General features: G+C 37.4%; 5 protein-coding genes across 6 annotated transcripts; 4 read left to right on the top strand and 1 right to left on the bottom strand.

Annotated features, from left to right (window-relative positions):
• Positions 1-31,864: 31,864 nt before the first annotated feature.
• LOC145784094 (eukaryotic initiation factor 4A-III-like) lies at positions 31,865-44,151 on the top strand. The gene is made up of 11 exons (XM_082595846.1): positions 31,865-32,026; positions 37,958-38,030; positions 38,711-38,840; positions 40,193-40,325; positions 40,869-41,002; positions 41,470-41,558; positions 41,754-41,892; positions 42,170-42,285; positions 43,009-43,125; positions 43,644-43,762; positions 43,974-44,151. Exons 1-11 carry the CDS (start codon positions 31,900-31,902, stop codon positions 43,988-43,990), a joined length of 1,194 nt encoding a protein of 397 aa, XP_082451972.1. The 5' UTR covers positions 31,865-31,899; the 3' UTR covers positions 43,991-44,151.
• A 6,632-nt stretch (positions 44,152-50,783) lies between these two features.
• On the top strand, positions 50,784-67,294 carry LOC145783887 (5'-3' exoribonuclease 2-like). Of its 2 annotated transcripts, XM_082595643.1 has the most exons (22): positions 50,784-51,060; positions 51,827-51,954; positions 54,668-54,779; positions 55,342-55,403; positions 55,983-56,094; positions 56,649-56,738; positions 57,315-57,456; positions 57,722-57,936; positions 58,306-58,497; positions 59,017-59,154; positions 59,618-59,776; positions 60,293-60,373; positions 60,561-60,662; positions 61,462-61,537; positions 61,831-62,027; positions 62,155-62,311; positions 62,758-62,950; positions 63,673-63,798; positions 64,145-64,312; positions 65,086-65,150; positions 65,397-65,554; positions 66,982-67,294. In XM_082595643.1, the coding sequence occupies exons 1-22, from the start codon at positions 50,986-50,988 to the stop codon at positions 67,063-67,065; spliced, it is 2,832 nt and encodes a 943-aa protein (XP_082451769.1). In that variant the 5' UTR covers positions 50,784-50,985; the 3' UTR covers positions 67,066-67,294. The 2 variants fall into 2 exon arrangements, with proteins under 2 accessions (XP_082451769.1, XP_082451770.1); XM_082595644.1 differs by lacking the exons at positions 50,784-51,060; positions 51,827-51,954; positions 54,668-54,779; positions 55,342-55,403 and adding an exon at positions 55,443-55,461.
• Positions 67,295-76,265: 8,971 nt separating this feature from the next.
• LOC145784712 (baculoviral IAP repeat-containing protein 5-like) lies at positions 76,266-76,700 on the top strand. Its single transcript, XM_082596569.1, has one exon. It carries the CDS (start codon positions 76,266-76,268, stop codon positions 76,698-76,700), a length of 435 nt encoding a protein of 144 aa, XP_082452695.1.
• On the top strand, positions 76,701-96,205 carry LOC145784541 (tubulin epsilon and delta complex protein 1-like). The gene is made up of 8 exons (XM_082596383.1): positions 76,701-78,485; positions 83,106-83,206; positions 86,811-87,123; positions 90,335-90,445; positions 92,421-92,507; positions 93,380-93,565; positions 94,137-94,257; positions 94,650-96,205. Exons 1-8 carry the CDS (start codon positions 78,360-78,362, stop codon positions 94,829-94,831), a joined length of 1,227 nt encoding a protein of 408 aa, XP_082452509.1. The 5' UTR covers positions 76,701-78,359; the 3' UTR covers positions 94,832-96,205.
• Positions 96,206-130,984: 34,779 nt separating this feature from the next.
• LOC145784190 (uncharacterized) lies at positions 130,985-138,661 on the bottom strand. The gene is made up of 3 exons (XM_082595956.1): positions 137,962-138,661; positions 136,249-136,412; positions 130,985-133,208 (listed from the first exon to the last, which is right to left on the bottom strand). Exons 1-3 carry the CDS (start codon positions 138,550-138,552, stop codon positions 132,647-132,649), a joined length of 1,317 nt encoding a protein of 438 aa, XP_082452082.1. The 5' UTR covers positions 138,553-138,661; the 3' UTR covers positions 130,985-132,646.
• Positions 138,662-144,179: the final 5,518 nt, after the last annotated feature.

Raw genomic sequence — 144,179 nt, 5'->3', positions numbered from 1 at the left:
AATAGAAAATGTTACTTTCGATAGCAATTAATCAGTTTTAATCAGGTTCATAGATTACGTTCAATTACCATTGCTTGTAGGCTATTACAAGCCTAACTGCAAAACTTTTTTCCCACGAAGAATTCACCAAAGAATAGTGCGACATGGTTACTAAACGTTAGTATAAAATTGTATAAAAATACTCACAAGCGACACAAAAAGCAAGAGCAATCAAAAAAGCAACAACAATTTTTCTCTCCATTCGGAAAAATAAAATCACCTTCATCGCCAATTATATAGTTCGTTCAAAGTAGCCTGATGTAAAATGTGTCGTTTACCTTTTTATGAATAACAATAAGTGAATTGCCCCTTCAACCAGGCCTACATATCTTACATTTTATAAATGATACAAATTTCAAGAAAGCTACTGATTTAGCGACACTTACAAACAACACAAACAAGAGACAACAATAATTATATCTTAACTTAAGTGAGCTGGTATGCTTATCCTGGTTCAAGGCCTCTACTACTGTAGAATGAGAAACTGCCGGAATTAATATTCTAAAGAAGATTTTTTCTTATTCAAGAATGAAGTTTTCAGAACCCCCAAAACTTGGGTAAAGCAAATAGTAGCTATTGGTAGGCCAGATAGTGGAAAGCCACTAGATTAGTCAACTGTTGGTAACTTTTTCAATGTCTGCTAAACTTGATTTCAGTTGATATTGCAATCGTCATTCAAGTTAACCGAAACAAAGAAATATGTTTCATCTACACGAAAGGCTACCGAAATTATCTCAACGAACATACAAATTGACTGAAAATATCAAGCAAGATTGATAAACAAAAAAATCAATTTTGCTTGGGAATTATATATCACTTTGATATTTTAAACAACTTTACTCACTTTTAGACGAATCCCACTCAGTAGCCTATATCTTCTTACTCAGTTGATAGTTAAATACTTTTTACACTCGGCTTGCTTGGAAAATTAGAATAATTCAAACCATCATTTCGCATCGCATTTGCTCACAAGTTTCATGTTTTAAATTTATTCCTGGTGTAGATACGGCGTTCATAACAGATGTTAATTGTTTGAGCTAGATTCTAGAATTTAGATCTACATGTAAATTTTTAGGTTAGTAGCCTATTTGAAAGTTGTTTAACGTGTGAGCTCATGCATAACTATGCGTCATTTGTTGCCCTATATCATGTCAATTGCTAAATCACTTGCTGTTATTGCTCCATAAAGTGATGTTGGTTGGTTTTGAATCTTTATCCTCGGACTGGCAAAGCCATTGATAGGTTATTTCTGGTAGTTTCGCATACTTGTAGACTGTAGAGGCTTTGACGCAGGGCGGTTACCGAGATTGGCAAAGTGAAGTTTTCCGATTGTTGAAATGTTGTTGCCGGGGAATTATTCCATCCGTTAGATGCCGCTGAATGGAGAGCAGTTCTGAATACATTGCTAAAGCGCACACCCCGACAGTCAAACCAGCGCCGCGTGATCTTGAATCGAGCGCGTAACCACTGAGTTAACGGGGTGATGTGAAGTTGGGTATGAAAACAATTGTTTTGAAAGTCTACTTTTGGCGTTTCCGTAACGTGCAGCGTGACGCAAAAGAAGTTAAAGCAATGTTATACAATATACATGATAGCAACAATAAACTAATAACCACTGAAGCAGACTTGATTGTCGAAGTTAATATAAATGTTTATTGTTGTTTATGATAAGATCTATTTTCCTTTCACGTATTGTTACTGAACAAACTATACTATGACGATCTTGAGTCAAACTGAGGCAGTTGACGGAGTGGAGCCAACGTCTTTACAGTATGTCTTATTTTTCTCATCTGCAAAGCGACGAAGTAATTTACTCATTTTTTAAACTAAATATTTTCTATGCTAGGCCTATGCATAAAAACGACACAAAGACTTTTTCTAAGCTAAACAAAAATTGAGTCAATGCAATTTTAAGTTGCATTTTGAAAGCACGCATGGTTGATAAACTGTTGTTTAAATCTGAATAAAAAGTAATGAAGGTCATCCAGATCTCTCTGAGAAAGAGAACTTTTACATCTCAGAATAATCTCAGATACAGTACATTGTTACGCTTCTTGGGTCAGAGAGAACGAGTTTTCAACCCGGATGTGTTTAATGATTCAAGAGAATGTTACTGAAAAGAAAATATAGCCTGCATGAGCAATGTCTAAAACTTTATTTGAAAAAGCTGGTGAAGGTAAACTTGTATTTTGACACTTGGCAAGGAGTAGACGAGAGCACTATCGAGAATTTTTGTTGCAAAGGCATTGTACAATATCCTGCGTTGAAATATCTGATAATGAGGCTGTCTATTTCTGAACCAATGGTATATTTCATTGAAAAAAAGCAAAAGTTGACAATCAGTGGTACAAAATTCTGTAATTAGAACATGCTCTGATTGATTTTTAGGTCACAAACTTACATGTTTCACGTCACAAAAACAACTAACTAACTTGTCTGTAATACTTGTGCAGTAAGTCGGTTACAAATTGCAATTATGAAATTCGAGTATAAATACCAATGCAGATGTAAAACTTTATCCATTGTAGTTTTACATGCATTGCATTGAAGATACAAAGTCTGATTCTTTTTAATGTGAGTATAACTTTCAGAATAACTTAATTCTTTTGCTTTAAAATAGTAGCATACTTTAATCAGATTTTAATTACACTGATTTATTAGGGGAGTCAACTTGACTGCAATTTTTAAATTCGAAGGTAAAAAATAAATTTGCAAGCCGCTTTGCATCGCCTTATCACTCGGCTGCTTCTGTTTAAAACCTAGGTATAAGTTTTCATTTAAAAGAATAATTCTGGTGCTTTGTAGACTACCGTCAGATAAGTGCAGTAGCTTTGACAATGGGTCCCAGTCTTGCTCTTTGGTCTTGGAGTAAGATGATATTTAAGAACTCGGAGCGTTGAAAAAACACTTCGTTTTTTGCTGTAATATTTTTTGCATGTTTTTTTGTGTGAAAAACAGACTTCTTTGTCGATAATTTTACTCGCATTTTCTCCTTCTTGAAATAATGTGTAGCCTACTATATAAAGGGGTTTCTTGTCTTTTTGGGCATAGAGTCTCACTGGTGCCAGCCCCACATTGCCGTTTCAATGGTCCTGAATAAGATGACTATAGCCAAATAACTCTGAAGTTCTTAAGGTGTGATCTAGTTTAGGCTACCATTTACAAAACTACAAACATACTATGCTAATTTAGTATTCAATTTCAATTCAATTGATTTTTTCTTTGCTGGCGCGAACATGTAGGCCTAGTATGAGACAATCAGCTGTCACTACCAATTGTGCGTTCTGGTGTAGGTTCTACATGAATAAATGTACAGCTACCTGACAAAAACAATTTAGTCAAAATCGAGTTTCAAAGCAGAATAAAAAGTGAAGTACTCTTCTTTTTAGATTTCCACTAAGGAGCAAACGTTTGAAGATATTCTGCAATGAAGTTTTTGCATTTGTTGCTTCTGAAATGTTGCTTGAAAAATCTGTTTAGATTAATTTCTGATACACAACTCAATATCCAACAGATAAATATTTAACTGACGTGTTGAAAATACAAACAATTGTTCTACATTTCAGAATGAATACAACGATATCAGCTGTTTTCTTGGTTGTTCTTTCATTCTGCATCCTTGCCAATTGTTATACTTGTAAGTAATAATAATAATAATAATGTTATAGCTTGATTTATTGTTGCTCTACAACTGCTAAGGTATTCTAGCGACAAGGGCTCACGTTGAATTTGGTATCAGATATAGGATGTCACCACATTATTACCCGACTTATCCTCACTGCGTTATGCAAGACAGAATGCAATCGGTGTTGTTTTTTAAAGTCTTTGGTGTGTCCCGACCTGGAATCGATCTCACATCCACCAGCACTAGAGCCGAAGGTGAAATTCATCGGTCACTGAGCTGGTGATACGTGTAATGCTTAGGCTACTTTAAGTTTTACCACATTTGTTAGGTAGATAAATTATTCTTCAAAAGTATGTGATGAATATTGTACGCACGGCTCGATTGTCCTTTGCAAGATTGTGATTGTGTTACCGTTGTTTCAACTTTATTTTCAATGACGTAACGCGGACGGCAGGCGTTTGCACTCTGTAATCATCGCTTCTGCCTCATAACCATGATATATTGTGCAAAGAAAAGCGCGTCCCCTTGTGCTAGTCTCATTTTGTAATCGAGATGATGCCATGGTGGCTTTTCAACAGACGCGTAGAGTTTTTGTTTTTGATTATGTTACTGTACCAACAACTGAGGTCCTTAGCTGTCGGATAAAAATAAGTTTTTTTATCCCCTTTGCCCTTCTCATCTCAATTTCAATCGTCAACAAACAAAGAATTATAAAATATTTCCTAGGCTAGGCCTATGTTTGTTCGTCGAGCAAGCGAGGTAAGCATCGCGCCCTATACTCTTTACAATCAAATATTATTTAAGGTTGTGATAGAGAAGTCACTTCATTGTGCTACAGTAGTTTATTATTTGTCATTTGTTCCCTATGTCTATGAATCATTTGTAATCTCCTAAAGTAGTATTGGGCTTTTTGTGCATTTAAAAGGTGACCTGATATTAAGTAACTGAAAAGCACATTTATTTTCTGAACAATAAATCTGAGATGTGAGATAAACATAAGTAAGAAAATGCACATTACTTCAAAACGTCTTTTTAAAAACGAGCATATATTCTAACCGGTATTCTAAGTTCAATACATTATTGTGAAGTTTTTACTTTTCTTATGAAAAAACTTTTTTATATTTTTTAGATCACCTGAACTGGCAATGTACACGAAACAATTGCCCACCTGGGATGTACTGTTTCAGCAGACTGGGATCACGTGCTGTTGTATGCAGAAATAGCCCTCTGGGGTTGGGTTTATTATCACCAGGTTATTAATCAACTAAGTAGTCTATAAGCTAACATGCTCTCAGATTAAAGTTTTATATTAATCTGTAATTTAGAAAATAGCTTACTTCCTACTATACCTTTAAAAGTTACAATGGATTAAATATCTACAAAGCGCCGAATGTTCAATTATTTTAAACGAAGTCTTTGTTTTGTTGCATCGACAACAAGTTTTCTTGATGAGGAGCTAATGGTAGCATGAGTGCTTAGAAATTGTAAATGATATAACTGAAAGCTGTAGTTTTGTTTAGGTTTTCATATATATTTTGGCTTTAGGCTACTTGGACTATTATGTAAGTGAACAAGTGTTGCTGTCTAATTTACTGCAATGCCATTTATCTAATTATTAAAAGACCCACAGTTTTATCTTGCATTTTGCTACACATCAACCATTTTCTTCCGGTAGCTTCACAGAAATTTTCATCACTTTTGTTCACTTCGGTATAGGTAGACTTACCATAATTTCTTGGGCATAATCCGGGACAAACTCAAAACTATGAATGAAATAACTGGACGAAAGGCCGAAGGCCTGAGCTTGGCAAATTTTTATTCCATATTTATATTTATAAGCTTTAATATTGCATAATAAAGTATTCTACGTAGATTGAATAAAAAATTTTATTACTTTATTTAAAGGAAAATACATGTTAATTTAAGCAACACTAAGTCACAAATCAGACATTTATAAGAAAAAAAGAAAGAACAAACATTGAGAACAAAGAAATAACACTAACTCACAAATCAAACATTTATAGGGAGATGCATTCAGAAACCATTGGCTTCATCGTTTCATTGAAGTCAATAGAATAATGACGCAATAAACGTCACTCATTATTCCCTAACTAAAGGATTTCTCAAGCTATGCGTGATATTTTACTCAACCTAATAAGCTAAAAAAATTAAGATATTAAAATAAGCCTCGAGTTAAAGCAAAGTTTGGGACGAAATTATTTCATAATTTTGCATCAGGTTGGAGTTAATTTTGAAAATTTCACTAAAGTAAAATTCCGGGACAGTTTGCTAACCGGGACGGGACACCGGGACAGACGTTTAAACCGGGACTGTCCCGGCCAAACCGGGACGTATGGTAGGTCCAGGGCCGGATTTACCAGTAGGCAGTTGCCTAAGGCGGCAAATTATTGGGGGCGGCAAAATATACGAAAATATTACATTGATAATACTGTACGTGAATATAATAATTCACAACAGATATATAGCAATTAATAAATATGTTATCACATCACACACATTTATAAACAGTGCGGCAAGTCATGTATGGCAAGTCATCACCCCTAGAGTACTTCACGCTTGATTGGTTTTCAACACTATGTGCTGCTTAGCGCTTCTTTTAGTTATCTGTCTCGCTTAGTATGGAGGACTAGGCTTTGTCTGAGCAATTTTTATTAGTCTTTGTTCGGTTTGTTTCACTGTTAGTAAATTTAAAGTGCCCCTGACAGGTGGGATCCAAGTATAGTAACTTTTTAAAGCATTTCCTAGCGCAGAATTACACTTAGCGAACTTTTTAATCTTAACCTCGTAGCTCGACTGGTTAGGGCGTAATTTAATCAAACGACTGCTCCGCAGCGCCACCACAGGCGAAACTCTATTTCACTGCTCTGGGACGACTTTGGTGGTATTACGTCGTCCTAAGTGGACGTCGTTAGCGACGGATAAAACAAATGGTTTCTAGATGTAATTGGTGGATCACAGTTTGGTCGGAGTTGGTACAAGCGGTTGCTTTTTTCGAAGATTTATTGTTTTTTGCAGTTTAATAAAACTGTACTGGATACGTTCCTACAGAACCTAAAATATACTTTAAGTGAAAAATAAAGAAATCGTACGAATCATCATTCATATTTAATTCATCATGACTATTCAAAAATAAATAAAAGTTCTCTCTCTCTCTCATAATGTGCCTTCAGTTGGCCATTGAAATCCTGTGTAACGGCCATCTGGATCTGGAAAATTGTTTCGGATTCGCCAAACAATGCATGACGGCATCACAATCCGATTGTTGCTTCCGAGAGCATCACCTTGTAGTATGCACTCCAACACATACCTGTAGGCATTTTTACTTTAGTGGTATTAACAAAATCATCTTTAGTGAAGTGAACATATACGACTAGTTTTGTACGGCCCATCCCACTTTCGAACACTTGAAGAAAACTTTGATCATTTTTTTCTCAGTACCTTGTTTTGTGGGAAAGTGGGAAAAGAAAGTACACGGTCTTTGTCACTGACAATGTCACATAAACAGCAATTTGTAGGCATTGCCTCAACCATAAATCAAAGGTGCTGTTTGTGAAATACTGTTGTTACACTGCAAATGGCTATAGCCAGATTAAGACAAATAAAAAAGTATGAAAATTGTAGCCCTATGAAACTGCAATTTCAATTGAATTGAGATGCTGTTTGATAAAAGTAAACTCAACCTATTTCATCGAAACCTGATAGTAATAATAAGTTCACTTTTTCATTTGGTTATTCTTAATTTGCGCATGCTTTAGATCAGAGGTGACGAACCTGCGGCCCGCGGCCGCATGCGGCCCGTCAAAGAATTTTGTGCGGCCCGCAAAACAATTCGACAATCTCAAATGGTCATCTGTTTTCGGCAGCACGTACCTATGCGAACAGTTCTTTTCTAAATTGCACTTTACAAAAAGTCGTTACAGGTCGAGGCTGACAGATGAAAATCTTTGTATGCAGTTGAGTGTTGCCACATCGTCTGTTCGACCTAATATTGAACGCTTATTCAAGCAAAAAACTTTCCAAAAATCCCACTAAGCAAAAATGCAATGCTTCAATGTTATTTTTTAATATTTTTATGCTTCAATGCTGCATTAGATAGCTTAATTCAGCTGTAAATGATTTGCATGGGCTTTTGTTTGTTGTTTGAAAAAGAAATTTCATTCACTGATTTGTTGCTTCGGAGTATAATGGTAGAAACATTCAGTCAACTTGAGCAAAAAAGATAGAGCCAAAAAAAGAAGAAATCATACTCATATGCAGAGATGGGCAAGATCACCAGTATTGGTGATCTTGAAGATCAAGATCAAGATCACCAAGAATAGGTGATCTTGAAGATCAAGATCAAGATCACCAAACTAAGTGATCTTGAAGATCAAGATCAAGATCGTGATCTTGAAGATCAAGATCACTTTCAAGATCACTTTTTGTGTACTTGAAAAAAAATGAAGTTTTTGGTCAATGATGTTGCAAAAAATAGTTACTATACTGTATATAAGCAACCAGGGTAAAGGTATATAGTTGGTATTGCTAACTTTTACTTTTAACTACTCGAACGCTGGCCTAAGAATTGTAATGAGTTGGTGACTGTTGCTATTAGGCCTATCAATTGTTGACGTAGTTTGCGTAGAATCGCAACGTCACCCCAAGGCCGAGGTTATTTAGGCCGAGGTTATTTTTATTTTTAGGCCGAGGTTTATTTTAAGGCCGAGGTTATTTTTATTTATAATAAATAAATAATAATAAAGTTTAACTGCATCATTTTTTACCAAATTTTTGTCTGGTTTATGTTGGAGTTTTTATTCGTGTTACTAAGTTGTTTTAACTTTCACTGTGTTATGTCAATGTTTATTGCACCATTTACCCATCTGGCAACCTTAATACTGTTGTCTGCTATCAAAAAAGTTCCAGAGGTTTGCGGTCAAACAAACCGCTCCATACTCAGACCGTAAACAAGTCTTGGTCTGGTTGATTTGCTGCAATAAACCACTTTACATGACCAAAGTCGGCTAGAGTCCAGATTTTTTAACACCGCCATTCTACACTTTTGAAACAGCTAAAATTGGGTCAAAGAAAGCAAACATTTCTTTAAAATTCACACATGGAAATTGTGAACAAAGTTAAATCATTTTTTATTATACGTCAACATAAAGTACACGGAAGTTGACTTATTTACTATGACCAACACCGAAAACTTTTTCAATTTTGAAATGGCAACACTGACCAGATTAGATGGAGATTTTAAATCATCTTTTGTTCGACACATACCAGATTAGCAGTGGCTTAATGTTAGTAGTCGCCACTAACTACTTTGTACAGTACAAGTTTTAAAAAAATGCCTCTATCTAGGAAGTAAACTTTAATTTTAAAGTGATCTTGATCTTATTGTCCTTCAAGATCAAGATCACACAAAAAAAAGTGATCTTAGATCAAGATCAAGATCACCAAAAAAAAAGTGATCTTGAAGATCAAGGTCAAGATCACGATCTTGATCTTCAAGATCACTTGTGATCTTCAAGATCAAGATCACGCCCATCTCTGCTCATATGAAAGCAAACACTTCGAAAATTAAACTTGTCTTCATTATCAGTGCAAGTACTGTTGCTCTATCCTTTTTGCTCAAGTTGATTTTTTTTTTATTTTTTACTGTTGTATGTTTCGATTCTGCCTAAGACTTACGCAGAATCGAAACATACAGCAGTAAAAAATAAAAATAAGATAATTTCAACTGTGTGGGTTTTATTACTTTCATCTGCCGTTTGTTACTTTTCATGAATAATATCTTGAGTCGCTTCTAAAAGATTTCATAGTAGGTTACGATTAAAAAGTTGTGTGGCCCGATAACTCATGTGTAATTGACAAAGTGGCCCGCGACTGCCAAAAGGTTCGTCACCCCTGCTTTAGATCGACAGAGCCCCACACATTCACGTTTTGCAGTAGCCGTACCATACTTTACCAAGTCATCACAGAGAAAGAATGTATCCTTCCCGCTTACTGTGACGTCACAGCGGTGTTGCCGTTTTTATTTTCGCAATTGAATGAGTGCCAGATTTGCCGATGTCAACAAAAGTTTGCAAGCGTGTAACTTAGTAGCCTGTTGATATTTTTTACGATTTGCTGGTCAGAAAAGTTTGTTAGTGTCATCTTTTTGGTATCTTAGGTAAATTTAGCGAATTTATTTTCCTGTCAGAGGCACTTTAAAGGAGCCTAGAAAAACTGTGTTTAGTCAATGTTAGGTTGATGGAAAAGTTGCAGGCTATTTTGTGTAGCCTACTTGCCTTGATACTTGAAGCATGTAGGCTAAACAATTAGCCAAAAAGTAAGACTAGTTTACGAAAGAACTTTAGTTTCATGAAGTTTTATGAAAATGGAGGCATTGAGGACAAACGAGAACAAGTGTCTGTGTTGTATCGAAAAATCGAAAATCAACATCGAAAATTTTTTTGGGGGGGCGGCACTTTTCTCATCTGCCTAGAGCAGCACTTAGGCTAAATCCGGCCCTGGGTAGGTCTACATAGGTCCGTAAATAAACCATATAGGTCACCGTGAAATGGCCTTAGGTTGCAGTAAACATGACAATACATTACAAGATTCCCTGTTAGCTCAGTGGTCAGTGCTCGACTCTGGTTCGGTTTTTGCTGTGCGCGCTTGAGCATTTGAGCAACGCATTTCAGGACTGCTCTTCATTCAGCGGCACCCAGGGATAAAATAATTTATAGACAACTATGTAAACTTCACTCAGCCAGTCTCCGTGACCGACCCTGCGTCATTGATTCAAAGCTTCTACAAGTACGCGAAACTATCAAGAAGCTTTCAAAGGCTTTGTCAGTCTGAGAATAAAGTTTTAAAGTCAAACTAAGTTGTAGCCTTCTGGCAAGCCATTGGCATTAATAGCCTATCGCAGAGACAGTTTGTTTTAGTGCACATTTTCACATAAACCCGTCATAATCTGCGTACTATCACATGTTAATACCTTTGTTACTCATTAATTAATTATTCATTGCTTAGTTTCAAATAGTGTCAAAGCCAAGGCAAGTGCAGTCTGTTTAAGATAATTGACAAATAATAACAAGCGCCACCAAATGTAGTCTACAGGAAAAACACTTCGTTCAACGCATAAGGCGAAACGTCTGTCAAAACTTTCTACCAAGGCAAACTCAGGGTCAGATTAGACTTTCCAAATCAAAAACTTGTGCTGGTTAAGTAGTTATTTGTTTTTATTTAATACCATACAAGTTATGCATGCAGGCTAGCTATCCTTTCAAGCTGTAACCCTGACTTTTTTTCAACACAGGCCACTACCCAACTTAGCAACCTTCAAATCCATGCCAATATAAAAAACTTCAACAACAATCAAGTCATGCAGTCTGCCATCGTATTGTAAATCAATACTATTTTCATGGCATTAACCATTTAGCATGATGGTAATTGACCAAGCTTATCACGTATTTTACAAAGTACTGTAGTGTTCATAATTATACCAAAGACAGGCAAGACACAACAATAACACAGGGTTGAGCATTACAACAGCAGTATATTACATATTTACAAATAGTTCAACATTCAAACGTTTTCGGCTTAACTTAAGCCCTCATCAGGAATCTGCAAATATTTATAAACTACAATAAATTTCACTTCTTGACAGTAACTACCGTAGCTAACTAACTAAACAACTAACTAAAAGCATCGAGAAACACGCAACGATTAAAAGCAATGGAGTGGAAAACATACAGACAGACGAAAAATTACATTAAGAAAAGGCAACTGCATGACTAAGTTACAAATGAATTTGCACCACGGGGTACGTGATACAACTAATAAATATTGAGGAGAATGGAGGCGCCACCGGCAAATAATTGTTTGTTTAAATTTGGGTTGTAGCGTTTGATTAACAGCGCTTCCTGAATTTTTGTGTCAAATTGGGATTTGCCTTTGCGTAAAATTTTAAATGAGTCAGCAGAGAATTTTTGATCTGTGCAAAAAAACACAAAAATTTTAGCATTGGAATGACAGAGGATATTGCCACTTTCACTTATTCAGCTTAACTGAAATATTACTCTAGTAAAGCGATTGTTGTGTGTTTTACGGAATACTATCGATGGGGCATAGATTTTATTGTGTAGCCAGCCATTCTAATATGTAATAATTATTGCATGTACTGAAACTAAAACAACGTGCAAAACAACTAATAGCCTGTCGGTGTTGCTGCGATTTGTTGGGAAAATGTTGTTCTACCTCCTTCACCTGACACTACAATCTAATTCAAGGGTCTCAAACACGTGGGGGGCGGACCGCATGCAGCCCACGAGGACTTTTGGTGCGGCCCGCGATGCATTTTTAAACTTTGAAATTGTTAACAGTTAAAGCAGGATATATTTTTTCTATGGATTTAGAAAAATAAATAAATATCAGATTTCGTCTTCGCCGGATTCTGTTCGTGGCCGATAATACTGGTTTTAACGTCCATTAAGGCAATATGTTGTAGGTGATTGATGTCGATGGAGAACGTGACTTTACATATCTATATGTGGTAAATGGCTGTAAACAGACGGGGGAAAAAGTCGTATGGTATGATCAACCAAGGACGTGGTTAGTTTAAACACGAAAAGCAGGTCAGGGCAAACAGTTATGTGTAGGTAGGATAGATTATGCATTTCCTTCAAACACAAAATCCATAGAAATCACATTCATCACAGCTCATGACACAAGAGTTTGAATGAAAATAGCATTAGGGTACGGTACGCAAATGCATTGCGGCAGTCCACAACTTAACATACATATAATACTACTAAACTGCGCAAAGAAATCCATCACCATACGTAACCAGGGCCAGTGAGAGGACTGTTTGTGCACGGTAGGTTACCAATCTGAGGCTCACGCCTGCCAAAGAAACAATGTTGAACAAAAGAGTAGTAGGCTACATAGGAAACTTTTAACAAAATTTTAGTTCCAATGCTTCCTAAAAAAATTTCAAGACATTAAAATGTATCCGAGCAGGGGTTCAAAAGCAGCCCCTAGCCTAGACACCTCTATCAGCGTTATTTCTCACGACATTGATCAAAAGCGAATTTAGAGAGCATTTGCAACGTTTGTCAATCGCATGACATTGTTTCCTAACTAGAGCATCACATAAACGTAGATTTGCGCCTGATAACTGTCTTCTGGAACTATCGAATCTCGACAAATTGGGAAGAATTGTTTACGAAATGTCAGTGACATGTGTAGACTAATCGCTTTAAAGTAGTATGGCCAAAAGAAAACAATCGTTCTAAGTAGTGTTGGGCGATATTGAAAAAAGCAAAACGATACGATATTTGAAAAAATACTCGATATTTCGATACTTTTCGATATTTTTGTACTAATTAAGAAAAGAGTTTCTCAGTCTTCGAAATTAGTGTCGGCAATTGCCGAGGTGATTGCCGACGCAGATGCATGAATGGCGCATTAGCGTTGGCAATAAAAATGCCGAGGCCACAAGAGCGCTTGTAAGGTTAGGGTTAGATATTCCTCCCAGTCGTTATGCCACAGCCATAGGTTTGCTCCTTAGTCAACAACCTGATGGAGCTCTGCGAAAGAGGCGTGTGGATGGGTATCAAAGCACAAAAGCGGGAAAACGTGGACGCTTCATTGCGAACGGCAAAGACAGTGTAGATTTACAGCCAAGCGATGAGCCTCTTGATGTGTCCGATTCCAGTGATGACACGACAATCTCATCCTCCGATACAGCATCTGATGATTCCGATTCTGACATCTAGTTCTTCATCAAGCAGATATACTATAACCAGCCGGAAAAATTAAATCGATTTGTGCTGACTCGAACGTTGAATCAACCCAAAATTAACTTACTTTTCCTCCGCGTGAGTTATTCAACGTGAATTACCGTAACAGCGTGCGTATCGCGTTGCTCGCTTTATCGCTACTTTTGGTATTATTACATCACAACAAATCAAACAGTGCGGTCGTGATGACTACTCTAGCATATTTTTCGCTCCTCGTTTTCCATGTTTGGTACAATTTTTTTCGTTATAAACGTTCACAGCAATTGCCGAGGCAATTTCAACTTTTGCCGTTTGGCTTTAGCAACGTTTTTGTAGGGGTTTGCAGTTATGAGTTATCGAACGATATTGAAATAAATATCGATATTGAAAAGATATCGTATCGAAAATTCGATATATCGCCCAACACTAGTTCTAAGTTATTTGGAGCATACAACACGAACAAATAAATCACAGTTTGGCTATCATTTATAGAAGGGAAAACAAGTAAAAAATAAACAAAGGCAAACTGAAAACAATTTAGAGATGAATTGTCACAAAGTGGACAAAATTAAATTACTTAAATTAGTGCAGTGAGGAGTCAAGACCTTGAATAATGCGCATTAGTCCATTTAGTTTCCAACTCTCTCAAGAGAAAGACACATGAGGATGAGATGATTTATTGAGCAATATTTTCTACACATTTTACTTAACCGCCAAATTGAATTTCGTTTTTTTTTGGCCTAAGGCCACGCAGCTTTGTGGCAGACGGAAGAGAAACAATGAACTAATACAGCTGTTTTTAGTTGAAAAAAACATTATAGGCTTACCAAGAAGTATAAGATATCATTTAGACAACAAAGGTTTTGCCATTAGTGCGTCGTCTTCATTTTCGGTTTCAGCTTTTAAACGATTTAAGTTTGGTTTTGCAACAGTTGAAAGAACAATTGCAACAAAGATCAGTGCAGCTTGATAAATAAAAACACCACCGACGTTTGCTAACAAAAACATTAAACGCGCCATTTCTGCCATAACAATAACAAATATTTCTATGAACACAAGTGCCCAAGCAATAACAAACATCGGATTACGCGGAAAAGTGTGCTGCATTATTGCATCAAACGATGGGATAGTTGCTATTCTTGTTGAAAACCCGTAAAACGCAATAGAGCTACAGATACCAACCAAGTTTCCATAATGACAGCACAATGCCAGGCTAACAACCGAAGTGAATATCAAAATGCATCCAATTACAGATTGCATCCGATACTTTTTAAACCGGTCCAGAATTTTACCTGAAACAAAACTTCCAAAAAATGCCCCTACAGAATATAGCGGCATGACGTAACTGCCGATGACGTCAGGTTTCTCATTTACATTGAGTAGTGGTTGTATCGTTCGAATCATTTGCTGAATGAGCAAATCTTCTATAAGAAATGCTTTTTGTACAATTGCAAAAACGATTAGAATTGCAATTAGTTTCCAATCGACAAATAAAGTTTTAGTTTCCCTTAGAAACATTTTCAAAGTAATGTTTTGAGACATAGATTTTGCAGCTTGTTGGCGTTTTGCCGCTTCTGCTATTGATGGTGGGTGTTTGGGATATGCCGGCAAGAAAAGGCAAATTAGTATAAATATGAAAAAAGATATAGATGCTGGCAACAGAAAGATACCAACAAAAATTGATTTATCTTTTGCAAACCATAAACTGTCAGTTTGACTTTCCAATAAACTTTTGGAAATATTTGCATCATTTGAAGTTGCGTTTATGAGGGTGCAGTTGTTGTGGCCCAAATTTGTTTCGAATGTCGGTGGATTTATCAACACATTAGGAGGAATAGCATAGGCCAGAATGTTTCCAACAGAAATAGCAGTAAACATAGAAGCAGTCGCAATACCAATCTGAGACTCTGGAAACCAGAGGGCAGTAAACATTGAGGGAAAGTAATACACTGTGATCATTCCTAACCCACCCATGAACCCACCAACCACACTGAGTGGAAAAATCACAAAGCAAAAGCTCAGCAAATAGCACACGTAGTTGATTAATGACGTACTAATGCAGAAAATCACTATTTTTTTGAAGTTGAGTGTCTTTTTCAGTACAAACCAAGCAAAAAACGGAGAAGTTACATTTCCACCAACAAAATTAATTAGTGTTATCCAATCTGCTTGCGCGTATGATATTTTGTAATATTCGACAACAATGTTGCTCACGAGCCCAAAAAACATCAAAGTAGAAACTCGCAAAGCTTGAAATATTGCAAGCCCTATCAGCAATATCCATCTTTTCTTGTATAGCTTGATCACTTCATTTCCACTATCTTCCGTTTCAATTCCGTTTTTTTCTAGATTCTTTGTCATTATTTTCTTTGTCTTTGGCATAGCCTACTAACTGCTAAATAGGAGTTTCAATCTGAAAAAATATAACAAAACTCAAATATATCAATAAAAATCAAGCTCGGTTTGCTAAGCACGCAGGCTACTGTAGTCTACGACAACAAATTCTAATTTAAAATATTTTTGAACCATTTTATAGGCTACACGTGATACCAGTAGCCTAAGCCTACGCTCTGGAAATTGTCTGGACCAGGGACTTCCAATGTAAGGCACTAAAAATTATCACATTCCTGGCTGGTGAATGAAGTTTTCTAGCCTTGAGACATATGCCTAATAAACAGTACAGTAATAACATGAAAAATTGAAATGCATTTCGATTGCATTCAAATGCTCTCAATGCATTTCTATAGTCTAGTCTAGTAAATTGCCATTGTAAATTACCAATAAGTTAAAAGCACTTTTTAGACCAATTTTACAAAAAGAAATAGGCTACAAAAGAAATGTTTAAATAGAAAATAGAAAAGACCTATCCCTAGTCTAAGCTCTTTGCAAGGGTTTGCCGATTGGTCTGCGAAAGTTTTTATGGATAGCTGGACTAAGCTATAGCCTAAACAAATTTGTACGAAATTAGTGTAGGCCTACGCCGGTCGCAGACTTGCTGGCATCGAAACACTAGTTGAGGGTAGAACTGTTATGCCAGCTCCAAATATAGCCAATTTTTAATCTAGTAGGGCGCTGTTTTTCTGATTAGAATTTCTTGTTTGAAACAGCTGCTGTTTGTGAGTTCCATATCTATAATGACATAGGCCTACTGTTCTAGATGTGTTTATGTTTACAAATGTTTGTGTTGTACAAAAAGAGATGCGTGTCGCAGTAGGCCAGTGGTTTTTAAACTTTATGAACCACGCCACATGAAAGAACTTCAGTGTTTACCACAGCACATTGACTTACTCCGTCAATTTTTTTCAAAACCTTGTTTTTTACTAGCCTAACTTGTTTATCGAAATTGCTATATTGAATAAACTATTCATACAGGGTCGACGCAGTGGCGTAGGAGCATATGCTGCCGCCCCTGGCTTTCGTTGAAAATGCTGCCCTAAGTCGACTGCAGCAAATTTTGAAATAGTTTCAAGTTCAAGCAATCTTTTCAATAAAAATAATTACAAATAATGTGCCTCGTCTCAGAAGTTCTATATTGCTTGAGAAAGAAGCCTCACTGTCTCAGCGTTAAGGCCAAAAATAAAAAACAAAAAATGGACAATAAATGTATTAGGCAAATAAAAGATCAATAGCCGCCTCAAAATCAGCGATAATATCTTCAAAATCAAGTTTTTGAACGTACAGTCTCTTTCTATAGAAAGAATCGATAGAGCTGATAGCCGATCATCATTCAAGGTAGAACGTAAATACCACTTTATCATTTTGAGCTTTGAGAAACTCCTCTCACAGCTCGCAATTGAAACACCAATGGTAAGATAAAGTTTCAGACACAAGCATAAATATGGTGTCGAATCAAGTAGGTGTGATTTAGCTAACCACTGTAAAACATCAAACGCTGTTGCATTACGATCAAACGTGGTTTCACTGCTTCGCACCAGCTTCTTAAATCTGTCAATTTCCACAGCTAACTCCAAAAAGTCCACCTCGTTGTCATTTTTTTTTTAAATGCGTTGGTGAATTCATTGTGACTTTCGCTTTGCAGCAGCGCGTGAGGATTCAAAAATCAGTGCTGTATGCCGGTAAACCTAGTTTCAGCTTCAAGTTTAAATTTGTCCAAAGCTTGAAACATGCATCGTCTTACTTCTCCAACAACACTAAGACCAGCATCTTCTGCGTGTTCGCCAGGCATTCTCTTTTTTTTACGAACTCTCCGATCTTCAACTGCAATCTCTAGCTCTGTGCATTTTTTGATCTCTGCGTCCACAGAACCTTTAACCAGATTATCTCGTTCTCCACTAAAAAGTTGACAAACGCTTTCATCTTGTTAGAGCATTCTAGAATACTATGAGCGTCATCTCGTGTATTAAGCTTTTCGTTTGGATTACATAGTTCCTCTAGACTCTAGAGCAGTGGTTCTCAACGGGGGCGGTACCGCCCCTTGGGGGGCGTTTTGATTGTGCAGGGGGCGGTATGCTTACCTCGGCTTAAGGGGGGCGTTTTGATTATTAGGGGCATTCTGGTTTAACCCATCTACTGCCCAGCGTAACGATTTCGTCAAAGAGCCCGTATCTTCGAGGTAGCATTTCCTACCTCATACCTTGGTGGAAAAAGGGATTCAGCTGTGTTGTTCTGCTACATACCAAACAGCGAAACCCACTTGACATATCCATAAGAGGTGATCTTCGAATGTTTATCACTGACTTTACACCAGATGTGAAGAAACTGGCACTTTCTCACCAAGCCCAAGATTCACACTGACTACCAGTAGGCCTATAGGCTACTGTTTTTATGCTCGCAAATATATAGGCTACAGTATTTGCTTTTCATCAAATATAGTTACTAGTCTCTAAAATCCTTAGCCTACAGCCTGTTTCACCCTAAAAGGAAGATCATCAAAAGGTCCTTATTCTAATAGAAATAAAATTCTATTTGAATAAGGACCTACTGATGATCTCCTTTTAGTGTAAAACAGGCTGTAAGGGTTTTAGAGACTGGTAACTAACCTATATTTGATGTAATTCACTCTGCTTGGCTTTTTGCTTGGCATTGAGCACTTTTTGTAGTAGGCTATTAATAGTATTTATTGTTTTATATTCTCTTTTCGTAATTAATTACTTGTATATAATATATATCTATCAATCAAATCAATCAATATATCAATCAATCAATATTTGCGTTCAACTTCGACACCGTTCCATTTTAAATAAGCCATGACACCACTCGGGTGTGGCAGACTCGATGACCAGTTCGGTCCTTCTGTCACTCCCATCGTCATCAGCAAACAACCTAGCTCACATTGTAATCTTGTATTGTTTTGTTTTTTCGCATGTGCTGATGATGCAAAATAAAAGAACTTCTTCTCTCTCTTCTCTGTTGGGAGGCGGTAAAATTTTGCCAGTTCATGAAGGGGGCGTTGGGCCAAAAAAGGTTGAGAAACACTGCTCTAGAGTCTAGTAGAGCATCCATAATCTCATCAAAACATGCGTGAAGGGCCTTTACAGCAGCGTGATGTGCGCTCCATCGCGTATTTTGTTTGTTTGTTTATCTTTATCCTGCATTGCGGGAAAGCAGACTTGAGCGCTATGCATCGGTGTACGCCTTCCGACATACACCTGACCCACGCTGCAGCCGACGGCAATGTCTGTTTTCCGGTTGTCTACTTTACTTATGACTTAAATTTGGTACTACCCATTACTCGAAATCGATCACTAGGTAGAGGCAATTATCGTTAAGTTTCTTGCCCAGAGAAACAACAGTAAGTGCGAGTGGCTGGAGTCGAACATGCAGGCTCTCGACTGCGAGCCAAACGCGCTAACCACTCGGCCACTAACCACTCAATCACTCGCTTCAGCGCGATTGGCGCATGCTTTAGAAGGACATCCCATCTATGAGTATAGAGGCAGCAAAAAAAACATACAATCTTTCTAAAACAGCGAAAAATCTGTCGCTTAATTGCGACGATCCGACGGCATGAACACCTGCAAGATTCAGTGCGTGATTTCCACACGGTAGGCCTACGAATAGTGCTTTTAGATTTATGTTTTTGATTTTTTAATGAACTCCAGTATGAATTCCCGACATAGTTGGTCACAGCGGTAAACCATAATCTCTTCGTGGGAAAATTGTAACATAAAGTTCCCGGATCCGTTTGTCTGCATGTAGTGACCGAAAAGAAACACTCCTTGAAACGTCTATTCTTTAAGTGTATTCCTGTAAAATTAGCCCGCGGCTATCAAAATCGAGATGCAACGCCTTGCACCTCTAAAAACTGTCACTACGATACAGATTACTTGGATAAAAGACGGAGAATTTGTCCCGCTAGCAAGCACCAAATAAACCAGTTAAATGTGCGACCGACTTCCAACAAACAACAAACAACAAGTGAAGGATGAATTTAAAAAAGTCGGACTGAAGGAGGAAGATGCAAGGGACAGGGTGAAATGGAGAGAAGGGATTAGAACAATTGCTGCGCGGAAACAATCGGCCACCCCCACTAGTGGGGAACAAACCGACGATGGATTATGATGATGATGATGATGATGATGAACTTCGAGAATGAATCAGAAAAATTTGTGATAACTCAAAGGCACGCCAGCAGCTAGCGCGACGCAACATTTCATGTTTAAACAGGTTTCAACTGAAACAGGTTTAAACAGGTTTGACACAGTCTTACGAACGATGGTGCAATTTTGGCACATGTTTTAGGAATTTCCATGACGTAATATTCAGTAGACTTGAACGGTTTTTATATGACGTTTGATTAGGTGAACAATTGTCTGGAACATAGCGGCCCCTAGTTATGACAGTCTGACATGGCATAACTAAAAAAGAATTGACGATAATTGTGAGCCAATGAATAAAAACACATGATACACAAATTGTTTGAATCACTCACGTTTAAGTTAATACGCAAATACAAAGGGCATGCAAAGAATGAACAGCAATAAGAATAAACACGACGATACATGAAATTGGTACCATAGGTAGTAGGTACACGCAAAAAATGACGCTATATACAATGGTTGCGATAATAACCGACTGTTCTGGGCTCAGACAAGTGTCGGCCACCGCAGACAAAACCAGGCTCAAACCCTAACACTTAGGTGTTCTTTACGGGGGCGAGGCACGAAATATCCCTCAACACATAGTCTACTTTCACTTTCCCCGTACTCTCATCATAGTTGCAGACGGCAACTTTAGCTCTACGAACCACAGGCTTCCCTTTCCTAATTTGTGAAACTACCTCATGCACCCTCCCAAGTTGATACTTCCCACGTTTACCAATGTCCTGGAGAGAACCTACCACTACAAGTTGACCAGGCTCCAAATTCTCGGCCATTTTTAGCCATTTTTTCCGGCCCTGAAGACCTGGCAAGTAAAAATCGATCCATTTACTCCAAAACTGATGAGAAAGTGACAAATTGAACCGATAATCTCTTCTTAATTGGTCACGATCATGTGGTTGCCCAACAGCACAGTATGGGTCTAAGTATGGGGTCAAAAGTGAGGCAGGGGTGATGACAGTAAAATCCCTAGGGTCGTCACTCAAAGGTACCAAAGGGCGTTCGTTCACGATCCGAACGGCACTACTGGTGTACGTAAGCAGTTCAATAAAACTGGGCTTACGTATTGAAGAGTCCAAAATGTGAAAAAATGCAATTTTAAATTGTTTAACCATTGCCTCCCAGGCGCCACCTTGCGCCGGAGCATACGGAGGTATAAATTCCCAGTTTATCTCTCTCTGTCTCAGGGCGTTGTGAAATTCAGCTGATCCTATCAACTCGGGTAACTTCTTAGATGCTGCCTGAAAGGTACTTCCATTGTCGGAATAGATAGCATTAACCTGCCCACGTAAATCTGTAAACCTTGTAAAGGCAAGTAAAAAATCACTCAGCGACAATGACGTAACCAGCTCAACATGAATAGCGCGAGATGCCATACATGTGAACAAGAGTCCCCAAGCTTTTTTGTGACTTCTACCTTCAACAAAAGTTAAAAGTCCAAGATAGTCTAAGCCGCAATCAAAAAAGGGTTTCCTATGCGCAGTTGTGCGAGACAAAGGTAAATCAGACATGAGCTGCCTTATAGGTCGAGCTTTCTCAATCGCGCATACACCACAGTCATTAAGATACCTCTTCACGGAGGCATTACCATTAGCGATCCAAAACTTCTGTCGCGTAGACAACAAAGTGTGCTGTACTCCACAGTGCGCATTTCCATTATGATGCGACAGTACAACAAGCCTTGTGAAGGGGTGCTTCGAAGGCAAAACAATCGGATGCTTTGCTTCAAGAGAGATCTCGGGAGAATTACTTAAGCGCTCTTCAATGCGGATTACACCAGCGTCATCTACACAAGGTCTGTACTTTTTAAGTGAACGTAATTCTTTCAAGCGTTCCTTCTCACGTTGCGAAGCGCCAACACTACCTCGCTTTATCACTTCCTCAAGGGTATCCGGCGATCGTTTGGTCATTAAATGTACCACATCGCCATACACGCTCTTCTGAACAAACTTCACAGCCAACTCTGAAGCACTGTTAAGATAAGATGCATCCAGTTTTGGCTTCACAAAGCTACGCTTTCTCGTTTTACAGCACAAAAATTCAACAAAAGCAACCAAATAAGCGATTCTCTTTTTCATAACATACAAAGAAGGTGCGGCCTCGATCAATCTGTGAAGACCACCCTGTCCAACGTCAAGCGACTCCTCTTCGTCACGAAGATATAGGCTATGGACAGGTACTGGAGTGGCATTTTCTACAGATGGAATTTCCTCACACTGGTAGAGAAGACTAGAACCATTTAACCACAACTCTCGAAATTCTTTCTTTGTAATAAGATTTGGCCTTGTGCCAACATCAGCTGGGTTCATATCGGTAGGGCAAAAACGCCAATCCTGGGCTCCAGACAACAATAAAATATGCTCAACTCGACGCGTCATAAACTTATTCAAACGTAAATCAGGGTTTTTAACCCACTGCAACACAGTACGAGAATCACACCAAAAATACTTAAGGCAGTCGAGCATCTTCAATGCCTCGTAGGCCTGCTTCACGAGTCTTGCTGTATTCAAAGCGGCAACAAGCTCTTTCCTAGCTATCGGCCAAGAAAAGTGATTTTTTACAACAATGGTAGATTTACCCAAAACGAAAGACACACTCGGAACTCCGTTAACCAGTCTACGTAAGTAAACAACAGAAGAGAAAGCTTGATTCGAAGCATCACTAAACCCATGCAATTGATATGAAACAATATCATCCGGACTGCACACACCAGAGTTTGCAAAATACCATCTCGGTAACGAAAAATCCTTAAGCAGGTCCAAAGAGCGAAGCCACGACTCCCACTCTTTAACAAAGCTATCAGGGACCTCGGTATCCCAATCAAACTTGTCTATCGCCAATTGCTGAAGTATAAGGCGTGCTTTTAGAAAAAATGGCGCTCCAAAGCCTAGCGGATCAAAATTTTGTCCAAGCTGACTGAGCATACTTCGGCGCGTGTGTTTAGCTAAGGGCTTTAAGGAACTTGCGATACGCATCTCGTCAGACTCGGTTTGCCACACACAATCCAATGTCTTCGCTGATGGCAAAGTCATATTTGCAGTTTGAAAGTCAATGTCACGAATCAAAGGTGAAAGCATCTCATTATCCAAATTTGACAAGACAATCATAGCCTCCTTGTTAGCACTCCACTTACCAAGTTTAAACCCACGGCTATCAAACAAAGCAATTGATTCATGAGTGATTTGCTGAGCTTCCTCTAAGCTATCAGCCGAAAATATAAAATCATCCATGTACATATTAGTTGCAATATTGCAGAGAGTCAATTCACCAGCATTGCTGGGATTCTGCTCGATCATTTTCTTTATAGCCAAGCAAGCGATATACGGGCTACTCTTTATTCCCCAAGGGTGTACACAAAAACGAAATGGTACCATCCTACCATTTTCAAGGTCATCATCTTCAAACCACAATATACGAAACAAATCCCTTTGCGACTCAGGTAACTTTATTTGAAAGAAGCATTTAGTCACATCAGCCATGAGACCAAATCTACCAAGCCGAAATCTAGCCAAGACATCTACCAGAGGGTTTAACAAGTCAGGACCCGAAAACATTACATCATTAACACAAGTTCCTCGAAATTCAGACTTGCCATCGTAAACAATGCGCTTTTTTAATTGTGACGTAACAAAGTATGGTAAATACCATTCAAATCCCTTGACATTTCCTGCTTCACCAGTACGCTCAATATAGCCATTTGATTTAAGATCTTTCATGGTGTCAGTAAGGAAATCACGAAGTTCAGGTTGTTTTAAAGCCTTCTTCTTTAAAGCAGCAACTCTATCTGACGCCAACACAAAATTGTTAGGTAGATCAATATCTTCCTTCAACGGAACAGGTATCTCAAATCGACCATCTTTCAACTCAATATTCGGTTCAACAAGTTCTCTAGCCAACTTATCATTGCGAGACAACTCACAGGTTTCATTTTGCAACGTCAAATCCTGAATGACTTTATTCAGGTCTGCTATTTCCATATCACGAGACTCAATTTTACGCTGAAAGCCAGAGATGACATCCGACTCTGAAGACGTCTGCACTCTGCACACTTTAGCAACGCTTTCATCTAAGGGTGACTTACCACCACAAGCCAACCAACCGAGAGGAGTGAGCAAAGCATGTGGTTCACTACGATTTTCACCAACACGCTCTTTTTTTGCACACATCAAATAAGCGTTGTCGTTGCCAATCAGTACAGTACTACAATCATTCAAATGAAACATATTCACGTCATGAAAATGACGGAAACCATTTAAATCTTGTTTATGCGGTAAAGTTTTAACATCGTCAGCCCAAGCTGGGTTAACCACCGAAGTTATATCACAAAACAGTTCATCTGTCTCTAACGACTGGATGTTGAGTTTGACAAGGTCAGCACAAGTAGGTTTCTGACCAGCCAGGGTATCCATTTTAAACGACGCTTTATCGTACGGTTTAAGATCAAGTTCACACACCAAATCACTCGAAACAAACGTCAACTGCGAACCAGGATCATGCTGACAATCAGAGATGGGCAAGATCACCAGTATTGGTGATCTTGAAGATCAAGATCAAGATCACTAAGAATAGGTGATCTTGAAGATCAAGATCAAGATCACCAAACTATGTGATCTTGAAGATCAAGATCAAGATCGTGATCTTGAAGATCAAGATCACTTTCAAGATCACTTTTTGTGTACTTGAAAAAAAATGAAGTTTTTGATCAATGATGTTGCAAAAAATAATTACTATAAGCAACCTGGGTAAAGGTATATAGTTGGTATTGCTAACTTTTACTTTTAACTACTCGATCACTGGCCTAAGAATTGTAATAAGTTAGTGACTGTTGCTATTAGGCCTATCAATTGCTGACGTAGGTTGCGTAGAACTGCAACGTCACACTCAAGACCGAGGTTAAATATACAGTAGTAGGCTACTGAAAAAGTCGCAAGATTTGCAATTAGTTTTATATTTTATATTTATAATAAATAAATAAAAATAAATTTTGAACTGCATCATTTTTTACCAAATTTTTGTCTGGTTCATGTGGGAGTTTTTATTCGTGTTACTAAGTAGTTTTAACTTTCACTGTATTATGTCAATGTTTATTGCACCATTTACCCATCTGGCAAACTTGATAGGCTACTGTTGTCTGCTATCAAAAAAGTTCAGAGGTTTGCCGTCAGACAAACCGCTCCATACTCAGACCGTAAACAAGTCTTGGTCTGGTTGATTTGCTGCAATAAACCACTTTACATGATCAAAGTCGGCTAGAGTCCAGATTTTTTAGCACCGCCATTCTAGACTTTTGAAACATCTAAAATTGAGTCAAAGAAAGCAAACATTTCTTTAAAATTCACACATGGAAATTGTGAACAAAGTTAAATCAATTTTTTATTATACGTCAACCGACGTCAACATACAGTAAAGTACACGGAAGTTGACCAACACAGAAAACTTTTTCAATTTTGAACTGGCAACACTGACCAGACTAGATGGCGACTTTAAATCGTCTTTTGTTGGACACATATCATATTAACAGTGGCTTAATATTAGTAGTTGCCACTAATTACTTTGTACAGTACGAGTTCTAAAAAAATGCCTCTATCTAGGAAGTAAACTTAAATTTTAAAGTGATCTTGATCTTATTGTTCTTCAAGATCAAGATCACACAAAAAAAAGTGATCTTAGATCAAGATCAAGATCACCAAAAAAAAAGTGATCTTGAAGATCAAGATCACGATCTTGATCTTCAAGATCACTTGTGATCTTCAAGATCAAGATCACGCCCATCTCTGCTGACAATACACCAACTTCGATTTGCCAGTCATTGGATTCAAAACACGAGCAGCAGTAACGCGGTTAAAAGCTGCTTTAACATTTCCAATCTTAACATTACGCACAGGAACTCTGGCACGAGCATCATCTTTCCCAACCGAATCCAGAGAATCACGTGACGTCACATAAAAATCATGCAGAAGAAAATAGTGTTTCCTATTGTTGTTAGGCCCACACTTACGACAGTTATTTGCATGAACGCAATCCCTAACCATATGCTGGCGCAAACAATTCAAGCATTTCCCAGCTTTTACAATGACATCTCTCCGATCTTTAGGTGTCAAGCGCAAAAATTCTTTACAATTAGACAAAAAATGATATTCAACTTGACCACGTGACGAACAACAAATGCATGCCGGTAGGTTTTTACGTCTGGCTTCACCACCGCGCGGTGCGCCAACAACAGTCGAGTACTGCGAACTCCCTGACATCACATCATCATGGGGTTTTACGGACGTCTGCCTAACCGGACATGAAGGCAATTTCCCTTTGCCAAACTTTTTAAATTGCTGCGACTCACCAGAATCGCCCATTAGCATAATGCTAAAATCAATCGACTTACGCGTTTCCTCCCGTACTACAAATTCAAACAAACTCTGAAAGGTAGGCTCATCAGTGCCACCATACTGATCACCTAAAAAGTCAAGATAACGCTGCTTAGCGTCAAACGGGAGTCGCTTAGCCAAATCCAAAACAAAACGTCCTTCTAATTTATCACGCTGACCATAAGCTTTCGCGTAAAGCAAACACTGCGACAATTCATCTTTAAACTCTTTCAAATCACTGGAAGAGATAGAAGTCAATTTGCTACCATAGCGATACTTTCTAATTTCTGGTTCTGCAAAAAGACCTCCACGAACCCCAAAACGCTGGGTCAAGCGAGCTAACGACATTTCTATCCTGTCTTCCTCTGACAAGCCAGGGGTGTCAGAAACCAAATTAGCAATCGTTTGCGCAGCTGTTCTAACACAAGCTGCTTGTAACAAAGTCAAACAAGTCCCCTTAAAGGGCGAAGCTGCCATTAAGGCCGTAACACGATTTTTAAAGAAGATAAATGGCATATTATTACCATCGTAACCAATCAAGGCCGCCTTATCGAAAAACGTCCTACTATTTTGGTATTCAAAAAAGCAATCCTGCTGTTGAGAACTCGATTTAGCGGGAGAAGACAAGCTATATCCCTTAAGGGGCTGAGTGGGCTCAGTCACGTGCACAGCCCGATCACGATCCTCACACACGTTAAAATCAGGAGACGCGATACGCCTCTCACAACCACCCAAATTACGTGTAGCCTAGCTAGGCGATCAAAACCTAGCGGCGCAGAAAACTGTGAAGGGGGCAAAGCGTTACTGCTAATGGCGGCCCCGTGACCTGTACGCTCTGGGGGAGGAGTTCGGTTGTAATTCGCAGACCTTGGCTCTACAGCATTCGAAAGACCCTTAGCCGCGGCCCCGAGACCTCCTGAAACAGCTGGAAAACGTGTGGATTGCCCTGGTCCACTCACAGGTTGAACGGGCGTTTGGAAAAGGTTATGTAAATTAAACTGCAATTGATGTTCATTTCTGGAATGCCTAGAAGAGCCCTTCTTAGAGCTACGCCGAGAGCCCACCTCTGATCGATATTCAGCTAAAACTACCTCTTTACGTTGTTCAGCCCTCAACTGAGCGTCTTTGAGTGCGAACTCAGCAGCTCTCGCGCCTGCCTCAGCTGCTCTCGCTTCGGCCTCAGCTCGAATGGCCTCAGCTCTCGCGGCAGCCTCAGCAGCTCTCGCGGCGGCCTCAGCAGCTCTCGCTTTGGCCTCAGCTTGTATCTGGAGCTCTTCTCGTCTTAGCTGTAGGTTAATTTGTGCCACTATCCGAGACGAAGTCCTAGACATCCTAGTGCTTACATTTGAGGCGCTATCCTCAGGATGTATGTCAGCATCCAACATATCTGAGAACTCACTTTCTTTTTGTTCAAAGTTATTTTTTAACGAGTTAAATTCGGGATCTACCCTATCACGAAGTTCTGCCAAGATTGCAGAGTTAAAGATTTTAGTCAAATGAGCATGGAAATGCCGTAATTCCTCTTCTAAAGTAGATAACTTAGATCTAAAAATTAACAGTTCCTGCTTATCACTCAAAGAACCTAGGGCTACAGAAAGTTTCCCAATTTGAGTCAAAATATCCCGTCTAAGATGCCGGGCCTCTCGAACTGACTTAGCCTCATCGTTACTGGGTCCCTCCCCAGAATGGCCTGCCCGACCGCAAAGAACATCATCAGGCTTAAACTCAGTCGAGTCTACGGCGGTCGAGTCCCTGTCGCCACCGAGTGTAGACATATTAAATGTTGGGGCTAAATTTAACAATTAAAAAAATTAAATTACACAAACACACAAAATTATTAGGCTACAGTAGTTATAAAAAACTTAACTGCAAAGACCGAAAAAATACAAAAAAGAATTTAAATGCACGATACCGTAGCTGTACGGGTATGAAGTCCTAAAGTCCACAAAACTTGCTTAGATTCTTCCACTTGAATCTACAAGCACAGATGGATTGTCTTTTAATCTTCTTTCTTGCCAAGGAATGTCAAAGTTATTTTTCTTCTGTACCAAACTGAGAAGAAATGTCTTTACTTTTCTTTGCTTCTGTAAGAGTGTAGACTACCGACCAACAAATCTTCTTTTATTATTTCTTGTACTTCTAAGTAGTTCTTCTGCACTAGCTGACAACAAACACGTCGTTTATTTTTATGCCTTCAAGTGCTTCTTGGCCTACCAGCTAACAAAAATCTTCTTTTATTTTTTTTTATGCTTCTAGTGCTTCTTGGCCTACCAGCTAACAAAAACTCGTCTTTTATTTTTTATGGTCACAGCGGTAAACCATAATCTCTTCGTGGGAAAATTGTAACATAAAGTTCCCGGATCCGTTTGTCTGCATGTAGTGACCGAAAAGAAACACTCCTTGAAACGTCTATTCTTTAAGTGTATTCCTGTAAAATTAGCCCGCGGCTATCGAAATCGAGATGCAACGCCTTGCACCTCTAAAAACTGTCACTACGATACAGATTACTTGGATAAAAGACGGAGAATTTGTCCCGCTAGCAAGCACCAAATAAACCAGTTAAATGTGCGACCGACTTCCAACAAACAACTTCGAGAATGAATCAGAAAAATTTGTGATAACTCAAAGGCACGCCAGCAGCTAGCGCGACGCAACATTTCATGTTTAAACAGGTTTCAACTGAAACAGGTTTAAACAAGTTTGACACAGTCTTACGAACGATGGTGCAATTTTGGCACATGTTTTAGGAATTTCCATGACGTAATATTCAGTAGACTTGAACGATTTTTATATGACGTTTGATTAGGTGAACAATTGTCTGGAACAATAGTAGATGCGTCGTTGTCGTAGATGCGTATGCGTAGATGCTAATAGTAGATGCCTATGACGTAATAAATGTTACTAAGAATTGAACAACAGTCGGAGTACAAGCTACAGCTATCCATAACATCACGCAAGAAGCAACTCGAGCTTTTTCCCAGCCAGCAAGCCTATATGGGCCCCACATGGGGCCCCATATGGGCTGATGTACGGGCCCCATGTGAGATGCCCATATGGGGCCCATACACATTGTGTCCGCGGGCATCACATTGCCCCCATATAGGCTGCCCATATTCATTTATGGGTTGCTCACACTCAACCCACAAATCTAATATGGGCTACCCATATGTAATCCATAAATCTAATACAGGCTGCCCATATGTATATCAGGTATATAATTGCAGACAGATGCCAAAGTGCCAAACTGCAAGCAGTGAACTTTGCGCAATGCATAGCAAGGTGCCCCCAGTAAAGTGCTCAATCGGCGTAAGCCAAGAGCGTCAACTGCAGACAGTGCACATGATAATGAACTGTTTTATTTTGATCAACAACGCACGAGTAGGTATATAACTCCATGTGACATTTTCCTATTTGTGGTACGTAAGCACAAAAAATAGTACTACTGCTAACCTTGCCAAAGTGCTCCAACTGCAAGCAGTGAGCTTTGCGCAATGCATAGCAAGGTGCCTCCGGTAATTTTGCTTGTTCAATTTCATTTTGTGTTTGTTTAAAAGATCAACAAAAGTCGTTTGAGGCAACTAAAAAATCTCAAAGTCTAGACAAATGCTGATCGAGGTGTATATCATTTTAGTATGGGTTGCCCACAAACCTTTGAATCACTGTGTGGGTAGCCCATGGTCTGCCCATAAAAAATGTGGGCAGCCCATGGTCTGCCCATAAAAAATGTGGGCAGCCCATGGCCTGCCCATGAAAAATGTGGGTAGCCCATGATCTGCCTATAAAAATGTGGGCTGCCCATGTTCTGCCTATAAAAAATGTGGGCAGCCCATGGTCTGCCCATAAACAAAGTGGGCAGCCCATGGTCTGCCCATAAACAAAGTGGGAAGCCCAGCAATATTTCATGCTTAGCCCATGATCAATAATTTTATGTGGCTAAATTTCTTAAAATGCATTTATATGATCACGCATTTGAAGATTGGAAGTTTTATATTCCACCTTGTCATTTAGCAACACATTCTGCAAGAAAGCCCATATTGGGCGCATATGGCAAAAACAAAAAAAAACACATAAAACCCACATGCCCACAAGCCCATTAAAATAGTATATGGGGCCCATATGGGCTTGCTGGCTGGGTTAGCTGTTGTTCTATCCTTAAATTTTTTAAGGTGTGCTAGCTGTCTCTTTGTAAATCATTTTCTTGTTTTACTTTTTATCTGTTTTTGCATTACTTCATTTCTGGTCTGTGTGCACTGTGCAGCCTCATTTTTCCGCCCCCTTGCAGCCTGCCGCCCTTGGCGCAGAGCCAGAACCGCCAGGTGGCTGCTACGCCACTGGGTCGACGCAAAGCTATTTTGCACGCTAAACAAGGTTCAATTTCTGCGCCCATTATCTCAATATTATACTGAAGTGAGCAATATGAATTCTTTCGGTTTCTGTAACTCAAACTGTTGTTGATCAAATTGCCTGTAGTAGTGTAGCCTACAGCAGTAGGCCGTTGGGCGTTGGGGCATACCTAATTCTAAGGCACAGTGATAACCATTTAAAGTTTTGGTAGAGAGTTTGTATTTTGAACCATAAACAAACAAAACAAACTAACCTTAGCGGGTTTAACATACCGAAATGTATTACACACAAAACAAAATATACACACAAAACAAAATATGTAGGCCTACACCAACACTACACTTTTGCATCTTAGCTACTTTTAATCACAACTTAGGTCACATAAAGTGTAGATAAAAGAAGCAGTATCACGAAAATATGTGAAAAGTGAATCTATGTTTTATTATGACCCTGCTTGAAACAAATTACAAAAAGCAAGCTTAAAATTAAGAACATAGTAAGATACTGCACTCAGCAAGAGCTTTCATTTGAGTCATTACTCCACTTTTTGCTAGTGTGCTTTTCAAGATATAAGTTTACGCGCCGCTTGCCGCATAAACTTTCAAGAAATTAAACTTTCGTAAACGTAAACTTTCAACTTTTCAAGAAAATCATTTATAAACTTCAAATTTAAATTGGAAATACAGATCAGTTTTTTTTCCTTCGGAAACCCTAAGCTGGAAAGCTATGCAAATGGCTTGCAGCTTGACACTGTGGACTGTGGAGAACTGGAGATATCGTACATTTATCATTGAATAGAAGGCAATAATTTGGTATTCTGGTTAGTGGTTAACGTCGAACTATAACGTTGTATTTTATGTAGCCTATTGTAAAAGCACTTTGAGACTTAAGTGACCCTAAGTTAATTCAATTTGATGTCTCAAAGTGTATATTGTGTCGAAACCAGACCAATCAGATTTTTAATATTTTGATATGAAGCTAGGCCACAGCATCAAGGGTATTAGTATTATACTTAGATTGCTCTATCAAAAAATTGCTACCACAGAGATACAATATTGTAAATTATTAAGATAGTTTATCATGAGCTCAAGCTGGTGTGTGTGTATTTTTATTACTGTCAGCTAACTGGAATTTTCTATTCAATTGTGTACAATTTAAGTATTTATCTTTAAAAGCTCATAAGACACATATTTATCATGTCTGAAAGAAATGAAAATGATTTATCTAAGGTAACTTTTGAAACAAGTGAAGGGGTAGATGTCATCCCAACATTTGACTCAATGGGATTAAGAGAAGATTTACTGCGTGGAATATATGCATACGGTACGGTAACATTGTTGGCAGTGATATTTTATGTTAAACTAGATATGTATCAAATTGCCAAAACTTTATGTTTTTTTTGAAATTGAGGTAACAGAAAAATAGAATTTATGTCTCTCAAAGAATAGCAATATTCTGTGTCATCATGTCTATTGTTCAATCACTATAGGCTAGTTGATTCAAGTCTGTAATAGCGTATTTGCCACCATCGGCATAAATGTGTCTATTTAACAAATTTGTAAATATTTTGCAATTTAAAATAATTTGACGAATAAAAGTTTAACAGTTTATTTATCAATAATGTTATCACAATTTGTGTAAGTTTTTTCTTTTTACGCTAAATATGTGACTTGTGTTTTGGTTTTCAATTTATGTTTTCAGAAAAACTCTGTTTTTAATAAAAAAGAAAAAAATGGTATCCTGGCTTTCAAGCAGCATAAAAGTAAATATGTCAGCGAGATGTGCTTTTATCAGGTTTTTTATGTTGTTGCTGTCATCGTATTATTTGTTTTATTAGGCAAATCATGCAGAAATATTCTGCCAGAATGACAGTGAAATTAAAACAGCAATCGCAAAATGTGCTATTGTAATTTCAATACAAATAACAATACCACCAAATTACTACACACTTAAAAGTATGAGAATATCTTTTTTAATGAAAACACGATTTTCAGAGGTCCTCGAAAAATGCAGTGGCTATTCTTACCATATATTGTAAAATGTAAATATAGGCTAGGCTCAGAGGCTATATGCACCTATTCACTCGTATATTTTTTCTTGCCTTTTCTATTTACAAGAAAAGCTGCGTTTACAACATTTAAACATGACAGCTTTTAGCGTGAATGTCCCTGGCTTGTAACGACTGCAACTGCATCGGTCTCAGATTCCAAAGACCGTCAGTTTGACACTACCCGGGAGCGTTCTTTTTTTTAACTTCATCGATGATAGTGCTTTTTTGCTGCTTCCAGCTGTAAATAGTCAAGCTTAGTTGTTAGAATTTTTTTACTTTTGTTGGAGTTGGAGAATTTCTCTTGATAATTTTTTTAATTCATCAAACGGTATTGATTGATTGAATTTTTATCCTCGGCCTGGGAAAGCTGCTTGCAGAGCTTAATCCTGGCAGTTTCACATACTTGTAGAGGTTTGAATCACTGACGCAGGCCAAGTCACCGAGATTGACAGAGTGAAGTTTTCGATTGTTGAAGTCTTGTTGTCAGGGAATTATTCCATTCATTAGATGCCGGTGAATGGAGAGCAGTCCTTAATGTGTGTTACTCAAGCGCACAGCACACCCCAAGAGTCGAACCAGCGTCGATTGATCTTGAAGCTTCTTCGTTTACGAAGTCACGCACTAACCAAATGAGCTATCGGGGTGGGTTGATTACGTTTGCCGAATGAACTTGCATGCTGGTTTTTTTTTATCGGTCATTGACCGATTTTTTAGCAAAATGTCAGAAAAAATTATAGTCAATTCTGTCAAAATGTCCAAAATAATATATAGTAAATTGACTATATATGACCAAAAATGACCGAAATAAATAAAGTTGACTGAATGTTTTCAAGTCATTTCGGACGAATGACCAAAACGTCTTGAGCAAAAAAAAACCCCAGCTTGCACGTGATCTTTACTGCACAGTGCACAACTGTTTGTCCCAATGTCCCAGGTCACTGAGTTAAATGCTGAAGTCGCTGGCAATGCTGAAGTCGCTGGTCAGAGTTAAATTTTGTTAAAAATTAATCATTGAATTGTTATTAGTCACCACAAATCCTTTTGGACAAATAGAAGAATCCCAACTCTTTCCAAGAAAATTGAAAAAAAATTGTGGAAACTTCCATCAGCGGCTTAGGTGCTACTCTATTTTTTTATCTCAATTTTTTAGAAAAACGTTTGGTACATGCAGTGTTCTTGGCACAAATTAGTTTGCACCCCTTGAGTGCAATGTCAACATAGGTTCAAATGTCGCCTGTTTGGTCACTCTAACATGTTGTATTGCACATTTGTCGTATGCTTCTAGGGCCGAGGGTCTATCCTTTTACCACCACTGATTTACGATATTCCCGGACTTGAGTAGAAGACTACTAGAGAGGGGTCTGCTACTATTCGGTGAGTCCAATTCGGTGAGAGCCTTTTCGGTGAGAGCCTTTTCGGTGAGAGCCTTTTTCGGTGAGAGCCCTATTCGGTGATTTTGTAGAAATTTTTTTGAAAATTATCGAGTACCGTAGCCTAATTATCATTGCCGCTTTTACATCGTTTTAACGTCGCTAAACGCAGGGTTCCCACGCAGTCGGGAAAGTAGGGAAAAAGTAGGGAATTTGAAAACCCGTTTTCCAGACCGGGAAAAGGTCGGGAATTTTGTGAAACCTCACTCGTGGTATTGAAAAAGTATGGAAAACATTGATGACTAAATTGTAGATAAAAAATCCGATGTAACGGTATCGATGATATCAGCCATTGTTTGAGTATCGGTCTCGGAAAAATTTGGCCGATTCTAAACATGTAAAAAAGGCGTTTGCTGCGGATTTTCTACAGAAGCAAAAATATAGATTTTTTGAAGTAGTAACTAACGTCACATTGATGTAGAAAAATAACAACCTGTTAAATTTTTGATATCTCACACTCCCATGACTTCTTGCGCGCGTATTTTGGCATTGGTTGCTTGCAGTGATTCTTTCACTCAACCAAAACGTTTTGTTTCAGCAGTTTTGCGTTGTTCGATAATTCTTAAGTTGTAAAGGAGACTCAATTTCTCCATTATTTATCATTTGTGTTTCTTTTTTACTCTCAGCAGAGTATAAAACTTTTAAAAGTTTTTCATCCATACGACATCATGAATGAAATACCGTATCTCAAATCGGCGTAATGACGTGACATCATCTAAACATTTTATCGAATAAGGAATTAACAAATTCGATCATCACAAGTGGTTTGGTTGTGGTAAACAAATACATTTTGACTTTGAAGTTCAGTGAAACAAAATATCCATTAATCGATATGTAATATAATATGTAGCCGAATTTCATATCAAGAATAAGTCCATATTTTTTCAGGTTTATGTAAGCTCCAGAGATCAGTAGGCACAACAAGACCTTTTACTGATTGGTTCAGTGAGGATTCGTGGTCCCGTTGCTCTCATTTTTAGTGAATAGACTCGTTTTCAATTCATTCTTATAAGACATTACGTAATGAAAAAATATGTGATAAGGTTGGAAGTCGTTATGTCATGTATTTTCAATACAAATTGAAGTTTAAAATTTATTCTTTTGTTCATAGTCGTAGTCCTCCTTCAAAGCGGTATTACAAAGAGCAAATTTCGATAAGGGGGGCATATTAAGCATAAGTCGACATGACTTAGGTTTACATCAGCTTCGGAGATCAGTAAAATATAAGGTTGTCATCTTAGGTGCAACAAGACCATTGATTGATTGGTTTAGTGAGGATTCGTAGTCCCATTGCTTTCATTTTGAGTGATCATACTGATTTTCAATTTATTCCTACAAGACATTACGTAATGAAAAAATATATGATAACTAAGGATGGAAGACATTACTATACGTCATGTCTTTTCAATTCAAAATGAGGTTTAAAAGTTATTCTTTTGTTCATACTCGTAATCCTTCTTCAAGTTCAAAGCGGTAGTACAAAGAACAACGTTGTGGCACATTGCAGCTTTTCAATGAAGTTCGGAAACTGTTTTTTTTTTCTTGTTTATCTGCGCTTTAAATACCTGTCATTCTCCGTTGTTCATGCACTAAGCAGTTTAGGTGAACTGTGGTTAGCCTACTTGCAACAGGAGTTATACTGTACAGACAGTGGCGTAGCGTAACCATGGCGTGACTTCTTTAATTGTGGGGCACTCCAGAAGCAGAAATATTGAACTTGACATGAAAATTTAGCCTCAGGCGATGTTTGTTCTGTAGCCTACATTCAAAATGTTACTTGTTACCGTATATACTCGAGTGTAGTTCGAGATTTTCGCAAGTGGTTTTCACCTCAAAAAGCCAGGTTCGAGTTATACACGGGACAAGCTGTTTCCAGCTCGGCAGCCTTCAAAATTAACGCAATTTTGCTGCGGCAAAATTATTGCCGACCTAGATTACTGAGTGTGAAACAGCGTCGGCTGAAGTAAAAGTTTTAAATACGTTTATTTGCCGTGATTTTCTTGTCAATTCTAAACTTTATACACTTGTTGAGCAATACGCAAAGTTCATGAAACAAAAGAGCTCATTTAAGCAATCGATATTTTTTATTTTTGCGTATATAACCGTTCTTATTACGTAACATTCCATGATCGTTGAAGTCGATTAGCGGCCGCATAAAACAATAATGTCAGGTTGGCTAGGACTAGGTGATAATAGCGGTAAGAGACATCGTTAATGCGGCAATGTCTGCGACCAAGACCACAATACATCAGTCCTCAATCACGGTGGCCTTTCATTACTAAAACCTACTATTATGACACAACAACAAAGACAATATCATTCATAAATCTTTTGTACTGTACAATGTCTTTGTGATTCAGTGTTCAGAATCACAAAGATAGTGTTCAGTGTTCTTTTCACTTACTTCATTTTGTCAGTAGTGTGATTTTTAATTGTTTTGGTTTGGCTTATGGCAGGTTGCCATGTCCGATAGAATGAAGCTTTGAATTGCAATTTTAGTATAAATGTGACAGTTTATCCAAACTGATTTCAGTTCGGGTCTTTTGAAAAAAAAGAGTTAATTTCTTCAAACAGGAATCTTCTACTGTACATTATTATTATTTTTCATACTGATTCGAATGTAATAGAGTCCGGATATACATTTTTAAACCTGTGCATGATCGTGTTTGGAAATAATACAGCACAGAAATTTTCATTGATTAAGCACTGTTAAGTGTTAATGCGCAATTTAGATCAAAATCAGGTTGGAAATTTTTTTAATTTAGTATGGAAAAAGTAGGGAATTTTTAGAATTTAGTATTGAAAAAGTAGGGAATTTGTTTATAAAAAATGTGTGGGAACCCTGTAAACGTTGAAATAAGACGTTAACCCCTAACCATAACTCCTAACTTCAACCCTCAAACCCCAAAACCCCTAAACCCTTAACTCCTAACCCCTAACCCTATAACGGCAATGATAATTAGGCTACGGTACCCAATAATTAAAAAAAAATGACCGAATAGGGCTCTCACCGAAAAAGGCTCTCACCGAATAGGGAACTCCCAGAATCGGACTCACCGAAACGGGCCATTCCGACTAGAGAGCAGCCGGTTTTTGGTTTCATCATCCAAGAAATGCAGACTTTCCACTTTGTTTGGTCACTGAGTTCCACAAGCCAACGTTCCTCCACATGCGTTGGTATTTAAAACTTTTTTTCTCCACTTGCATTCATTTCATATGTGAAGAATTTTTCTCTTCACTTACATTTGTAATCTTGTTTTACAAACAAGCCAAAGTTTAACTTCCTTGGCCATGATGGTTGACTGAACCTCCTGGAACATCGTGAGATTAAATAGTCAAAGTCCTACAAAACAATGACAGGCTTCCTAATTTTACTACTGTTGATCTTAGTGCCACAGTGCTCATTGCCACAACTTCAACATTACCTGCAAAATGCACATTACATCCACCACTGGATTGTCCCCATCCTTTTCATGTCACCTTCCCATCATAACATGAAGATATGTTCTGTCACTTGCTTCATAAGCAAGACACCTAAAGTATTCACATCATGCTTTATGCTTCTCCAAAGGACATATGCACTATGCAGTGCAAACACCCATTTTATTATCCTCTATGTGTGTAACCTGTAAAGCTGACAAGCAACTATTATTTGTGCACTAGTTAAATTACCATGCTCTGTGTGGGGAACAAGTTAGATTTCTTTGTCTTGCCAAATATATTTTGACGATTGCACCAATATATATTGGATAAGAAACAGTAAATATTTTGCAGGCTTCGAAAAGCCATCTGCGATACAACAGAGAGCTATCAAGCAGATAATGAAAGGAAAAGATGTCATTGCTCAGTGAGTACAAACAATGTTTTCATGTTGGCAATTTTGCATTCAAAAGTTTACATGTTATACAAGGAAGATGGAGATCTACTTAATGTAGTAGTCAAGTGTCATCGCCCAAGCTATGTACTTTGCACTACGTTTGTCGTATGCTTATGTTTATAGTCTTCTGTATGTGTGTATTGTTTTTTCCATGTAACTCCATATGGATGTGTAATGTGCATATCTGAGCAAAATAAATAATAAGATGCTGAATATTTTATTCAAAAAGTCTGATTGCAAATCCATTGCAAACGCATAAAGTTCAATTCCATTGAATAGGCTACTGGCTTAAAGTTGTTGCTCAATCACTGGCTTGCATTTGACTCACTGACTCCAACAGTCCAACACCATTCGTTATAGCACATTACTAGAGAACTGTTCAGAAAGCTAGTGCGAACCGCTACTACCACAGCAAACTCGCAGCATCAGGCTAAAACAGGTCGCTTGTAATCTTGTGTCTACAATCTACATTTGTAAAGTTAACAATGATCATGCTGCTAAAAGCGAAACTCAATCAATTACATAACTTGTATTTGTCTCGAATTTTTCTATTGTAGTCCGAATTAGGGTGGCACTGTGCAATGTGCATTCCTTGAACTGGATGAAGTGAGTGGGTCATTTTTTTCCCAGAGTCACTCATATCATTGCAGGGCACAATCTGGCACAGGCAAGACAGCCACATTCTCCATTGCAAGCCTGCAGATGATTGACACACAACTTCGAGACACTCAGGCTTTGGTTCTCTCACCAACACGTGAGCTGGCGGTTCAAATCCAAAAGGTTTGTTTGCTTTTAACGTTTCAATCTCCTTTGGCTGTTGTCGTGCCATTTATTGTCGCAATGCAAGCATCGTGTCAAGGGTAACATAATAGACCGATCCATCGCCTAGCAATGCTCAGCCAATCAGAGCGAAGGAGAGCAAGCTATCTTTGATAGCCCACTATCTAGCATTGCTTTTATGCAGTTTCCGTCACATTTATGCTGTGATTTTTTAGAAGTAGAATTTTCTTCTGCGGTACTTGCAGGTTTGACAGCAAATACCTGTTTGAGATGTCTTAAAAAACTTAAAATCGCAAACTTGCTGCAAATAGTGCTTTCTAAGACACAGTTTAACTGGGTTGTTAGAGCAATCCATGCAGTGTTATCAATGCATTGAATAGTTGATCATATTTTTATAGAAGAAGTTATATAGCCTGGATGGTGTGCTGTGCTGCAACTGCTACGTTGTTTGTTTGATTTGTTACAATTCACTGGAGTAAAAAGTTAATCTATAGGCCGAAGTTAATCTATAGGCCAAAATGCCACAAGTGCCAATGGGTTTCATTTAAAAGATTCGGCCTATAGATTAACTTTTTACTCCAGTGAATTGTAACAAATCAAACAAACAACGTAGCAGTTGCAACACAGCACACCATCCAGGCTATATAACTTCTTCTATAAAAATATGATCAACTATTCAATGCATTGATAACACTGCATGGATTGCTCTAACAACCCAGTTAAACTGTGTCTTAGAAAGCACTATTTGCAGCAAGTTTGCGATTTTAAGTTTTTTAAGACATCTCAAACAGGTATTTGCTGTCAAACCTGCAAGTACCGCAGAAGAAAATTCTACTTCTAAAAAATCACAGCATAAATGTGACGAAAACTGCATAAAAGCAATGCTAGATAGTGGGCTATCAAAGATAGCTTGCTCTCCTTCGCTCTGATTGGCTGAGCGTTGCTAGGCGATGGATCGGTCTATACAAGCAAAATGTCGACAACACAAACATACTTGGATATTTTTCACAAAGCAATTTGTACAGTTTATCATTTGGAGAAATAATTTCTCGGACACAAATTTTTGTTTTTTGTACAACAGACAACGCGGTTGATCACTTTGACTTGACATGTACTGTGGTCCATGTTTTGCTGTGCTGCTTTTTGGCAAAGTGTGAACTGAAATATTAAAATAGTAAAATATTTTGGTTTCCGTGTGAACAAAAGGTGCAACACAACCTCTTATTACCCATACAGCAAAACTCGTCTTCAGACGTTGAATCGATATATAATAGAAGGGTTTTGCTGTCTGGGTAGGCAGTAGGCACCTTCCACTGCTGTGTCCACTATTGCATTCACTACTTTTGTTCCAGGTTATACTGGCACTTGGGGACTACATGTCTGTGCAGTGCCACGCATGCATCGGTGGGACCAACATAGGAGAGGACATCAGGAAGCTTGATTATGGCCAACACATCGTATCCGGGACCCCTGGCAGGGTGTTTGGTGAGTTGCCCTCAAGACATGACCGAGTGGTGAGAACGTCTGCATGGCATTCGAAAGGGCGTCGGTTTGTTGCCGTCCCATGGTATGTGGCTGTATATCAGCAAGACATTTAATGGCATGCCCACATGATTGGGAGCAGCTGACTCGATGACTACATATTCTTTCGCTGTTTCCTGTTATCGGTTGTGTTTCATTGTAATCACAATATACGGTATGTTGTTGTAATTGGAGCAAAAAAAAAAGAATGGTTATTATTTCATAATAACGGCCAGAAGACCTTTAGGCGAATGCATCTTGACAAGTTTCCAGTTTTCCGAAGGGAAGTTTCACCAACTATTTGCTTTTTCCTTTCCAAACCTCCTTTGCATTGCAAGTGACGCCCACACAATGGAAGTTATATTAAAGTATTTGATATGATACAGTACTTTATTTCCAAAGATCAAATACAGCATTTGCAAATAAATTGCTTGGCACAGCAAACAGGGCCAAAATGATATGATACAAACCATATACAAACACATTTAAGTATGCCATCGCTTCCAGATATGATCCGTCGTCGCAACCTCAGGACCCGATCCATTAAGATGTTGATCCTGGATGAGTCGGATGAAATGCTCAACAAGGGATTCAAGGAACAGATTTACGACGTTTACAGATACCTCCCTCCCGCCATCCAGGTACGATTAAGTTTGCTGTAATAAGGAATGATATTGCTGAGGCAAGATTGTCGCTGTAATTCTGATGAATACCTGGCTTTGTTGATCGAAGAAGTGACAAAATCAAGCGACAATGATTGAACTATTGTCTTGTGCAGTTGAACAGTGTACCTCAAGAACAACTGTATATCCGGTGGCACTGGTCAGGAGTACTGTAACTGCAATAATCGTTTTAAGGATCACCAAGAGTAAGACACTGCCAGAACTACACCAGACAACAAATCAGTATTTCTTTACATTGATTTAACGTCTGTATTGAAGTAGAGTAGAGGCTTTCTCGAAATAATTCCTCCATCAATGATTTAAATTTATGTTCACCTTACAAGCTTTCTATATTGCAGCAGCCAGTAGCACAAGGCACCTAAAGTCAAGCTTAGCAACCTCCATACAACCTTAGCTTATGATTTCTTTTGTTTATCTTCCACTAGGTGGTGTTGCTGAGCGCTACACTTCCTCACGAGATCCTGGAAATGACGAACAAGTTCATGACTGACCCCATGCGGATCCTGGTCAAGCGGTAAGTGGGGCAAGTGTTGCCTGCCACGTGACAACGATGGCAGGTGATGGCTACAAATAGTCTTCATGTTACAGTATTTGACAATTTTCATTAAAACTTTGTGTAATGTCGAAATTTGGCTATTTTTGTGCAAAATGTTTGTGAGTTTGTTTACAAATGATAAATTTCCATTGAATTCATGGTTTCTTTCCCCAGTGATGAACTGACGCTTGAGGGCATCAAACAGTTCTTTGTGGCAATTGAAAAGGAGGAATGGAAGTTCGACACACTATGTGATCTCTATGACACCCTCACCATCACTCAAGCGGTCATATTTTGCAACACCAAGAGAAAGGTGGGTTGCCGTCTCATTATGTTTCTGTCTCTGCTGCTGTCTCATTATGTTTAACATCTAAAATTCTAAATATATTTTACTTTCCGGTGACCACCAAGACCAGGTGTCTGTGACAACCCAGACAGCAAAATCCGTCATTTTTACATTGATTTACCGTCTGCAAACGTTGAATGAATGTAAAAATGACGGATTTTGCTGTCTGGGAGACACTTAATGACTTGCCTAAAGGTGACACGAAGATTGGTCCTCCAAATAAATTTCTTCCATGTCGTTACAGGTGGATTGGCTCACAGAGAAGATGAGGGAAGCGAACTTCACAGTTTCCTCCATGCACGGAGATATGCCTCAGAAGGAAAGATCAGAGATCATGAAGGAGTTCCGATCAGGAGCCAGGTGGGACTTGATATGATAATAATTGATCAAAAGAGTGGTTTTACTGCCTTCTCAATTTCTAACTCAATCACAGGAAACAAACCTGGATAGAATAAAAAGTTACATTGATCAAACTTGAATGTAACTTTATTCTATCCCGGTTTGTTTGCCGTGGTTTGGTTAGAAATTGAGAATGCAGTAAAACCACTCTTCGAAGTCATTGACTATCTTCTTAACTATCGTGTTAATAAATTAAAGTATCGAACCCTTTCAATTGTTGGGCGGACGTCCTTGTTACTTGACCATTCTGCCTCTCTAGACTGGCTTGTTGGTGAAGTTAGAAGGAAAAGCAGTGATGTCCATGCCATTTCATGTTGTCGGTTGTAATATGTCATAGGTTAACAACCTATGTCATAGGGCCTATGACATAGTCACGTTGTCATCAACGGTATCGAACCCAGGTAGATAGTGACTCACAGTTGGCCGTGACCGGTCGCCATACAACCCCAGGACCCACCTCATTGCATATAGAATTCAATTATTTCAAGAGATGTGTAAATTTTGTTTCGCATTGGTAGGAATTAAAAATATTGTGCGAACTAGATTGGATTGGATTGCAAGTTGAGTGGCAAGCTAATGCGCTCGGAGTCAGATTATTTCGTTGCAATATAAGACGGCCGACTTAGTTGTATGCTCATACTACCATCTAATCCCTTCCGTCATCTCCCATTTTATGTTTGTTAGCCGAGTGCTCATCTCAACGGATGTGTGGGCGCGTGGGTTGGACGTTCCTCAGGTATCCCTCATCATCAATTACGATCTTCCAAACAACAGAGAGTTGTACATCCATAGAATCGGCAGGTGAGAACTGGCATCTTTCTAGGGGACATTTGCAGAGGGGGTTAATTGCCAGGATCTGTTACAGTTGGAGATTCGATATTTTTCTTTGAAGCAAACAATTTTTTGGATAGTTTTGGTCGCAGTGACCTCAGTTTAAGAAGAACTTAAACAACACACCAAGAAATTTTATGTTAGTGTTAACGTTGTGTATTCTTTCATGATCAGCGTAGCCTAACTTATCGCGGACACCCTTATTTTTTAAACTGTTTGCTTTTGTCGCACCATGCAATCGATCAATGCGTGATTTCCTGCAGTTTTCCTCATGTTTAACCCTTTTCTGTCTAAACTTATTTGTGACTTGATTGGTTTCTAAACTCAATTCAACAAATGCGCCCGACTAGGATCTCCATCAGCGGTTATGGAATGGTGGCCTCATTAACACTGATGCTTGTTTCGATGAACGTTTCGTGCGTCTCAATTGCGCGCATCCTCATTTTAGTCTCCTTGTTGTTTTCTGCTAATCATGACCCCTTTTGTAGATCCGGTCGGTACGGACGGAAGGGTGTTGCCATCAATTTCGTTAAGAACGACGACATCAGGATATTGCGCGACATCGAGCAATATTACTCGACACAGATCGATGAGATGCCGATGAATGGTGAGTAGCCGCGGTAAACCTCCAGCAAGTCGTGCAGTATGGTAGATTGTGTATGATGGTATAGCGGCTATCTCATTTAGCTATTGGCCAAGTCAGTTATTCTACCCTGTGCTCAAGTGCAACAACCACTTGGTTGTGACGCGCCATGATGTGTTTGTTCAAGTTTCATGCTTTCGAACAGGGTTGCCAGTGAATTGTTTTGTATTTGCAGTTGCTGAATTGATCTGAAGCGGAACTTGACGAAACGAACATTTTGTACACACCGATGCATGCCGATGTCGAAGACACTGCATGATTCAGCAATTAGGGGAGTGAAACCCTGCCGAGCCAGATATTTTGAATGCAACCAAACAATTGTGAAATGTCATTCAACATGTAATAAAATGTCGTTAAAACGTTTGTTTTTATTTTTTGGTGGGGAGCGATTGCGGACTGGGATTGGGACTCTCCTGAATATGTCTGGTTACGTGCCTGGAATGATAGATAAACGGAATGATAAACTCTAACGCCAAAACCCTCGCTGGGCCACTGCTCCCATCCCAGTTGTCATATTCTGTCTGCTCGCTGGTGTATTATATACAGAAATAACATAGCCTACTTTCCACTATGATTAATTACTGACATCAGAATGTACATCCGGGTTACTTCCCGATGGTCTTCAAAAAGACAATATGGTAACCGATCATAAGCGTAACCTGATAATCACATTTCAATAAACTACATCCCTTCTCGGTTTAAAACGTAATTTTCAAAGGCATTAGTTTTGATCAAAACCCATTTTACATGAAATGATCACAACGGGTGATGAAAACCATGAGCACTTGAACAAAAAGACGCATCATCATTAGGTTTCATTTATTTAAGCATCATTCATGCACTCTATGCCTATGGTACGGTATACAAACAATCCGGATTCGGTTAATCCGGATCTTTGCCTAATCCGTATAAAACTGGAAGTACAAATGAACAAGTCTTGATAGAACCGTCATCGGTTAATCCGGATCTTCGCCTAATCCGGATGGAATCGCCGGTCAAATCGAATCCGGATTAACCGAGTTCTACTGTACACAGATTAACTTATAACTTAAGTGGGCTACCAACATTTACTGTCAAAAGCAATATAGCCATACACCAAAGATCATGATTAACACGTTTGCTTCTACTTTTTACACTTTGATCTTAATTGTAGTGGCGAACAATTAAATAGATTACCACACAATTGGCGTTTAAACAACTAGACATGCGTTCCAAAGCTACCGGCAGGGACGTGCAGTCAGGGGAGGCAGTGCCTCACCTGCCAACATCTGGCAAAGCAAAAGTTATATCAAAGAAATGGTTATCACAGAATAAATATTTTTTGTTAAAAAGTAGTAAATATTGCACGTTTTTAGGTGCTTTAGTTTGTGTGAATTGCTGTAGTCGTGCCCCCTTTCCCCCAAATTTTACGTTTCTACACCCAAACTGTGCTTTAATTTGTTTCTGTGGCGATATTCCTATCGAGCGTTCATGTGGTCAAAATCGTTGAAATACGCAAGGAGAGGCAACGCCAGCTTTGCCTCACTTCAGATCAGAAAACTTCCATACACTGCACTATGCGTGCCTTTTTCTTTTGCAAAGTCGCCAGAAATCATCATGAACGATTTAGCTACGATTTGAGGCACGCCTCAAATGTGACGTCACAGCTATGAAACCTTTTTCGTCAAGCTGGAGTGCCCGCGAGCCTACGTGGTATGTGACTTCTTGCAGCGTAAAGGATTGTTTCTTATAAAATGTAAATAAAATGGAGGAAGATTTAGTATCAAATCTAAGAGATTTTTAAAAACTAAACTTTCAATCCAAAGTTGAAGTCATAAATAAAGGAAGACCTGTTCCAAATTTATAAGGTTTGCATCAGACGACTGAACAAAAAAAAAAAATAACTTGCAACTTTCAAAAAGATTGGTACTCAAAAAAGAAGTGGCTGTGTGGCTATGCTTTAAAAATTGCCTTTTCTGCTTTCCCGTCTCTTATTTTCAATATCTAGTGATAATGTTTGGAGTAAAGAAGGGTCTCTACAACAAAGTCACAGATGTTTTAGTCCAAAAGGATAGGCGCATGAATTTTATTTTTAATAAATGTGAAAGCATGCTGCTAATTTTTTTGATTAGTAAGTTATGACACCGTTTTTGTTGTTAAAAAATTTTATTGTAAAAGTGACTTTAAAAAAGTAGTGCCTCACCATCTAGGAACCTCACCGCACGTCACTGGCTACCGGTAGTCTTTATAGCGAAAGAATAAAAGGAATCATAGGCCTACAAGTCTGCTTTCTTAATAGCCTAGTCACTTCAAGTTACATAATCATTAAAGTGGGCAGGTTTACTGACATTACGTGTCGGACGAGTAGGCTACGTACAGGTTTTGAGAACTCATTTGAATCAGCGTTCACGGTCATGTCCGCAGGAGGTTGCAGTTTTATCACTGGTGTTCCAGTTTTAAAAAACGACGAATTTTGTGTCAATTGAACCCCTTCATTGTTTTGTACTGTCATTTCCTTCCTAACTACCTGTTGGGTAGCGCAATCAAAATTTGCAGACAGTTTTAATATTTTATTTTTAACCAAAATATCATCCCCAACCCGAATATCTGAGTCGACAGCACGTCGCTTAAAGTCAGTATATAGTTTACCGTATTTTTTACCCTTCTAGTCTCTGTCTCGAATTCCTTCATGAAAAATCAGGTTCTCGGCACAGTTCAGATAATTTAGACTTCATTTCTCTGCGAAACATCATATAATAAGGAGTAGAAACTTGCGGAGTTGAACGATAAGCCATTACAAATTTGTTGATCTCAATACCGCCAATCTTTCTTTTCACTTTGATTGCGCTTAACAATGTTCGATTTTGCCGTTCCATCTCTCCGTTTGCTTGAGGCCATAACGGTGTTGTTTTGCGGTGTAGCCTATTAGGCCTACTCCATATTCTTTTAGCAAATTCTCAAACTCATTCGATAGTCTACAAATTGTGGACCATTATCAGTTCGCAATAAGGTAGGCTACTGCTACTCCAAACCTTGAAAACATGGGTAGAATCGCTTGAATCAATTTTTCGCTTGTGATTAATTTCAAGATTGCAATTTCGTAAAAACGACTAAAGTAATCTACCACTACCAAAATGTTCTCACCACTTGGTAATGGACCAAGAATATCTGGAGCACAATCTTGCCAAGGCCCACTTGGTGATGGCAATACCCGAGCAATTGGTTCTGGTCTGCAAAAGTCGCTGCTGACTTGACACCCGTGACAAAGTTTACACATCTTCTCTGCATCAGCATCGATTTTTGACCACCACACCTTTGTGTGTAATCGAATCTTTTTCTTGTCAATGCCTTGGTGACCCTCATGCCAAATTGAGCACCTTTTAAGTTTTAACGCAATGTTGGAGGTATAACGAGTCTTGTCCCTCTGAGTAACAAGTTTTCATATGTACACAGTTCATTTTTTACATGCAAAAATCTTGTGTCTGTGCACTAGAACCAATTTCTTAAATGAATATAACTGTGGATCAGCAGCTGATTCTTGTTCAAGTTCTGTTGTAGATAAAGCGACTGACATACTTTGAAGAACAATTACGATTTCGTCTTTTCTCGACTAAGATTCCTAGGATACGATAAACAAACTTGAAACTGTATAATTGGATAGACGAACAGCTGTTATCATTGTCGTTAAGTCACTCGAATGATCATCTAATTTAACATGCCATTTAGCAATTTTGCCCTTGGCATTTTTTGAAATTTGGGTCTGGCAACGTTGCCGAGAGCGGTGCCAGGCGGTAACGTCTAGAACATCACACAACTAAGGCGAAAGAGCCATGTCCATTGAGTCCTGTCTTTGTCATGAGTTACCAAAGGGAGTGGAGAGGGACTTATACACCAGTCCCAGGTATACAAGTTCTCTCATTTTCGCAAACCATCATTTTTTCCCGATTAGTTTTCTTTTTTTAATTTCTCTTTCGCCTGAGTTGTGTGATGTTCTAGGTTTTTCCGTGCTAGACTGCCAGTGCTTCTCTTGCCTAGCTAGCGCACTACCATAGATATGCTACTACTGAGCAAGGATGCCAGGGCTAGGTTTTTCCATCTACATCTGGGGTTTTTTGACCACGTCTAGGTTTTAAGTTTTTTCTTTCAAATTTGGGTAAATCTAGGTTTTTCTGTTGGTAACTTTTCTTTGACTCAAAAAGTTGCTTATACAGCTCAACATAGAATCCAAATTTACCTAAACTATACCGTACAGTACTGGTAGCACTTGAGAAAAGGCATCAGCAGCATATTACTTAGAGCAGTGGGAAGTGCTGGTTTTGTATTTGCAGTCTCAATGTAAGACTTACAAGGTTAATGATGTAAAACGGATTTATGATGCACTTGTTAATCGTGGAACAAAGTATATGCTCGTTTTTTGCAATATGTTCTTAAAATGGTATACCGTACGGTACATAGTGTCAACCTAAAATTTGATTGTGAGCACTTTCGTCTGCACAAGTTGTATTTTATGGTTTCTACAGAATATAGAAATATTTTGAGTCTCTTCATCAGAGAAGATTACATCATGCACAGAAAATTAGGAGAAATAGATCCAAGCAATGCTGAAAATCGTAGGAACATGTCAGCTGTGCACCTTGGTGGACGAACAATGGCCCTGTTGGAACAGGAACCCCATACCCAGAGGTAACAACAAAACAATAATCGCTTGCTTTGCCAAGAATGGGTAGGTTTGCAGTTGTGAGCACGAAAATTCTTCCACAGTTTTTTAATGAAATTCAATGCGTAATAACTCTTTTGATCTCCAATTAATTAGGTCATCTTTACTGAGATCGTCATCGCTAATGTTGTTCAAGTCAAAAAGAAAAGAATTTCAAATCCATGTTTCAACTTCGTTCGGCAGGTGTTCTTAATTAAAATAAGGCAGTGGCTATTTGACCGGCTCCGGTCTTTGAATCTGAAACACTATTTGACCGGTCATGGCGTCATTACATAAGTACTTTTTTCTTTTTCTCTTTCAAAGCACAAGACGTGAAGCGCCGATATAAAGTTCTAAATTCAACACGCTCTCTTCAACCAAGTCTGTGGCGCATACGTTGCGTCTCGGGTTGCCATTCTAGAGGGGATGAGTTCGATACTATCCGGAAGCATTGACTTTTTTTTCATTTTTTTTTATTTAAACTTTGAACCGAAGCGCATTTTTGTGATCAATTTTTAATTTGAGTAGCCTACAGCCCATTTTTTTATGTCTTTTCAAATGTGAGAAATAAAGTTAGAGTTTTTTTAATTTGCTGGAATTTGAGAATTTCTCTTGGTAATTTTCCGATCGTGATAAATGGTCCAATTTTCCAATCGTCCATTTTTTTTAAAAGAAAATTACATTTTTGCTCTCAAGTTAGTTATAGCCTATACAATACTTCTTTAAAAAATATAACTAACTTGAGAGCAAAAATGTAGGGTCGTTCAGCAAACACGGTCACTTATGACGATCGGAAAATTACCCAGAGAAATTCTCAAATTCCAGCAAATTAAAAAAACTCTAACTTTATTACCCACATTTGAAAAGACATAAAAAAATGGGCTGTAGGCTACTCAAATTAAAAATTGACCACAAAAATGCGCTTCGGTTCAAAGTTTAGATTAAAAAAAATAAAAAAAAAGTCAATTGCTTCCAGATAGTATCGAACTCATCCCCTCTAGAATGGCAACCCGAGACGCAACGTATGCGCCACGGACTGAGTTGAAGGAAACGTGTTAAATTTAGAACTTTATATCGGCGCTTCACGTCTTTTGCTTTGAAAGAGAAAAAGAAAAAAGTACTTATGTAATGACGTCATGACCGGTCAAATAGTGTTTCAGATTCAAAGACCGGAGCCGGTCAAATAGCCACTGCCTTAAAATAACGTTAAAATGTGATTTGAAGGGTTTCAAGTGTGCGCAAAATTTTTCTCTCATAGAGATCAAAAGAGTACATTCTCTTTGAGTTTCATCCATCAAAATAAGATCTTCTAAGATTGGAAAGTTAGCGTAATTACCTGCTTCCAATCTCCGTTTCCAAACCGGCAACTTGGCTAAAAACGCTTTCAGTTTTTCAGCTGCATCAATTATTGTCACACCGTCGCACATGGTCCTTGAATGCCGCGATCAACATTGTTAATATGACCGAAAATATCAGTTAAGTAGGCCATGCCGTATAGGAAACTTTTACTCTCAAACACTTTTGAGAGGAACTTCCTTTTGCTTTCAATAGAGTTGATATCTCATTTTTTAGCTGCTGCAGTCGTTTTAAAACTTCTCCTCTAGATAACCAACGTACCTCAGAGAGGCTCAGAATGATACAAAAGTACTTCGTAATCTAACCCTACTTCTTGACAGAGCACTTTAAAAGTACGGTGGTTTACAGCTCTGCTTTTGATGAAAGTAACGACTTTCACGCAATTTGTCAGAATTTCTTTGAGACTTGCTGGTAAAGTTTTTGCTGCTAAGGCGTACCTGTGCAAGAAGCAATGGGTAACAACCACGCGAGGAGCAGCAGCATAGATTTATTTTAATGCATACCCATACCGGTACAGTTTATTCTCGAGGGCTTGAGCTTGGCACATTTGCATTAGAGAGAAATGAAAGTAAAAAGATCGCTTTTTGTTTTTTTTTCCGAAATTTATCAAGGTAATCACGGACCCTCAAATGCTTTCTCATGGACCTCCAAGGGGTCCGCGAACCCCAGGTTGGGAACCACTGCTCTACAGGTATGCAAAACTGCCAGGATTAAGGTTTGCAAGAAACTTTCCCAGTCCGAGGATAAAGATTCAATCAATCAATCAATGGCTGATAGAAACAACTTGCTTGCTGAGTTAATTAGCCAGTGTAGTAGCATTGACCACATGTGATTAATAACTTTATGAAAACTTACAAACATATTTGCAGTCTGGCTAACTCACGTTTTTGTGAGCATGGCATTTTGCCATATTGTATTTCATCTTACTGATGCCAATCTATTTTTTACAAGGCATTAAGTTTAGGTATTAAATGTTTATGCATAAATAAGCTTTGCAATGGTGGTGCCATCTTAGCTCAATGTAAAGCATTTGTGACCTGAATTATAATTGTAAAAGTCTGTCTTTTTGTTATTCTGTAAAACTATAGAGGAACCTCTTTGCGACGTAGACGATTCAAGTCAATATTACTGAAGAAATCTACATTGTAATTGCACAATGGGAGTTCCAGCATTTTTCCGTTGGCTCAGTCGGAAATATTCTTCGATTGTTATCCATTGTAATGAAGAAAAGGTGTGTATCATGGTGACCTATATAATACACAGGCCATGCCAACGTGTGAGCTTCAAACTTTACTGGAGTCTAATCTGCTACACTTGTTAACAGTCAGAATCATTAATATAAATTGTAGTACAAATAGACACAAATTAAATATATGATATATGATAAATGAACATAAATAAAATAAACATTAACATAAATTGTATTATAGTATATAGTTGATAAATAAAGTCTTTGTGTATATTTTGTTTGATTTTGAGCTATTTTTGTACTATGTGTTGTCATACAAATGAGAGACTAGATTTTTGTCACTGGTGTTGGAAATCCAAAGAGCATCTGTTAACAGGAAAATATTTTTTTAAGTGAAACTGTGAGTTTTACAATGATTTGAATTCTCACCACTCTGAATTCTCAAAATTATCATTTCAAAAAGATATATTATAAAGTTCATTTTACAGAGTTTAAAATCAAAATTGCATCTCTCTCTGGACAGTCATTACTTTAGGTTTGCATGTTTGCAAGACCTGTGTACTAGGCCTACACAGTGTGTAGGCTTGCTATATAGGACATTATGGTCTGAATTGCACCAAACTGGTGTAAAATAAATTATTGTGGTATATATTAAATAAATAAATTATAAAAAAATAAATGGAGAATATTCTTGTTTAATTGTATAAAATATTGGACTATGCTATGACTATGTGGCCTCATCCAATGTGCATCGCTTGTTATATCATCTTTTTTTATAACACTAAAATGTTTGCTTTAACATTTTTAGCCGAAAGAAATTGACGGCATTACGATTCCTGTTGATACAAGCAAGCCAAATCCAAATGACATTGAGTTTGACAACCTCTACTTGGACATGAATGGAATAATTCATCCATGCAGTCATCCTGAAGACAGGTTGGTAGAAAATTTAGCAACTCAAATTATTTTCTTCTAGGTCAGAAGTCACCAAACTACAGCCCGCGAACTGATTTCATCCGGCCCGCCACGTGCTGTGGAAATCATACGCGCCGACTTCCGGGGGGGCCGGGGGGCGGCGCCCCCCGTAAATTTATGGTTGAGGGGCAACAAAAATGGCTATTACAAGTAGTGTTTAAAGATAAAATAGTTTGCGAAAGAGATTTAGATCATTTAAACGGACTTAAAGAAAGCCAAATATATTCGAGTATAGGACATAGGCTGATCTCGTGTATAAGTCGAACCCCTACTTTTGAGCTGAAATCGGTGATATTTCCTTCTCCCATGTATAAGTAGAATAGCTTATTAGAATCATTTATTGGCATTGACACACGGTGAGGAAATTTCAAAGTAGAGCGTAGAGTAACTTACACTGTTGGAATAGTCACGTAACTATTCATGGCAATATTAAGTAAGCTAAATTAGACGCGCTATTTTCAACGAGGTCTTCCCGCTGTGAGATCAATTAATGATTCAACAGAACGCATTGACATTTTGTTCACAATGTTATGAGAATTAAATTGAAAACCGATAAATGAAAAGGTGTTTAATGGTTTTGGTCGCAGATATTGCCTGCATTAACGACCTATCTTACCGCTATTATCACCTAGCCAATCTGACATCATTGTTTTATGCGGCCGCTATGGTTTGACATCGACTTCAACGATCATGGAATGTTACGTAATAAGAACGATTATAACCTACACGTAAACATAAATTGATCTCTTAAAACAGCTGTTTCTGCTGTTTTGTCTCATAAGCTTTGCATATTGCTCAACAAAATTAAGTTTGAATCACTGCAAATAAACGTATTCAAAACTTTTACTTCGGCCGACAACATTTCACACTCCGTAATCTACGTCGGTATTGCTTTTGCCGCAGCAAAAATGCGTTCTTTATTTTGAAAACTGTAGAGCTGAAGACAACAGCTGCTTGTCCCGTGTATACAGTAAGTCGCACCTGTCTTTTTGAGGTGAAAATCACTTGCGAACATCTCGACCTATACTAGAGTATATACGCTATTCGATAAAAGACTACGTTATAAAGACTTTCGATAAAAAACAGGAGAAAACACTTCGCCGTTGTTAACGTTTTGAAGGTAAGTAATTAGCAAAACGAGATTAATAAAACAAAGCGGACCGTTTCCAATCTGCTTGAGATCATGATTTTTTGCGTTTTATTTCGATAACTTCACTGTCTTGATCGTTGTTATTCACTCGCACGAAAAGGAAATGAATCGACTTGTTTTCCAACTGTTCCAATTATGAGCTAACAATATCAAAATTTTTACAAGTAGGCGTACTGCATGCGTAAAACTAATCGTTTCAAGCAGCGGTTCCAATAAATTCGTTTTGCGACCTAGGTGTCAATATAAACAAGACGGTAAGCTTAATCAAAGACTATATTGATTGAGTAAAATAACGTTATGGTTATGACGTCATCACCTTTCTCGCCCCCCAAGGTTTTTTGAAAAGTCGGCGCCTATGGTGGAAATAACAGCTGCGCACCACAACTGTTAAGGAAAAAAGTCACCAAACTTTTTGTAAAGGACTGACGTTGCTGTTGAGCTACACGCAACCTGCTAATGATTTTTATATTTGGCCTAGGCCACCACAACTGGGGACAGCCTAGGCCAAATTTAGAAAGATGTAATGTTTTGTCAAGAGCACGATGCCCTGTAGTGTATCACAGCAGGGGATAACTTTTCCAGCAACCTTTCGATTTCCATCACAACTTTGCTATTCCATCGCTGACTTTGTTATTTATTCTGCTCAATTCAAGTCAATGGAGATTCTAAATAGTTGTATATCTTTTCGCAATTTGCATCCGGCCCGCAGCTGTTAATCTCGCAGCAATCCGGCCCTCAGAGAAAAAAGTTTGGTGACCCCTGTTCTAGATAATGCATCATTGCATAAAATAGCTTCATCATAGGTCTACTGATGGTGCTTCTGTGAAAATTCACATTTGATGTTATCATCACTGTGTTAGTATTCAGTGATTCAAATTTTGTTTAAAGCTTAAAATGTTTTGTACTAAACATTAAACAATGTTCTTTTTGTATCGTAAATTTAAAAAAAAATGAAAACAGTTAAGTTGTTGACTTATCAGCTGAAAGTTTTTATTGTGCAAAACAGTTGTGAGGAACCTATTCACTATTTATCACAATTGTTTCTATTTCTTACATGTAAAGAGACTTTGGAAAGACTGATGACATAGTTTATTGGGATATCAAATGTCAAACAGGCAATTAAATGGTCGAATAGTTTTACTTATGAGACGGTAGGTGGATCCTTGAAAGACTAAACAAATGGTTCACCATTTCCAGCACGTAAAGCAATCAGATTTTGAACAGTAAACGTCCTCGCGACACACAAAGACATTGAATAGAGTCAAAATTTTACCATATTCAAAATCCTTATAAAATTTACTGCTTTTTTGATACAAAAAAAAAAAATTCCATTGGAAATGTCCCCTTAAGCAAAATTAAATCTCAGGCTGAAGGTTTTCCATTCCTAGCGTAGGATGATTGAAAATACAAGGACTTCAATTTAGATTTTGACTGTTTTCTACTCAAGCATTTATATTGCATTGGTGCTGTTGCTTCTGTACAAACTGGCTAATGCTATTTCACCTATTTGTTTTATCAACACAGGCCTGCACCTAAGAACGAAGAAGAAATCATGGTTGCCATATTTGAAGCCATTGATCGTTTATTTGCGATTGTCAGGCCGAGAAGGCTCTTATACATGGCCATTGATGGTGTGGTAGGTCTTCCTGTTATGATTATATATATACTGATTGAATGAACAATAAATATAATTATCGGCACGGTTCTACAATAAGAGTCTTTAATACTTTTGCTACTCTCCTAAAACAATAAAATAAAAAAAAACCTTCTAAAAATGTGAAACGGACTGTTTGGTGTTTAGAAGAGTAGCAACTCCGTGTAGTGTAGTTTCTGAATAATGTGAAAAGTGCAGCTGGTTGATTTCATGAGTTGGCTTAATTTGTATTTCTTTGCTAAGAAAACTTAAAAAAAAATCAAATTTTAAAATAATTATATATTGATGGAAAGCGTGAAATAACAGTTTGCATCCCCAGCAATAGATCGTTTGCAAATTAAGCACTTTGACGGATTAAAAAGTTTAATCTATGGGTTTCTGTTTCTCTTATGTACTTTGCTTATTAGAATCATTGATCACTGATTCTCAAATCAACATTGTAAAAACTGATTTTCGATTAACTGATTAGATCTGTTGAAAGAATCGTTGTTGGAGCATTCAATCTTACATAGTATCATTTAATCCTTTTGACTACTTGCATCAGGCTCCTCGTGCAAAGATGAATCAACAAAGATCTCGACGATTTCGTGCTTCTAAGGAAGGAGTGTGAGTTGATTCCACTCTTGTGATATGCTTTTAGTTTGTGACACGACAATATTAATAGGTATCTAGCTTTAATTTGTAAACTTCTGATGAAATGTTCTTCGTGACTTTTCTTGTATTGACATGCAAAAGATAGCCCTCAGTTTTGACATTTTTTGCCATGCTGGGCCTGCATCCCACTGAAACTTTTAAGTTTTAATTTTTTTGGTTTTGAGATTAACAACTTCCCATTTTTTCTGTTACTGAAATTTGATAGAAAGTTTATTTTCTTTGTCCTTCTGTTTATCCTTGAGGACCTTGAAATACCTTTACGCATTAAGCCTTGCCTTAAAAACCTAGTCTCAAAAGTTGCTAGTGAAATACATTGTTTGGATTATTGTCTTCCTGCATTTTACCCATTGTTTCACATCACAAGTTGCCACTTGTTCAAACTTTGATTTTCTCATTATGTATGTGTCCTTTAAATTCTACATTAATTTTTCCTTCAATAACTTAAGATCTCAAGTCAATAGGTATATAACTTTTTATCCTTCTTATTGATCGCTGTTTGACGTTTTATTGCATCTTCATCTTGATTTTTAGTGAAAATGCCCAAATAAAGCAAGATATAAAGAATAAGCTCAGAGCAGATGGGGCTCGTTTGCCTGATGAAGACCCTAAAGCTGAAAGATTCGACAGCAACTGCATCACCCCGGTAAATAAATTTTTGAGATTAATAATATTGTTGCAGTTTCATAAACTTCTACTCAAGCTTTTATATTGTGCATCACTAAAAAACATCAACTAATAAGGCACCAAAGTCTGTTTTGTTTAGATTTTACTTGAAATAGCTTCACCACTTTTAGTTTTGAAACTGCATCAGATTATTATTTTAAATCTGTGAATTTAATAGTGCGTTCAACTTTGCACAGAGCACTGTTAGCTTCATGTTTTTCCACTCTTAATCTTGATAGACTCCCAGTTGCAGACGTTCTGCCACGTGGTGACGTTATACACTTAGATTACAAGACAATAACCGACAAGTTAAGATCTTGTTCTAAACACTTTTTATAAAAACCTTTGTGTTGTTGGTAACTTGGTACTACTACTACCCAGACGGCAAACTCATCATTTTCATGTTGATTCAACGTCCGCAGACGAATCAATGTTAAAACGATGGATTTTCTAGGTAGAAGGATTTCACAACCGCAATTGGTGCAATGGCAACGTTTTCTTTGCGTCAAATTGTTACATTGTTTTCTATCACAGGGGACTGAGTTTATGTTCCGGCTCGCCAAGTGCCTGCGTTTCTACATAATCAGTCGATTAAACAGCGATCCCGGTTGGAAGGATATTGAGGTAACGAGTAGATGTGATGCTTTGTCATCATCTGATCTTCTGCTGCGTGTGTGGTTCTGTGTTGACGATGCATGTCCGGATTGTCCGCGGAGAAGCGTTTTTATTGACTTACCGATTTTAAACAAATGACATTAGGGTGTTTCAGTTCACCCTCTTGTCTCAAGCATTGGACGACCACACACTGCCATTTTGTCTCGTTTCATCTGTAACGTGCGGACGCATATTTGTCTTTTAAGCAGTAATGCCCAACTTTAGGTCCACGGAACTCTTTAAGTTGGCCCATAGTAAATTATAAAGTCAGTACAATTAGTATTTGACAAAAACAGTAGCTAAACTAGCTATATATTGCTACATAACACTGGAACTAAAAAAAAAAGGTAGCTATTCTTCTCCTTCCAAAGTAAGAGCTTTGGTTCTCTGCTCTAACGTGGCATTTCTATTTTACCTGCTAAATTTACCTGTGCAGCAGCATGCCATTTTGGGTCATGATGCTGGGTAGCTTTTCTGGGAATGCAAGTACGAGCTTACAGTGCTCGTACAGCTTTCAACCACTGAGCCTGTATGAATTGTTTCCAGGTCATTCTATCGGATGCCAATGTTCCCGGTGAAGGAGAGCACAAGATAATGGATTTTATCAGACGACAGCGAGGACAACCAGACCATGATCCCAACACCCACCACTGTATATGCGGGGCTGATGCTGATTTGATTATGCTTGGTAAGTGGGGAATACAGCACGATATTCACATTCTGTCATTCATATATTTAATAAAGCATTAATAAACATGCTTTTTCTTGATTTTTTTTCTTGAATTTTCTTGATAAACAATAAAATAATTAGAATGCAATTCAATTAGAGTAACTTGGACTTCATATCGATGGAATATAGAAAGTAGGGGTTGCTGACCTTAAAAAAGTGCTTGTAGGAAGGCAACTTAACTGTTTTATTTACAATATAACTAATAAAAGCTTTCGATTTGTAGGCTTGGCGACACACGAGCCCAATTTCACAATAATCCGCGAGGAATTCAAGCCCAACCAGCCTCGTCCGTGTGGTATATGCGGCCAGTACGGCCATGAGATGGAAAACTGCTGTGGATTGCCTAAGGTCAAAGAAGGTGAACATGACGAAATCCAGTCACAACCGCCTGGATCCGGCACCAACTACATTTTCATCAGAATATGTGTCATCAGAGAGGTAATTTGACTTGTGATGTTGTTGACTATGCTGGAAGCATATTCTGCAGAAGATACTGCATTTGCAGGTATTGGACAAGATAAATTAACAAAAACTAACATGAATAAGTCAAATGCTACCTAAGCCTCCAATCCTAAAGTTTCATGTTACATAAAAATCATCAGGCGCAGCTTCATTATCGTTATCCAACATGCTGAGGTACGGCTTAAATCATCCATCTTAGTTTTACTATATTTGTTTCAGCTCCGCCTGCTGCAGTTGAGCACTTTGTTTGCAATTGCTGCAGCTTTTTCCTGGAATAGTACAAGATAAATATATGCCTGGAGTTTTGTCATTGCTTCAGATTAACACGAGTTTTATTTCTCCCAGTACATTGCGCTTGAAATGGAAATGCCGAATCTCCCCTTCAAGTATGACTTCGAGAATATCATCGACGATTGGGTCATGATGTGTTTCTTTGTCGGGAACGACTTCTTGCCCCATTTGCCCTCCCTCGAGATACGAGAGGGGGCTATTGACAAGCTCGTTCGTCTGTACAAAGATATCGTCCATCAAACAGGGGTATGAGTGGCTTTCATTGTTCTTTTGTCTTCATATGCGCAATTGCAGATACAATCTTTTTATGACACTAATATATGTAAAAAGCTGATGTTTAGTTAAACAACTTTAAGAATAATCTTGATTTAAACAAATTTTTGACTTTCACGAAGTTGGCATGAAAAAAATTATTATGCTACGAACTAGTATGAGCCAGTTGTAAGATTTTTTTCAAGCATTTTCTCAGGAATAGTGATGTGGAATGGCTAAAATCATTGAGATCGTCAAATTGATACAACCAATAGGCCTATCTTTGGCGCTTACTAGTTCGGATGATTTTCTTTTCTCAACGGTAAAAATTCAATTAACTGGTCGAGAGTCTGTGGCACGGATTGGTGGCACGATACTGCGATATTTGCCCAGTCTGATGAGCGAAACACGTGCATACATGTCCCCGTCAATTCTTGCTACTGTACAATTAGCTGCCAAGATACAATAGGTCTACTTGTATTTTTCGTTCTCACTGCCCTTGTTTTCGTCCAGGGTTATTTGACGGACAATGGGATCGTCAATTTGAACCGTGTGGAGAAGATCATGCGAGGCATCGGGAGGTTGGAAGATGAAATCTTCAAGAAGAGACGTGAGACTGACCTCATGTTCCGGGCAAGAGACAAAGAAAAGGTGAATAAATGATAAAAGTCGACAGAAAGCGATGCTTGAAGAACTCAACGAAGTGTACAAAAGCTGTTTCTTTTCCGTTGTCTCTGATCATTGAATTGAATGCATCACCACAAAAAGGCAATTGCAGCTTAATAGTTTTGCCTCACGCAGAGTTTGTTTACATGCTGATACGACTACGCGTTACCTTTTATGGGTGTTGTATACTCTTCATCTTGGAAAGTACTCATTAAGATCATAAGTTTTCAAAATCCGTAGGGCGGTTTGACCATACGTCATCAATGTCCTGGTCCATGTCTTTAAAGTTTGACGCAAACTGCCAGTTGCTCTGAACTATCTTTTGTATCTGTGCTAAGAGATAATATTGCGTTGCTTCCAGGATCACTATACGCAATAAATAACACACAGTGACGCAGTAGGACACCACTATGGCGATTGGAGTTGCAACTTATTGTTATTTTGCCAGAACAAGCGACAGAAATCACGAAACGACAAAGGCCCTGCCTACATACCAGGGGGGCAGTTTGCTCCCACTCCTCTAGGTCAAGGATTCGGTGCTCCTGCAGCCCTCACTGACGTCAGGCAGAGTGCAGTGGAAATGAGAACAAAAGATTTAAAAAATTTGGTAAATTTGTAAAACGTTTGCTTGGAAGTAATTATATGTTTAACCGCTGAAACAAACATCTTTTCCTCGAATAGATTTGTTAATTTAATCAATTTAAAATTCGTGACCTGTCAAGCATCCGAGAACCAAAAGAATAGGGGAAGACCTTGACGTGTTGAAGCAATTGATAGCCAACCCTCGTCTCGGAGACGGCATATGATGATGATGATGATGATGTTACGAAAAACTGGAGCCAACTTGCATTAGAATCTGCGTTCTTGTTTATAAAAAGTTTTGATATTGATTTAACGTTAAACAAATCAACTTAAAAAGGCAAATTATTCTGGCCTGGGATAACAACAGAATGTGGTGTGGCTCGACGTCATGTTAGAAAACTTGTAAAACCTCTTCAACGAACTTCTCATTCGTTGAGTGTTGCCTTTATATCATGAAATTGATAAAGTTCTTCAACTTTCAATGTCAAAGTAATGTATGAAGGCATGATATAACCAAAGTCCACTTGCAACATTCCCGCAGGACGCAGCCGCCTCCCTCCGTGCCATGTTGAAGGATCCTAGTGCCGAAACTAAACCCTCCGAAACTTCTGGGAAACGCAAGGTCAGTGACTTCTTTCCAGTGAAGTTGATTGTTTTGGGATATAATCTGCGTCTAGGAACGCAAAATTAACATCGAAACGGTTAATATGGTGCAGCGAACTTTCATCCAATGTTGCTCTATCATAAGTTGCAGCTGGTATTTTTGTTTGAATTGATCTTGCAATATGCATTTGATCATGACGCCACAGAATGAGGAAGACGAAGACGACGAACCTCCTGATGACGTCAGACTGTGGGAAGATGGTTGGAAGGAAAGATACTTTCGAGCCAAGTTCAACGTGTCTATGAAGGTACGGTCTTGTCATCATGTTCTAGCGATGCACTTGTTGATAGGTCTTCTTCTTCTCTCGTTTGACTTGTAGTAGCTTAGATTGGCAATGCCTCCTCATGCAGCCAAGATACGGTAGTTGGGTCCAGTTGTCGAATACCAGTGATTCTACTTGGGGGCCGTAAGATGGAACATTCGTGAAGTATGTGTTGCATTGTTTGTTCTACCGCTCCGCAGACACATATCGGCGTATTATGCAACCCCCACCTGAACAGATTAGCTCCAGTGCAGCCAACGTCACATCTGATCCTGTTCAATCTGACCCATGCCTTTCTTGAGAGGTCTGCTCCAGGAGGGATGGAAAGTGCTGGTATAACTGAAAACTGGGGAGGGATATGTGGCAGCTCGTTCCATTCCTGGGCCCATGTTGATAGGTTTGAAGCAGTCAATCGCTTCAAGCAGACTGCCAGTCTAGTTTCGATTCCAGCACCAGACAGCTATTAATTTGTCCTCAGACTGAGAAAGCCGTTTCTGAAGCTCAACTCAGGCGGCGTTTCACATCACGGTTAACAGTGTTGTGAGTTAAAGTGTAGTTCATGGCATGCTGCCTCGTTTATTTGGATGTTGTTTGCCCACTTAAGCGCCAGTACGCTTTATTGGGTTATCGAGGCGATTAAAAAGTTGATTTTACAATTTGATAAATTTTTGTTGGCCTGTTATGTTTTTATTGCCGTGCCAGCAGTTATGCTTTGTAACGTTGGTTTCTGCATTCATATTACTAAATACTTTCAACATGGCTCTGAACCCTTTATGATTGGCAGGACTACGATTTTCGTCGCCAAGTGGTCAGATCATACGTGGAAGGCCTGTGCTGGGTTCTGTCCTACTATTATCAAGGTTTGGCTTAAGACTTTGTTGAAACTAATTTTAAAATCTAGATTTAACTAGTTCTTGTTTCAACTTCTAGTTCACGTCCTTTTTAGTCATGTGCGGTCTTAACTTCACTTTTTCATTAGTGTACTTTTCGATTCTGTGGTCTTCGTGTTGAAAACTTTGTGTTGGAGTTTTCCTCGAAGGAAAACGTATTCCTAGAAGAACGATTCTATAAAGTAAGGTCGTACTTTTAGAAGTCTTTTCTGTAGTTTGCATCTTGGAAGCGGTTCAGTTTATGATCAACTTCATCTTGTCAGGTTGCGCGTCATGGAAGTGGTTCTTCCCATTTCATTACGCTCCATTCGCATCCGACTTCGTGGACATCGCTGACATCGCCAACACCTTTCCCACCACCACCAAGCCAAAGAATCCATTGGAGCAACTTATGTGTGTCTTTCCCGCAGCTAGTGGACAGTTTCTTCCGCCAGTGTGGAGGAACTTGATGTCCGATCCGGTACGTTTAATCTTTCAAAACCCAGACACCAAATTTGCTCTTTTACATTGATTCAACGTCTGCAGACTAATCAATGTAAAAGTGACTGATTTGCTGACTAGGAAGTCGATCAAGATTATATTTACAGGATTCTCCAATCATTGATTTTTATCCTGAAGATTTTAAGATCGATTTAAATGGGAAGAAGTATGCTTGGCAAGGTGTTGCTCTTCTTCCATTTGTTGATGAAGACAGAATGATGAACGCTCTTTCAAAAGTTTATCCCTACCTCACTCCGGAAGAAAGTTAGTGTCGAATTACTTGTAGAGATTTTAGAGCTTAGCAATGCGTGTACCCACAATCTAGCCAGAGTGGAAATACATTTCTTCTTACTAAACTAAGCCAAGGTTTTTTAATTTTGCTTGTTTTTGTGACCATCGCAGGGAAACAATACATGCCTACATAGCAGAGGTTGCTTAACTCCTTAATTTTTCTTGTTTTTGCCCACATTTGATTGAAATATTGTTCCAGTCATTTTTTGTGTCAAAAACTATAGAGTTTTGTTCAGGTGTATTTCAATTGCAGGTTTAGAAGACAGCCGAGTTTTAAATTATTGTCCCACTTCCAGCACATTTCTTTGCTTTTGAGTAATGTTCTTTTCTGTGTTTCATCTAACAATGTTGTTGCTTCAACAACATGAAAAGTTTTGTTTTCTTCCCATTTAAATTTCAAAAATCTTTTGCATTTGCAGCCAAAAGGAACAGCTTGGGCAACGATTACCTGTTTGTCGGGCCAAACCACCCGCTCCATGCGTTATTTAAGGACCTTTATGAGGACGATGCAGTCCCTAAAACACAAGAAGAAGCCGTCGACATTGACACCGCCCTCACTAAAGGAATGGCGGGGAAATTATGGAACGATTCACTGTGTCAACCTACGGAAAGGTAAGATATGCTGTTCTGTAGTGTGGTGAAAGTCGTGGCAAGATAAAAATTGAGCTGCAGATAAATATATTGTTTAAAGATTCCTCATTGTTTGGAATGTGTGTTGACACGTTGTAAAGTAAATATAATATTTTTAAATACTTCACGTACGATTTAATGTCTAAAATAGTAGATGAAATGCAGAAGCCACCAATGTGGTTTTTCATCGTAAGCAAAACCTGGGCACTTTTCTTAGATTCAGGGTTCGAATTTTTTTTTCTCGGACTTGCTATAACCGCTGGCCAACATTTTCAATCTAGATTTTTACTCGCCCGTTTTTCATTTCAAAACCTGTAGTAATCTTTCCTGCTTCATTAAGTGTACCTTTTATTAATAGCTGTGGCTATATTTACACTATATACACTTATACAGTATATAGTGTAATAATAGCCTCAATAGCGTTGCCAGATAAGGAATTCTGCCCTAATTTGAGAAAAGTTTAAAGCTGTTGAAAACAAAAACTTGAATTTTGGAAATTTTTTTAGTCCTGGGCAAAGATCAAAACCCAATGTTATTCCTAACTCTAACCCTTACCTTAACCCTTCCTAACTTTAATCCTAACTCTGGCAACACCTGATTGTAACTATGACAACAAGAGTGTAATAATAGCCACTTTGTTTATTAATAGCTTGGGAAGGCGTCTCTGTTATAAATCTTGTCAATAGAGGTGTCTTACCATGCAGAACTGTTCCTGCTCCTTTGATGCGTCTCAAGGATGTTACGGGAAACAAGGTTCTCAGCATGGTCTTCAAAGATCCATCTTATCCTGAAGGACATATCTTCAAAGCCACGCTTCTTCCTGGAGCAAAGTTAGTTCAGTTGGCAACATCTGAAAATGTTGATCCTCAATCTTACCTTGTGATGTAACAATATATGACCTATGACAAATAAAACCCAACAACTACACGACCTTTAACATAATATAATAGTGTGGTTGTTAGGTTTTATTGGTTTTTATTGGTTTTGAACCTTGGTGACCGGGTCTTCATCACTGTCTAGCTGGACCTTTAATAGGATACGTATCCTTCGGGATGAAGGTTCCGCAAAAGCTGTCGCAGTCCAAGGATAAATTTTTTACTAAAAATGTTGGCAATCAAGAGAAAATTTCGACTTTATCTCCTCAAAACACACGCTTGAAATAATTTTTCTTTGCAGATTTCCAGAGCGCTCGGTCAAACCTAGTGACTTGAAAACCGGTTATGGCAGAGGGCGTGGCAGAGGTCGTGGTGGTTTAGGCTACAACAACAACAACAGAGAGTGGCAGCCAAGGATCGGTTTCAATCCAAATCGCAATCGAATGAAGCTTGACCAATCAGGCCACAGGTAGTTAGAATGCCTTGCAAATTTAAGCGCTCGATTGCTTATGTCATTGGTTCGTCAGGGTATTTGTAATCTGTAGGTCGCTGCAAGCGATAGGGTGTTTTGACTAGTAGACACTTTGTCGACTACTTCCCTAACCCTAAAACCGCTAGGTGACGGCGAAACGTTTACTTAATGACTGCAATCAGCAGATTTAAATCTTGTCTTCTGAACCTCATTTGCTGCGGCTACCTGCATATTACAATATATATTTTTATTTTTCTTCTGTCGCGCAACGCTCAGAGTTAAAGGTGGATACTACTACACTTTTCCACTAGGTTGACATTTTTCCATATAAAATGGAATTGCTACCAGACTCCGTAATATGTATATTTTTTTTTCTTATTTTATTAAAAATTTAGTAAGACTATTAAACATTTTAATAAAATTGCAAACACTAGTTTGATTGTTTAAACATCTTTAAAAATATTTCTCTATTGTGGTTATATGTCGAAAGTATTTATTGAGCAATCAACAATATTTTATATTAAATTCGAAGCGTTTTCGTTATCAGCCAACAATAGAAGTGAACGGTTGTTATTATAATTGATGCTAAGTTAGTATTTTGGAAGCTTCAAAAAATTTTCAAAAATCTTACCGATCAGACCACTTCGTCTTTGTGACAGGCCATTTTTGTTGTGATTTCACATTTATTGTTGAAATTCACTTGCTTTGGCCTCATAAACTTCAACGCGCAACCACATTATGCGAACGCGTGATTTCTATTTAATTTTCAGGCACCTGGATCACAGTCTTCCCAGGCATTCATATCAGGGAAGAGACCACCCCTACAGGCAGCCGTGTACGTGTGTAGAAATCTTACAGAAATCCAGCTGATTCTTTAACAAATAACTTATTCTAACCCCATTTGTGTCTTAGATTGTGCAACGAATAAGATGGAAACCATTTTTTAAATGCTGTTCTTCATTCTCTTTTCGTTTGCTAATTCTGTTGACACTGCAGTTCATGTTATTAGTTATCAGGAAAACCATATGTTTCAATATCTAGTATATTTCATTAACGTTTTGAATTACTTTGTTATTCCCAGACTCGGCACCACAGAGTTATGGGTCGCAAAGGTACGGTTCCCCACGTTGGGGGGGCCAGTCTTACAATCAACACCCTCACTCGTATGATGATCACTCTCAAAGTCGGCGCCCTCCTAGAGGCGGGGGAAGTTACCGGGGAAATCAATCATATCAAAGGGTAGGTGCTAGGGTGTTTTATTTTTTCACGATTTTTGAAATTAAAAATGCTTGGGGTCTAATCAGATCGAATTTTGGTCACATACAGCTGATCTAAAATGTTTTTTCGATCGGACGACTTTTAGAGAATGCGCAGCCTCCTAAAGTGTGGAAAAATTGAAGTGTGGAAAAATTTGCAGGAAGTATGCGATTTTTCGGTAACGGAAGGAGATAGGAAGACGTGTAAGATGTCAACTTGTGCGGAATAGACTGTAATGTTTTGCTGACACCTTCTGACACCATGTAATGTTTTGCGGAATCCTTTGACGTCTGACTACTATCTCCGGATGGACTGTCATAAACAAACAGATTACTTTATTTGAATCTCAACATGTACTCAGACTTCAACATAAACTAGCAACGTATCGCCCACATGGCTGCGGCACTAAAACGATTGACGTATTATTGGAACTCGAGTTTGAATGACGCAACGCTGTCAGGAAAGCGTATTTAACAGCGGCCAATCAAGAGGTCATGGAAAACGCGTAAGGCAAAATGCGAAACACAAGGTACAAACTTAAAGGGCAAGTTTTCAAATAAATTAAAAGTTTATAGGCACGTTTCCAACATGGGCAACTTCCCATTCCGCTACTTTCGAAGTAGCGGATGCCTACATTTTGCTACCAGGCTCATACAATTGAGTTCCAAGTTCTGTCGTGTCGTTTTTGTACCGTAACTACATTAGCAAACACCATCAAGCAATGGTAAGATGGACCTGCTTTGTCAAGCTTGAAGACAACATCCAGTTGGAGACTTTCGTCCAGGCTTAAAATAAAAGACGTTGTTTTATAAAAGTCTTCCAATTGGGCAGAATGAGATGGCTTGGGCACGTTGATAGCAGCATTAGCTGGATCTCACAGGTCAGATGTGTCAACATTGCAGCACAGCGGGGTCAAGGTAGACCAAATCTGTCTTGGAAAAAACTTGTTCAGCGTGATCTTTTAGCCCTGAACATGGACTCTGCCAACCCTACGGACCGTGAGGTGTGGAGAGGAAGACTTCGCTCTCTATATAGACAGACAGGCTACACCCTCAACACGAGGATTAATTTTTGGCCAGTATAATCCACATTGTTTGATGATAATGAGCTGGTTTTATTCTGTCAGTGGCAACATCATATGTAGAAACTGACTGGTTAGATGTGACGATCTAAATTCTAAAATACGTCGGTTTAACGCCCTTGAAGACATTCATTGCTGTTTTTGTAGAATGCCAAATAAGCGTCTACTTAAGGGTGGACACAAAGATTTATTGCCTTGCCTTTCTGCTTGCCTGGTTACGACTGATCTGTGGAACGGCACCATTTTCAAGAAGCCTTGAAGTTTGCATTCAATTATTTTCGTTGCATTTTCAAAGAGTTTTTTTGTAACTGACTCTGTTTTATTTCAGCCGCGTGGTGGCAGCCAAAGCAATTACGGATCTAATCGAGGTGGTGCATCATCGGGGAGCTACTCAAGATATGGAACGTATTAAGTTTTAAATGCAATGTCTCGTTATCTCAGTCAATTTATCGCTTGCCACTTTTTTTTGAAATTCCACTTGTGGCTGCTTTTTTACCAGGGTTGCCATTTTAATCGAGAATGGTGACATCATGTTTTGACTAAATTTTAACCGTAGTGATTTTGTTTGCACCTGAGCTGCCAAATGTTATCGCCAGATCTTCGACACTTTCATACTAAAATCAAATACAAAAAGGAAAAGATTTGGTTTGTGAATATTTGTCACGTCTGTTTTCAAACTACTAAATTCAATGAGCCTAGCTTTCATCTTGCTAATTCAACCCGTGCTCTGGGTCTCCACAACCGTAATCGCCGCGGCCTCATGTGATTTGCAATTCATGTTGTCGAAATTTGAAGCCATGCTAAATATGTTTCAAGATTAATGGAATTTCTGGTTCAAATAGCGATTCAAAATGAGAACTATGAAGTTTAACTTGTATCTGAATGAATTGATTGCAGGAATCTTTATTGTCGGACTGAGGAAACTTCTTTGGAAACTAAATCCTGGCAGTTTCGCATACCACTATAATTTGTAAACCGCTTGTGCAAGGTTGGTTTGACAGTAAAGTTAGCAACAAAATTTCTGGCGCCATTGTCTAGATCTGCAATCCTTAGACGTTGAAGGTGGCACAAGAAGAGAATTGAATTCGATGGTCGTCTTCTGCTGACTAGCTATAGAGGATGATTGAAGTTGAGAATCATCCTTTGCTGACTTCCTACATAAACGAAGTGCTTCAATGAAATTCAGATAAGTTTGCAAAGCTGCAGTCGGTAAGCCAACAGATCCACTAAACGGAAGTGCTAGATCTATTCATATATGGTAGGGCTGTCTGTTAAGTGCTTCGTTAAATGTTTGTACATTTTAAAAGTACTTTAATTCTGATGGTCACATAATTCAAGAAATTGGCATGGTGGTCCACGGACTCAAAAGATGAGAGAAACTATGAGGAATAGATAAAACAACAAACCGAATCGAAAAGTAGCTCGAACAGAAAATGATCTGTAACCATTGAACTTATTGAAAAGAGACATTCCTGATGGAATATCAATTTCAGCACCGAACTGTGGTCGAAAAATGTGCTTACCTTGTAGAAAACCCTACTGGAAAGAGTGTGATAATTGCAATCAAAAGATGGCACTTGAGTGGATGTAAAACGTTTCCGTGAAAAAAAAATGTTGAAGAAATGCAAAAATTATACCATTTTTTTTTTAATTTTACCACCGATAAAAAATTAATAAGTTTCTAGAGAGAGCTTATATCATTCTCTTTGCTGGCATTGTTGCCATCGCTTGCCCATATAATAATGAAAATTTTTTTCCACAGGTGTATATGATATAAATAAATATTGAATTTATGTAGCCTACTACTAGGCTACTAGAAAAACTTGATATGTTTGGTTTGGTTGGTTTTAGTTTTTGAATCTAAAAGCCTTGGTAGGTTATTCCTGGTAGATTCGCATAGCCTACTTGTAGAGGCTCTTGTCGCAGGGCCGGTTACCGAGATTGGCAGAGTGAAGTTTTTCGATTGTTGAAGTCACGAAGTGTTGTTGTTGGGTAATTATTCTATTTATTAGGTGCCGCTGAATGGAAAGCATTCCTGAAATGTGTTGCTCAAGCGCACACCCCGACAGCCGAACCAGCGCAGCGTGATCTTCAGCCGGCGCGTAACCACTGAGCTAACAGAGAGGACAAATTGAATGGTTTCTTAATTGTGAATCTACACAGAAATAGCAAATATATCCTCTCATAGATCATTTCTTCAGTATAAATTGACTAGTGTGGTAACTTTTTATTTTATGTGTAAGAATGTTAACAATGTGTTAATTTTAGTTGTAGGCAGGGGCGCCGGAACGATTTTTGACTGGGGGGGCAAGATTACGCCAAAAAGGGCACTTTTGATTACTAAAAGGTTATTTTTTTAAAGTTATAAGATATAGCGATAATGCTAATCTATCAGCTCACTATGTATTGAGTAATGATAGCCTACAAGTGTCCGGTATACAAAGAAGGAAATCATGCTATGTTATAATGATGTAACCTACTGTCAAGCCTTAAAGCAGCCTGCGGCCATGGCCGCTAAGTAGTGCTTGAATGACCACCGGTGCTACCTCCGAAATCGGCCAAGTTTGGCCGCCGGTCTCTTCTAGCCAATTATTTAATTTTGCAATAGAATGATCTTGGATTAACTGTCGAAAATATGTAGTATCAAAGAGTGACGCAAAATTAGGTCAGCGCTTCATAATCGCCACTGTTGCATTGTGCAGGAATATTTGTTATTGATGGAATATATCCATCTGCGATCACCAGCGCCGTAAGTCTTGTTTGTAATTCCCGAGTCCCGACGTTTATTTTAACAAAGTCTTACTCCGAAGTGCTAATTTACATCGGCTGACAATATTGTCGTTTTTATGTTGATTCAATGTTGTCGGACATTGAATCGTTGTTAAAAAGGAGAACTAGGTTAGTTGACATCCGAGGGGAAATCATTTTTTGATCATACAGTAGAATTCGCCTATAACGGCTTCGTTTATAACGTCAATTCGCCTATTACGTCACATTTCGCTCGGTCCCGGCAGAATTCCTATCTTTTACATACATTGTAGTTCGGCTACAACAGCATCGCCTGTAACGTCAATTCGCATGTAACAGCACCCTTTATTGGTCCCCAGACGTCTTTTGTTCGTTTATAACGTCACTTTAAGCCATCGGCTTCACCACGAACGGTCAGTCTTTTAATCCAATTAGCGCTGCTGCTTGCAAAATGTCTTCCCTTTATTTCGCTACCTCGTTCTCAGCAGGGACTTTAACTGAATTAACTTTTTTCCCGCGTGAAAAATTATCACGTGTAAAAAGCAGCTCTACAGCTGTGTCAAATCCGTGTCAAAACCGAAACAGCTCAAGATCAATGCCTTTTTTGCTAATAAACAATGAACTTTTCTACTACTGTATGTAACGAGCTGTATTGCGCAAATTTCCTGTATCTTTTGCTGTAGGTTATTTTTTTTAAACAATTTCTTTGTTTACTGTATTTTCTGCGTGCCTTTTGTCAGTTTGGTGGTACACAGTAACCCTGATTGGATTATACACCTCTTTAATCAAAAGACAGTTGTGGAATAGTTTGCGGTAGTTCGTCTATAACGTCAATTCGGCTATAACGTCAGTTTTTGCAAATCCCCTAGAGGTGCCGTTATAGGCGAATTCTACTGTATTTTACAAAAATTGGGCTTCTTTTAGTAATGTCCTTCACATCATTGAAATACTTATTTTATTACCTTGCCGTCATCGTCAACACATGTCGAACATTGTTTTTCGTTGCTAAAAAGAATTCTAAGGGAGTGGCGAACTTCTTTAAAATCAGCCACATTGGAGACACTCGTGCGAGTGTCGTTAGATGGTCCCGCAGTACTGGATTACAATCCCGATAAAGCAGTTATTGCGTGGTGCAACAATTCTAACTTATTGTAGGACGTCGCCCAGGCCCAGACTTCAACAACGCTAAGTGATCATTTTAGCAATGTTGCAAGTTTAATTCTATTTACTTGTGCTATCGTTATTTTTATTTTGTATTGTGGCCTCCAAGCACGCAGATTTGGCCGCAGAGAAGGAGTTCCCGGTAGGCCACGATGGCTGCCGCAAAAAAAAGAGTTTTAAGGCCTGTACTGTGTTGCAAAATTTTGTGGCGTATGTATTATTTGGAGGCAAAAATGAAAGATTATAATTAGGCTAAAAGCAAATAGCAGAAATTTTTATATTGCAAAATGTGCAGTAGCTTTAAAAGGGCACCATTGCCCCCCCTGCCCCTCCATCTGCGGAAAAATGGAGGGCAGGGGGGCATTCGCCCCCCTGCCCCCCCCGCTTCCGGCGCCCCTGGTTGTAGGCTAAGTATAAAAATGTTTTTAATGTGGTAACGTAACTTACCTTAACGTAACGTAAACTATGTCTTACGTAACTTATAATTAAAGATGGTAAAATTTATTTTATATGGTAGGCTATTTGGCTGTCTAATGATATTCTGTCTGCCTAATGGATATTCTAACTAATTTGACTATATCTGACTTCGTTAACTATTTCCACACAATTATTATTCGAAATATAATTTTTGGTAATCAGAAGGTAAGTTTATGATAAAAGTTGAATTTAAACAATATAGAATAACAAAACAAAAGGCTACGTATTTTACATTTTAACAGTCGTCTCATTTGTTACATACTACACAATCTAGATATTTAATCTTTTCCGAACTGAGCTCAGCTTGAGCTGGTCTGATTGGGCTCTCGCCAAATGCGAACAATTCATTTTATTTTCTGTTCCTTTTTTTCTATATACTTCGGGAGCAGTTTACATGGAAAATTACAGAATGTTTAGGAAATAAATTTAGGTAAAACTAGTTTACAAACTTATATGATGAAATAATGGATCTCTACACTAGGCTATGCCTGCAAAATTTCATGTCTTTCTGGCAAGAAATAAGTCAGATGAGTAGCTACCGGTAGTTAAAAACATCAAAAATAGACTTTCGAAGAAAACATCATTTGAAAAACACAAACACCCATTAAAGCACAAGCTCCATTCAGTTCAGTTTGTTTTTATTTCTGACCATCACAGCAAAAAAAACAATATTTGCCAAACATAGCAGAAGTCTAGAAAAAGGTAGAAGCGACAAAATGCGGACGTTATAACGTGCATGATAGGCCTACTAATAAAGCAGGACAATCAGTTTAAAATGTGACACTGTCGCTACATCTTTCTTGGCCTACATTACTCACATTTAGGCTATCACTGTCAGTTTTGACATGCAAAGACATTGAATTGAGTCAAAATTGTACCATATTCAGAATCCTAATGAAATTTACTGATTTTTATATAAAAATAAAATTATTTCCATCAGGAGTGTCCCCTCAAGTCCAAAATATAAGTGCAGCGGTCTATAGTGATCGCAGTCCAGGAGTGACCAAAATTGCCAAAAATTTTATTAAGTTATGTTTTTTTGTGAAAAAATAATTAAATTTCCAACCCATTAAAGGTCACAGTAAAATTTTTTAGCATTGATTAATTTTAACTGAACAACTATACATTAGTTTAAGGGCAAAAAGTCAATTTAACTTAATTCCAAATCTTTCGCTTTTGTATCCTTTGCCGATGCGCCTAGCAATTCTTGTAGACTATTTCTGGTTTGGCAGTTACTTCTGGAGTTTAGACTGCTGCTCTGCTGTAGCAGTCCTGGAGATAACACTGTTTAAAACATTGATTTTTTTGTTAATGTACATTGACATGGAATTAACCTTTTCACAAACTTAAAAATATTACTGAAAAATAGCTATTGAGATGGCAGTACTGCGAAAGAAATGTAATTTTACAAATGGCGCAAATTTGGATTATAATTCGAAAGTTGATATGATTGATTGATTGAATTTTTATCCTCGGACTGGGAAAGCTTCTTGCAGAGCTTAATCCTGGCAGTTTGGCATACTTTTAGAGGCTTTGAATCACTGACGCAGGCCCGGTCACCCAGATTGACAGTGAAGTTTCCGATTGTTGAAGTCTTGTTGCAAGGGAACTATTCCATCCATTAGAATTAGATGCCGCTGAATGGAGAGCAGTCCTTAACGTGCGTTGCTCAAGCGCACACCCCGAGAGTCGAACCAGCGCCGCTTGATCTTGAAGCTTCTTCGTTTCAGAAGTGACGCGCTAACCAATTGAGCTATCGGGGCGGACCCATTAAAGTAGTTGGGTGCAACCTAGTTCTTACCCTGAACAGTTTGTACCCTCAGTTTGTACCCTTAAAAGATCGAGAGAAAAAATTAATAAAAGCCTACGTAAGTCGCTGATCGCAGTTTCCGCAAATTTTTAAAATTTTTCCCCTGAAAAGATTGAGAGAAAAAATAGCACAAAGCCGAAGTCGTTGATCGCAGTTTTCGCAAACAAACAAACTGAAAAGATCGAGAGAAAAAAATAGAACAAAGCCGAAATCGCTGATCGGAGTTTCCGTTTTTTCGCAAACATTTTAAAATTTTCGGTAATGATCCTAAGAGTTTTCCGAAGTCCCAGGCCTTAAAACTCGTATTTTTTTCCGGCAGCCATCGTGGCCTACCGGGAGCTCCTTCTCGGCGGTCAAATCTGCGCGCTTGGAGGCCAAAATACAAATAACGATAGAATTAAACTTGCTACAATGTTATAATGATCACTTAGCGTCTGTTGAAGTCTGGGCGACGTCCTGCAATAAAATCATTGTACCATGCAATAACTGCTTTATCGGGATTGTAATCCGGTATTGCGGGACCATCTAACGACAATAAATTGTTTCAGCTGCTCAGTAAATTGTTTCAACTGCATTACCGTTTACTGAATACCGCCTTTAGGGATGGTAGAAGTAGAGGATTGCTCACTTAAAAGTAAAGTGGACAATTGGAGGGTCACAATGTTATGACAAAATTTGATGCAACTGCAGCTTGAGGTCTACTGCCATATGTCGCATACTCAGGTGCAGTTTATATGACCTGCCCACGCCTCACGTGTGTACAAAGTGTGTATCGCCAAAATAAATGTAGGAAATATGTGATATCATGGTTATGCCATAGTATTCAAGTCATGATAATGCAGGGGTAGATTTCACGCAACACCGGTAACGGTAGGTAGCCTCACACTGCTGCAATAAGGTTTTGCAGATTTTCTAGCACGCAAAATTTTAACCAAATATAGCAATTCATTTGATGAGAATGAATTTATCTAAAAACAAAGAAAACGTTGTACAGTTATGCTAATTTTTGAAATTCTTAGTAACCCTCCAGTTGTCATTTTCGCAAGAAAAATCAATAAAGTGAGTCCCGGTATTCCACTGTCCCTAACCGCCTTTCTTAAAATCTGACCATTTATACCGTTACGATGTCACCAGCGGCGCAACTAGAAAAAATCAAAGGGGGTCGGCAACGAGAGAGAAAACTAACAATTATTTGTAGAAGTGGATATATCACAGTTAGGTTGTTAGAATATTAGCCTAGTGTAATTTGACAGCACAATGATCCAATTCTGTGACGTGCAAAGCGATCGTTTTCGCTCTGACTGCGCTTGCTACTCTCTCAAAAAAGTTTCCTGCTCCTTCGAAAGTAGGCAGCAAATTGTTTGCTCTCCAAGCCCACATTTTAAAAAGTAGTCCACGCAAGCTTATGGCCTGGATACACGTCAAGATTGTAAAGAAAATTTAATTGCCGTCTTTTTGATACCAAAATTATAAAATTGGTTTAAAAATGTGTGAAGTTGCGACCATACAAAGATTACAAATCAGACTAGCCTAAAGCCACCTGCAGTTTCGTTTTGTGGGTTAATAAGGTTGCATCCTAAGTATGCCCAAAGTAGAATTTCAAATCCTTAAGATTCGAATCCATCCAGAATCCAATCTAAAAACCGCTTTTTATCGGGTAATTGGATTCGGAAATAATACGGAGAAAAGAAAAAAATAAAAATTGAAAAAATGCTCCGCCGTCCGCAAAACGCCTGCAAGTCACGTGCGTCGTGCATGCCAATCCTTTTCTGCATGTGATTAACAGAAGTCCCTTACGCGTGTGTGCGCGGCGCGCGCGTGTGTTGTTTTGAGAGAACAAAGGCAAGAAGAAGAAAACGATTGAACCTGAGAATGAGAACTTGTTAAAATGATGGCTTTGCAAAGCTTCTTTTTCATGCCGTTGTAAGCGTAAAGCTGAGCCGGTTTCCCAAGCCATTTTGTTTTTATGACATCATATTGCGTGAATAAATGACGGTCTGTTAATATTTTGTATTGCGGTTTATGCGACTTGAGCGTGAAACAAGTTTGGTATGCATAGGACGTAGCTTGAACGGACACACGTTAAGTAGTACGTAAGTCTCAGTCTAGTTAGTCGTCCCTCTTTTTGAAGTTGCAAATCTTAAAGGGGGCTGTCATGCCGACTAGACAGCCCCCATAGTTGCGCCCCTGGATGTCACCATTAGGGGTGTGAAGTCACTAACCCATAGCGGGAACATTTCTCAACTATGAAGACACGTGTTTTCCCCTTGGATGTCAACCTAGTTCTCCTTTTTAACAACGATTCAATGTCCGACAACATTGCATCGACATAAAAACGACAATATTGCCAGCCGATGTAAATTAGCACTTCAGATTAACACTTTACTAAAATAAATGTCGGGAATTACAAACAAGACTTAGTCAAACAGGCAAATGCGCGAAGGTTTTTAAAAAAAAATATTCTAGATCATTAAATAAGCGGAAAAATCGTGTTGTTTTTGTTCAATTATGTTCGTCTAGTACTGCTCTATAATCGTGCAAAAAATCGCAAACCTGCGACTTGTGGTTTCGCATCACGGTAATTAACGACTCGCGCATTCGCACACAATGGATGAATGCACGTCGCGCATTGGCCTAATGCGCTCACGCATTTGCGAATGCGCGAGTACAGCTGAGCTGGTGATCGCAGCTGCATATATTCCATATACAATAGCAAATGTTCCCGCACAATACAACAGTGGTGATTATAACGCGCTGACCTAATTCTGCGTCACTCTTTGATACTACATATTTTCAACAGTTAATCCACGCTCATTCTATTGCAAAATTAAATAATTGGCTAGAAGAAACCGGCGGCCAAACTTGGCCGACTGAGAAGGCAGCACCGGCGGTCATTCAAGCACTAATTAGCGACCATGGCCACCGGCTGCTTTAAGGCTTGAAGTCCTGATCGCAGTTTCAGCAACAATTGTTCGTGCTATGCAATAACGTCAGGGTTAAAAATGTTTAAGCCAAGGATTCAACCTAGGGACAAAATCGAGGTACGAATCGTTCAGGGAACGAAATAGGTTGCATCCAGACTACTATAGTTAGTAGTATCTTTTAGGCCTCGGACGTGTTAATGACGAGATATAAAATATGAGGATAGGCCTATGATATGAAATACTCAATTCATGAACTTTACTTTTGCAACTTTTCAATCTTACACTTTGCAAGATTCCCGAAAAAATTGTTTTGTAATGCTTTCTAATCACATCTGCTTCAAACATGTTTTTCAAAAGTCTTGAAGTGGATGATTTTGACAGCACTCCTTGTTATTATAAGCCTTTATATTTTTAGGTTTAGCATTTTGGATAAGATAATATTCCAATTTCAACAAACTTTATGTAAAATTGTTTTGCTCAGTAAATTTTAACATGGAAGGCGCATTACAAGAAAGTGCAATGTTTATTTACTCAAAACGACTGGAAACTTTAAAAGGCTGGCCTTTCACTGTCAAAGAAGGCTGTAAATGCACAGCAGAAAAGCTAGCTCAATCTGGATTTTTTCGGCCCAAACCAGAACAAGAACCTGAACTTGCTCGTTGCTTTATGTGTCATAAAGATCTGGAAGGTTGGGATGAGAATGATGATCCAGAATTAGAACACAAAGCTCATAGCCCTAAATGTCCATTTCTTTGTATTAAAAATCGAGATGTTATGAAGATGAAGTTACGTGACTATGTCAAGCTTAAATATATTGAGGAATGCCAGCTCATAATTCATCAGACCAAAACAACAACAAAAGAAATGGAAAAGAAAATAGAGACAAGTCTATCTAAACAAATTAACCTGCAAACTAGCAAAACATGATTGTTAAATTGAGCAGATAGAAAATTGGTGCCAATGGTTTGCATACAAATTGTATGATATAACATTTTGAAGTTAATCAAATTTTACTGGAAACAATGTAAATTCTTATGAAGAAACTTGCATGATTAAGTTTTTATGATGTCCCACTGGTATTTACAAGCCTGAAACACAACCTTATGTGACTAATAAACATTTTAGTGTTTCTCGTTTGCCTTTAGCTTGAAGGCTATATACATAGCTGCCTTTTTGATGAGAAAAATTATTTTCAAACAATGTGAAATCTGTTTTTTAACTATTGAAAAACAGTAATAATACATCAAATACCAACAGTAATAATCCATTAGTGCAAACACAGATGAAGTCTGTTATTTGTACATGGTGGGGCATAATTTAGGCAAAACTCTTTGGTCCAATTACATATCCATTGTTAGTTGACATTTAAATGCATGTATTCTATGTGTACATTTAAGCAGTTTGCTGCAGAACACTGCCAATCTGCCATAGTGTCAATGGCACGTTAATTGCTTATTTGAGTTTGATTATCAAATGTGTATCTTCAGATATCTTATCACAGTTCAGAAAACATAAATCAGTATTGGTAGCCAGGATATAGCAGCACAATGTATACATGCATCTTTATACACAGCCGAGGTCAAAGTGTCAAATCAGTTGCTTTACCTGTTATATATACTAAATGTCTTCTCATAATTGACTTGCTTTGTAAATGATGAAGATTAGGCTATTGCATTTTGATGTTGGACAATTAGACCTTACCAAATCAAATGGACATTCATGTTTCTTTTGTCGAATAAAGTATGACTTGTGGAGTTATGCCTTAAGCATTATTTATGTTAAATTTTAAATTACACACAATCTATGTGAAGTTGAATAACCTGGCTTGAAGCTGTTCCATAGTTAAAACAAGGCAATACTCACAGCGAACATGGATTTGGTAACTTTTAAGATATATACACTAGTCCCCACCTATTAAGCGTAATTTTTAAACATATATATCATACTTGTTTGAAACTCGGTTAAAGATGTGGCAATACCCATTCTTTAGTCATGCTTTCCATTGAACTGATCTAGTTCTCAATTGAACTGTGTAATCACAAGCCATTAATTTGTGTCTTTGTAATAAAGTGCAAGGCAACTGGTGATTTGTTAATTTTATTCCTCTTTGAATTTACTTCTTGAAAAAGTAAATAAACAAGACATAGTCAGATAAACTTACTCATGCTTTTCAATTTTCATGCATGAAGATAGATATTGTTTTTCATTAACAATAAAGAAAATTTGCTTGGTTTCTTATTGTTGATGGCAGTTTTAAGACTTTTCATTTATTTGTGATGAATCGTCATAGTACAGTCAACATCTGACATCTCATTTTTGTGTACCATACTAGAGCAGTGAAAATTTGTATATATGTTTTTATTGGCCCTCTCGCTTAATAAAAACCCAATGTTAGACTGTCCCAAGGTGGACTTGATTACTGGGACTTCTGTGTATTCATCATTGCACAATGCTCAAATTTTTGCTGCTATTGAACTGTCTATATTTTGTTCTTTTTTTTGTTTCATATTTCAAAAATGTTTTCTTAGGAACATTTAACCACAAGGTCACAACTGTTTCACAATTTTTGGATAAGCAATTTTATTCATGCCCTCCAGCGGCCATGCAAAGGATTCGATTGTTCAACTGTGTAGAATCTTGAAATATGGCAACATCTGTGACAGCATCACACCAGAACATTTCCGTCAAGCAAAAAATAACAAACCTGATGCTGTAAGTAAGGGTCTATGTCTTACGTCTTTTAAGTGTAGACAATTAGGTGCCTGTCAAATAGGTGCGCACACTGTGGCGTGCAGTATTTAGCTGAGCTATTCAGTGTGATAATGCGACAGTTTTACCTGTTGTATTAAAAGTGAATTTCAGTTTGAAACATATCAGATCAGTGTGCAGTCAGTGCCTGCTAAATGTATTCAAATGAGTAACCTAGCTGTTGCAAACTAACAACATATTGTCTACGTAAGCTGAGTAATAATGTGAGTATGGTAGGCTAATCTTATATTTATGCAATATAACTTGCTGATTAGCAAATAAACGTTTTTTTTAAATTTGTTTTCGATTTGAAAGCCATGTTGAATGCTAATCCCCCCCCTCTTAGAGAAAATCCTCTGTACACCACTGTCTGATGGTAATCCTGCAGGTAGGGATGGGCAATTCAGAATAATTCACTATTCCAGAATTATTCTGGAATACTAAACCGAATCCAGAATACCGTATCCTAGTAACTTCCAGGTTCCAGCAACACAAAAAGTAAAAAATTTCAGACACAAAAGCTACACAATCAAAGTAAATGTTTGTTGCAATGCAACACATTAAGGCATTCTAAATGACTTCCAGCCAAATGGGAGCAGTGTTGCCAGATGATGGAAGCCGCTTGGCACCAAAAAGTAACTAAAATTTTACCAGATATTTAAAACACCCTAAATAAAGCAATTTCGCCTAAAATACAAATAGTTTTTAAGACACTGCCATCATGCATTTATTGCATACGCAAACCTCTTGCAAAACGTTTTCTATACGAGCAGGGATTATTTGCTAAAAAGTTTAAAAAAATTGAAAAAACTTTTTTGAAAAAATTGGACTGGGGAAAATTTCACCAGATTTCACCAAAAAGTTGTCTGGTTCCAAGGTCAAAAAGCTTGGCAATAAAGACCTCTAAATTTCACCAGAATTTTTTAATTTGATGTTTTCCCATCTGGCAACGCTGAGCGGGAGCGCAGCTTAGTTGACGTCAAGCCCGCAGTAGAAAAGCATCGCTCGGAAGATGCTGATGTGGCAGGTATGCTGAGATATTTCAGAGCCAACTCCTTTAGCAGGGGCATCAGCTCAATGTTGTTACGCCTAACAGTCAAACTATCGCAGAGTCGCATACGCACGTGGATTGAAAAAAAGCATTGCACGATTGTGCAATGTGCATGTGTACAAAGCGTGAAGAAAATTGCGCGCTTAGTTTCAATTGATTGTTCATGCGAGCGAGTGACGTAGGGTTGCATGCGCCGTGCGCGCACAACGCGTGCAAAATCTTTTTGAAAGTGCGGAACTGCGGATGGTGTCAGTGCAAAGAAAAAAATGAGTAAACCACACTTTTTTTCAGTTCACTGTCAAGCTGACAGCTTGCATAAGACTTATGTATATATATCTTTAAAACCGAATCTTATTACCCGGTTTTATTACCGTTTTGGATTCGGATAGTTTAGGATCCGAATCCTTCTGGATTCGGTATTCTGACTTGCCCATCCCTACCTGCAGTATTACTGTCAAACACCTAATGAAATTGAAATAGACTTTACTGGGAATAGCACCTAAATGACCAAGCACTGCATCTAAATATCCTGGCACCACAGTATGCACTGTGCACTCCTATTTGACGGGCACCTCACTGTCTGCACCTAAAAGACGTGCTCCCGTAAGTCAATGATTGTTAGTTTGTTTTTAAATTTAATGGAGAGATACTGCTCCCGATGTTCTAATTGGTTGTGTAACTTCTTCTTGCGTTTGGGGCCACCACAGATCACGTTGTTACATCCAAGCGCAGCAGCCAATGGATGGTGTGTTCATGGAGCATTGTGAGGGCCACATATCTGTCCTGGGGTCGATATAATATACAGGACAATGCTCTAGATAATGTGGTGTGCAGTAGGGTGGCCCCTTTTGAGGCAATTTTTTCATTTCAACTTGCCTGGGTGATAAATTTTTGCCTTAGCCCAAAATATTAATAAATCCAAAAAATTTTTGAAATCTGACCTCGTTTAGACCCTGCCCCAACAGCATTTTCAAATCGAGCCCCCTAAATCACGTTTTTAATGATAAAATTAGTACTATTAGAGCTAGGTATATGTTGTTGGTATTCATTTTTATTGCTTTTCGGAAAGGAAGACACTTGCATGCTTCAATTCAAGATTTGAACAACTTTGTATAAATTTGTTTTGTAGTATCAATGTAAATGTTTCTTAAATTGACCGATGAAGTGATATGATATCTTTCTGAGAGTTAGGCAAAAGACAAAGTGATAAAAGCACTACTAATTTATTGACCAAGAAGTAACAGCACATCGCATTTCACACGATAGAATCTATGTTTGCTTGGATTTTCTGGTGACACGATACTTTTTCCCCATCCATGGCTTTTTTCTTTCTTTTATGGTGCACAAAGCTTCACCAATTTGTCGTTTTTGCCTGGCTATCCGCCCAGATGCTGCAGTTGTCAGTTTAACTCCACATTCCACAGATTGAGTGTGACCTGGATAATTTAGATGAAGAAGAAGATGTTCCTCAAATTTCTTAACGTTAATGCATGATTTGGTCACGGAAGGTTTGTTCTTTTGTCGTGTCAGGCTTCCACCCGGTGGTTGAAGATTTAAATTAAGTAGACGGGAAGGTAAGGAAGCCAATCTTTGTTTCTACCTTCAGGCATGCCTTTAAGTGTCCTGCCAGAGACACAGCCGCATGCTCTCGAGCGGTGTCAAACCGGCGCACTTCGATTGCCATTCCCGGGCTTGCACCACTCGGCTATGCAGCCGACAGGGGATTTTCATTCAAGGGAAAAATTCCTTTTTTGTTTGAGAGATAGGATATTGTGGAGCACCAACTGCCATATATGGTTATCATTTCTATATAAGATGTTGCCTCAAAATTTAATTTGGGAAGGAGAAACTCTCGCACTGAAGAATTTTGTGATTGACTTTCATCATTGGTGGTGCGCCAAATCTTTGAGATGAGTTTGACTGCATTAGCACTGATGGTTTTGCTATCATCACCCAGCATTGCCAAAAGCACATTTTCGGGATTTTTTTAGATTTTTTTTTGTAAGGTGCATTTGGTATCCATGGATATGTAAACCCTTAGAACTTGTTATCCCAAACTCAGCCAGCGAGAATGGCACAGTGGACCAAGTTTGTTATTAACTGTTAACTCCGGAGATGATCATGAAAGCTCTGAATTTGTTTATAACAAATCAGCTTTCTTGCAAAATATATTGTTGGCGTTTATTGGAAAAGTTACATTCAAGCTAAATATAAAAGTACTATCATGGATAAGCCAAAGAATCTTTTTCAAGAAATGCATTGCAAAAGAATCTATTCAATGGCAATGAAGTAATCCTAGTCATTCAACAGAGTGTTCAACAAAATTGCTTTTTTGCTCATCCCAAAAATGTACTTTTGGCAATGCTGGACGATGATAGCAAAACCATCAGTGCTAATGCAGTCAAACTCATCTCAAAGATTTGGCGCACCACCAATGATGAAAGTCAATCACAAAATTCTTCGGTGCGAGAGTTTCTCCTTCCCAAATTAAATTTTGAGGCAACATCTTATACAGAAATGATAACCATATATGGCAGTGGGTGCTCCACAATATCCTACCTCTCAAACAAAAAAGGAATCCTTCCCTTGAATGAACCTCCCCTGGCCAAATCATGCATTAACGTTAAGAAATTTGAGGAACATCTTCTTCATCTGAATTATCCAGGTCACACTCAATCTGTAGGACATGGAGTTAAACTGACATTAACAGCAACTGGGCGGATAGCCAGGCAAAAACGACAAATTGGTGAAGCTTTGTGCAGCATAGAAGAAAAAAGCCATGGATGGGGAAAAAGTATCGTGTCATCAGAAAATCCAAGCAAACATAGATTCTATTGTGTGAAATGCGATGTGCTGTTACTTCTTGGTTAATAAATTGGTAGTGCTTTCATCACTTTGTCTTTTGCCTAACTCTCAGAAAGATATCATATCACTTCATCGGTCAATTTAAGAAACATTTACATTGATACTATAAAATAAATTTATACAAAGTTGTTCAAATCTTGAATTGAGGCATGCAAGTGTCTTCCTCACCGAAAAGCAATAAAAATGAATACCAACAACATATACCTAACTTTAATAGTACTAATTTTATCACTAAAAACGTGATTTAGGGGGCTCGATTTAAAAATGCTGTTGGGGCAGGGTCTAAACCAGGTCAAATTTCAAAAAAAATTTGGATTTATTAATATTTTGGGCTAAGGCAAAAATTTATCACCCAGGCAAGTTGAAATGAAAAAATTGCCTCAAAAGGGGCCACCCTAGTGTGCAGTCTGGGAATCTTAGCGACATGCACAAAATTTTGAGTCGGCAAGGCCCCATTGGAACATGTTGCTGTTGAAACAGCCCACCCCAGTCAGCAGGCAATTGACCTGTCACGAGCTGTGTAACTGATCACTACTGATATTCTTGGCTTTTAACTAATTACTGTCGTGTTACTTACAGTTTTTGTACACATGTCAGTGTCATGTTCATATAATACTAAGTGACTTATGGATATAACGAATGTCTAAAGAAGTGTTTTTTTTGCACAGGTGCAACCAATGACGAATCTCTTGCTTTCCTTATTCTCCTTTCTTCTTCCAGAACACAATCCACAACCGAATGAACTTCCTGGCTTGATGAAGCAATACGGGTGCACTTTCTTAGTACCTTTAAGGATTTTTCACAATTTTGTTAATTTGATTGAATGTGAGAATGTTGATTCTCTGGCATAGAAACCCTCCATAGGCGTCGAAATAGGGTGGGCAGGGTGGGCGACGCCCACCCTGCCGTGAAACGAGGGTGGGCAAAATATGTTTCGCCCACCCTGTTTTCATGCCACTTATGAAGTGTTCGTTACAATTATTTCCGTTTTTCTTAAACGCTGGACTATCCAACCAACTGCAGCGCAACTTCTTGTTTTACGCTATGTCTCTCGCTAGGTATCCGACAGAACAAAGCAATTCCGTAACAACGCTGCTTGGAAAAACGGCGGTACGCACTGCATTGTTGTTGCTACGGCAACTGCCACAGCTGGCAATTCCTGGTGAGAGAAAGCCACGTTTGATCTTTTCTCCAAATTTGCGTCGGCAATTTGATCTTTTCTCCGAATGGTCTCACTTTCGTTACGTCACAATCAAACTTCAGTTCCCGGTCAGCGTAAGGGAATGTGAATATGACATCATAATGAACATGACAATAAAATAACCGATACAAACTAAAGACGTACTAAAAACAATCGCTTTTACAAATGCGGCAAATCCGAAGGCGCCACTTTAAAGATAGCAGGTCACGAGTCACGCGCTTTTTAGGTCGCAAAGGAAAACATAAAAGAAGTTTGTTTAGTTTAGCAGCGCTCATAAGATGCAAGAAAGAAAACATCCAACCTATTAAAGCTTAATTGCTGCAGCGACGCTAAACGTAGTCTTTGTGAGAAAGACTAACCACACTTTTCGAAATTAGCGTCGGCAATTGCCGAGGTGATTTGTAAGGACAACAAGATTACAAGAAAAAACTAATTTTCTTAGACTACACCAGACTAGAATGTTGATTCAATCTTACTATTGCTGGATGGTTTGTTTGGGTTACTTCCTACTTCGCCGGCGCTTAGACACGTGCCCAGCTGGGAGAATCTTTTATAAAAATATCACCCTATAATTCAGGCCTCGAAACTGAAGGCGGCCATCGCCGCGATTAACCTACAAAAACCGACATTTTGTCCGCCGGGTCTCGCCCTTCCGTCGGCCGCATTTGTCCGCCATGAAGTTCCGAGAAAATTTTACACAAGCGGCCTTGTAAATAAAGTAGTAGTACTTTGCCACTTATAATCACAAAGGACTAGAAAAGAGTTAAAGCACTCGATAAATCACAATACACCCTGTATTATGCTTGAATTGTTAACATTATTGAGTGATCAAGCAGCTGATGTCTGACGATAAGCTGGATGCAAGTGACACCACAATACACTTTATTAATGCGATAAATTCAGTCTTCAAAATTAGCGTCGGCAATGAAAATGCCGAGGTCACACGAGCGCTTGTAATGTTAGGGTTAAACATTCCTCCCAGTCGTTATGGCACAGCATAGATTTATTCCCTAGTCAACACCCTGATGGATTCTTTATGAAAAAAAAAGAGGCCTGTGGAGTGGTATCAAAGCCCGAAAGCCGCAAAACGTGGACGATTCATTACGAACGGCAAAGACGGTATAGATTTACAGCCAAGCTATGAGCCTCTTGATGTGTCTGATTCCAGTGATGACGCGACAACCTCGTGCTCCGATACAGCATCTGATGATTCCGATTCTGGCAGCTAGTTCTTTATCAAACAGACTTTGTGTTGTTCGCAGTATCCCAATTGTGCCGAAATTATGTTAGTGTATACGTAAATCGAGACAATCTTCTCGCAGGGAGCTATTAATTTGTTGCCGGTACCTGGTTGAGCAATTGACGTTATTTTATGATAATTCAACGTTGCTAGATGTCGAATTAATGTAAAACAAACGTAACTTTCTTATTGGGCATTGTTGTTACGCAATATAACCGAGCGGAAAAATTAAATCGATTTGTGCTGACTCGAACGTTGAATCAACCCAAAATTAACTTACTTTTCCCCGTGAGTTATTTAACGTGAATTCCTGCAACAGCGTGCCACGTGCGTATCTTGTAGCTCGCTTTATCGCTACTTTTGGCATTATTACATCACAACAAATCAAACAGTGCGGTCGTGATAGACTACTCTAGTATATTTTTCGCTTTTGCCGAAGTAAAAATGTGTGTCGAAGTTCCGATGGCCGCCATTTGCTTGTGATTGGCCGCCGAACAGCTTGCTTCAGTCGGACACGTTTGGCCGCCGGAAAAAAAAAGTTGTTTCAAGGCCTGCTATTTGCATTGATTTAACTCCAGTAGACGTCAAATTATTGTAAGCATCTACTCCTTGTTGCGCCTCGCTTTCCGTTATCTCGTCCAGCTGATACAGCATCTAATGATACCGATTCTGACTAGTTCATCAAACAGACTTTGTGTTGCTCGCAGTGTTCCAACTGTGCCGAAATTATGTTGGCTTATAAGCTTACGTAAATCGAGGCGATCTTCTCGCAGGGAGCTATTAATATGTTACCTGTACCTGGTTGAGTAATTCACGTTATTTTATGATAATTCAACATCGCTAGATGTCGAATTAATGTAAAACAAACGTAAATTTCTTATTGGGCATTGTTGTTACGCAATATAACCCGCCGGAAAAATTAAATCGATTTGTGCTGACTCGAACGTTGAATCAACCCAAAATTAACTTACTTTCCCCTCCAGGTGAGTTTTTTAACGTGAATTACCGTAACAGCGTGCGTATCGCGTTGCTCGCTTTATCACTACTTTTGGTATTATTACATCACAATAAATCAAACAATGCATTCGTAATAGACTACTCTAGTATATTTTTCGCTTCTTGTTTTACATGTTTTAGTACAATCTTTTTCTAATAAATATTCACAGTAATTGCCGAGGCAATTTCAAATTTTGCCGTTTGGCCTCGGCAACGTTTTTGCCGAAGTAAAAATATGCTAATTTCGAAGACTGAACCATTGCGAATTTGCAAACACACATTCAATGAAATCTGTTTGAAAACTCTTGCCCACCCAGAATTCCTCTCTTCTAAGAAAAAATCGACGCCTATGAAACCCTCTATGCACAAATGTGGTGTTAGCACAAGTCTATCATTAGCAAGATCACGAACTTGTACGACTAAACTACTGGGAATGGATGTAAACAGTTGCGGTAGATAGAATATGGTTACTGGTCAGCACAGTTACTGATGGGACCTAGTTTGTTTTCCCAGCTGTCTATCTACTGCATATGACATTATGACACTCGACTGTCATTATGTAATTGTAAAGGTTAGAACTGCCAAATTGTCATCAACAGATATCTTTTCACCATATATTATACAATATACATTATAGCTTGCAAGTTTAAGTACTGTATTAGTGTATTATTTGCACCATTAAATTAAATCGTCTGAAAGAAGTTAATTAACAATTGAATAACCAGAACGCCTTTAGGAAAAAATAAATTGAAATTTCTGAGCAATGTTTGATGTGTCATCATCATAATCCATCGTCAGTGGGGAACAAACCGACGATGGATTATGATGATGACACATCAAACATTGCTCAGAAATTTCAATTTAGTTTTTACTAAAAGCGTTCTGGTTATTGGCTGCAATGGTTGGTTCAATTTGTCTGCATGAATTTTGTTCCAGGTATTGCAGATGGGACCAATGTTTGCTTGAAGACAGTCGGGAAATTTTGCTGTCAATTTCCTGGTTGCTTCACTGTTCGAAGATCATTGACTTGTTGAGAGACGATGCCTTGACTGAACTTGACCCAATGTCAATTCTTCTGGTTGAAAAAAACAAAACTATTCCAAAACCAACTCAACAAACTCATGAAAGTTTCAGCACCTTGTCTGCTGTTGAGCAACTCAACTATATCGCCTGGTTATCCGGGAAGTTGGAGGTTGGGATGGATCGTCTCAAAGCAATCAGATCAAGCAATACGAAATTAAAAGCTGTGGTAAGTAAGATGGTAAGGGAAGAATGTACCATGGGTTACGCAAGGTCACCAGTTGTAATGGGCATTGGGCAGAGGATGCTGTAATGTTTCGCGCTAGCCTTTACGTCTGACTATTTCGGACGAACTCCCAAAGACGAACAGATAACTTTATTTGAATCTCAAACATAAATTGGCAATGTACACGCCCACATAGCTGCGGCACTAACGATTGACTTTGACAACTAGTTGAACTCGAGTTGGAGAATGCCGCAACGCTGTCAGGAAAGCGTATTTATCAGCGGCCAATCAAGAGGTCATGGAAAACGCGTAAGGCAAAATGTGAAACACAAGGTACAAACTTAAAGGGCAAGTTCTCAAATAAATTAAAAGTTTAAGGGCACGTTTCCAATATTACAGATGCATACATTTTCTACCTGCTCAATGCTCATCAATAGAATAAAACAATCTTTCATAAACAGTTTTTTTTTATAAAAAAAAAAAGTTTTTCTTTTTGCTGCTTGACTCGACTTTTTGCATAGTGAAGGAGTCTAGCCTATATACTGTACTTTGACTTTTTACTTCGAACACAAGCTCTAACGCCGTTGTTGAAACCGGATGAGTTGATTTGAAATTTGTAACAATACAGTGTTCAACACCTTTACTAGGCTACCATACTTCATGACCTCAAATTTTGAACACGTACGTCGTACAATTGCTGCATTAAACTTGAAAATTAATATTTATCGTTTAGTAAAGGCCAGGGTCAGCAAGTCAGAATCTACTAGCAACTGATTTAAAGAAATTCTGTAAAAAGTTTTTTTTTCCATTGATGTTCAAGGATAACCGACTAACCGTCTTCATAACAATTCTCTTTTTTTTTAATTTTCAACTACTTGTCATAATTTGTTTCAATTCACGCACAATTTCTTTTTCGGAACATCATTTTTTTGATTTTATTGTTCTTTAAAAAAAAAATTGAAGCCAAAAACCTTTAATTTTTATAATTTGTTTTGTCAACAATGGACTAGTGCAGTGTTTTTCAAACTTTTTTAGTCCATCGCCCCCTTTTCGTTATTCAAATAAAATTTCTCCCCCCTAATTCTGTCAAGTAAAATAAACATTGATAATAGAGTGATAGACAAATTTACTTTTGGGAATTTAGTCAACGAAATTGACAGTAACATGATAATGTTCAATGGGATGGATGAGCTTGGCGACGTTTACAAAGTTTTGAAATGTTTGGCGACATCTTCGTAAGATAGAGTCGAAAATCACCCGTTTATGAACTGACAAGCGATTCCTTTGCTTTGAAAGCATCAAGGTCACAGCCGAAAACCCCTTTTCAACCATACATGAAGTAGGAAACGACAAAATCCACGTTCTAGCTTCTTTCCAGAGAAGCTCATATTTGCCAGCAACCTGGCACCAAAACAAATCGTATCGATCATTGCTGAATTTCACTCTTGACTCATCATCTGTTTGCATATCAATGAACTGCTCTTGAAGTTCACTTCTACAGTACTATGTCTGTAGGTCCGGTAGAAAATGGTTGTACCACCCAGTTTGAAACATGTAGGACAGGTCCACGAGATCTGCAAAGCGAAGTTTCATGTCGACTTTATGAAGCATGTCTAAATGTGAGCAGTATTTTTGCCGTTGTTCTTCTGTAATAACATTCTCGCTCAAATTGGGAAACTGAGTTAAGACATTTCGACCTGCGCTTTTATCTTGACGCATTTTATCGCAATATTCAGTGATTCATGCAGTTCAGGACTGAGATTACGGGCAACCAAATGCTGATGGTGAATTACACAATGTATTGCAATAATAATTATTTAAACTACCATTCAACGTTTTATAGGCAGAGAAAACTTTTTCTCGAACCCTAGAAAATGTAATTATCAGATCACCGCTTCAATGCGTGATGGAAATCTACAGATAAATCTGCATCAGGCATTGCAGAGTGCAAAAAAAAACAGTGTTGCAGAACGCGTTTTCGAATATTAAATTCTCATCAGTGCAACTACGTTTATGAACGCAATAACAACGGTTAAATTTAAACTCAATACAAAACATTACAAACATTATAAGGACATATTCTCAGTGTTCAATTGAATATTAATAAATCCAGAGACATCAGAAAATCACTTCCCGCATGCAATTCCAGACCGACATTACTCGCTTAAGGTTTTTTTTTGTTAAAACAAACTTAATGTTCAAAGCAAAAAAGCCATCACAATGAACATCTACCGAAGTATACTAATTTACAGTACTTTAGATAAGCACTGAAAATTAATAGACGGTACTGTTATTAATATCAATTCAATATGATTTCAGTGATTATAATACAATGTAATACAGTAGCGTATCCAATTAATTAGCGACGACCTTCTAAAGTACACGTTAATTCGAACAGAAATAACAATTTATCAAAAGTCTCAGTCATTTTAGAAGATTTCACCACCGGTTACAGGACCATCTTTGCTTGTTTTCTTGACAGAGTCAACTCTGATTGATCATATACGCCTTGGAGAGTAGCTAGTTGAGAAAATTCAGATAATATGAAACCAAGGAATTTTCAGAAATAATTATTTAAACTACCATTCAACGTTTTATAGGCAGAGAAAACTTTTTCTCGAACCCTAGAAAATGTAATTATCAGAAGTCAAGGAATTGCTCTATAAGTCAAGGAATTGCTCTATTCATCAGTGCAATGAACCCTCAGTTGCGCATTGTAGAATTGCTCTATTCATCAGTGCAATGAACCCTCAGTTGCGCATTGTAGAATATTCTTCAGTGGAATCCCTTTCTCTTCGTAGAAGTTTTTCACTGCATTAAAAATGCTTGATGCCCAAATATCTGTAGGAAGACTGAGCGCAAAAAATCAATTTTTCTTTTCATATTGTGAACAAAACGCACATATCCGAGCAGCAGCGATACATTGTCGGCCAAGTTGGATTCATCTACAGTATTTGCAGTAAATGGTTTGCGCGTTGGACTGTTATTGGTGGTTTGCTAAATTCGCCCCCTTCAAGTGTTTTCGCCCCCCGATCGCCCCCTTTGATTTTTTTCGCCCCCCTGGCGCTCAAAATCGCCCCCAGGGGGGCGATTTCGCCCACTTTGAGAAACGCTGGACTAGTGGATCAGTGATAGTGAGGGATTTTTTCAATGCACAGCTCAATCACGTCTGTTGCTTTAAACTTTCATGTTGTGTTTTTATTTGTAATCGCAGATCACTGAGAAGGTTCAGAAGTCTTCTTCACAAGCTTTAAGTGAAAAGAGACAGCCACCTCCCTCTCTTGATGAGCTCATTCTGATACGGCATCCTTCCATTGTGAAGCTTGTGAGTACCTCATGCATTTTCGCTTTTTAATCCTTGTGTTTTATTGAGATTCATTTAAGAAGCAGAGTTTAAAATCTTTCATATGGAAAAGAATTATACGTTGTAGTGAGATCTAAGTTCATAAAGTTGTTCTTCAAAAATGACCACACATTTATTTGGTCACAGAACATAGATTTTAGTTCATGCACAAAAGAGTTAATATCTAGGCAAAAACCTGTGGTATTGACGTGAAATGCGAAGCAAAATGTTTAGGGTTGCAAAATTCCCGGGAATCTTCAGAGCCGAAACTTCCCATGGAAATTTGGGAATTAACGGGAATTTTCGGAATCTTTCAAAACAATCTTAATTTGATGTTAAAACAGGAAAATAATGGCCTCATGTACTGTTTAGAATAAAAGTACTATGTATAACTAACATACTTAAGAACATATTATACAAACACATGGTTCAGTTTAATAACTCCAAAAATGAATCATCACCAATCTGTTTTTTTGCAAAGAAAAACAATTTACTGAGTCAGTTACAAAGTCGTTGTTCTAGCTGCTGCCGGTTAGCATCTCCTCCTGCTCGGCTTCTTCAGATGATGTACTAATGACTGTTCTGGCAGCGTCATTGACTTTAGAGTTAACTTCTTGAGTTAACTTGTCTTCACAGGGCTCAAACAATGCCAAGTTTGATCTGACTGGTACTAGTTTTTCCGCCCTTTCATTTGCGAGCCTATTGCAGACCTTGGTGTGAGTGTTCCCAAATATGATCAGTATTTTTTTAAATATTGAAAAAGTATGCATAAGCCTCATTCTTAATTAACACCAAATTAGTGTTTATAATAATTAAAGAAAATAAGAAAAGCTTAAAGGGGTATTAAAGGAAAAACCTGACTTGGCGATTTTCCACGTTCTTTGTGTTTAACATGCTACCATAAAACGATTTTCAATAAAATTTTGCCCCATTGCGGTCTGACCACCATTGTGCGCGTGCTTTTGTCAGAGCTTTCAAAACGAGATTGGCCTGAGCAACGAAGCGTGCGACTGTAAAGAACGTCATAAAGTCTACGTCATAAAGTCTAGCAATCAACCGATCACGCAATAATTGTTACTGCGGGCGATTTGACTGTAGGCTATGTATGTATTTACATCAAAACAGCACATTTTAACATCAAAACAGCAGACAGTTTGCTCAAAACATCAGATTGGTAACGTGGCTTTTGTTATTGCTGGACTTTATGACGTATTCTTGAGCTGTGTTTGCACGTTTTGGTCATTTTGAAAAAAATGAAAATAAATGAAACACTGGACTTTGGGCCTTGCCAGCGCCATTGAAAACAAATTTTTTTGGGTAATTGTTTTTGAAATGTATTCTTGAATGTTCAGTTTACTCATTTTAATGCTTAATTCCGGTTTGAAATTTTCCTTTAGTATGCCTTTAAGATAGGTTTTTGGTATTTTTTCTAATTGATGAAATATTTGACAAATGTTTTAAACATAATAAATGCCAAATGAAATTTCCCAATATTCCCCGGTCTTTCAAAATTCCCGGAAAGTTTCCAAAATTTCCGGAAACTTTCCACCCATTTACAACCCTAAAAATGTTTATTTCGAAGAAAGTGTCATTACCTTACTTTTACTCGTGTATTCTTACTGAGCAACACGTTAGCATCGTTATGTGTGAACGTAAGAAAAGTTTTATTAATCTTGAATTCAAACATCGCTTGAAGTTGGTGGATATTTGTTGTGAAACATTTTGTACGTAACGGTTTTCGATTTCTAGTTGGACAGTCTGGAAAACGCTTATATGAAAAGTGACGACTTTGCAACCGAGGACATTCCTTTTGTTTAATACCATATGATTTTCAACTTAAATTTTCACTTGCAGCATTAGCCACGTTAGTCTCGTTAACACGAACGCTTCGTTTTATTTTTAACTATGGTCGGCTTGACAAGGTTCTGCAGCACTGTTCATGTGACTTGTGCTTTAGTGTGAAAAGCAACTGGAACAAAAAGTTCAGGTTCTGCAAGCATATATCAAATGGAAGGAGCTGGAAGACAACTTTTGGGAGTGGATGGTATGTTTAGCTTGCTATGAGGAAAGTCAATGCTTATTCAACCTCCAAATTAGTCTTTCTTCACACTGATTTGACGTCAATGTAAAAAAGGACTGAATTGGTAGTCTATTGTAGCATTTTGGCATTGCCTTGAAATTGAATTCTAATGATCTGGTAAACTTTCTTGCGCTGTGTAAATGATTTAAACATGAAACTATTTCAAATTTGAACATATCTGTTTTCTATGGTCATCAGCAAGATTTCGTTTTGTAGTTCCGCACAATGAAGTAGGCACCTTGTGTCTCCAGTGATAACTTTCCACATAAATGTACCCAGTGAGTGGTTTATTTCTAAAGCTATGTTTCATTATAGTGTATCAGCTGACCGGAGTAGAAGTCGTTTGCTGTTATCTTGACACCATGTTTTATCGTAGCCGGTCGTTTGGTCGACTGACATTTGGTCGACAGTCATGTGGTCGACAGGACGTTTGGTCGACAGGACATTTGGGTTAAGTTAAGGTTAGAGTTAGGGTTAGGTAACCCTAAAATGAATCGTTCTGTCGACCAAATGTCCAGTCGACCAAATGTCCTGTCGACCTAACGTCCTGTCGACCAAATGTCTGTCGACCAAATGTCCTGTTGACCAAATGTCTTGTCGACCAAATGTCTGTCGACCAAACGTCCTGTCAACCAAATGTCTGTCGACCAAATGACTGTCGACCAAATATCTGTCGACCAAATGTCTGTCGACCAAATGACTGTCGACCAAATGTCTGTCGACCAAACGTCCTGTCAACCAAATGTCTGTCGACCAAATGACCGGGTACCATGTTTTATAGTGCCCAAATGCTTGGCTTGCGTGCATTCTCTTATTTAAGTTTTACTCTAACGCAGGAAAGCGTTTTGAAAGGCTCCACACCAGCCGATGAGGATGCAAGCGCGCGTGAGGAAACGTTGCTGAGCAGAGTAGAGGATTGTCCTGTGTTGAGCGATGATCTTGCCTTGCTTGGCTCGAAAATCGATAAGTTGAAAACGATGCTTCTTGACAAGCAGAAGGTCTGGTTGCGTAACATTAAAGAGGTTAGTTGCTTGTCGGATAGATTGTTATGATTGATAATAATTTATGAACGCGGTTCTCTCTTAGTGTGAGGTTATTCTAGCCCAGACAACAAATCAATGTAAAAAACGCTTGATTTGCTGTCTAAGAATAAAGGACATTGGTAAATCAGTTGTCTTTTGGTCACTGGTCAGAAAGGATAGTGCAAAAAAGAAACAATTCAAAAGGCCAAGTTCGCGTTATTTTTCAAGTATAGCTGCATTCTGAATCTTGAACATAAATACGATCGCTTGGTTTGAATGTTTGTTCATATGTGTGTCACGGTGTCATCAATGAAGCCTGCATTGTTTTAAACTTTATGGTTTTCCTGTCACAATGTTATTATTGACATAGGCTAGTGATTAGCCAAGTTTAAAACTAACATGTAAGAATTCAATTGACTTGCAAAAGCAGCGGTCGAGAACTCTGTGGCATGAATTAGTGGTGCGATACTGAGGAGCCCAATTTAACGACCGGTGTCTGTTGCTGTCAATTCCTGCTACACTCGACTGCCGAGAAACGATTGATTACGTTATTATTCTTTTGTGATTATAGAATCCGGAGCTACTGACCAAAGTGCGCGTGGAACAGAAGCTTGAAACGGAACGTGACGTATCCGGATTCTTTGATTCCGTTTTGAGGATCAACGATGGACGTCAGATGCTGCCCGAGCAATGTGAGTTGTCCTGTTGGACTCGTATCTGTCAAAACTCGATACTATATTAAATATTTGTTGCTTTAAGCCAGTGGTTTATAATCTGAAGTCAAGAACCTTTAACGTTTTTTGCCGAAAGATTTTAAGGCCGTTCTTAAATGCATTGCTTTTAGGAGAAAGGTACAAAAACTCATGCTAGTTATTCAAGAATACTTTTGAATTTTTTTTTATTTAGGCCCACTCTTTAGTTATTTGCTAGCTTGATATAAATATTTGAAAAGTCCATAATTGCAAAAGGGTTAGAACCATTGAAATTGCAAGTCGTGCTCACCTATTGTCAATGCTACAACGTGGATTTGTATCTTATTTGTTTACAATAGAATATCTTATGTTAGCATCATTGCCTGGTTCAGGTGTAGGGGCTGGTGATGACGTGATGCCACTCTCTGGCGAGGTGAAGTTGGTGAGAAGCCAGGTTGAAGCCCAGCGCGATGAATTAGCCAAGCTACAGTGTCTATGGAGAGACGAAATAACGTTGGTGGCTGGAACCGACCTACCAGAAGGGATTTGTTTAATCGAACCTGGTGGGTCATGACGAAGGGTTTAGTGTTCACTGAAGAAAGAATGTTGCAGGCTCTTGGTCATGTTTCTAGAAGTACAACTGCAAATCGATTTATGGCTTCAACAAGTGGACATTTCCTTACCTGGCTAATTGTGGTTTATTGATTGGACCTGGTGTAGCCCTTTAGAAGAGTGTCTCTTGCCTTTTACAATTAATAACTTACAAAAGCGTGTTACGTTGGAGCTATGAGTAGAGTGTCAAACGACCAACGTTTAATTTTGTTGATATAATTTTGTATCACTCTAGTTTGTTTATATTTGCACATGGGTGTGCTATCACTTTAGTCATTCTTTATGCCCTATTTTTTATATACAGAATTGTTTTTCTGTATTGTGTAATCGTATTTTTGATGCATTGTGAAAACCAAGGACAACTGACAATACTGATTCATTATCACGCAACTATCCAGGGACAATGACGTCAAACGTTGACTACTTTGCAGTTACCTGGCGTTGGAATCGTCAATAAAACCATATAATTTTCTTCTGGATTGTTACAAGCGGATGAATTTGTTGAATTGAAATTGAATAATTTTTCTTAATATACTTTAAAACGGCTGTGTGTATTCGTATTTTTTTGTTTTTCTAATTTTATAAACGCTTCTTATACAACCAGAGTTCAGTATTTTTTATTAAAAATGTATGGAGAATCAGCAGAGCCCTATTTATGGCATATGCATTTCGCTCTACTGCAGAGCATCATTATTCATTAGTGCCTTATTCAAATAGAATCAAATCTTCTTATACAATCTGTTTTAACTTTACTGTTTACGATTAGATCAAGCAAATCAGTCACTGGGACACATTTTATGCTTCGAAAATGTTATTTTCAAATTGAGAAAGCCTGATGCTGGTAGTTTCGTGTAGCCTACTTCTTGTGCTTCAAAGCAACGTTTATGGTCACTGGTCGGTGCACGTTGCTCAAGCGCATGTTCAAGAGACGAACATTTTTAATCTTGCTGTTTCTTCCTTCACAAAGCCGAGAGGTGAACCAACTAAAATCATTCCTGCGGCACTTTTTTGAAAATTAGAGTTGGTTTTTCTTTGGCCTGTGGAATATTTAAAAAGTTAAGTTTTGAAATTTACCAACTTCTGAAAGACTGAAACAAACATGTTTTTTCTTATAAAAAGTTGCTAGCTGGCAAAGTCGAATTGATTTTGTAAGTCGAGTTTATCCCAGTTGTGCACCACTACCCGGATGTAGACCTACATTGTATGCTACAGTAGCCTACTTGTTTTAATAGTATTCCTGAGGCTTTTTTTACGGTAACTTTCTCTAATGTACAATTTTACGTACATGGTTGATGGAACGCTTTGGGATTCTGATAAATAAACAATAGTGATCATGTTTTTATTTTGCACCCGTTACAGCAACGTACCACTGCGATGCAACAGACTACAGCAAGCAGTGAATTGACATGCAGTCTTCGAGTCGGTAGGCACTTTAACATTACCCACTCGTCGAAGAGGTACGCAATCATGCGTGACATGTTCACGCGCGATTCAGCTGATTTCAGTCATGTGACTCGATACGTGATATTCTGATCGAAAGATTTTGATACAAGGAAATTTAACTGAATGCATCGCCACAACCAACGTTGCCTAATGGTTAGGGCAGAGGAGTAGTAATTTCGATTGCATGGGTTCGATTCCCACCCTCTGCTAATACTATTTTTTCTTCTGCAACTGATCTGAGTGCAAGAAGAATCGTAGTGACTGCAATCAATGGAGTTTATGAGAAAAGTTGTGACTAAAACAAAACACAAAGCAATTTCACATTGAAAAGCAGGCGCTCTTCGACGAGTGGGTGATGTAAAAGTGCCTACCCTTCGAGTCAGTTGCTCCCCTTACTTTGGCTTGCCATTACCTGTTTTGCAGACACAGCCGCGTGCGGTGTCGAACGAACGTCGCGCAGGCGCATTGCATTCATCGTTTCATTGCCTTAAATTTTCCGCGTATTGCTGAAGTATTGTTGCCAGAAACTATACTTCTCATTTGGTTTGCGGAAAGCACTCACGCCAAACACTTAGGCTACGTGGTTCAGTGTAGCTGGTTGGTTTTTGAATCTTCATCCTCGGACTGACAAAGTCTTGATAGGTTATTCCTGGTAGTTTCGCATAGCCTACTTGTAGAGGCGTTTGACGCAGGGCCGGTTACGAGATTGGCAGAGTGAAGTTTACGATTGGGGTGAAGTCTTGTTGTCGGAGAATTATTCCATTTACTAGGTGCCGCTGAATGGAGAGCAGTCCTGAAATGTGTTGCTCAAGCGCATATTCCGAGAGCCGAACCAGCGCCGCTTGACCCCGAGAGTCGAACCTGCTCAGGGGAATAATCTGCGGTTCTCAATAATAATTTGTGAGACCTTGAAAATGCAGATTGAAAGTATGAGTTATGGTGACCAAGCATTGATACCAGTGTTTTGGCCGTTGTGTGCAGCGGATCATTTCTGTAGAAGTTAGATTACAAGATTTGGCTTAGCACTCCATAGGTTAAAAATTAAAGGTAATTTTCAAATAATCTTAATTTTTTTCATGAACAAAATTTCCCTATAGTAGGCTACAAGGCACAATTCTCTTCATTCCTGTACTAACTCAGGGTAATAGCGTTAACTTAATGTTTGCTGAATAAAAGATGAGTTTACTTTGGAATATTGAATTATTTTCTAGTTTTTAAACTGCACAAGAATTTCTATTTCGCACGTGCACCGCTAAAAACACGCATGCTTCACGTGACTAACCGAGCATAGCAAGTGGAAAAATTTGGTTAAAAACGGGGAAAACCTACATGGCCTTTTTTTCGATTTTAGGCAATTAAGTGCCCCCTGGGTCGACTACTGGCTGTGTGTGTGTAGGCCTAGCCAATGTTTGGACCAGAATAAAACAATAAAAAAATAAATCTAAGTTAGCCAACATGTCGTGACAACGTGGAATGTGGCTGAAGAGTTGTTGGATGACAAGCGATTTATTGTTTATTCTTCTAGGTCTACTTTATGAACAAATGACTTGTATTCAGCATTGACGAACGTTGTTAAAAAACCGTCTGAAATACGGTCAGCAATATCAAAAGTGTTGTGCTGTCCTAGCCTGGTTACTTGAGAACTTTATCTCTTACAACGCTAGACGTTAAAAGGTGAAGGTAAGTTAGGCTACCATAGTTGCCATGGCATTGAGATAAAGTTTTTAATTAAAACAAAACGTTTAAGTAAAATGATTCGTTTTTGTCAAACAAACAATCAAAGAATTTTCATCTATGACGTATTGATGGGTCAATTGATTTTTGAATTGTGACGTCAAGAAGCCATGACGTCACACGCGTGGCGCCTCAGAATAATGATGACGGATAAGGCTTTGATGGTTGACAACTATTTGACAGTGAGGTCAGCCGCTGTTTGACCGCAATGTTGGATTAAGACCGAAAAAAGTTAATTGAAGAAAGCCAAGCAACTTTATTGAATCAGGGTTTAATGAATGCTTGGTTAATTACTCGCATTGAAAGCCCCATAATCCTTTTGTGGCGGCGGCTAAAACTTCGTTCAACTTGCTGATTCTGTACTTACGAGTCATCTCACTTATCATACATTCGTCCGATGTTTCATTACTTAATTAGTCAAACCACAGGGTGCATGACAAAAAGCTCAGGGTATTGTCTTAAATGATCAATTAAGTGAAGTGTTTTAGTTGATTAGATACCGCAATCTTTTCGGTTTAAAATAACAGTAACAAAGGTGAATGCTTCTTGTGGAAAAAATAATGATTTCATTCACATAGCATAAAATATTCTTCAGTTAGGAGGTGCTAGTGAGCAACTGTTTCTCACCACAATCAAATGGCTTGAACTCGTTGGATTCTTTATTACAAAATGGTGAACACAAAGTAAATATTTTATTTTACTTACCACAGCAAACCCGCAGTATCACGAAGAAACAAGTCGTTTGTATCCACATTTGTGAAGTATTTTCTTTGTTGGTTGTCGAACTCAGGAATGGTCGTCGAGCTACGCTTTTTGTACGTTCAGTTTATTTGTTTTTGTTGGAGAAAAAAAATGTACAAAACCACAAGAGATAATTTGGTCACCTTCACTCATACCACATCATCAGTTACTGCTCCAAATGATGGACTGCATGAACTAGATGACCAATCAATCTAATCACTGCTCAACACCTACCCAAACATCTAGCCCGAGTAGCCGCCACTGCTCGAGGGTGGTAAAAGCCAGAGCCCCTTGACCCTTGGAGTGGCGAAGAAGAATGTTTCAAACGAAAATGAAGATTTTCGTAATCAACCAATCAAATACTCTGTATGACTATGTGAAGGAACGGAATGCAAAGAGCAAGTCGATTATTTAACCTGTTTTTTTTTAGGAGAGTTGGGTTATCAATTAGTCTAACGTCGAACCAGCCAATAACCGCCAGTCTACTAACCGATACCAGTCCACGAGATTGTTATCACTATTTTGCATGAGATAAAACAATATGTTTGTGTGGGCATTCACAAAACGACTTGAATTGAATTTGCACTCCAATCAGCACTTGCTTTATCACATTTTTTTAATAATTTGCCAAGGTTTGATAGTCGATCTGTCGAAGCAAGGTTCACCTTCGACTATTCCTTAAAACGAAGCAGAGTACTGACCCAAATGCATGGAAGCTTTAGTTGACAAAGGGGTCCAGAGAGCACTTTTATATCCTGGCCCGGGGTAATTTAAGAGCCCCCTAACCTTTCCAATAGGCCAGGGAACGGCGAAACCACCGGATATTTGAATATAATCCGTTTTTTATAATGATTTTGATTTGAGGCTCAATTATCTCAATGGTACCGGGCCCAAATTGTCTGGATATAACCCGAAACTGGCATTGTGACAAAAGTTAGAGCCCATGTAGATACAAACACAAATAACGCCTATCATGCTATTCTATTGTGCAGCATCTTTCTATTGTGCAGCACCTTTCGGTAGGGAATCTGATAAATCAAAGCGTTATTTGTAAAGATAATTAAAATTGACTTCCCATGTTACTAGTTTTTTCAGGTTCTTTGTGGTGAATTTTAATTACTGCTTGAAAACCTAGGAGATATATTGGCTTGTTGCTTGAGAAACAAATTCGTTAGTCGAATCCTAATTGGTACAATTCGATCTAATCGGACTATTTTAATTTAATTACAAAAAACTCTAGCTTTTGTAATCTAGCTTGCTTTGCCTTTCGCTACTATTGGTTGGATCAAATTACGTTTTCTCCAGTTTTTTGTTCACAGAAAATGTGTTTAGCAATCTTGCGAGCAGTGCTGGATGACAAACACAAGGGTATCGGATGTTCTTCTACCCCGCTGTTGAAATGTTATCGGAGAAAAATTCCTGTTTTTTTCGAACCCTTTTGTTTAGTGAATCAACCGTCAGAATTTGAGACTATTCACTGCACGTCGCTTATTACTTCTGATCACAATAGTAGAAGACAATGCAGGACCTGTAATTTAATCTTTGGTCAATTCCCCGGTTGTAACAGAATCTGAAAAATAGTCAACTGAAAGAAATTTTTTGGTTATTAGATGTGACATAACGTTGAGATACAGTAACAATGACGTAATTTCGTTGATGAAAGCCAATTGGGAGTATTTTTGTCGCAATTGAATAAAAACGATCCACAAGTTATCACTAAAAATTCTTCCCTAAACTATCAAGCGTCCCTCCCAGGTTGATTCTGTTGTTCGTTCAGTCATTAACCGAACCACAAACCCCTTTATATCAACTGTATCGTGGAAACGAACGCTTGACTTGAATGGACAAGCAGCGGTACCAATGGACCCAAGCTACACCAAACAGCAGACGACCCTTTGTTTTCTTCTCATCACGCAAAGTATAAGATTTCGTTTCAGTATTCCCACTGAAATGTAATATCTTGTTAAACAGTGTTAGACTATTGTAAAGTCATCAAGTAAATTTTGAGTTACTTTGTTTTAAATAAGGCAATAGAACACCAAGTACAAAGTTTACGGTTGTTGTTATTGAATATTCTCATAGACTTTCTTTTTTAACGTAGGCTATACAGTTTTATCATAGTCCCATATTTTTCTCTTTATTATGGTTTACATGTTCTGTTTTTGCTTCTTTGAAAAAGCTGTGAAAACTTATGAGACACAGAGACAATAGCCTAGGCTATATTGCAGTGGTGCCAAGCGCATTGCTATGTGACATTGGGCCTTTATAGTTGATTTGCCATGTTAGGTGCAAAACAGATGATTATTAAACCAAACAATGGTGTCCGACATGTACACAATTACCAAAATCAAAACCTACAACAAATATCGACATCCTTCACGATATGATGGTTGGATTGCATCCTAACAGCAATCAGTAATGTTGTTAACTCCCAATAAGCAGATAATGACTGTAAACCAATTTGAGATTTTCTCAAAATTCCCATGGTGTAAACTTCAGTTTATTTTACAAGACTTGATCTATTACCAATTGTTAGTGGCAGAATATGTGTGATTTTTTTACTTTGCAAATCAAACAATAAATAAAATTTTGTGGAGATGTAAAAAATTTTGTTTATTTAATTTAAAATATTTGGTTAAATAAGCGTAGCCAAATCCATTCTGCAAAGTCAGTAGCAGAAAGAGAATCGCTTTAGTTGATGCTTATTCAAACAAAGCGTTGCATCTCGGGCGTAGAGAATTTGACAGAAGGTCTAGATTTAAACTAAGATTACTTTGGCTGCTATTTTTTATGCTTGTTTTCCCAGGACCTCTCAAAAGAAACAATTTGCAGGTTACTCAGTGGGTAAAAATGAAGACAAGTTATCCGCTTTTGCGATGTCTTCTAATGTTGAACTGAAGCAAAAACAACGGATGGTCTATTTCAGCCACCAGAGCTCATTATCATCTTATTTACCTGGGTAAAGGGTCAGAAACCACGAAGTGATTTACGTAAAACGGTTAAACGATTTGTCTTGCGTAACCTGATGTCTGCAAGTAGTAACCTTTTGTCATTTGCGCAAACATAACGTCGCTTAACATCCGTTTTGGTGTAAAAATACAAACAAATGTTTCTTGAAGCTTGTCACTGCGTTTATGGTCCGTTACCAAGCTTAACTGACCCGACGTGCGCTATCTTTCAAAACAAAAGCGACAGAATGAAGATTCACTTGACGCCTTTGAAACTACATTAGTTTGTGTGATATTTCGCTCTACATGGATTAGTTGAAACCAAAATCCCTTTTTCTGCTCTTTACTAGTAAGGATAAAATTTTGTTGGTTAAGATAAGATTTGCTGGCCTCCAATTTGCCTCCATGGTTTCACATCATTTAATTATCTTCTTGGGGTTTTAGCATTACCAAAGGATGTCAAACTTAACTACAAACACAAGGTTTTTGCTTATTTTAAGACTCCAAGTAAAACAGTTGCATATCTGCTGTTATATTTTCAACGGATTCGCCCGATTCGAGTGTGAATAGATATAATAATATGCGCAGTTTCCGCAGCATTGGAAAACGCTGGAGTTTAGATTTATTGAAAAATGTGTCTTAAGTTTTATATTGGTCAGTCAGTCAGTCATACGATTAGTATTATGCTAAATTTATATCTGTTTATCATTGTTTACATAGAATTGCAATAGGCTACTGCAAGCCTTCTATGTGCATAGACAAGCAATAACTCCAAGAAATCTTGACACAAACTTTTCCTAGTGTTTTGTCTTCTTCGGAATACACTGGTTCAAGTCTCATCAGACATCACTTCACCAGCTATTGTGACCATTTTTGATACAGACATGTCTTGACAAATGGGAAGTTGCCTCTGTGAAAGCCTAATCCAATCTGCACCTGATCGCAGTGTTTCCCACGCCTTCCTTATCAATTGAGAGACGGGGTTTACGCATGGGGAAATAGTTCCCAATTTAAGCGAAACCCGATCTGCGCGACATACCGTTTCGCCTCTTTATCACGCTGTCGTACTCAAGAGTTTCAATCTCCTTTTTGTTATTTTAACGTCTTTAGAGGTTTGTCTGACACAAAAGGTGACTTTTTTCAGTAGTGGTTCCTACTCTCTCAAACCCTTTGTCACTCGTGGTCCAAGGTCAAGTTCTTGAATTTGAGAACTGAAATGAGTCAATATAATGAACATTTGTGATGATTAGTATTTTCCGTTAAGTGAATTTTTCATATGCAAGACCACAGTCGCCCCATGTATTGTATAGTATACATTGCATATACTAGGCTACTAGGCTATAGTATTTCTTTCTTTGTCTAGCCATATAGAAGCCCTTTATTTTTATGAGGAATGAAAAGCTTACGCACTCAACTCAATGGGGTGCCGTTTGGGGTGCCATTTGGCATGAAATGTCTTACCTAAGGATAAAAAGAGACGTCGGTCAGGGAACTGAACACGAGACTTTTTGTTTTGGAGCTCTATAGGTTGCTTTAACCTACGAGTATACTGTACCGTAACAGCAAAGTTTAAGGAATTGTTTTTCTGGCTGAGTAGATATTAAAAAATTTAAAAACCAGACCAGAAATAACGAAGAAAGACCACCATAAAAAGCAGAAAACGATATGCCTAAGTTAAAAAAAGACCATCTACAATTCTCTTGGTTGTGAAAAGTTTGTCTTCATTCCAAATGCGCGAAAAAAGTAAAAATCATATAATAATATAGCAAGCACATCACAAAATAACTAAATTAGAAAAAAAAGCAACTTTATATTGTAACTTGAAAAACAATTATCTACTTTCTTCATCTAACACTAACAACGATTAAAACACTTCTTTTGCTTCAAATTACCCACATTAAATAATATAAAATGTAGATATGCAAATCAGAAACAAATCTACTTTCCAAGTTCCAACCATATCCAAAGTTTTACAAGGTTGAAACATGCCAGGAAGAACGCCCCCTTTTTCAAAATGTTTTGTGATTGTTCGGAAATTGTTCCTGGAACAGTAAAATGTAGCGCGCTGGTCCATGATGCCGACTGTAAGTGGTGAAAGAGTGACACTAAAGAACAACTCAAAATCACTTTTACAAATAATTTATTTTTGTGAAGTTTTCAAACAACAAACATCGTTAAATTCATTACAAAAAGTTGAGTTTTAGTTATGGAACAAAACGTTTACTTAGCGATGGAGCTTTAAAAATGCGGAAACATCAAATTTTACTTCAGCTAACAAAGCAAATTCCAACCTGATCAAAAAAAGTTAGAGTAAAGCAAAGAAAGTAATTGAACTCGTGGGAAACAAACGACTCGTGACCTTGACATGGCTTGCTGATGACATCACAATGAGAGAACGACCAAAGTGAAAGGCAAGTGACCTCACAGCCATAATCAGGTTTCAATTGAGGCTTGACTGGAATGCAAAACAAAATCATAAGTTGTGTTTGGAATCGATTTTATAGGTTCTGTTCAATGTTAGATGCTTTACTGTTTGGTACGAGGTTAGTAAGGTTACCAGCAAACTGGTTGGCGGTGAACTACCATTTAACGTTTACTTGACTGGTAATACAAGGCAAGCAAGCTGATAAAATGGGTACCGCAAGGAGCTGAGAACCTAACGTCAAATAGAATTTGGGTTCAAATCCTACCTTAGGTCGCGCATTTGTAAAACATAGCCTACAAGCTGACCCAAAGTTGTCTACTTGCTTGATTCTGATTGCGTGAATGATGATAGCAAAATACCTTTTTGTGCAGCATTTTCTCTGCAGATTTGGTTTACGAAAGCGAAGTTTATAACTGGCTGTTAATACAAAGAAAACGTTGATAGAAAAACAGGCAGGTCTTTGGCAGCTTTTCGTCTGGGAATATCGTTTCTTTGGGGTTTGTTTGTACAACACAGAGCAACTAGACCACAAAAAGATGCCGCAAGTTTTCAACAAGGTCAGGTTAAAGCCAAATCGCTCTTTTAAGCCTAGGTTAACGAGTTCAGAAGTGTTTTACGCTATCTGGCCAATGAAATACTTTATGCTACCATAATATGACGTTTCTATACGTTAAAGCAATGCAAAAAGGTGAATTTTGCGCTGCTCCGAGTCTTTAAACAAACAACTCAATGTCAGTCATTTGCTTTCGACCGTTAATCATGCCAACTGTGTGAAAAGTTGTACTTTGGCAACTTCTCATGCAACAAGAACTGCAAAACCTGCCGCAGCCGCAATTGGATCTGTCATCAAGCCTTGAAATCACTGAACCGTAACAATTAAAAGGGCAAGGGTAAATAAGGACACTGAAAGAGTAAGATTTTTGGGAAAAAAGAAAATCACCAAAATCAATCCACATCACAAGGATTAAAACACGTCATTGTGAAACAACAGCAGTTTTTTCAGTAGATTGATATACTAAAACTGGAATATTGCAACAAAATTATAAAAATGTGTTGTTTTAAAAAAAAAATCTCTTCAAAACGAGATTCTTCAAAAGAGAGCAAACGTCTCACCATAAAGCGAGAAAAGTTGAAAAGTGGATATAAATGCATAGGAGCAAAATGGTTGGAACGCCCGGTTAATCTAATCAAAAAATAAAGAGCCCAAAATGTAGATACCAAACTCATGTTCAACAAACAAACGTTTTGAAAACTATACTGTCTTCATCTTCAGTGGTATAAATGTGTAATATAAATGTAGGATACATTTATACCACTGAAGATGAAGACAGTGTAGTTTTCGAAAAGTTTGTTTGCTGAGCATGAGTTTGGTATCTACATTTTGGGCTCTTTATTTTTTGATTGGATATGAATGCGTTATACATTTGCAAAAGTATCGGACCCCTTCTACAAAATTGCCAGTCTGGTAACCTTTGCTAGTTATTACATCATAATTTGTTTATTATTGCATCATGTTTTTCTGTCAAGTTTTTATTGTCTTAGTGGAGTTCTAGGCCAGTTTAAGACTGCTATTTCGAATGATTTTTATCATTTTGAGAACTTTTCTTATATTTTGAGTTGTCCAAAAATGGGGAAAAATAGATACCACACTAATGTAAAACGTGCTCAGATTGTAGCACTCAACAAAGCTGGGTTGTCCCAGCGCGAAATAACAAATAAACTTTGTAACAGTAAGTCATCAGTTCAAAGAGCTCTACAAAAATTTAACAAGGAAGGAATTTATGGCAATCGGAAGAAAAGTGGTAGGCCTCGCAAAACAACCCCACGAGATGATAATACCATGAAGAGGATTGTAGCGCGATCTCCTACAAGCTCTTGCAAGAAAGTTTGGTCAAATCTTCTCAAGAAATGCTGCAATGTTAGTATCAGTACCATTTCTCGTCGATTAAGCAAAGAATTTAGATTGAAATCTTATAAATCTGCAAAAAAAAACTCGGTTAACTTCCATCATGAAAAAGAAAAGATTGGAGTTTGCCAGAAAGCATCTTCATTGGACCGTTGAAGACTGGGCAAAGTTCTCTTTTCTGATGAATCCACTTTTCAGCAGTTTGTACTTAGGCATATGCATGTTAGCAGACCTATTGGAAAGAGATTTGATAAAACCTCCCAGTCAAATGATATTGGGTGCCATGAGTAAAAATGGGACGGCTGAATTATATTTTCTGACTCCTGGCACCACCATCAATGGTCTCACATATGTCGAATTGCTAAAGAAGAAGCTCTTATTGCAAATGGCAGTATACAATATCAATGTTTTTATGCAGGACGGTGCTCCTTGCCATCGATCTAAAATTGTTGAACAATTTCTAACGGAGAATCACTTAAAGAATCACCAAATGTATAGTTTTTACATTAGCGGTCCGATACTTTTGCAAATAACTGCATGTCAATAAGACTCAAAAATATACGATGCTTTGTTCCAATTGTCTGGGCTTTTGGAAAGACTCCAGCCTCCTGAAGCCACCGATCAGGGTTTAAAAATACCCCTACTCTTCCCAGACGACAAAATCCGTCATTTTTACATTGAAAAATGACGGATTTTGCTTTCTGGGTGAAGGCAAGAGGGGAAATACCGATAGGCCTAAAAACATCGAAGAAAGAGGTAGGGTTAGCAAACGTTTTGAAAACTATACTGTCTTCATATTCAGTACTATATAAATCATTTTTATAGCACTGAATATGAAGACAGTATAGTTTTCGAAACGTTTGTTTGTTGAACATGAGTTCGGTATCTACATTTTGGGCTTTTATTTTTTGATTGGGTTAACTGGGCGTTCCAACCATTTTGCTTTTGAGGTTGCATCTGTACAAAGCAAGTGCTGTCGCCAAATTAGAATAAATTTGACGTGCAAAAGCACCGTAGCAAATAACTGACGTTGTTTTTTCAACTTTTCGAGTCAAATGTCCCAACCCGGGTCCAAAAGTACCAACTGGATCTTCGTCAAACATGCCGAAAGAGCACTAAGATACACTGAGCCCCTGCACGTGGTACACAATGATGTAATATGTTTGATGTCATCAGTGTTGACGTCATTGCAACAAGTTTAAAACAGTAATCAGTGTCCATTGAGCAGCACTCTTATTGTTTGTCATTTGATTTATTTTCTTCAGTTTGCTCGTGAAACTATGAGATCTAACAGCATACACAGACAGCAAATCAATTGTTTTTTTTTACATTGATCAAACGTTTACAGAAGTTGGATCAATGTAGAAGAACGTTGATTTGCTGTCTGGGATAGACTAGTACAGGGGTTCTTAAACTTTTTTGATCGCGGACCCCTTAAAAAAAAATTGGTTTGCGTGGACCCCCTTTGTGGCCTAGTCCGAGAAACTTTGTGAATTGGACATAACGCAATAAAATTAAAATGAATTGGTAACAAAATTTATGTTTTATTAAATTTAAGAAATAGCGAATGCAGATTGTTTTTTAATATCTTCGATTTAATTTCATCAATGTGAAGGATGCTGCTGTTTGTCTTCAACAAGAACATTGTGGCTTCGTCTTTGATAGGCAACATGCATGTCATCCTTTGCATCCAACCGGTTTCGGCTCTTTGTTTTGATAGTTACCAAGGAAGAAAATCCTGACTAACATAAATATGTGGTTGCAAAAGGGATTAAAGCAGCCATGGCTCTCTACCAAAAGAGCATATGCTTGCGTCAACGAACTCCAAAAATCGCCAATACTTTTCAAATTGAAGGACATTCTTAATGATTCCATTGCCTTAGTTCAATGAACTCATCTTTTGCAAGGTCCTCATCACTGATAGATTCCAGTTCAACGAGGAAAGGGTAACGTATCAATGCTGTGTTTTTAATATCCTCTGCGGCTAAGCAGTAACCTCTGAAAGAGTTTTGCAGTGCTTCCAAATGTCTGCACATGTCTGTGTGCAGGGAAGATGGTAGAGCATTACAAACTGCAGTTCCATTTTGAAGCATAAATTCTTCCAAACGTTGAGAAAATAGAATAGTTGTTAGTCTCCAATCTCCTCTTCTACAGAGATAACTTGTCCTGAAAAGATTTACATGTAAGTTTTTCAGAAGCGTCCATAGTTGTAACGGCAGGGCCTTGAACAGAACGATTTATCTTATTCATATGAGTAAAAGCATCCGCCAAGTAAGCTAACCCATGAATAAACTCTTCACTGTTAAACTGCTTTGAGAGTTCAATATTTTTATCTCTTAGAAAAAAAGAAACTTCCATTCGAAGTTTAAATAAGCGATTCAAAATTGTCCCAATGACAGCCAGCAAACTTCTGTATGATAGAGGAGAACTTCCTGTTCCGCTCCCATTTCTTGACATAACCTCTTGAATATTCGATGGTTCAAAGCACAAGCTCTGATAAAATTAACGATTTTCACACTACCAGACCAAATTTATTTCAAATTTGTTGGGAGAGTTTTAGATGTTAATGCATGGCGATGTAAAAAGCAATGAGTAACGATGACCTGAGGAAAATCATCAGCGTTGTTTGAACTTAATCTCTTTTCTTTTAAAAAATTTATTATATTTTTGAAATTATACACGAAGATTTCGATTGTGCCTTCATGGACCCCCTAAAACTAGTCCGCGGACCCCTTGGGGGTCCATGGACCCCAGTTTAAGAACCCCTGGACTAGTATGAATGGAAGTAGAAAAATTAATAAGATTTTTAAAAAAGGTTTCATCTGAATAAAAACATACCACGACTCATCAGACAACAATTGCGAAAATAGGATGTGCTGAACTTTTCAATGAATCCAGGAAATTAATTCAAGAATGGGTTGAACTACGGATCCGGCTTTTTGTCTTTCTGACGTCATCGACTTTACTAAATCAGCAAAGAACAAGCTCAGGGTCAATCTTGACGTCACTGACAATCAGAAACTGTAACAAAATCTAAATCAGGTGAAGTCGTTTGGTATGCAGTTACTGAAAGCACATTGGGGGTCGTTAGAAACATTTGCTATAAAAGTTGAACGGCAAAGGTCAAAATAGTGACTCGAGAATTTAAGTCTAGGTTTGAGAGTTTGTGAAAATTGCTTTGTCGGATCTACTTAGGATTTGGTTGCGTGATTAAGCTTAAAAATCTGATATTGGATACATTTTGGCTCCGTAAACCTTAAAGCCAATAAAAGCTATCATTTTAAATAAATTTCTGTGCCCCATTAAATGTATCTTACACGATTTTCTGGTCGCCATTTTAAAAGATCACTATGATTTATACAGAAGACAAAAGAAAGGGAAACGAATTATGACTTTTGAGCTTTTCTGTTGTTACCTACAGTATGCTCGCGCTACATTTGATAAATAGAACATATGACTGTACCGGTACCAATGTTTGCGGTAGCATTCTCGGACATGAAATTATCTTAAAAGTTTATAAAAACATATACAATGCATCATAATACAGTGCAGTATAACAACAATAATGGCCAATGTCCGTGAAAGAGACTAAACGCGGTTGCATTGCTTTCAAATTTGACCATTAAGAAATATTCTTTATTTAACTTTAGGCTTCTATGATTATTGGTTGCAGCTAACCACGATCCACATCAAAAATTTAAAAGTATAAGAAATGAACGTCAATTTGTTGGTTGTGGTACAACCAGAATAAGCGGTATTGCTGAATTAAAAGTATAAATTTCGGTTAAAAATTGTTAGATTTTGCCGTGCTTGTTTTTGGTTTACTTATTGAAACAGACTATTATAAAGTATATTTGATGCATATACTACAAGTAGTTTGCTATACAAAGCATACACATTACACATATGACGTATTAAAAGGCCACCAAGACTACGTACGTACAATGGTAGGCTATGTTCAGACGGGTCATGCGTTAATTCAAACCAGACAATTTAAATCTGCCAACTCAAATCCAAACAGCAAACCGACAAGGGGATCTATGATGGTGTTTGACTGCTCGTAAAACCGTTCTATTAACAAGAAAAAAGAAATATTTCACAGCGCAATAGGCGTGCCAATAAATGCAGCCTATAGATTCATAAGCAGGCTGCGTCTCATTCATGAGAAACATGCGATCGATGGTTTGCTTTGATAGTAAAATAAGCAGTGTTGCCACATTAATAAATTACATACTTCTATGAGCATACAATGGAAAGCAATGTGAGTGTAGCGTGGAACACTGTGTGACTTTTGTTTTAGGTCAACCGTTACGTTTGGCTTACGCATCACGCATGGATAACCTGTTTCGTCAATATGAAACATCTAGTTTGCCATGTCGGCATCGGAACTATTTCTTACCGGTGCTTGTCAAGTTATTTTTTAAAATATGAAACTTTAGCTTTGATAAAAACAGAGTAATATTCCAAATCATTTTGAATATTCCAAACATCCAAAGTTTTTAGCCGGTGTAATCATAATCAACCCTCATGAGTCATGACCAATGAACCGAATTTGAGAAGTAAACTGATTTGTTTTTCAGACTATTTGAGGACATGTTTAACCTTAAAAAAACTGATAGTTTCGGTTTACGCCATATTTTGCTTGCATTAGTTGAAAGAAACATAACGTTACAACTACGCAACGTTACAACAAAGTTTATTAGAGTTTTAAAGTGAGTGCTCTGCAGATGGTAATAAATTCCTCTTCATCATGCTGGTATAATACAACTTCAATGTTTATTTAAACTTCAGATCCTGTTTGAAAATAACTTTAATTTATTGTCAACTACCTGTACGGGAATTTTTTGCTTACTGCCCCAGACAGCAAAATTCCTCATTTTTACATTGATTCAGCGCCTGCGATGTAAAAATGACGGATTTTGCTGTCGGGATGGCTGTATTCAAAACGTTTGATACGCTTGGCAACAAAATTACTCAGTTCTTTGGTTTACTCTACATATTTACACCTCAATTTTGTGCTAATAGGCTTTATTTTTCAAGCCGTAAATAATCGCCAGAAATTATTACGTCATTAAATGCTTTAATTGACTTCGACTGTGGCCAATCGACACATTATATATGCCACTGCGCTCATAAACCCAGCCAGCCTTGTAGCGGAAACAACGAGGGGACAATTAGACTTGAAAAGTAAATAGAGACCTAGTGGCAATATTTCAGTACAGAACTCAGCCAAATTGCAGAGAGAAAGTATTGAAATTGAGACACTAGGTGTCCTTCATTGGCATTGTGAAGCATTTGTAGATGCACAAGCTTTTTCTGTGCGTTACATGCAAAATGAAATAATAACATTCTAAGCTGCGCAGTGCATCATCTTTTATAAAGGATAACAACGTGCTAACAGTATCTTGATGTAATGCGTTTAATAAAGTGGGATTACATACAACCTATGCGTAGATATGGGAATATATACTTTAGTATGCAAAATCTCTGATACGGTATTGTGGAACTTGGTTAAGGGTAAAAGCGAAGATCTGTCATCGCTGGATATTCTATCAGACAGAGCACTTAGGCAGCAATCCTATCAAGCAAATGTGAAGATTGGCTGATTACTGAGCTGTGATTGACAGCTAGTAAACTGAAATCCATCTCCATATTGTACTTTGACGTCACACTTCAATTTAGCCTCATTTTAATCGAAAAACAGTGGAAATAAGATAAAAGAAAAAACTACTAAAAATAAATTTTATACAAAATCAATAAAGTTTTACATTTTCTAGTAGGCCTTTTCACCACATATTTGCGAATATGCAAAAGGCTTGATTTTCATTTCGTCACGTCATTTTCTATAGAAAATTTTTGACAATCTTTTCATGGAGTATGTTGCCGATAAAATTGCATAAAGGAACAAGAAAGCAAGAACACACACTATGTCTATATTTTGACGTACGTTTTTATCTTGAGTAATCAAGACCAGGACTGTCTTGTCGGTCTTGTCTAACCAAAGTTTTATGGCACCAACTTCACAGAAGACCATGGGCTCTATGCAATGGGGGGGGGGTGAGGGAGGTGAACTTAAAATGACTATGACGATTTTAGATAGAGCCCCTCAACAACACCAACACAGGAAATATTAAATTTTACCCAACTAAGGTTTATATAAGGCTGTAGGGAAGGCCCAATGTCCGCTCAAAAATTCCCGACTGCGGCCTTCACACCTGCCCCACAGGCTTGTTGATCAACTTTGCAATTTTTTTGCGTTAATTTGACGTCAGCAGAAAGTTGACGAAACAATAATAATTTTTCAACGAATCGCATTTTTAAATTTTTAAATGAAACATGATGAAAAGATTTGAAACGTTTTCATATTTGTTGAGTAAAGTTACCGTTACATGGCGTTTTTTTGTATATCATGTTCTTTTTTGCACCAAATACATAGAACGAAGTGAGACAACCAAATTTAACATTAATTTATTTAGCCCCTAACAAAAACACTAAAATAAATCGAAAGCTTACGTCACAGTTTCAGCGCCCACGTCAAGAAAAAAAAGATCAAATTAACTGTAGGCTAGCTAAGAAAAACATAAAGGTTAGTTATTTCCACAAACAGAAATTGTCTATCAATTTTTCTTGAGATTTAGTTGAGTTATTTTGTCCTGACTGCTCCACAGCACTGCACCGATTTACTTCGCAAAAATAAAAACGATTTATTGTAGGCCTGTGTATGATAATAAGTATTTATTCACCTCAATAAAATAATGTTACTTCCGGCGCGTTATATAAATACAACGCTGCTTGAACTCGACCTTACAGTTGTCTGTTTCACGCCTACATCGCTACAACATCCAATCGAAACAAGATTGTTCTTTGCACTGCTTCTCATCCTCTGAAACTAACTTTATGCTCAACCAAGCGAAACGAAACTGTAGTAACCGCACATAACATGTCGGTATTGTTTCATTGTACACCACGTATATCTACGTTAGCTGACACTTAAGTCTCTCGAAGATGGTTTCTCACTAAAGTTATACCTGGCCTTGACAATGAGTTAAAGGAAGCTACTAATTGTTCACATATAAGAGTAAATTTCACTTGTCAATCATGTTTGCAATTGATTTCTCTTTGAATTGGTTTTATTGAAAAAGCAACACAATAAGCTCTAAATAATTAAAATAAAGAATGAACAATCCTAATGTGGTAGATTCTTTTTTATTATTGTTGAAGAAGATTGTCATATTATTACTTATAAATTGTAGATTTTCTCTTCAATGTCTTCCTTTCGTATCCTCCTGAAAAAATGTCTTTTTAACTTATCTTTGATTTGTCTGGCATATTGACAACATAGCCTGCTCCGGTCACATACTGTATTTGGCTTAAACACAGGTGTATAAAGTTTATTACGCAATCACTACACAAATTACTTACTCTAGCCGTAATTTCAAATCCATGATGGTTACAAGATACCATAGGCCGGTGTATGAACACAAAGCGAATTTTCAAAAATAAAATGTGCTTTAACAGCTGAGTGAGAAATCCAGAGAAAATATCTCATTCAAGAAAAGTTTTTCAAAACTAAGAACAAAATTGCCTTGAAACACATTTTGAGCAAAAGACTGTTGTTGAACGGTTCGATTCCTCGCTGTGATACCGCTTTCATTATAAGCAAACAATCCTGTTTGAAATGTACATGAAAGGAGTACTCCTGCATTGTACGCTCGTGTTCCAGAAACATGTTGCAGCAATTGCAAACAGAAGTACACAGCTTTACACTAGGGTGGCTCATTTTCCTTGATGTTCTTTAAATTTTTTGTCAGTTTGGAATAATGTTCCATTTTGCTCACTGATATTTGTAAACCAAAAATTTTTGTTGGGTTTTGACCTTTGACCCTGGTTCACCCAAGGAGAAATTCTGAATTTTTCTGAAAAATTAGTAAATTTCGAAGTGGTTTAGCAATATCTGAAGAGGGGATTTCTCATAATTTGACCACGTGATTTTGACGTCACTTCCTCTGTTAACTTTCACGTGGAACATCTTCACCCTCCTCCGAGTCTGAGAGTCACTAATAGTGCATGCGTTTAGTGTCATTTTAGTTGATTTTACAGCCTTTTCGCAGTCAGTGAATTTATAACACAGACCAACAAAAAAATTTGGCACAAAAGATGAGAGTCATTATAGAGTATTTCAGGGCACCTCATTCCGAAAATGCACTTAGTTTTTTCGAATTGGCTCTAGTTTTCGAGATATTCGACAATGAAAATATATTTTAAATCGTTTCTCAAAAGCTCTCAATTAGTAAATCACTTATTTTCAGCCCTGGTACCATTATGATGTCATAGTTGCACTTGTCTAGTTCAATTGGTTCATAGTGCAGGAAAGTTCAAAAGGCAAGCAAAGGTTGAAATGAACTGTGTTTAACGTAAGGGAGACATAAATATTCAATGAAAACAGTTGTGAATCAGTAGGCCTACATCACAAGAAAAATATCCCGAAAGTCATGTGTTTATGAATGCAGCTTTATATTGAATATATAGGGCTACTGAAATGGATACTGTACAAATGAAATTTTATTCTAAAGCTTTTACTAAGGCCAAGTCTTTGCTGCAAGAAGTTTTTTTCTGGTCTATAGGCTAAATAAATGGCATATAGGCTAATAAAATATGCCTTTGACAAGTAGGATGCTGTACAAATAACCCAGATATATTTTGCTGCATGAGGCAACGCAGAGGAGCAACGCATTCTGCGATAGATACAGCGCTAGGCCTATATAAAAACAAGCATTATTATTATTATTACTTTGACATAAAGCTGGGTGATCAAGATAAGTTCTGGGTTCCTCCTATAAAGTATGCAAACATTGCACGCAAACCCGTTTCTGGGCTCAAGGCTAAGAAGTTCAGAGTGCCATGGCATAAAGAAAGCCGTGGCATCACCATGAACATTGATACTTCTGCACGGTGAGGATGTTCGAAGCAAGTTGAAACAATATATTTACATGGAGTGTGCAAGGCAGTCATTGCATGGACGTTGCTATTTCTGTTTTTTGTTTGCCTCTCTAGTTTCAAGTGGTGATTTGCTTGAAACAATAGGAAAACGGGCATGACTGAGAGTAACCTCAATACCTTCAGTAGTGTTTTGGAGCAAGGTCAAGTTTTTTCTCAAAACCATTTCTACCACCTACTGTAGTAGTTAAAGATTTAGTTATCAAAAGTGGTAGCTGGTATCGTGGCTCCTCATCTCGATCAACATGGCATTCTTGACTCCAAGGCCAAGATTACGTTCTTCCGCAGCAAGTATAAAATTCTAAGCAGCTGCTTTACTGAATAACATAACTTTGTATTCTGTAATTATATAAATGGCCTTCATACCTTGATGGGGTGTTGCTCAGTAGGCCAATTATAATAAAGAGTTGCGTTTGTTCATCGATAGCTTTGTTTTGCTTATTTGTCTAGTTTGTTAAGCAAAACAATGTATGCATTTTGTTTGTACTTAGTAGCTTACTTAGTAAGTCTGATACTGTTGAAGTCAACAAATATATTAATGCAAAACGAAAGTTATAGATTCTACATCTTGTATCCTCAGGCTTACTTCACATCATATTTTGAATGTTACTAGGCCAGTAAACGTTAAATAGCTGTTTGTTTGGGTTGTAATCAACGTGATTGGTTCCAAATGGCGTTTATACAACTCAGAAATGTGCCTGGGATTACTTCCAGTTTTGTCTATGTAGTAAACGACACGACGTTAAATCTATAGGGCCTCAAAATTACGAAAAAAATATTTTTGCTGTAACTCAAAAACTAGAGCCAATTCGAGAAAACTTAGTGCATTTTCAGAATAAGGGGCCTCGAAATACCTTAAAATGACTGCCTTTATATAAAAAAAAGTTTTGTTGGCCTGTGAAAATCGATAAACATCGTCAAATGATTCAAGAAACTAAAAGCAGTATATATTTACTACGGTGAAGGGTGCACAAAGAAAATCATGTCTGAAATGTGGTAGAACTCGATATTTTGAGAGTAATACAGGTGTCAGTGTTCATGGAGCTGCTAATTAAACCACTTTGCTTGCTACAAGTTTGTGTTACTGCCTCTTATTGTGTCCATTAAGATGCTAGAGTGCATTAGAAGATAGAGAGTGAGCAGTTTCAGGGATAAGCAAAAATTCGATATTTTGAAAAAATTCAAACCAGGTGAACCAGGGTCAAACGTTAATATTTTTTTGTGAAATTTGGTGTAGGAGATACATTTACCAAAAGGAACAATATTCCAAACTGACGAAAAGTTTAAAAGAAAAAAATTTTTTTTTCGAGATTTTGCGCCAGCCTACTTTACACGCATGCGTGCAACTGTGCATTGTTAGAAAAGGGATGACTGGTATTGTGTAAAGCTGTTAGCAGGTTTGTGTTATCTCTTAGTTACATTACTTTTGTTATCAATAGAAAAGTATTTAGCTTTTTGTATTGGCACCATGCAATATTAGCACCATTGCAGAGTGCCAATACGAAAAGCGAGAGTTGGATCAGACAAAGCTATTGATAAGATGTTTCTCAAACAGCAAATCAGCCCTTCTTTACATTGATTCAACGTCTGCAAATGTTAAATGTAAAAAAGTGGTTGATTTGCTGTCTATAAAACAAAACACGTGGAACCGTTGAAGCAAATTTATTCATGACCAGCAAGTCAAGCTCAAGCTTAAAACTCTTGTTATTAAAATTTTCCTATTGTTTATTAAATTTTATGTCATGAAATTACAATAAAATTATGAAATATTTTTCAACTGAACGAGATTAGGGTTATTTTTCAGTAGACTACTTTGAAGCCATGGAAATACAGACAGCCATTACATGTTAGCCAAATTGTCGTACATCAAGTTAAAAAACTTTTGTTAGTAATTCTACAATAATAATTTGTCTTTTATCTTTATGCCTAAGCGTATTTATTTTGTGACAATGTCTATCGCTGCCATTTTCGAAATAAAATTAGCATTAGTGTTATAGTCAGAATCAAAACTTTGAAGATGGATATCTGTACAATGCACTTAGAATACCAATAAAGCCTTCGTAAACGTTGATTAAATGTATACAGGAACCGTTTTGTTGCTAAATTAAAAAGAAAATGTTTAGGAAACCGTTTGGAGAACATGCGTCTTATCACAATACAGATTATATAATTTACTTACGATGTGAGCCCCATCAGGAAGTGCGTAAAGTTTTTGAAAAGAATTACTTTACCTAATGTGAGACTACTCAAACACATGAGTGTGTTATTGCCTTGTCTATATCGCCATTCTATCTTTTTTGCGTCTTGTTTTTGTACATGGCAGATGTGGCCACACAATCCGTGTCTTTTTCGTTGTTTATATTGCAGTGTTGCCACATTGAAAGCAAACAATTTGCAACTTCTTTGTTAATATTTCTTTTTTTGTTTTCAAAAATGTATTGAAGTTTGAGTTGAACACACGAAAAACGTTTTTTTAACAAAAACCGAAATAATATTGAAAAAACGTCTCTTCATGCTTAAATGAAAGCTTGCAGACCTAGCGTAGAGTCTCAACAGATAACCAAGTAGAGATATCTGATCATTGACATGTGTCACGCTTCTAGTTTGGTTGGAGGAGTCATAAAAAAGGTAATTAAAACTTTCTGTTTGTTTGTTGTTTTTTTTTGTCAAAAAAAGTGATTGCATTCTATGATGAGTTAACATATGCAATTGACTGTAGCGAGATTCGAACCTTGAACCGAACGACACAATTACTGCAACAATAACTGCAAAGGTATAGACTGGCTGACCTTTTCAAAATGTGAAGTTTTTCTATTAATCTGTTTATTTCAGGTGAATCGAAGGTCACATGTGGCCAAAGACAAATCAGTACAAAGCAAACGTTTCCAAATTACATCTTCATCTTTGAAAAAGAACAAAGACATGACAGGAGAAGACATAACCCAATTTTGAAATCGTTTCTTTACTATCTAATCGTCTACAAAAGTATTGAAAAAGCGAAAAGACAAGAGCAGAATTGCTTCAAGGCAGTGACTAGATTGGTAGTTTGTTTATTTTGATAAACGTCCAGACCAGGTGTAATCACTCGGCTTGGACACTTATACATCAAAAGCCGATCGATTATGACGAAGTTTAAAAACAAATCACCGATCAATCAACCAGAACGGAAAAGTGCGTCACGCACGTGCGGAATATTTTGCCTACGTCATAGAACTAGTTATCTGCATCCACAAAATTCAATGTCGTTGAATTTGAAAACATCCAAATCTTTCATTGCAACTTTCACGATTTTGAAATGGCTTGTTACTTCAATTGAACTCTGTTCAAACCATTGTTTTGATTTTTTACTTGGTGCTTTGTTTTGTTGCGTATCTTAACATGGTTGTTTGTCGATTTGGTGCAACTTTTACTAAAGAACAAGAGCAGTAGACTATTAAAAGTTATAGTCCTGTTGAGTAGTTGAGATCTTGCAGCGAATTCTCTTCTTTGGAGGCAGACTAGCCTAGTATCGTTTTTTAGGTTATCGCAGGGTTCTCTTTTACCAAATAACGCAGACAACTTGTGTCGGAGAAAAGCCCTGGGGAACAGCTACCGACAACCGGATACATCAGGAAACGTTGTGAAGTTACATTGTGAAAAGAACACAAAGAAAATGACGACTCAATATAGATTTTTTCCACCTATCATCTTGTATCAGATTGCAGGCATACGAAATGTTTAGGTCAATGTTGTTATGTGATATGACTGACTAACAATGACGAGAATTTTCATAAAATCTGCCCCATACGATGAATCATATTAAATTTGTATATTTTCTTCATTTTTAGGACATTTTACTTTTTTAGTTGATTTGGTTGCATCATACCAGCTTATATAGGCCTAGATATTTTCGGTATTAAACAATGCAAAAAGTTATTTTACAAATAAAATTTGTTATCATATAAATGACATTGGAATCAAGATGACAATGATTGGTTATTATTCTATCAGATTTTTCTGTTCCACGCATTGCCAAAAGATCAACAAGATAAAGCAGCCTGCGAATCAAATCTTCACCGAAAAAAATTCCGAAAAGAATTTTGTTTTGATTCATTTGTAAAATTCTTTAACAACATAGTTAAGTTTATTTTCATACAACAAACTTACTGAGTAGGATTGAAAATTTGATTTCAATTTCAAATTTTAACAAACGAACTACAAAACGGAATTAACAAGCAGATTGAAGAAGTTGAAGTGCTAACTTTGCTGCATCATCGTTGCCGTTGCAAAAGAATAGGGAAAAGTCATATCTTTGCTTTTAATTGACTCGTAATAAGTGGCTGCAATTTCAAAAGAAGCTACATTAGGATTTGCATCAATTGTCGTTTAAAGTAAACAACCTTGGAAAGGGTGGCATTACAGACAGCAAGTTAATTGTTTTTTAGGTTGAATCGTCGTAAACAACGACGGATTTGCTGTCTGGCATTATTATACCAAATACATCAGTCATTATTGCAAGAATGGAATATCAAAATAGACTTTTGTTTTGAATGGAATGCAGTGCTTGCAATCTGCCGTGATATCTTTACTTGTTGGCCGCAATGTTCTGTTATTTAAATAGTAATTGATTCAGAGTTTTTACTTGCACCAAAATTTGTACGCTTGGAGCGAAGTATAGTCGTACAAAATTGAACCAGTCTAAGAAGCCGGAGCTACATAAGATTAATGTTGATATGAAATGGAGATAAGAAAAAGGCCAAGATAATATCGCGCATGTCTTCTGCGTCGATTGCTCTTGTCATTTAGAATCTTGCATGGAAATACGATTTGCCACTTTTATTCACATGACATCTGGTGACGTGAAATCAACGTCCAAGTCCTTTAAATAGATGTCATAAGAAGCAAAATTGCGTTGTGAAGATGTTGTAATTTATCCCTCGAACAATTTTACTTATTACCAATTGACAAGTCAAAGCAATTGAACAAGAACTTATAAATTGGAGAATTGCAAAGTACTTGCGATGATAACAGCTTGCAGCTTTGAGATTTTGTAATTGGTCTCGACCAACTTATGTTACGAAAGTTTTATGCTTCTTCACATATGTACAGTAAAACGAACACCTAATATCAAACCAGATAAAAAATAGTTTTTTCATCTATTTTAACGAATAATTGTTTTTTTTTTAATTTTGAGTCAAGAAAGAAAATTTAAGTATTCGGTTTGTTTACTCCTAACAATCACTAGCCTTGTATGCTGTTGATTGATAGACATTCAGGATGATAAGGATATACAGTTGTAGCTGACCAACAAAAGCTTCCATTTTGAAAGCTGAATTTTAGCAGTTTCAGATAGCTGTTAGAGAGAACTCGAACCCTTAATGTGCATTCATACACAGAACCTATCGATTGAATGTTCATGCTTATAGTTGAAGTAATGTTGCTAGTTCGAGTTTCATCCACGACATTCTGCAGTAACCTTGTTTAAAAAAACAATTGCTGGCCTGTTGAATGCAAGGGGGAAAAATGTTTTAAACAAGACGTGAAAAACAATTGCGATTTACATGTTCGAAAACAACAACAATATCAAATTAAGCCTCAGAAGAGAAACATTTTGAGTTGACTAATGGCTCGCGACTTATCACTTGCTGATTATAAAGCTTTATTACCGTCACCGCAATGAAGTACAACTCATCGTGGAATAAATGGCTAAGACATTTGCCCATTACTTGCAATTTAGATGTCACTCTCGCGTCTTTAGATGGCTCCGGGCGACAAAGCCTAAGAGGAGCCATTAGCTGTTTCTTTAACATCGTTATAACGTAATTCGCTGAGAAGACATGGAAAAAAATATTGGTATTTTTAAATAAACGGAAAGAAAAGGTTAAGAAATTATGTTGCAGATTTGATGGTATTACAAAGTCTATACTTATTTTTGCGATAACACCGCTATGTGGATGTTATCTTGGATTCCTACTCGGCAATAAAATGTTTGACCACACAAAGTTAATCTTGGACTAGGGAGAGAGGATATTTTCTGTTTATCCACTTAAATTGCATTATCGCAAGCGTCATCGTTTCAGGATTGTTGCAATTTAACACTGAACTTTAGTTATCAATCAGAAGCTAACAGAACACAACAAGGGTTCAGGGCTATCTACTTCCGATTTACCGGATTGAAATTGCTTAAGTAGGAACACATTTGAAATGGACAATTTAATAAACCAATTTCTGCAATAAAAGAATTTCTACTCTATGCTTGGAGTAAAATAAACAAAATGACCGATTATACAAACCTTACTGACCTTACTTATAAATATAGCTATAACGCTTTAATTAGTTGTAAACAAAAAGTTTTTTGCAGGCAACGCCAATCTTTGTCAATTCTTAATAACGTTTAGTAATGAAATTAGTTGCATAAATTTATATCTACCACATTTATTGACTACTTTCACAGTTTTTTTGTTGTCGGATAGGAAAATTCAGCAAACACATTCCATTTTTAAATACTCAAAGATTGTCTTGGTTGAGTTGTAATGATTAATTCCAAAAAGATTTTGCAATTCCATGAATGGTTTCATCCTTTTAGATTCTTGATAAAGTTTTATGGGAAATGAAAGCATTTGCCTGATGCTTGGTGTTGAATGGAAATCGCGTTTACCTCTGTTCCATAGCTCAGTTTTACACATTTGTGGCACAGAAAGGTATAGACAACTATCCAAGAAAATGTAATTGTAATTTTGGTACAATCAAATGTTAATTGTATAAACAATTTCTTGTGTTAATTATGTAATGACCCAGGTAGAGATCAAAGTTGTGTATTTTTTTGCTTTGATGTGATGTCACACTTACCATTCAACATTTGTAAACCAACTTCACAAAGATTCTCTATGATATCACAATTACAATTGAATTTCTCCTTTTTGTAGACATGTTGAATTTCAAAGCTCCATCGCCCTTTATATGAAGTTGATAAAATTGCCAAGTGAATCATGCCAAAGAAGATTTTTTGCTTCGCAAATTGCCCACATTTTTGTTTTAAATAACACATGAGATTCCTTCAACAATGGCGCGGGTGGCTAATAACATCCGTCTATGACAACTATGGTATTGAATCACCGGCTTCAACACTTCATGCAGAAAGCTAATTTTTGAAGAAAGTCGTTTTTCTACAAAGTAGTGTCTCATGCATCGTGCAACAGTTTTCGTCAATTTACTAGTTTTCTTGTAGTAGAGCGATTTTTTCGTATAAGGGTCTATTTTGTTTAAGAAAATATGCTTATGATTTATTCACCGTTTTCAGACATGTATACCCGATTTTCTGTTGAAGATGTATTTTCTTATGTGCTATTTTGTTCTTGTGTCATGCAGAGTTCTTGGGTAGAAATCTGATTTATTTTAGAAAGGCGATAACTTCACATCTCATATCACATACTAGAATTTAATGTTTAAAATAAATAGTTGGTGATGTCACAAATTTTTGAGCACTTTTTTAGAATGAGCTTCTAAGTGCTATAACTTAATTTCTTATTTTGTTGTATGTTTTAAAAATAACTGAAAAGTTTTTTCTTAGTCATTAATATTGATGTTAAAATGTTGCAAATTCAAAAAATAGATTTGTTGAAGAGTAGCCAAATTTTCAAATTTTCAACTGACGTCACTTTCGCGTAGGAGGAAACGGCGCCAAACTTAAAATGGAGGTCGATTCGTTGCTCCCAGAAGGCTAAAGTGATATGTAATTGAGAACAAAGGAAGTAGTTTAAACGGAAAGACATTTATGAAATTGCATCATCAGTGAATACAAAGTACAAAGGGTGTATGAGACATTGTTGACAAACATGTTTTGCCAAAATATTCAGTTTTAATATCACAAACATGCCAGGAAGATAACAGTCTAAGTTATAGAGAACTAGAAAGGGCAGTTTGTGGGTGGTCTACGCAAAATGTAAAACAAATTCGTAACATGTATTAAATCTACAGTAATCATATAATAACTTCACAACTTATTACGTCACAACAAAACCTTCAATTGTTCGACTGAGTAATTCAAAGAGTCAAAAGGCGAAAAAAAATCTTTTCAAACAGACTTGCCCTTAAAACAAAGAAAAAATATTTAATACTTTTATACAACTTAAAACAAGAGATAGAATGCTAATAACTGCTGCTTTAAGCTATCGACGGTATACAATTTTTTTTGTCGCGGGTTCTCAAATTAAGCATTTTCCTTTGCCTTGAGTTGTCCAAGGTTTGAGGATTAATTAACCCGCCAGATTTATCTAATCTCAAGTGGAAATAGGGAGAATTCTACTTGCCCCATAGGGTGAAATTTACTAACACCCTTTGGAACGCCATAACAGGCCTTTCACCACTCGATTATACATAATGCCGAATGGTGGGTTTGTTCATTTATTGTCACACTGTGTTGACCTAAAATAAACAGTTATTATAACAAAAAACTGTTTTTTACCATATTTGATTTTAAATTCACTTATATCTCAAATCGACTGTTTAAAACATCACTATTTTGTTTTTTCGGCTTTTCTACCAAATTCACCAAACTAAACTTTGGCACAATAACTGATATATTGAAAATAAGTTGATATTATTACGCAGAATCAGACATCGTTAAAATTATTCATATACGATAGGCCTCTAAGGAACTGGTCGAAAGAAAATTACTTCTAATTCACAAAGTTCATTGAAAGTACAGTTTGCCTGTTTGAACCTATCCACAAAGCGATTACGACGAGGCGAAGTTTGAAACTTTTGCATGATGGATGTGCTTGTCATGTCATTTCAATCAACATAGTTTTTTTTGACTTTGTGACAACTTCACATTAAAAAACATTGAATTTACATGAAGCAACTACCATAAACTGACAAGTGTTTGAAAAGAAAGTGAGCTGAAATTACTTAACGGCAAGTTAATCAAACTACAACTCGAATGTATCTCAGACAGCAAAACACATCATTTTTACATTGACTTAACTAATTTTTACTGCAGACATTCAATCAATGCAAAAATGACGGATTTTGCTGTCTGGGTAAGTTCTCCAGGACAAAGGCTAAGAACCACTGCTCTATATTGCCATGGTAAACATCAACAGGGTACTGCCAAGACACTGATGGTCATCACATATGATCTCCGCTGGAGGAGTCCTTGTTAATTGTAGACCTAGAGGAGGCAATCAATTAGTAAAGGTTCAATTAGTAAAGAGGAGGCAATCCGACACATTGCGCATGACAAAAATAACCGAGTAGGAAACTTTATATCTGGATTGGATACTGAGATATCACATGTTTATGAATCAAGATACAAAAAAAAGCGTCAAGATGTTAAGACAGGTGATTGGCATGTCTATTTTTATTCATTTCTATCTTTGGTAAAAAAAATTCAAATTAAAAATAGTTTATAAATTTCTTGCGTTCAACGTGAAACCAAACCGATAGTGGAATTTAAAAAATATTTTTAAATAGGCAAAAAAGTTGTTAAATCAAATGTTCCTGAATTCTTTTCGAAAGAAAAAAGGTGAAGTTGTTTTACAAGAATGAACACAGTACGATTCTTTTGTATTTTCTTTCTTTTTAAATTCTAGATGTTTATCAAAGATCTTGTTTGACTAATGAGCACACGCTTCAATCTATGATGTCATAGAGCCCGTGAAATTCAAAATATTAGTCCAAGCCAATTACAAAGCATTGGAATTGAAATTTTCTTTCATCTATTAAAGTTAATAAAATCCTTTTCTTATTGTTTGACACATCTGTTCAAATTTTTTTCAATCGCTTTTCCGCTTGTAGTTACTAACAAACGTAAAATTAAAGCAATGTTGTATCCTACTTATGAATTCGATTTTGTCCGAAATTTGACAGAAAGAACTATTCTGTCTGAATGGACAAAAATTGTGAAGAAAAAAGAGGTTGCGCCTACAGTATAATAAAGTGATGTCTTCTTAAGCATTTTTTGTGCTTAAAATTAAAAACAATGTCAAGCATGGACATTTTCTCTGCTTGTAGCACCACATGATATGAGACTTTTAACTGATTTGTCTATTTTCACTTGTGGACAAAGGATGGCTTTTGTTAGTTCAATTTAGCTTTCCCTCATCATAAGCCTGATAGATTCTTTACAATATTTTTCTGTAAGCAATCCTGCTGAGGGTGTAAAAAGTTTGCAAGGATTTTATCCAACCAGACAATTCAAGATAGTACCAAACGTAATAGAATCCCTACCACTTCAATATTGCCTGACAGATGTTGGCTGTAAAATTTTTGAATAAAAACTCCTAAGTTTAAGAAAAACATATATTGTTGCAATTTGAGTTTTCTACGCAATAAAGCTAAATTTTTTATTAACCCAAAATATGGGCTTATGAACTGAATAACACTTTTAAAGTAGGCAACATAATATGATCTTAATTATTATTTTGAGTTCAATATTTTGTTGATCATGCAAAACAGTCTGTATCTACTTAAATCATTAGTGATTTAAGTTTTAAATGTTAACTTTTTGTGCACACATCGAATTTTAGCTATTCAAGCAAACATGACAAAGTATAACAGACATTTAATAGAAGAAGATATAACAATACTATAAGCATGTACTCAATGGCTTGCATCTTATTCTATAGCTTACTTTGCAACAACACAACTCAGAGCTTATTTTATTATACCTCTGACGAGATAATAATGTAGTCTTCTAGGTTAATTAGATTAATTGCTGTTGTGACAACCATTATGAAAACGCTGCTTTTAGGCCTGAAAATACTAATGTTATTAAAGAAGGGCATGGACTTCCATATAACGTATATGGCACTGAAGGATTGTTGATGGCATTGATTTATTGTGATTTTTTTACGCTAAAATATATATGTATCACACTAAGTGCTTACTATTGTACTCAGAGTATCAGACAATTTCAGGTCCATCAAAAAGTACAACAATTTTTTCTTTGATTAGTACAAGGAAAAATTATATTTCTGGTTATGTTCTAGATTCTAGAAGTATCATGTGTGTGGGTCCAACAAAATACGAAAATCTCAGTTATGAAATAGAAGACTTCACTCCAAGGACCTAAACATCGGAGTGAGATGTAGACACGAAGAACAGCAAACAAAACACTAAAATTGATTGCTCGTACTACAACTTATATTCTTTGTTTAAGTTATTTTGTGTCGTATTTGCGTATGGGGCGTCTTTCTGTGAAATTATCGAGCGGAAGGAAGTTCAATTATAAGTCAGGCCGCTACTATTTTCATGCATCATCCATCAACATCTCACCTGTATAATTTGTTTGTTTACATCATAACGACCCCATTTGTGGTGACATCATAACAAATCACCTATTTCCTTTTACATGACAGAGAGCAGCTGGGCAGGTGAGCTCGTAACGTTTTGTGGACTTGTGGTAATTATGTTCGGTCTCAAAACCATTTTTTTGAAAAATAGAATGTTCCAACTTATTCTCACAAACTATCAAGATTTGAAATATTCCCGACCTAATCTTGTGGGGTAGTTTTAAATGGTATACTTTACCCTCACAGTATGATTGTACGGCGGTCCGTTTTGTGAAGTTTTTATATGCATATTTTATTTCATTGTGAACATTTTGCTCAGAAACAAACTTGGCATTAATGCAAAATCGCATTTGACACATCGCTCCAACAAAAGATGTAATATTTACATCGGTTGGACGTCTCTCAAAAGGCAAATTTTATAAAATGCTTGTAGCAGCTCTTGACGGAATCACAAAATGGTAGCATAATTATTTTGAAACAGTTTTCTGTTTTCAAAAACTACTTTTTTTTAGCTTACAGCAGCTTAGTGAAGAAAATACAAAAGTTGAAAGACGTTTTCAAAAAAATAGTGCTTTTGCGCTTGACGTAGGTCAAATAGATGAGTATTTTTTAAATAAACAAACCTAATTCTTCCTTATCCTTATTTTTTGAAGACTACCTTTGCCACATCGTGAGAGATATACAGATCTTGGAAATGCTAGATGGATCTAAAACATTTTTACTCACTTTTCAAACGAGTTTGGTTGAGATTCAAAAAGATCATAAGATATGTATGAGTAAGTTAAGTTTCATATAATCGGCATGTGATATTCCTATTGAAGATACTAGATCTCACATGAACCCTATCAAATGCCTGTCATAAATTCCTTACTCTAATTCACCCTTCAAAATGGTATTTATTACACAACTGATATGTAAATATGTTTACTTTTATTTCCAAGCCGAGCGATCGCAAGAAAGTCAGTTATCAATGAATAAATCAGAGATTTTACCCAAATATAGCAATAAAAGTATAGTCAAAAAATCCTTGCAACTTGCTGCTATCATTTTGGCTCGTAATAAAGCAAACTGAAAGGGAACGGCTAAATTTATAAACAAAAGTCCATTTCGTGTTTTGATAAATTACCATAAAAAGCATTGCAGCTTGAAAAGTGAAGCCACGTATGTTCTAACCAAGACAGGTTGCTTTCTCAACCTCAAGTACAATTTTATCGTTTATGAGATAAAAAGAAGTCTTGATGCAGTAAGAAGAGTCTTCATTTATGTGCATACGAGAAGCAATGATTTAGTCAATGTCTGTTTACCTTGAATACAAAAACGTTTGTGTTCACCAAGATTGTCTGTTTTTCTATTTTTTTATGTGATCCCATTTTCTTTTTATTTTATCTTAGTCATTGCAGACATTGCTAGAAAAGTGTTTTGTTAAATAAAACAATTCTACGGAAGCAACAGCTGATATTTTGTGTGTGAGAATATTTTCAACTATAACACCTGCCAGTAAATATTTGAAAGTTTTGATGGAAATTTGTTTTACAAATAAATGTCGAGAAAGCGTTTTCTATAAAAATCGTCATTTTACATTTTAGATGTATGTTGACACCATTTTCATCTGTCCAGTAACATTATACAAGCAGGATACATAACACTTTGTCCTTATTACAAATGAGCATATAACTAATGACAGTTTTTTCCATTGAAAACGAGAGAATACTCTATGAATTTTTCAAAGTAATTTTAGCCACGTGCACAAAAAACCCATCGTTTAGTAACAGGACTAATAAAGTGTTTCTGGTAGACCGGGTTACCTGGAGATTTTGCAATCATAATTAAAACGAAATCAAGACTTTAAATACTCTTCGTCTCCGCCTGCAGTCTTACATTTCAAGCAAACTGACAGCATGTTTATTCGGTCAAACTCAAAACCAAATCAAAACAGTGACCACGGCTTCAAAACAGATTCTATTATTGTCTTTAATTTTAAACTAATTTTCTTGCTTTTCTGCCATCAATCTGTTTTTATTAACACGTTCAGTGATTTTCAACTAGGATTACAAGATCTGTAACTTAAAGATTGCCCCCTTCCTAAACCTTGTGGTCCAACACTTTCGTGATTATTTATAGTGAAAAAAAAATTGAGTTTCATGGTCTTATTGTGCTTCGACAATTTATGTCGATCTTGCTCTTTCTACAGTATTTTGTTTGAAGCTGTTTTGAATTCAAATCACAATCAAGTTTCTGAACAGTATTGGATTGAGAAGGGTGGAAGACAAGAACATAAAACACCTCTCAAACAACACAACCTCCAAAATCCTATAGAACAGGGCTACTCAACTAGCGGACCGCGGTCCGAATCCGGACCTTCTGGGTGTTGATGATGGACCTCGGGCTTCTGGAAGAATAACCTCATTGCAACGTTTCAGGGCCTTTTTAAACAGATTTCTACTGGGAGGAAACAAAATTTTCTGTGATTATCTTCCTAACTTAGCTAAGCCATCAAGACTCCTGAACACTTTGTCACAAATTCAAGTCGAGATACATTTCACTAAAAGAAAATGGTTCGGTACTGGCACTGAAAGTTTTACTTTCGTGGTTGCGTATGAAATAATTTACTCACCGGACCGCTAAAAACATTCAACTTGTCAAACAGGACCTTTGTTAACATTAGTTGAGTAACCCTGCTATAGAAGATGTTTTTGATACAGTAGCTTACTTGCTTTGGTTGAATTGATATATTTTTTCACATAGGCTAGCTACACCACTGACAATCATGCCGCATGTCGTAGCGATTGAAATTAAGAAACAAGTCGTTTCAAAATTAAGAAGAAACAAGCAATGCCATTTTTACTTTTCCCCAAGCGTACGACTGCAACAAACGCAATAGTTTAAGTTAGAAGCGATGACGTATATGCATCATGTAATGGTGAGATGCTTAAAGACAACTTACTTTCCCCCGCGTAAACCAAGTGTAGACCTACTGTGTTGTGGTATATTGATTTCGGCTCGTCGTACATGAGTAAGAAGAAAACATTGAAAAATGCTCGCAGCTGTACAGTTATAAAATGATTCTTGACAGGTTTAGGACTCTACCATGCATTGAGGTGAATTTAATAGCTTTACGTTGGAGAATAGTAATTTTTATGTCTGGACAATGTTCAGAAACATTCAATGAATTTAAAATAAAAGTGTATTTTATTTGATTGATGATGACGCTTTCGATTGGACTTATACAAAATATAAAATAAAATAAAAAAAAAGCAAAAAATAAACAAGTTACTGATCAAGTTTAGAAGGAGACCGTCAAATTAATCTCAGCTGCTTAGGTATATTGACTTTATACCGTGAAATCTCAATACAATTATTATGGTATTAAGCAAAATGCATTTGCACTTCAAAGATAAGATTTACGTTTACTGCAATACCGATATTTAACTAGGCCTAAATAAACCTGCAAAACGTTTACAGCCAAAATATTACGTCATTGTTAGTTGTGTTCCTACTCCGTCAAAAGTCGTTAACTTTTGCAATTGTTCAGAGAAAGAAAGATATTTTACAGATATTGTATCTCAAAAAGATACGGTTAAAAATAACTACAGCGCTGATTAAATTGGCTTGATGTGACAACTAAAAAATTCCATGTCTCTCTTGTAGCAAAATAATGTTACAACATTGATGCACAAGATTTTCTGAAACTTGAAAAAAAAAGTTTTTTGCTACTGAGCTGTATCCATATTTGCCACTAAATATCTTTGATGTAATAAACTTTCAAAGTACGAGCAAGCTGTTTGAAAAAGTTGGTAAATCTAAATAACAGAAGAGTTCAAATTTCACTGAACGAACGGGGTAGCAAGCGTTTTGAAGATTACACGAGTTGTGGATGGTTTTTCAAATCACCTGGTAAGCTTGGTTGGTTGGTTTTGAATCTTTATCTTCGGACTGACAAAGCCCTGATAGGTTATTTCTGGTGGTTTCTCATACTTGTAGAAGATTTTCACGAAAGGCTGGTCACCGAGATTGACAGAGTGAACTTTCCGATTGTTGAAGTGTTGGAGAATTCTTCCATTCATTATGTGCCGCTGAATGTAGAGCAGTCCTTAGAATGCATTGGTAAAGCGCACATCACGAGAGTCGAACCAGCACCGCCTGATCTTGAAGCTTCTTACTTTACGAAGCCACACGCTAATTAACTGAGCTATCAGGACGGACTAGTACTACATCTTCATTTTTGACACACTTTTGTGCATTTTGTATCATCATCAATTATTAGGCTATATGTTTTTATTTCGACTAAATACTTTCTCACAATCACAATCTAAGATACTCAGTGTTTAACTAATCGTTTTCCAATATGCCTTTGCAAACTATTTTTTTTTTTATTAAACTATTGATTTAATTGTTCTATTTTAAGTAATTCTTTTTTATGTTGAATTTACAAAACAAACTTACAAAAACCTTGCAGTTTTTCTTAATTATCGTTCTTGATCAAGCTATGGGTTAATTTGTGGTCTGGATTCTTTCCTTGCTTCACTTTCTCAAGGCAAAAGTTACCAGAGACACTGTGTCTTACAACTTATGCTATAACGTAGCAATTCTTTGTTGATCTTGCTATACATATGACTGGTTTCCGGTATACGTTAATACCTGGTTATACTTTTGAATCATAGTTTATTGTACGATTACTATAAAGAAAAATCACAAACAACGAATGCAAACAAATAAGTGAGCGAGCATTGAAAAGGATCCGACGAATCAACACATCACCTGGTCAAAGCATTGCTTTCCTCCTTTGGTCATATATTATAACATCAGAATAATGAAAAAGCGATTTTAAGAAGGAACAAAAAGCTTTAAAAGGAATGAATTTCATGAATAAATTTCAATTAAAAGTTTTGATTGGAATAATTGCTGTTGGTTTTTTAAAACTCTTTTCCTAATACTTTAAATATACACATCCTTTAGACAAGAGCCTTACTGGTGGTTTCAGTTGTAACATCATAAAAACATAAATTGTTTTTCGTGTAATATGATAAAAAAGTTCAAGTACAAGTAACACAACAATAGTAGAACATGCGGTAGAACGGAACAGTATGGCTAAATGTGGGAACTAAGTAACTAATGTAATGATATTTAACACAACTTTGTCTATTTCAGATAACTAAGCAAACAATTACTTAGATCAGCCTTGGTGAAAGGGTCATTACCAATTTAAAGTAACATTTTTATGTGTTAGTTGAGCAATAATTGGTGCATGAAATTTAATCTTTCTATGCTCCCTAGTATTCTAACAAACTTTTTAAACTTTTTTGAGAGGGAGGTACACCATAAGATTATTTTTCAGGAAAAGACAAAATTGCAAAACACCAAATGGTGCAACGTAAAGGAATGACAAAAATAATAAAGCTTGAATTAGAAAGGTTTCGTCAGAACGGTTTGATTTTTCTTGTCAACAAATTAAACTAAGCTTTGTGTCATTGTTAACTCTAATGTCCACACCAAGTTATAAAAATAATTAAACTTTTCCTACTGCCAAATGCATAAAAGTTTCAAGCTTTGCTATCTGTCTCGAGTGGTCCAGTAGTTTGATTGCGTTTGCAGCATAAAACTTGTAGAATAATCCAGCTCGCAAATACGAAAAGCTACTAAATAATATATGAAAGTTACAGTGAAGATAACAGCATATGGCTCCAGCGAGACTAATACACAGTTAACGTCTAACATGTGTGACGTCACCGCTATGCAACAAAGCGTTGAAAACAACGAACGTGCAGTAGAAAATGCTGTGGAATGGAATTATAGAATGCATCCCAAAACAGAAAAATAATCACTTGTCAAAGTAAGTCAAAAGTTGAGACCTAATGTTATTATGGCCCATATTAGGCTACAACATAGGCTCCCAACATGCGGTCAATGTTTTCCTTGTGGCACGTTAAAGCCAGCCAAGTTAAGAAGCATAATGAAATATGGCAGCTTGGGTAAAACTCTGTGGTACATTCACAGGTTTTACTTAGAAAATAGTTTTTAGAGCAAATTCTCTCTTTTAAAAACTTAGAAAGAGCAAAAATGAACAACTATTAGTTGGGAATCTCTAGCTGTAACATATGATCACCACAATAGCATTAAGATAATGAGCCATATGTTTCCATGATTTTGCAAAATCCACAATTATTTTTTTCTACGATTGGTCATGGTCAAAGCTGGGTCCAAAAACAAAATTTAGAAAAGAAATACAACATTGTTTAAATAATTTTCTAAACTGGTCACCTGATCATATTACGTGAGCAAAGTTTATGATTGGTGGGTTTTCATTTCGCGATCACGTTCCCATCTCTACTGCGTTGCTGGGAATTCCATGTTGCATCATGGATTCTTGCATGCTGACCGGGGGGTGAGACACTGGGACCATGTGATGCCCGATCTGTCCGGGATGTGGAGCATACTGCATCTCTTGATGCTGTAGAGAGGGCATGTGACTGCTATGTGGGGTATCTGCCATTGTATACTGTCCAGGGATACTTCCGCTGGCCCTGTGATGGGCGAGTGAGTGTTGATCTTGAAGAGTGCTCATGATCATGCTCTGTGATGGAATAATGGGAGGTTGATTGTGATGAAGATGTAGAGGATGATGCGACGGATGAGGAGGAGTGTGAGCATGGGGATGATGGTGCATAATTTGGTCTTGGTGCTGATGTAACACTTGAGGATGTTGCATTTGTGACATTCCTTCGACACCGGGTTTGCTTTCTATGCCTTCGCCGGAAAGCGAAGATCCGTGTCCCGCTGAACTCATCCCATCCATCCCGGCCTGTTGAAGCGGCGGGGTATTGATTCCGGATGGAGGGATGGACATGCCACTCTGTGATAAGTCGCTGCCATCTCTGAAAAGAAATATTTAAAGTTAAACGGAATCATAGAGAACATCCAACAAGCACAGTGCTGATATCTGAACAAGAGGAATAGTGTAACAAAAGAAATACATTATTACATCAATGCTTTAAAAAAAATAAAATACTTCTCTTTTAAACGTTTTCTGGGCTGGTTTAAGATTACAAAGATTGAAATATTTTTATTGATTTGGAAACGTTTATGAAAATATCCTCATTGTTACCGGCAGGTAAGCAAAGCAACGAATTATGCACTCTATAAAAACAAAATGGCGGCCAAGATTCAAGATGGACGTAGGTTGACAGTCTATGCCGCTGTTTGAAAAATGATGGGAAATACCAAAATGGTTTTACGTTAAATGTTGGTTGCTTACTTACAGCAGTAGATTTTGAACTTTTCATGTTTATTTTCTATGATTTAATAATGATAGCATTTGTATAAAGCCACAGCCAGAGCAAAAACCGTGCTTTGAAACGTTTTCTATGATCTTGGCGAACAAAACTGATGCATTAAATTACTTAAATTGGCAAAACACAAATTTTTCCATCGAGTCTTCAATTCATTTAAATTTTCTGTTTCCGGCACAAACAGGTAAAAATTTGCAATGTACTTCTAATGGTAATTTGTAACAGATATGAAAAGTTGATTTTTCGAAATTTTTCTTTCTCTTGCAAACTATTTTTTAAACAAAACTCAAGTATCCTCATCTTCAACTGGGTCAAAATAACTTCGAGCACATCCCAGACAGTAAAATCTGTCATTTGTACATTACATTGGTCTGCAGACGTTGAATTAATGTAAAAATGACAGATTTTACTGTCTGGGATCGTTGGGTAGGTGGTCGTAGCCGGAGTTGTGTTTTCTTCATCTTTATTTTTGCCCAGGGATTATTTTTGCATATTCGTGTTGCTCTATCAGCACTTGTTCCATTGAGACTGATTGATTTAATAGAGAACCGATAAACGTTCAGGGCAGTTCGAATGCCTTTGAGACCAAAACTTATCTCAATTGCTCGTTGAGGAAACCGAACCTTTTATATTAACAAATGAAAGAAGAATAGGTATTATGGATAAGTGTTCATGGAGTCAGAAGTTTCCTGTATAATTTAATTAGGAATCAGACTTGCAATGCGATATAAATTTTCCATCAATACTTGGTAAAAACGCAAATTATGACCTTGCCTACACTCAAAAACTTTAAAGCAAGAATCGCGTTGTTAGCCTACATAACTTTTTACAATGTTAAAAAGAATTAAACATTTTGGTCTGTTATAGTTATTTTTTTGACTAAAGCTGACTTATATATCTTTTGGTTTCATTCACTATTTTTTAAATGGTTTTATCTTTTGGTGAAATATCTCATTGAATTTCATAAATTTTTTGTTACTTGATAAGGGCTAACGTGTGTATGGCCGAAAACGTTTGTAGCTTATAATTTATGTTCAATTTTAATGGATTATGTTAAATGCCGTGTGGTTGCTTGGTTGTATATGTCTGTGGATGAAGAAAGTGACCTCTTTACCAAAATTGTATAATTTCATTAATCCCCTAAAAGGCGAATTTATACCAAATGAAAAGCTTAGTTATCATCAACCACTCCTGATTAAATATGTGTGAGATGCAATAGCCTCTTGGTAAACTCCCAGCAACCACTTTTGTACACTCGCGATCGAAAGTTAAAACCGAAAATAGAAATTTCATTGTGGGATGACATTGCAGCAACAACAATTTTGAAGTTCTTTATATGGATAGTTTTACTGTATTTAAAATAAAGAGAAACAATTAGTTGAGAATGTGGATGCAAGATAGTTTTGTATACTGTATTTTTAAACAATATTAAAATTGTTGAAGTAAACTTAAAAACACTGGTAAGTTGCAACAAGGTTAAGAAAAAAGGCCCAAACATCTGCAATGTTTTAAAACATTGCAATGACAGAGTTATAGCTCATTTGAATATGCAGTACGGTATTTGCTATTTCATTTTAAACTGCGCAAGTAAACTGATGATTGGTTATAAATAATTGTTTTTCAGACTTGTCTGAAACAACTTTAAATGTTTACATGTCAAAAATTTTACAATGAATATTTGAAATTATGAAACTGTAAAATCATAGGCATTCTCAGCACAGGTTCATCTCACTTGAACGCGGAACATGTGTTGGGCAGCAAAGTTAACTCTGACGCTTTATTTCACTTATGTTTTTAGCTAGCATGTATCAATGTGAAAATACAGTATCCCTATGTGCGGCTTCAATATGGTTGGCCTAGGAAACCGGATCTCTTAAATACGAGCCTAGGTGACCTGTATGGCCTGCTCAACCATGACAAAAATCTGTGACTTGTAAACAAGCGTATGGGAAACAGGCATCTTATTTTCATTATGGAAAATGATAACTTGTGCAAGACAAATTGTTTATTTTTGGTGCATTACGCTTCTTTGCAAGTAATGACATTAAATAACTATCAAAATTTAATTTGTAAGAAGTCGTTTTCTTTTTCAAAAACAAGAAACAGGAGCAGTTGTAAATAATTTGCGATTATTTAGTTTCAAGACTATAATTTTTTCCAGCCTGATTACGATGAACCGGAAACGAGGCATCAGCCACTTTTCCATGATACCCATTCCCGTGTTTATTTCTTGAAGTGGTTCTTGATGCCTTACGTCAAATTTTTTAAATTTTGCGCTTTCTAGCCAAAGTGTACTTCTTTAAACTGCATTATTCTGCTTTGTATGGCTCAGAGTCGTTATAAGTTGTTGATATATTTTTGCCTTGGTGATGTCTTTTTCATCTTTTTTTTCAACACGAACAAATGTAATGCACTATTTTTCAAAAGTTAGATATAATGCGTTGAACCTATTCTTGAACTTTTGATTCTATTGAAAGCACAACATAAATTGCTCACCGCTACATTAAAACAAAATTTGACTTTATAAGCAAATTTTTTAGTAGTTAAATGAAAAAAATGAAGTAACGGAAGTAAGAATGTAGGCGGGAGGTAACAATAGGAGAATAATATCATTTTTCCCACTCACCTTTCTTTTGCTTCAGCAGCTCTGTCTCTTTGTCTTCTGTTTTTGAACCAGTTGCTGACTTGGGTGACAGTTAGACCCGTTCCTTCTGCTAACTCCCTCTTTTCACGAGGCGAAGGGTAGGGGTTATGTGTGTACCAATCTCTTAAAACGGCCCGTGATTTTTCCTATAAATAAATAGGTCAATAAAATTTAAACAGAAATAAAGACAACTTTCAGAAAAATGTGGTAAATCGTAAAAAAATATTTCAAAAAATTTTGTGATATAAAACTGCAACAACAGACTTAAAAAGTACATCATAAATACGTGTTTTAAGAATAAAAAATCAGAGAAATGACTTTTAATTTTTTTTAAATGTTACAGCAGGTAGCGTTTCTATATTGTTTGGGCTAATTTGTCATGCGGCATTTGTCAATGTGTTGATATTTTTGAACAAAATATTCAAATATTTTACCGGCTTCGGCATGTTTTGTGGCCACGGTCTTGTGTGGAACGACCTTTTCCTTTGTTAACGTTTTCTATTGATTTTAGTCTTGATTCAATATTCGGAAATTCTATTCCCATATTTGTATATTTGCATCGGCTTTGGTACAAATTATATTGAAAGGTTTCAATAATTCTATCAAATTAATATTAAACTAAAGCTTTGGTAGAGAGTTTGCTTTGTTGAACCATAGAGAAATAAAACATTTCTCTAATTTTTCAGTTTAAACATTTCAGTTTAATATTAGAGAAATGAGAAATAAAACATTTCTCATTTCTCTAATATTAAACTTGTATCTATAATTTATACCAAATTTGCATTATATTTTCTTTAAACGAGATCGCTTAATATTTTTGTTGAGTTTGGAATAAAAAGTTTATTTTGAAAAGTTAGCATTGTAGATTAAAAATTGATGAAATAATTTTTATATTTTTCCCAACGTAATGTGTAAAATTGTCCTGAAAACTAACTCTACAAAAGCGGTATGTTTTGAAATTGTAAATTTGCACAGCATTGACACCTTTGCCTTCAATGCTATTGAAGTTGATCTAACCTATAGGCTCTGCAGGGCCGTTGAGAGAACATTTTAGGCCCGGCACCAATGAGATCCTCTGGCCTCAAATCAAGATTGTAAGAAAAACTAATTGTATCCAAAAATACGCTGTGTTTTTTTCAAGTTTTTGGGCCCTAAATTATCCTGGGCCTGGGTCCAAAAGCACCTCCATAGACCCCCCTGTCAACGCTACTGGGTGTCTTCAAAATTTGTGCGTAGCCTCAGCCAGAATGATAGATAAACGTATGTTAAACACTTAGTGGGGCTGTTGATTTGGCTAAAGATTATTATGTGAACAAACACATTATCGCTTGAAATGTTCTCAAGTAGCTTTAGTTGAGGTTTGCTTTGTTAAAAATCATTTTTTGTTAATCAAAATCGGTGAATTCAATCAACTGTGTATATTTTTCATGTGTTAATGCTGTTTCCAGAAGCTTGTCGACGATATATTTCCTAGCAAGTTATGCTAAGCTGGTAACTTTATTTAAAGTATTAGGCTTTCCCACCACACCGTGTGGCACTGGCACCCTCATCATGGCTGTACATTAATTTACTTACAATTTCAAGAGTTTTTATGTTTCAATTTATTCTTTATATTATTTACATTGACTTCATGCGTTTATACTTGATATTTGTATTGTACTGGAAATATCTTTAAAATACACAATCAAAGTTTACCTTGAAGCAGTAACTCGTTTCTTCACCATCCCAAATCGATCGAGGAAGGGGAAACTTTCGCCGTACCCGATACTTTCCTACGGCCCCTAAGGGCCGCCCCCGTAACTTCTCCGCTTCGATGTAATGTGACTTGAGCCAGAGCTGTTGGAGTTTTGGGTGATTATGTTCGGAAAAGTTATTGCCCTCAATGATCTTATACAACTCCCGGAAATTTCCTCGGTGAAAAGCCACGACCGCTTTGGCTTTGAGAACGCTCTCGTTCTTGTGGAGATGCTCGCATCCGGGAAGAGACCAAAGGAACCGAGCTAATCGTTCTATATTTCCTCCTTGTTGTAACACCTCGCACACACAGGCAACTTGTTCTTGTGTGAAGCCAAAAGTGAGGCCCGACTGATTTTGTGAAGTTGACGGGGGAACGGCGCCCGACATCCCGCCATACGATGACATCATCCCGGGGTTAATTTGAGTGCTTGGTCCGGTCGAAGCAGAAAAGTGAGCTGCTGCAGCAGCGGCGGCCACAGCGGAGTTGTGTTGCTGGACAACCTGCGGAATCATAGCAGGATAAGGATTGATTGCTAAAGCAGCGGCCATAACCTGCTGCTCTTCAAGGAAAGTCTTATTCTCTGTCACTTGCAGATTTCAGATATCACAAAATCAAACTTAGTAATTCGAATAACAGGAAAAGTGTTTACTAGCTTGAATCACCTGATGCAAACAAAATAGTTTTGAATAATGTTTATAGACAATTCTACTCATAACAACAGTCGTACAAACAATTAAACTTAAAATCCAACAAACCCCCAACGCTATCGATCACAAAGTCGTGCGTTTCGTTGAAAATTTTGCCAGTTCATGATATACAGTAAGTTGCAGCTTTTTGTCATATTGCAGCTTAATGTAATAAATTGAGTTTATCTATGAACTACAATAAAAAAACATGAAACAATTTTCGCCCAGAACTGTGCCCAAGTTGGATTGCAATTTCAAAAATATTCTACAACTCTCTTATGTGATGGTTGATCATCTGTTTCTGAATAGTTAGGCTGCATTACAATTTAAGAATTGTTCAAATAACTGCAGGGTTATTGTGCTTTGTCGCTTTACTGAGCATCTCGCGGTCCAGAAGCAGCTTCTTTATGGTGTTGCATCTAACTTTCAACTTTTTAAGGCTGACGCTTTGCCTTAAATTTCTAATTCTTATAACCTGAGATTACAACGATTGCTACAATTTTTAGTTTGTCCAGTTGAGTAAATATTTTTCCTTTCTGATCAGACCAATTCAAGTGATAGGCCAACTACAGTACTAAATAATATAACTTCATTTCCTTCTTACTAAAATGTATTTTGCAAGTGCTTTTAAAGCCGTCCGCTAACTGACAACATTACTGCTTATTTACTTTCACAAGTCTGACACTTCACTGATTAAACACAACCTGTACGACGACAGGTGGTACAGACAACTGTATCTCGTCGGCTGTTTCGGGCGGCTTATGTGGAAAGCGAGAGAAAAAATAACAAGCTGCGAAATGGGCCTGATCGCAAGGCTACCAAATCTCCATGTCGTAGTTTATTTAGCTAAAGACGCTTGCATTCAGATAAAATAAAATGGAGAAAAGTTGGCATTTTTGTTTGATTTTTACAGTGACGAGAAAATTGTCTTTGATGTTAAAAAGATCAATTACTTTTCTACGCAACACAAAACTACAGTGGCTTATGCTTTATTGAATTTGAGTTAAGCATTGTTTGAATGTTGTTGCCACTGCCTTTCATCTAAACCAGTGCTTCTTAAACTATTTCAGTTTTTTTCACCCCTATAGCGTCTATCTCCAGATTTCATTCACCCTTGTCTTTGCATCCCTTGTCAAACAATAAAAAATATTGAAATTTATAAAAACCAATTAGTTTTGATTAAAAAATGAAAAACTTAGAATTGATTTTGTTTTTGGAAATTCTCACCTGTTCACTGAACAGGTTGAACACCCGGAAAAGCTACCCTGCTCGCAAGCTGTCATCCATTTCTGACGGTTCACCCTTATTCACCCCTTTTGGTTGGTTCACCCCTGCAAAAATTGTATTCACCCTGGGGTGAACCATTCACCTGTTTAAGAAACAATGATCTAAACATGTACCTTCGCAATTTGCGTAAAAAAATGACAATAATAAAAATGGCACCTTAGCCAATATCAGTTGCTACTGAACATCATTTTTAAAGTGACAGGTTTTGTTACAACAACAGTTGCTCGTTCTTTCAAATAGCTTTATTTTTTATAAAACGCATTATGATAAAAGTATTGAGTGATATAGTTTCAGTTTTTTTCATTACAACATGGTCACTTTAACATACGCCACGCTTATAACGGTGCACGGTCGATTGGTCGACAGACATTTGGTCGACAGGACAATTGGTCGACAAGACAATTGGTCGACACTCGACAGGACGTTAGGTCGACAGGTTAGGGTTAAGTGCGTAGGGTTAGGGTTAGAGTTAGAGTTAGGTTAGAGTTAAGGTTAGTTAACTAACCCTAACCCTAAAATGAATCGTTCTGTCGACCTAACGTCCTGTCGACCAACTGTCTTGTCGACCAATTGTCTGTCGACCAATTGTCCTGTCGACCAACTGACCGGGTACCGCTTATAACAAAGCCCCATACGCTACGTCTATTCTTAAAGAAGATATTTTTGCGTTCATAGTTTAAATAATTTTTGTATTATCGGCGTAGGCTAGGTCAGGTTTTATTCTATCCGTCACAAATTTTCTGCTAAATCAGTCTCAGTAAGCACAGAATGTTCCGTGTTTGCTAGGGTTAAAATGGCTGCGCTGTTTGGTTTAATCAGATCTGATTGTGATCGGTTACTCAAAACTTAGTCAGCTTTTGCTAAGTTTCAGCACATGGCTTTAAAAGTTATTTTATCTCTACTGACATCCCACGGCAGTAAATTTTCCGAAAAAGATAACTCTTTAATTAGAAGGAATGAGTGTACGTGTGGCCGTTGACAGAAGTTATGGATAAATATCTTTCTTGTTCGCCAATAAAATGCAAAAGAAAGCAAAGCTCACAATTTTTCTTTGCGTGTGCTAAGTTAAAATGTTATTCCTTCCTATGCAGTGTCGATAATTTAGGGTGGGCTATATCACATGACATTACAAACATATTGAAATTTCAAAATATTGAATACAAATTATTGTTGATACATTGGCAGATTCAAACTTTCTCAAAATTTTTTTGTGATTTGAAAAAAAAAAATAAGGAAATAGTAAAAACTGTCTCAAAGCTTCGCCTGTTTACCTGTGGTTGAACCCATTTGGTTTAAATAACGCAATCCACAGAAACAGGTTCAAGCAGCTTTGAGCAGGTTCGATCAACGTCAAATAATTTTAAAAGAATTGTTTTATTTATTGAGTTAATTTGGCTCAGTACCCTCCCATGAGAGAGGATATCATCGACAGCTCGCCTGAGTAGATATCCCAAGGTCCCAATAGAAACAGACGATGAACCTGCTTGGAAATAGCTTTCAATCATTTGCAATCTTCACTTGCTCGAATATGACTAATATTCCATGTAAATGAGCATTTTTGATCGAACAAGTATTTAATTACGTTACATAGATGAATAAAAACCCATTCAACTGCTTCCTGAGTCTTAGTTTGTATACTCATGATTTTCTTTTATACAATACAATCGTAATTCTGCAGTGGTCCTACGACCATGCAGAAAAGTTTAAGGCTACAATATTCGGTTCAACAACAAGGCCAATAAAGACGACATTTTTATTTCACTTTAATTTGTATTTTTCTCCTACAACACCGCAATGCGCGGCGTTTATTGCAATATAACGATAATCCAATAAAACACTTCTTGTTAACAAGACGCCATCACTGATATCAAACTCCATGGTTTATACTTTACCCGGTGGCTTGCCCCCACAGGCAGGGCCGGATTTAGCTGATGGGGGGCCCGGAGCACTTTAAAAAAATTTTGGCGCGAAAAACCACCTCTACGTCTACAGTAGCATTACTCCAGCACTGCACTGCACTGCATTTTGAAGAAACTTCAAAGGCTGAAAAAACCCCCACAAAATCACATTTTTCCACGTCGGGGGCCCTTCAAAAGGGGGGCCCGGGGCACCTGCACCCTCCGCCCCCCCTAAATCTGGGCCTGTGCAACACAGGCCGACTTGGATCAAGCTCGATAAAATTCGAACAGGAGTCGGCCGCTTCCATTCCAATATGCACAAGTGGGATTCGGCTCGCTCATCAGCGGCGCGGAGGAACAAACTACTGACCATATTCTTGAATGCTTCATTTACAAGGCGCCAAATGGAATGCGTGATAGAGCAGTAGCCTACTGGACGAAGCTACGATTCCCTGGCCTTCCATCACCTGCTTTGAAATCTGAACAATCCTGTCTCGCACGAAAGAAGAAAACGTGACCATAAGGACTTCCTAATAAGGAAATTAATGTTTGGTTGCAGTTAGCATGATCAATAATAAACAAATTTGTATTTTGTTGCTGAACTTGATATCCACAGTACTTTGATTAAGCAACATCAAAATTTTGTTGTTAGTGTCAATCTAAGAATAAAACATGGTTTGTTGTGAATAAATTAGAAAACAACCATGTTTCATATTTCTCAGTCTGGCATAAAAAATTCCACTTCGATTTGTAGATTGAGGCAGAATTGATTTTTATTAAGATACTACTTTGTTGCTTTCATTCGGAAACAAGGTCGGAAGGCCAAGATTTTGTGGAGGCTTTTGAAATAAATAGTTCTACTAATATGTCAAAGGCATGATTGGTAAATGCATTATACATGGGACTGTGATACGTTAGAGCTCAGTAGAAAGATTTCCTTTGGAGAATTCTTTATTTTAAACAACAAGTAAGAAGTTTTATGTATTTTGACGTTTTTTAGACGGGTTTAAATGTTGTTTGAATATATCCCAAACGTTTTTTTTTTGACAAAAAGCAAATCATCTTGATCGCGGTGATAGTACATGTCGTTTTTGAAAGCTAATCGGAGACCAAAGGATTGAATTTTCAGTGCAAATGTTACCGAAAGGTTAAATAAGTCAAAATGCAAGTAGCCCATGACACAAAATGGCGAATAGTTAAAGCAAATGCTCGAAATACCAAAACAGTAATCTACACTGAATTAATCCAGAAAAATATCAGCCATTCATTACTCAACAAGTCTATCAGTAAAATGAGAACAAAAATATAGACTACCACTGCAACAAGTAAAATTAAAGTTAGAATAACGACTTAAATTACCAATCGAGTTTTTTGATCCTGTACTTGTAAGCTCAATTTAAAGTTTGATTGTGAGAGTGAGAGTTCAACAATTTTGGATTTGTTGGAAAACAAGAAACCTGAAATATTTTGGCTCATGACCGAGGTAATTTTGTTCAAAGATAACTGCATAGGCCTAACAGAGAAGAAAATAAATGAAAAACGAAATAGGGGTAGTCCACTCAGAACTTGGACTGGTTGTATTAAAAACTGGACAGGATTTGACTACAAAATTGCAATTTAAAAATTCTACGACTGAAAATGTTGTGCTTTATTGCCTCCAACCCTCGACAAGAAGCAGGAACCTGATGACAATGATGATCATTTTGATGAAGATTGGGCGTTTGAAGCTGTTAGTTGTTAAAGTTGGTGCACAGAAACGAATAGTTTTTTTAAAATTTCTGATCTTTCTTCTTTCCCATGGCTGGAGTCTTCCCTTCCAGCTGATGCAGGAATGGTGGATTTTCCAGCTAGTAAATCGGTTCTACATGGATTCAACGTCAAGACGTTTATTTAATGCAAAAACGTTTTATTTTCTAAGCAAGTTATAAAGTGGCAGTGCAGAAGGACACTTGCACATTCATGAGTTGCTTTAGCCCTCATTGAGAAACAGGGGCGATAGATTGTGCATCCACTATCACGGTAATATTTGTTAAAATACAGCTTGTCATACCATTGATATTTAAGGTGCAATAGCATATTCTGTTGAAATAAACTATTTTGTAATGCTCTAGTGTATTTAGAGCCTAGTCAATATAAATATTTTAGATCGTAGATAAATATTCCCTCTCAAAAAAACAGCCCACTAAAAAATCCCATAGTAAATATCTACCAGGTAAAAACACCTCCCAATAAATATTATTCGGATGGATATCGGCAGGGTAGTTTTTTCATTGAGGATTTTTACCGATTCCCATTTTTTAGCTA

The sequence above is a fragment of the Aplidium turbinatum genome, chromosome 15 (genome assembly GCF_918807975.1).
Source record: "Aplidium turbinatum chromosome 15, kaAplTurb1.1, whole genome shotgun sequence".
Classification (NCBI taxonomy): Eukaryota; Metazoa; Chordata; class Ascidiacea; order Aplousobranchia; family Polyclinidae; genus Aplidium; species Aplidium turbinatum.
This window is presented reverse-complemented; position numbering and strand designations above follow the sequence as displayed.

Bases quoted from the DNA above. Each gene is read 5' to 3' on its own strand.
- LOC145784094 (XM_082595846.1), top strand. From the start codon at position 31,900: ATGTCTGAAAGAAATGAAAATGATTTATCTAAGGTAACTTTTGAAACA. The intron at 38,031-38,710 runs GTGAGTACAAAC...ATATCATTGCAG, and splicing joins GGAAAAGATGTCATTGCTCA to GGCACAATCTGGCACAGGCA. The intron at 41,559-41,753 runs GTAAGTGGGGCA...TTCTTTCCCCAG, and splicing joins ATGCGGATCCTGGTCAAGCG to TGATGAACTGACGCTTGAGG.
- LOC145784190 (XM_082595956.1), bottom strand. From the start codon at position 138,552: ATGGCCGCTGCTTTAGCAATCAATCCTTATCCTGCTATGATTCCGCAG. The intron at 136,413-137,961 runs GTAAACTTTGAT...ATTTATTTATAG, and splicing joins AAACGAGTTACTGCTTCAAG to GAAAAATCACGGGCCGTTTT. The intron at 133,209-136,248 runs GTGAGTGGGAAA...ATTTCTTTTCAG, and splicing joins GCTGCTGAAGCAAAAGAAAG to AGATGGCAGCGACTTATCAC.
- LOC145784712 (XM_082596569.1), top strand. From the start codon at position 76,266: ATGGAAGGCGCATTACAAGAAAGTGCAATGTTTATTTACTCAAAACGA.
- LOC145784541 (XM_082596383.1), top strand. From the start codon at position 78,360: ATGCCCTCCAGCGGCCATGCAAAGGATTCGATTGTTCAACTGTGTAGA. The intron at 78,486-83,105 runs GTAAGTAAGGGT...TTTTTTGCACAG, and splicing joins AAAATAACAAACCTGATGCT to GTGCAACCAATGACGAATCT. The intron at 93,566-94,136 runs GTTAGTTGCTTG...TTGTGATTATAG, and splicing joins GGTTGCGTAACATTAAAGAG to AATCCGGAGCTACTGACCAA.
- LOC145783887 (XM_082595643.1), top strand. From the start codon at position 50,986: ATGGGAGTTCCAGCATTTTTCCGTTGGCTCAGTCGGAAATATTCTTCG. The intron at 51,061-51,826 runs GTGTGTATCATG...TAACATTTTTAG, and splicing joins TCCATTGTAATGAAGAAAAG to CCGAAAGAAATTGACGGCAT. The intron at 56,739-57,314 runs GTAACGAGTAGA...AATTGTTTCCAG, and splicing joins CCGGTTGGAAGGATATTGAG to GTCATTCTATCGGATGCCAA.